Consider the following 144,179-nt stretch of genomic DNA (forward strand, 5'->3'; position numbering starts at 1 on the left):
ATGTTCGGAAATAGGGACATCCTCCATTGACACAGTAGAGACCCCAGCAGAAAAGATAAAGGTTTGGATTACTGGGGCGACATCCTTAGAGGTGGAAATTCCCACTTGGGATGGAGAAGAAATAGGAAGAGCTGAGGAAGTGGTGACTGATGAGTGCCAAATATTGTATATATTTATCCCTTTTTGTTGGCATTTAACTCATCTTTTGTGCATTAATTCTACATTTTATCCCATATTCTGTATTTTCTTTGTTTTCAAGAATAAATATTTTTATTAATTAATTTTGCATTTTTAGGTAATAAATAAAGTTTGGATGAATAGCGGAGCGGAAAAGAGCAGAAAAGTAGTGAAAAGCCGGGAGGAATTACACAAGGAAGCCGCGAAGAATGTTGTGCACAAGACCAAAAGGCTAGAAGTGGGCTTGAAGAAGAAGAATTGTCCTTAAAGAAGATATGGGCTTGGCATACCCAAGGCCCAAAACCCTTACTCAAACACATTTCCACTATCCAAGCCCGTCTCGGATTTCAGCCATCAGATCGAAGCATTTCAGCATCCTACGGTCGCTCCATCATCGCACATCAAATTCTGAAGCCCCCGCTTTACATCGCAACGCCCATCTCCATCTTGGGTCGTCCGTTTTGCTACATCCCTTCATCCGACGGTCGCTCCACGCTTACCTCCGTATCGCCGTTGGATCCACCTACCATCTTCCCATCCATCGCTCCTTGTCGCAGATCATCAAACTCCGCTGCACCTGCTTCACACCCTAGCAACCGAACACCTACACCCCAAACAAACAGACCCTAATCCCATTTCCATCGAGTTCTTCCCCTTCTTCCCAAAAATTTGCAGAGCTCTGCAACTCCATCACCACCATCTCTTCCATCTCCACCTCGAACACCACCACTACCACCTTCCCCCGAAAAACTCAGGAGTCAATCACCACCCTTGTCTCTCCCTTTCTCGTCTGTAGCATCGAGTCCTGATGCTGCAAACTCGACAGTGAGAGAAGCTAGGGTTCACAGAGGTCTAGGGCTAGGCCAACAGCGCAACAAGAGCTAGAGGAGGAGCAGTAGGAGCAAGTGGAAGCATGGGTCAGCGCTCAATTGCAGAGGAGACAACGAATTCAGAGGGTACGGTGAGTTTTCCCCAATTTCCCAAGAACCCTAATTTTATCAAATTTGGGGGAAAACATTGTAAACCCTAATTGAATGTTTTGGGTATAAATAGAGATGTAGGATGAGTGTATAAAGCATCTCTGGGCTATCCAGTGAACAATTTTTGCAACCAATTTTCATTATCCAAATTCCTTTTTAGCTACAGTTGATTGTGTGCAATTTGTGTGTATGTTGTATCTTAATTTAGCTTATTTGATGAATGTTGTAGTTGTACTCATGTCTAGCATGAGCTAATTCACTGCAACTAAGGCTCTGATGAAGCCTAGTGCACTGTTAGATGATGCATGGTTAGGATAGTTTTCTTGATGCCTGTTTGCTTGAGCAATGGGAAGTACTCAGTGCTCTGGCATGCCTGTGATTGATTGTTCTGTCAAAAGACAGTCAATGCTAGGGGCATATCAGTGAGCAAGCTGATTTTCATCCCATTCTAGATGTATGCATAGGATTTCCAACTCAACCTAGATTGCATTGCTTGATTAGGGCACAAGGTGGATTCAATTGCCTTAGTAACTTCACACAGTTCTGCATCTTTCTCCTTTTCTGTCACTGTTGCTCAATACCCTTGCCTTAGGCTGCTGCCTTTGTTTCACTACCACTCTAGATCATTGTCACTGTCACCATAGTTACTGCCCTTAGCTCACTGTAAACTTTAGCTAGGAAGACTTCTTGTATGCTCCCACTCCCTGTGGACAAACCCCTACTCATCCCTATACTATAAAATTTGGCCTTGTATACTTGCAAGAGTTTTGTGTGCTCCCCATTTTCACACCAAGTTTTTGGCGCCGCTGCCGGGGAGCTGGCTGCCATATTTTTGAAGTTTTCATAGCTGTTGTGGCCTTGTTGTGCTTGCAGAGTTGTCTGAGATCATTGCTATCTTGTTCACTTGCAGGTGCTGCTGGAGCTGTGCAGTATTTTGCTGCTGTTGCTGCTGCTGCTGCTGCTGCCAAGCCAAAGCAACTGGGCTGCCAACTGAAGCTGCTGGGCTCTTCCTTCTACTGGTGGGCTTGTACTTCTTTGAACTGGGCTTCACCAACTTCAACTAAACTGGGCTTGCCAAGTGCTGCTGGGCTCTGCCTTCTTTGTTGCTGGGCTCGTGGTCTTCTGTGAGCTGGGCTTCGTTGCTGCTGCTGCTGGGATCGAGCGTGAGCTGCTAAGGACGATCCTAAAGCCCAACTGGGCTGTGCAACTAAAAGGGAACAAAAGCCTAACTGGGCTTCCCTCCTTAACCAAGTAAGCCTAAACCATGAGTAACCCACTTGGGCCCCATTAAATATTCAATTTGGGTATGTAATAATTAATTTATTTTTAATTTGGGCTTGTAATAATTATTTTTATTTTTATTTTTATTTTCTTTTTCTTTTATTTTCTTTTATTTTTCTTTTATGGGCTTGTAATTATTATTATTGTTTTTATTTTCTTTTATGGGTTGTGCTAATTTATGCTAGGTTTAGTTCAAAAACTTTTCCAAAGCCCAATTTTAAACCAAAAACAAAATCCCTTATTAAAACCAAAATTCCACTCCTTAAAACCAAATTCCACTTAACCCTTTCAAAACTAAATCTTCATAAATCCTTATGGGCCATGTTTTCTCCCTTATCTGTGGGCTTGTTATTTCATGAGTGGGATATGATTGTAACCTTTAGAGACCAATCAAATAGACTAGTTAGAGTAAATCAAATAGACCCAATTGACATACCCACAACTTCTGAGGAAAACACACCGGACCAATCTGAAACAATGGGAGAACCCCGTACCCTCAAGGATTATATGTACCCAACTAGAGCCAGTCAACCTTCTTGTATTGTGCTACCCGAGGCTAATGGCCATTATGAGCTGAAATCGAGCACAATACAGATGCTTCCTATTTTTAGAGGTGTTGAGAATGAAAACCCGTACCACCACGTGAGAGAATTCGAGGAAATTTGTGGAACTCTGCGTTTCACTCAAATGTCCGACGAAACCCTAAAGTTAAGGCTTTTTCCTTTCTCCCTGAAGGATAAGGCAAAGGCCTGGCTTTATGCTTTACAGCCTCAATCCATCATGACATGGGATGACCTCATAAAGGAGTTTTTCAAAAAGTTTTTCCCAAATCACAAGACTGCGACAATTCGTCAAAGTCTAAATAGCTTTGTGCAATTAGAGGGTGAGACCTTAGCTAGATACCTGGAGAGATTCAATGAATTATTGCTCCAATGTCCCCATCATGGTTTTGAAAAATGGAGACTTGTGCAAATTTTGTATGAAGGTCTAGATGTGTCCACCCGAACAACGGTTGAGTCAATGTGTAATGGTCTATTCGTAGACAAAACTGCTGATGCGTCTTGGGACTTCTTGATTGAAGTAGCTGAAAAGACGCAACAGTGGGAATCCATCCGTGAACCCAGAAAGACTACTTCCGAAGCTAAGGCTTTTAGGATTGAAGCAGATTTCGAGGGAAGAGCAAACATGGCATCAATAGTTAGGAGATTAGAAGAGTTAGAACTACAAAAATTCAAAACCTTCCACCACTACTCTCCGAGAACATGTCGCTTCGTCTGTATGTGCCGCTTGTAACGATCCCAACCATCAATTCCAAAATTGCCCCGATTTGCTTGCAGTCCAGGAATCTAGGCTTGAACAGGCACATGCCATGTTTCAAAAACAAGAGCATAACCCCTATTCACAGACCTACAATCCAGGATGGAGAAACCACCCTAACTTTTCATGGTCCAAAGGACCCACTCAGGGAGGACCATCTCAACCCAATCAGAGCTATCAAAACAATCAGGGATCTCAGAACAATCAAGGTTATCAATATCCTAGGAACCCTCAACAACAATCGAACTCTCAACAATCATATCCTCAACACAATACCGACAAGAGATTATCCACCCTAGAGGAGATGGTCCAGAGTCTGGTGCAAGGTCAGAAAAATCTTGATCAAAAGATGAGTCAAATGTGCGATTCCATGAGCGAGAGAGAAAAGGGTACACTTCCTAGCCAACCCCAACAAAATCCAAAGAGGATATTTCAAACAGGCACAACATCCTGCACTGAAACCTCACCCGATCAAGTCCATGCCATTACCACCCTCCGAAGTGGTAAAATCATGAGAACAATGTAGGCACCTAATGAATCTGCCAAACTGTCATTGCCTACACCAACCCCAGAAAACCAAAGAATCTGAGCAAGTTGGAAGCCTGAAATTCTACTGCTGTGAATGTCCCTTTGCCAACTCATTCTCCTGTTGCCCCATTTCCTCAAAGATTGATCTATCAACAGAAAAGTACCCATTATAATGAGATGTTAGATCTGTTCAAGAGAGTCAACATCAACATTCCTTTTCTTGAAGCAATTAGGCAAATCCCTGCATATGCTAAATTCCTCAAAGACTTGTGTACTCAAAAGCGCAAGCTTAATGTGCAAAAAAACGTTGCTTTCTTAGCTGAACAGGTGAGTTCCATCTTCTGAACAAAACTCCACCCAAGTTTAGGGATCCAGGATGTCCAACAATTTCTTGCACTATAGGAGAACACACGGTCAATAAAGCGTTATTAGACCTAGGTGCAAGTGTTAACCTTCTGCTGCCATATTGTTTAATGCACGTTAGGTTGGTCTGGAGGAGTGAAGCCACAACATCTATCACTCTACAACTGGCAGACCGATCTGTCAAGATTCCTCGTGGAGTGGTCGAAGACGTTTTGATCAAGGTTGACAAATTCTATTTTCCCGTAGACTTCATTGTCTTAGACACTCAACCTGTACAAAACCCAGACTGTCACATTCCTGTCATCTTAGGACGTCCTTTCTTGGCTACGTCCAACGCAATCATTAATTGTCGTAATGGAGTGTTGAAACTGTCTTTTGGCAACATGACGGTAGAATTGAATGTGTTCGATATTAGTCAACAACCTGTGAATCTTGATGATGATGATGTGCATGAAGTTAATATGATTGAAGGATTAATACAAGATTCGTTGACTAACATTCTATCCGTCGACCCCTTTCAAGCATGTATGGAGAACTTTAACTCAGATTCCTATGATGATGCATACTGTAGTGACGTCCTATCTCTGCTCGAATCTGTACCTCAAATGGACGTCACTGAAAGAAGATATGAAGTGGAACCACCCTTACTCTCTGATTCCAAGCTCATTCCATCCATTGTTGAGCCACCCAAGCTTGAATTGAAAACATTGCCTAGTACGTTGAAGTACGCATTCCTAGGTTCTTCTGATACTCTACCTGTCATTATTTCATCATGTTTAGACACGGAACAGGAAAGTAAGCTCTTAGAAGTACTTAAGGAACACAAAGAGGCCTTAGGATGGACCATCTCAGACCTCAAAGGAATAAACCCCACCATTTGCATGCACCACATTAATCTCGAAGAGAATGCCAAACCATCTAGGGAAATGCAAAGGAGACTTAATCCTAACATGAGAGATGTAGTCAAAGGAGAAATCCTGAAACTACTTGATGCGGGTATCATATACCCAATACCAGATAGTAAATGGGTTAGTCCCATTCAAGTTGTGCCTAAGAAGTCAGGCATTACTGTAGTTCAGAACGACAAGAATGAGTTAGTCCCTCACGTACAACCACAGGATGGCGAGTATGTATCGACTACAGAAAGTTGAACACAGTAACTAGGAAGGATCACTTCCCGCTCCCTTTCATAGACCAAATGCTAGAACGTGTGTCTGGACACAGTCACTACTGTTTTCTAGATGGCTTTTCCGGTTATAACCAAATTCACATTGCACCAGAAGATCAGGAAAAAACTACGTTCACGTGTCCCTTTGGGACATTTGCTTATAGACGCATGCCCTTTGGGTTGTGTAATGCACCTGCTACTTTTCAGCGATGCATGATGAGCATTTTTTCTGACATGATAGATAGTTTTCTCGAGATCTTCATGGATGATTTCTCCGTGTTCGGTTCTTCGTTTGATAAATGTTTAAGACATCTTACCCTTGTGCTGTCCAGATGTAAGAAAAGGAACCTTGTTCTAAATTGGGAAAAGTGCCATTTTATGGTGAATTCAGGAATAGTTCTAGGACACATCATCTCGGAAAAAGGCATTGAAGTAGATAAAGCTAAAGTAGACCTCATCCGACATTTACCAAAACCCCGCTCTGTGAGGGAAATTCGATCATTTTTAGGTCATGCTGGTTTTTACCGGCGATTCATCAAAGACTTTAGCAAAATCTCAAGACCTCTGTGTAGTCTACTCGCCAAAGATGTTACCTTCAATTTCGATGATGCTTGTGTGAAAGCTTGGGAGGAATTAAAAACTCTTCTCACCGCCGCTCCTATAGTCCGACCACCCAACTGGGAACTACCGTTTGAACTCATGTGTGATGCCTCTGATTATGCTGTTGGTGCTGTTTTAGGACAGCGTGTTGATAGACTACCATACGTGATATACTACGCTAGCAAAACCCTTAATGATACTCAACTCAATTACACAACTACCGAGAAGGAATTGCTTGCTGTCGTTTTCGCATTAGACAAGTTTAGATCTTATCTCATAGGATCTAAGATCATCATATACACTGACCATGCGGCTTTGAAGTATCTTCTTTCCAAGAAGGATGCTAAAGCTCGCCTTATTCGATGGATACTCTTATTACAGGAATTCGATCTCGAAATCCGTGATAAGAAAGGTTGTGAGAATGTGGTTGCTGATCATTTGTCTAGATTAACCATTGAGTCTATTGATGAGTCCATGCTAATCAGAGAATCATTTCCTGATGAGCAATTGATGTCTGTGTCAACCTTCCTTGGTTTGCCGACATCGTTAACTACCTTGCTGCAGGTAGGATGCCCTCACATTGGTCGAGACAAGACCGCTATAAGTTCTTGGCTGAAGTTAAACATTTCCTTTGGGATGACCCATATTTGTTTAAGTACTGCCCGGACCAAATCATTAGGAGATGTGTCCCCAACACTGAACAGAAAGATGTGATATCTTTCTGTCATGACCAAGCATGTGGAGGCCATTTCAGTGCCAAGAAAACCGCTGCAAAGATCTTGCAGTGTGGATTCTATTGGCCATCATTGTTCAAGGATTGCCATGATTATTGTGTTGCTTGTGAACGCTGTCAAAAGCTAGGAAGCATTTCGAGGAGAAACATGATGCCATTGAACCCCATTTTGATTGTGGAGATTTTTGATGTTTGGGGGATCGACTTCATGGGTCCATTCCCTATTTCTGACGGTAGATTGTACATCCTAGTCGCAGTTGATTACGTTTCTAAGTGGGTAGAAGCCATAGCAACCAGAACAAATGACCACAAGGTGGTACTTTCATTTCTAAAGGAAAACATATTTGCACGTTTTGGTACCCCTAGAGCTATCATCAGTGACGGCGGTTCACATTTTCGTAACAAGTACTTTGAGTCTTTAGTACGCAAGTATGGCATAACTCACAAGGTTGCTACTCCGTACCACCCTCAGACGAGTGGACAAGTAGAAGTTTCTAATAGGGAAATTAAGCACATTCTGGAGAAGACGGTCAACCCGTCCAGGAAAGATTGGTCATTAGATTGAATGATGCTTTGTGGGCCTATAGAACAGCTTATAAGACACCAATTGGCATGTCCCCCTATCGTCTAGTGTATGGAAAGCCGTGCCATCTACCTGTGGAATTAGAACATCGTGCCTACTGGGCAATCAAAGAGCTGAACTTCTCTCTGGACGAAGCTGGAATTCAAAGGAAACTTCAACTCAACGAGTTGGAAGAATTGAGAAATGAGGCTTATGATAGTGCCAAGTTATATAAGCAGAAGATGAAGATGTTTCATGATAAGCGTATTCTGCGCAAATCCTTCACTCCTGGTCAGAAAGTTTTGTATGACTCCCGATTACATCTTTTTCCGGGAAAACTGCGTTCCAGATGGAAGGGTCCGTACTAGTACGCACAGTTTACCTCATGGAGCTGTGGAGCTAGAGATGTCTCCAACAAGAACATTTTCAAAGTCAATGGGCAGAGATTGAAGCCATTCCTTGAACCATTCCACCCGACATTGAAACAACCAACCTGGAGGACCCGGTCTATGTGGACTAAACTGGTCCACTCTTTCCCTAAATAACCAAAAAGTTTTCCAAATGTTTCCCTAAAAACCAAAATTTTTCTTTTTCCCATCAAAACCAAATGTTTTTCTCCCATAAAAAACCAAAGTTTTCCAAATGTTTCCCTAAAAACCAAAATTTTTCTTTTTCCCATCAAAACCAAATGTCTCCCGACAAAACCAAATTTTTCCCAAAAAGTCCAATCCCATTAAAAACCAAATTTTCTTGTAGATAATGTGTTAGTTAAATTTCCTTTTGTATATATTTTGTGCTCATCCATTGTGACTCCGAATATGTTGGAGTTTTGCCTTGGATAACGGAGTTTTAATCGAGCTTTCGCCGTACAATCGGGTATTCTCTCTCCTTTTACTCTACTCAGCATGTTCCTCTTCATATATTGTTTTATAATTCTTTCCATATTTGAAACATTGAGGACAATGTTTAGTTTAGGTTTGGGGGTATAGAGTAGATACCACGATAATATGCCATAATTGAAAACAAAACTCCATCTTTTTGAAAAAATTGAAAAATTCCAAAAAAAAAATTGAAAAATCAAATAAAAAAAAAAAAAAAAAATCAAGTATTTATCAATTCCATCCTCTCTTGTTCCAAAAATAAAAGAGAGTAGTCAATGTAAATAAGAGTCATGTAAAGAGTCATCTTTTGTTTTATTGTAATAAGCAAGGAAGGGTGTATGCCATTGATGTACAACGCGAGTAATTGTGAAATACCTCCAACTCATTCACAATTCTCGTAAAGTCCGGACAGCTAGCTAGATTTCGACCTTGGTTCTTAGCCTGAGAAACTATCTCTTGGTGATTAGTAGTCATAACATCCGATCTTTCTTTACACATGTGTAGATACACTTTACACTCTTATCACATGTCTTTATTTATTATCAGTGCGATTGTGCCTTCGATAGCTAGATTGACATCTCCATTTTGCTGTGAGCTTAACTGACTTGCACATGTCACATTTGATGGAATCTGAGCTTATATTTTGACCTAGAACTTTGTAGGTACGTTCTAAGCAAACCTTCACGAGACTTCAACTCGTCCACTAGGGACACTTAGTGGTTTAAAAGGCTTAGTGCATACGCTAAATGCATTCGAGAGACCAGCGACAGTGGCATAGGTAGGATTTCCTTCGTTTTGTTTTACTTGAGGACAAGTAAAATTCAGGTTTGGGGGTATTTGATGAGTGCCAAATATTGTATATATTTATCCCTTTTTGTTGGCATTTAACTCATCTTTTGTGCATTAATTCTACATTTTATCCCATATTCTGTATTTTCTTTGTTTTCAAGAATAAATATTTTTATTAATTAATTTTGCATTTTTAGGTAATAAATAAAGTTTGGATGAATAGCGGAGCGGAAAAGAGCAGAAAAGTAGTGAAAAGCCGGGAGGAATCACACAAGGAAGCCGCGAAGAATGTTGTGCACAAGACCAAAAGGCTAGAAGTGGGCTTGAAGAAGAAGAATTGTCCTTAAAGAAGATATGGGCTTAGCATACCCAAGGCCCAAAACCCTTACTCAAACACATTTCCACTATCCAAGCCCGTCTCGGATTTCATCCATCAGATCGAAGCATTTCAGCATCCTATGGTCGCTCCATCATCGCACATCAAATTCCGAAGCCCCCGCTTTACATCGCAACGCCCATCTCCATCTTGGGTCGTCCGTTTTGCTACATCCCTTCATCCGACGGTCGCTCCATGCTTACCTCCGTATCGCCGTTGGATCCACCTACCATCTTCCCATCCATCGCTCCTTGTCGCAGATCATCAAACTCCGCTGCACCTGCTTCACACCCTAGCAACCGAACACCTACACCCCAAACAAACAGACCCTAATCCCATTTCCATCGAGTTCTTCCTCTTCTTCCCAAAAATTTGCAGAGCTCTGCAACTCCATCACCACCATCTCTTCCATCTCCACCTCGAACACCACCACTACCACCTTCCCCCGACAAACTCAGGAGTCAATCACCACCCTTGTCTCTCCCTTTCTCGTCTGTAGCATCGAGTCCTGATGCTACAAACTCGACAGTGAGAGAAGCTAGGGTTCACAGAGGTCTAGGGCTAGGCCAACAGCGCAACAAGAGCTAGAGGAGGAGCAGTAGGAGCAAGTGGAAGCATGGGTCAGCGCTCAATTGCAGAGGAGACAACGAATTCAGAGGGTACGGTGAGTTTTCCCCAATTTCCCAAGAACCCTAATTTTATCAAATTTGGGGGAAAACATTGTAAACCCTAATTGAATGTTTTGGGTATAAATAGAGATGTAGGATTAGTGTATAAAGTATCTCTGGGCTAGCCAGTGAACAATTTTTGCAACCAATTTTCATTATCCAAATTCCTTTTTAGCTACAGTTGATTGTGTGCAATTTGTGTGTATGTTGTATCTTAATTTAGCTTATTTGATGAATGTTGTAGTTGTACTCATGTCTAGCATGAGCTAATTCACTGCAACTAAGGCTCTGATGAAGCCTAGTGCACTGTTAGATGATGCATGGTTAGGATAGTTTTCTTGATGCCTGTTTGCTTGAGCAATGGGAAGTACTCAGTGCTCTGGCATGCCTGTGATTGATTGTGCTGTCAAAAGACAGTCAATGCTAGGGGCATATCAGTGAGCAAGCTGATTTTCATCCCATTCTAGATGTATGCATAGGATTTCCAACTCAACCTAGATTGCATTGCTTGATTAGGGCACAAGGTGGATTCAATTGCCTTAGTAACTTCACACAGTTCTGCATCTTTCTCCTTTTCTGTCACTGTTGCTCAATACCCTTGCCTTAGGCTGCTGCCTTTGTTTCACTACCACTCTAGATCATTGTCACTGTCACCATAGTTACTGCCCTTAGCTCACTGTAAACTTTAGCTAGGAAGACTTCTTGTATGCTCCCACTCCCTGTGGACAAACCCCTACTCATCCCTATACTATAAAATTTGGCCTTGTATAATTGCAAGAGTTTTTTGTGCTCCCCATTTTCACACCAGTGACCCTCAAAGGAATAATGAGAATGTTATAAGAAGAGGAAGCAAATGCTAAAGACGCGGGATTGTTCGCTACTGAAGAAGAAGCAACACCTGTCGAGGAGACATTAGCCGCACCACCAGAGGAGATCTGTTACGATGATTTAGGCTTCCTTTTGATCTCAGGCAGGGCCAAAGTAGTGTCAAGTGCTGGTGGAAGACGGTTTTTCTTAGACTTCTTTTTATCACGATAAACCTCGCTCACGTCAGCATACGAAGAACAACATAGATAAGAAACAGAGGCAACAATATTTTTTTAAAAGAAGTAGGTGCTTCTTACTACCTTGTCCTGCAAAGACTTCCTCTTGCGAGTTTCATCTTCTTTAGGTTTCTAAGAAGGGTTAGGATTTGGAATGGTGAAACAGAGAGGATTAGGGGAAGAAACCTTGCTGCAACAACACCAGTATGAGAATTATGAAAGTAATAATAGTTGCAGAAATGAAAAGCACGAAGAACAGCAGCAGAACAACAATGGCGGTATAAAATTGACAAATCAAAGAAAAGAAAAACGAAGTAGCAGTGAAGAAGAAGTAGCAACGAAAACAAACCTTAGTTGAGAATCCATGAATGATCAGCACTAGCAAGAGTTGCAAGGAGAATGAAGATGAAGATTCTGTGAAGATAGAGATGAAGGGATTTGACCGAGAAGAAAATGTAGAGAAACAAACTTCTCTCTCCAATAAGGATTAATAAGTAGGGAGGAAGATGACCGGTTGAAATGGGTGGAAGAAATCACGTGTCGGTTGAAAGAAATAAAATAAGAACGTGTGAACGGTTGCACTGAAATCCTGGAATCCTGTCGGTTGAAGAGAATACGAAAAGATTAGAGGGTGCGGCAAATTGAATGATTAAAATTTCTCTCATCGCTCTTTCTTCTATAAAGACCGCTAAGAGAAGAGGCAAAATGTAGGGGGTAAAATATCGCACACTTACATTTTCTGCGAAAAGTCCTTCATTTGAGGAAGTGAACGCGATCGCACATAGCATATCCAAGATAACGAGTCTGATGACGTCACCAACTCACGAGTACAGTGTGAAGGTTCGAGCCATATTAGAGAGCACGTGCAAAAAAGAGTTAGTTTAAGCGTTCGTCATTGACGCACGTCAAATCCGAAATTATGAGCTTTATTAGCTGTCTTCCACTATGTAAACTCTCATATATGACCAACCAATATTGTATTGAGAGAGATCTTTTTTGGTAGTTGGAATAGAATATTTAGGAGAGAGAAAATTATTTGCTTTCCAAGTTAGGGTTTTATCTCATCTCTTTGTATTGGTTCCAAAAATTAATGAAATTATTTAAGTGTTCTTCCTCGTAATTTCGTAGTTAGATTCACGTATTCTTAACATAGTGTAATTGTGAGATTTCCTACACTTGGTGCTCCATGACTTGCCACAACGAGCCCAAAAAAAAAAAAAAAAAGAAAGAAAGACATCCAAGTTACATTCCCTTTTCACACTTCTTGAATATCAATCCTAAGTTTCAATCGGCACAAGCGGCAAATACATAGCTTCGCAACTTCACAAGTTATTAGGACTCTGTTACACTTTTCTAATTCCTTCGCTGCTAGTTTTGTTGGTCCAGTCATTAATCAAGTTGTTCCAATCAAATGGTCATGTATGGTTTATATAGAGAGAGTCCAGTAATGTTTTATTTCGAACTAAGAAGAGCCCGTCAGTGTTAGCTTTCATGTTAATTAGGGGTAGTAGAATAGAACCTGTACGACTAAGGCACCGCTCCTGCTCAGTATTTTAATATTCAAAAGAGTGGTGTGGGGGTGGGGGTGGGAGGGGAGAGGGGAAAGGCGAAAGGGAAACCCATTATGATGAGAAAAAAACCTTTCTTACAAGAATAATTACTTGTGATATTCGGATTTGAAAATCGGTTCAGCAGGTTGAATATTTTCAGTTAGAGACGCAAAACTTTGTGCTTATTCAGATATTACTCGGCCGCGGGTATGGGCTGCTTATTCAGATTTTTGATACCCTCTTCATTAAATTAATACCCTATCACCAACAATAGAAAACAAGAATAGATTTTCCTTTTCTTTTCTGTTTACTTATTTTGATTTTTCTCAAAGAAGTGGACCATGAATCTCCTTGATATGTCCGAACAAGTGGATTGTTATGTTCAACAATATAAAATTTAAAAAAGACATTAGTTAGCTTTAAATTTACCACTTGCAAGCTATCAGCTAATTCAAAACTTGAATCAAAAAAAAAATAAAAAAAATTACCACTTGCATAGTTTTACTTTTTTAACTATTGCTGTTGTACTTTAATTAGCTGTTCAACAGTATGAGTATTTGTCAATTATTATAGCTGTAGTACTTTTATTAACACAAAACATCAAGTCTAGTAAGAAGAGATCGGTGAATGTACCAATTCAATATAATATAATATGTCCCACTGTCGCAGTCAAATCGTAAACATAGAAGGTACTTTCTGGGGAAAATAATGAATAAAAGAGCAAATTCAGAAGTGGCTTTATGTAAATATTCATAGGATTTAAGAATCAGTTGTCGAGTGAAGGCAACTTGTAAGCACTTTAATGCCGTATGGTTGTTCGCCACTTTTGCCGTTCATAACAGATGACCTAACAGTCGCCATATATTTTGATATCATGCAGAAGAGAAGACTATTAGATTGAAACACAGGAGACTATTAGATCAACTCCGTTGGTCATCATGCATTATATAATGCTCACCTTCACTCCGAACTTCTTTGCAAACCTTTCTCCATCTCTATTCGGTCATCATTTCAACAGCTACTTCTACAATATGAGCATTGAAACACCAGAGACTCTAGGGCCAAATCAAAATGGCAATCCAAAAACAAATATCGAAAAACCAATCAAAACCAGAAACTGGCTGTTAATCGTTATTAACTGTGCTCTTGTTGCTTGTGGTGCTATAGGAGGTCCTCTCTTAATGAGACTATACTATCTTCATGGTGGTAGTCGTAAATGGCTTAGTAGTTGCTTACAAACTGCTGGTTTTCCTATTCTCATATTTCCTCTCATTTTTCTCTATATTAAATCGAAATTGTCAAAGACCAACAAAGATCAAACTTCGTCCTTTTATATAGAACCAAAGTTGTTTGTTTCAGCTATTGCAATTGGAATTTTGTTTGGTTTTGCTAATTTCATGTATGCATTGGGTCTATCCTATCTTCCGGTATCAACTTCATCAATTCTCTTTGCAACTCAGCTGTGTTTTACTGCATTTTTCGCATGGTTAATTGTGAAACAAAAATTTACCGCATTTATTATAAATGCGGTGGTTGTAATGACTCTAGGATCAGTCTTATTGGGTATTAATACCAATGGTGATAGACCAATTGGGGTATCAAAAGCTCAGTACTTGATGGGTTTTCTTATGACATTAGCTGCTGCTGCTCTAACTGGTCTTGTAATGCCTCTGATCGAACTTACTTTCAGTAAAGCAACCAGACGTGTTACTTATTCTACTTTGTTGCAGCTACAATTCACTTATTCTCTCTTTGCAACCGGCTTAAACGTTATTGGGATGCTAATTAACAAGGATTTTCAGGTACTATTATGAGATCTTAAAATTTATGTTAGTTCTCGGGGCTTAAGGTGGCCTCAAAAAAATAAAAAAGTTTGGGTGCCCTGCATAAATACAACTCGATGGAGTTTGTGTCGATTTGGTTCATCAACCGAGCTGTGCCTATAACAGAAATAAGCCAAGTGTGACCGCTTCACACAAAGTATATATGAGTAATCCACAGTATAACCCCAAACATTCACATGCTAATAATACAGACTGAACAGTTTAAACTGATATTCCTAGTAAAAATGGAATTGAACCGTTTGAGAATAAATGTAGTAATATTGATTATTTAATTCGGAAAATGGGTTATTTGTCCAAATATTTTTAAAACATGGTTCAAATGAACGAGTAAAAATTAGTATGGTGAAATGGACACAAAAAACATAGCAAGGATGAAATTAGATTCATCCCGACTTAAACTTAAAAAATAACAAGGATGAAACTGGATGCATCCTGATTTAAATTAAAAATAAGAAAAAATATTTGAAAATGGGTAGGATGAAATTGTTTACATCCTGGTTATTTTTATATTTTTGTCCATTTAAACAGTATCAAAATCTAAATATCCTTTTCAACCATAAATTATTGATTTTGGTCTTTTTAATCAATTTTGTGTATTTAATTTTGCTAAACTCAGAATTCAACTGTTAAATATCTTATGATACATTTGGATTGATTGGTTTCACAGGCTATACCTAGAGAAGCAGATGAGTTCGAATTTGGGAAGCACAAGTATTATATGATCATAGTTTTGACTGCAATTACATGGCAATTAGCAACTCTTGGATTCTTCGGTTTGATTTTGTACACGAGTGCTCTTTTCAACGGTATATACGGATCACTGCTCTTTCCATTTACAGGGGTAGCAGCCGTCATAGTTTACCATGAGAATTTCACTGGATTAAAAGGAATGGCATTGGCATTATGTCTTTGGGGTTTCTTTTCCTATTTCTATGGAGAGTACAAGATGATGAAGAAAGTGGGCAATAATGAAAGGCATGGGAAAGTCGAGGAAGTTGAAAATCAGCCCAAAAGATTAGATGATCAAGAACCGCCATACAGGCTTGTATGAACAATGTTTTCCAAGGTTTTCTCTTCCATGTAAAATAAATTTGTAAGTATAAGCTTTTGTGTAAACTTATTGGCTTTGAGATGGAAAATGCGCGAAAAACCAACCATAATGTAAGGAAGATATACATTGGCGGATTCAGGACCTAAGGTAGAAGGGGGTTAAAATAACGCATGTATGCAACGTAAACAACAAATAAAATGGCAGAATTTGAGCATTTTTTGTGACATCGGACTGTTAATATATATCCTTATTTGAGGATAATATATTGTTTCCTAATACATAGGATCTTTGCTTTAACCGTAATATTGGGCTCTATATATTCATGAGTTGTGTAACCAGAATTGATAAGATTATGATAATAAGAATTATCTTCTTCTCGATCCTATATTTGTGAAGAAGGTATCAGAGCTAGGATACTTGAATCATGGGTAGTGATTCAAAATTATACCAAAATAAATCAAAACAAAAAGGGCAGATGGAAAACAAATCTGCTCCTGTTATCATTCAATCTGAAGGTGCAACATTCAAGACTGGGATTGTTCTTGATGAAACAAACTATGATTTGTGGTCACAAATCATGGAGATGCATATTGCTGAAAAAGAAAAAACCTCCTTTATTATGGGAATGACAAGAAAACCTACCGAGAAGGATCCAAGATATGATAAGTGGCACACAGATAATCAAAAGGTCAAGAGATGGTTGTTGATGTCTATGTCACTTGAAATCATGAAGAGATATATTCGGTTACCTACTACTAGAGAGATTTGGGATGCATTATTTAAAGCCTTTTACGATGGAGATGATGAGATGCAGATATTTACTCTAAATCGACGAGCGTTTTCGGAAAAACAAAATAGCAGAGCACTCTCAATTTATTATGGAGAACTAACTGAAATATTTGGAGAGCTGAATCATCGTGACAAGGTGGTTATGGAGAATTCTAATGATATTGAAGCTTATCGAAAATTAATTCAGCGCCTAAGGGTGCATATATTCCTTGCTGGATTAGATGAAAGTTTTGAGCAGATCCATGGTGAAATCTTGAGAAAGGATCCTATTCCTGAATTGGAATCATGTTATGCACTCGTTCGTTGTGAATCTGTTCGACATACAACGATGGAAAAGAATCGAAAGAAGTTGAACCTGCTGCTATGGCAACTCGAAACCGGTACAATCAAAAAGGGTTTTTTCAGAGATACCCAAAGACTGAGGTGGAAAAGTCATCACTTAAGTGTACACACTGTAATCAATCTGGACATACAATTGACATGCGTTTCGAGTTGGTTGGATATCCAGATTGGTGGGATCAACATCTAGAGAGGAAGAAGGAGACAAATAAAAATTCCGGTGCTCCAATGGCTTCAACAAAGAAAGGAAAGGATTCCATGGTAATATCTGCATCAGTAGCAAGGATAGATAATGATGGTAAGTTTTTAAATGTTTCTTCACTTGTTTCTAATAATTCATGGATAGTTGATTCTGGTGCCACAGACCATATGACATGTGATTCTAAACAAATCTCTCCCCTTAAACCATCCTTACAAAAAACAGTCTCTACTGCAAATGGCTCACAAGCTCCAATTACTGGTGAAGGGTCAATATCTCTCAGTGAAACTTTAAACTTAGATTCTGTCTTAGTAGTTCATACATTAGACTGTAATCTCCTATCAGTTTCCCAAATAACTAATACTTTACATTGTGTAGTGATATTTTGGCCTGACTGTTGTGTTTTTAAGGACATCACAACGAAGAAAACGATTGGTTATGGTGTTAAGCGTGGGAAGCTATATTATCTGGATTTGGTGTCAAGTAGTTCGGATAAGCTGCGTCAAACTCTTCTTGCTGATAGTTCTGAGGGGGAGAGACAAAAATCTCAAATTTTGTTATGGCATCAACGATTGGGACATGCGTCGTTTGATTATGTAAAAAAATTATTTCCTAGTTTATTTGCAAAACTTGATATTTCTAGTTTTCATTGTGAAGTATGTGAACTTGTAAAAAGCCATTGTGCTTCTTTTCCATTATCATTCGATAAGAGTACAGTTCCTTTTATGATCATACACTCTGATGTTTGGGGGCCATCTAAAACTACTACCCTGGGTGGTTCAAGATGATTTGTTACTTTTATTGATGATTGCACTAGAATGACGTGGGTGTATCTCATGAAAAACAAAAGTGAAGTTACCGCCTTGTTTCAAAAGTTCCGTAAGATGATTGACACTTAGTACAACAAACAGATTCAAGTACTTCGTAGTGATAATTGTGGTGAATATATGGATTCTGACCTTCAACATTATTTGGAGGGACACGAAATTATTCATCAAACTACTTGTTCTAATACGCCTCATCAGAATGGAGTAGCAGAGAGAAAGAATCGTCACTTACTGGAAGTGGTCCGTACTTCATTGATAGAAGCACACATGCCATTGATGTATCGGGGAGAGGCACTTACTTCTGCAGCATATCTTATAAATCGAGTGCCATCCAGTAGCATTGTGTTTCAAACACCCCATCAAGCTCTTGCTGAAGCAGTTGTGGATCCAACTATTCCTAATCTGCCGCCTCATGTGTTTGGTTGTGTAGCTTATGTTCATCTGCACAAGAACCAACGTGATAAGTTGTCTCATAGAGCTCTGAAGTGTGTATTTATGGGATATGCAACAACTAAGATACCGTTGATATCATCCTCCAACCAAAAGAATGTTTGTTACTTTGGATGTTGTATTCATGAAGATACTATGTATTTATCATGTGAGTCTGAACTTCAGGGGGAGTACCATAAGGAAATTCAGACTATTAACTATGATGAAGGTATATTGGAAATTGATGTATCTGTTATTGTCAACTCTGATGATATGGTAAGAGAATTTGTTGATGAAGGTTCTTCAAGAGAAGAAACAGAAAGTAGAGTATTGGATCATGATAGAGATATTCAAGATGAGGTTATGATAGAAGAGATTCCAGAGTCTACGTTACCTCAAGAAGATGAAACACTAAACCAATTGTCTGCTACAGATGTTCTTGAAGAATCAAGGAAACAACTTCCACAACGTGTAAACAGAGGTATTCCTAAACCCATATATGAACCTGAAATCTCTAGTAAGGTTAAGTACCCTATGAGTCATTATGTCTCTCACCATCGTTTGTCTAAAGCTAATAAGGCATTCGTGAATCAACTATCTACTATTTTTATTCCTAACAATGTGCAGGAAGCATTAGATGATCCAAAATGGAGAGCATCTATAGAAGAAGAAATTAGGTCCCTTTTTCAGAATGATACTTGGGATTATGTTGATTGTCCAGAAGGAAGAAAGATTGTGGCGTGTCGTTGGATTTTCACCATTAAATACAAGGCAAATGGTGAGATTGAACGTTATAAAGCAAGATTAGTTGATAAAGGGTACAATAAAACTTATGGTATCTACTATACATAAACCTTTGCTCCAGTAGAGAAAATCAACACAGTACAAGTCTTGTTATCGCTTGCTGCAAATTTTGATTGGCCTTTGCAAATTTTGATTGGCCTTTGCAGCAGTTTGATGTAAAGAATGCCTTCTTGCATGGTGAATTAACTGAAGAAGTTTACATGGATCTCCCACATGGTATTTCAGTTCCAGGATCTCATGGTAAGAAGGTATGTAAGCTAAACAAGTCATTGTATGGACTAAAACAATCTCCAAGGGCCTGGTTTGGCAGATTCACCAAATCTATGAGGAACTTTGGATATCGTCAGAGTAATTATGATCATACTTTGTTCATAAAGAAAAGGAAGGATAAAATTACTTCTCTTATCATATATGTAGATGATATGGTGGTGACAGGAAATGATCCAGAGGAGAGGAAATCTTTGCAAAGATACTTATCAAAGAAATTTCAAATGAAAGATCTTGGTTTATTGAAATACTTCCTTGGGATTGAAGTTTCTCGATCCGGTGAAGGAATTTTCTTATCACAAAGGAAATATGTTCTTGATCTGCTAAAAGAAGTGGGCATGTCAGCATGTCAGCCAGTCCATACACCTTTAGAAGAAAAGATAAATCTGTGTATTGAACCTGATCAAGTTCCTACTGATAAAAGGAGATATCAAAGACTTGTGGGGAGATTGATGTATCTATCTCACACAAGGCCAGATCTTTCTTAGGCACTCAGTGTTGTTAGTCAATTCATGCATAATCCAGGTGCACAACACATGGATGCAGTTTTACGTATTTTGAGGTATTTAAAGTCTGCTCCCGGGAAATGAATTTTATTCTCTAAAAATGAAGATTACAGAAAGGTTGTGGCATATACAGATTCTGACTATGCAGGAGAAATAGATGGCATAAGTTCTACTGCAGGCTACTTTACCTTTGTGGGAGGTAACTTGGTTACTTGGAGAAGTAAGAAGCAAAATATTGTTACACGATCAAGTGCAGAGGCTGAATTCAGAGGTATGGAAGATGTCATTTGTGAAACTTTGTGGCTGAGGCTTATCCTTAAGGATTTGGGGGTTCCTCTCAAGGATCCTATTACTCTGTATTGTGATAACAAAGCTGCGCGTGATATTGCTCATAATCCTGTTCAACGTGATCGTACTAAACATGTGGAGGTTGACAGGTTCTTCATCAAAGAGAAGCTGGGCAACAACATTATTGAGCTTCCACTTGTTCGGTCTGAAGAACAACTTGCATATATTCTTACACATGGAGTGTCAAGCAAAAAATACTTGAGTTTTCTTGACAAGTTGGACATGTGTGATATATACGCACGAACTTGAGGGGGAGTGTTAATATATATCCTTATTTAAGGATAATATATTGTTTCCTAGTATATAGGATCTTTGCTTTAATCGTAATATTGGGCTCTATATATTCATGAGCTATGTAACCAGAATTAATAATATTATCATAATAAGAATTATCTTCTTCTTGATCCTATATTTGTGAAGACGGACGTACTGTAAAAATTACAAGTAAGAAGAAAGAACCAGATAGTTCAAAGAAAAAAAACATTCCACAACTGACAAAATACTATTATTACATGCATATTATTTCACTCCAAGATAGATTTCTTTGGTTTCAATTAGGTTGTCCGAGATCTGCCAATTAAGAACATAGTGTATTACTTGTAAACAAGATAACAGATCGGGGTCAATGTGGGTGTGGCAACAAAGTTTGGTACCAGGTTCCTATAGACCATGGAAAAAAATACTCAACTTTTATTTCCTAGATAGAAAAGGATTTATCAAATAGCACGCTCTGATGAACGCGCAACTGGGGGATATGCAAAATAATTGAGGATATGCTAACACGACAAAATAATTGGGGGATTTAAATATATAACAATTCACAGGTACCCCTTATCCATATATTTTATGTAATTCTTAATTTATCCCTCATTAATTATACTTAAGGCAATTCCTACGGAAGGAACAAATTTGAAGTTTGTTTATTTTGCTCCCATTATGGACTCAACAAACATGAAAAACGGGTGGAAAAACCAAGAAATTTGATGGTTTTTTTCACTGCGGACAAGCATGAGACGCGCGTCTCACTTGGAACCGCGCAGGAGAACAGAACTCGCTGGCGGATGAAGAAAAACACCGCGGACTATGATAACCCACCAATGGCTAATGTTAATCCTCCAACAGAAAATTATTAAAGGCCAACAGCTACATCTGAACAGCTAAAACACCTCATCATCCAACGTTAAGAAATTTTAAACCTTATGTATACTCCTTATTTTAACTTCAAAATCAAACATTCTACACCTTTATACATCAGTCACTCAAAAATCATATTCAAGAATGCCTCCCGGGGTTTGTGGTCCTAGATTCACTCTAGAAGAGCATTTAACTATTTATAGAGCATACGATTTTCAAACAAACGATCATATCAGTGGAGATGAAGTCGCGTCGAAGATAACAATTTGGGATAATATTTATATGAAGTTCTTCGCAGAAACGAGGAACCTGATTTACCGTTAGGCTGCAGGATTGTTGCATCGTTTTAGTGTAATTAATTGAGAGGTACCGGAATTCCTAGGTCTACTAGTGCACAATCACAAAAATAAACTAAACAGTGAAGTTGTAAATGAAGTGGAACTAAGAACATTAGCGGGGTGAGAAGTATCTCTCGGCATGCCTTTCGTATTTCAATCTTGTTTCCTTCTTAGAGAGCTCAACAGATTCAATCTCTTTGGCATCTTAGGAATTCCAAAAGGCGGCTATTAAATAAGTATGTTAATTGATGGCTATATAGTAGTCGCTTTAATCTAACATATTTTCTTTAAACTGATGTATTGTTAGTCCAATGTAGTATGTTTTTATTATAAGAAATGTTTAAATTAGGGGTTATTTGGTTTTTGGTACTCAGGTTTTGACCAAAACCTGGGTTTGGTCTAACATTTGTCCAGCCTTGTTTTCATATGAATGAGATTGAAAAACATATTGATTACCATTATTATATAATTGTTTTTGTGCTCCTTACATGTTATTTCGGTAAGGAAACATGACGATTCACAAGAAAGAGAAAATCAAAACGAAAATCTAAAAACAAAAATAAAAACAAGCTAAACAAATAAAAAATCAATTATCAACCACTCCCCAGCAGCGGCGCCAAAATTTGATGCGTGTCGTTAATGCAACAAATTAATCAAGATATTTCCCACTAATTAACTGGTAATATAGCGGTAGTAAGAGATCGTTGTCACAGAGAGCTGTGTAATTTATAGGTTATTTGATCAGCAAGATAAAGTAAATAACAAATAGGGGTTTGGTTGTAAGATAAATATAAGACAATAACGAAGAACATAGATGATCAAGTAATTCTTATAGCTGTTACCAAGCGATAGCTGGACTAGTATATTTATCTATCATTAGTAAGAACCATTCATCACCAACCGTAGAATAACATATAGATCAGTGTTATCCCCAAAACACCTTCAATCACTGGATACGGAAGTTCTCGACTACCACATCTATCCAACGAACCACCAAATAGTAGATCACTCAGGGGTGTAATCCAATCGAACGCCATAAGCTTTGCGAATTTGGGTTGGTCCCAGTAGTTCAACTCTTAGATCAAGGTTTACATGCTGGTGTTGTCTTCACACACAATTGCTCCACAGAATCCCTCTATAATGTCTCGTGATTTCTACTTGTGTAGAGAGTTAATTGACGATTACTTACCTCATAAATTCTACTAGCAATAGAACGACCAATAAACTAATCTAGTATGCATCCAAAATCAATCTAAGAATCACTCATAAACCCTAGATATGTTAAAGACAAACGATGATGATAAAAACTCTCAATAGATTTGTATTAATAATAAAGCGTCACGCTTAGAACATTAAATTCATCCTTAATCAACAAAGGATTTAGCTACTCATATTACAAAGAAGATGAATAATGGTGGTTTCCCCCTTAAAGGGGTAAACCCTAGGTTTTGATATAGAACCTATGATATGAGATGATTGATGATATGAAAGGGCTATTACCTATTTATATAGGTTTACATTGCTTGACCTTCAAGTATCCTAGTCGGTTAAGGAACCCGACCCTACAAAGTAGTAATTAAAGACCCTAAACAAAGTTCGAGACTTTTGTCCTTCACAAGTATGCATACACGTTTGCATACTGAATATTATAACAAAATCTAGGGAAAATAAGTATGTATACCCGTTTGCATACTGAATTTTTAGTTAAATCCGTTTGCATACCCGTTTGCATACTTGCTTGTCTTCGGTGTTTGATAAAAAAACTTGTTTTGCCCACAATTCTTTGTCCGAATTCGGAATGACCTCATTCTTTTTGAATTATTTTTGTAATTGAATTTTTTTCAAGATGGTGATGAGAAATCCTGAATTTGAATATCTGTCTCTTGATTTTGAATGTTTTGCTCCTTTTCGTCGCACTTTTTCAGCTTCTCTTGGACCTGGTCACTTGGATACATGGAATACTTCTGTTTCGATCTTTTTAGTAGTTTGTAGCTCCTTTTTGGATGATTCACCTAATAGAGGAAAATAAGAGAAAACAAGAGTAATAATACGAAAATATGCAAGAATAATAGCTAGAACAAGCATGGAATGGGCACTAAAATCATATGAATTATGCACTTATCAAACCCCAGCAGGATTCTTCGCACTTGATTCCCTTAGATGATATCACCCACAACTAAGAGTTGTTACGACCCAAAGTCGAAGACTTGATAAACAAATCTGTCTCACATAGAAAAGTCTATTGAGATAGATAAATATGTCTCCCACAAAAATACCTATAAGTTTTGTTTCTTCTTTTGATAAATCAAGGTGCACAGGAACCAATTGATAAACCCGACTTATATTCCCGAAGAACAACCTAGTATTATCAATCACTTCACGATAATCTTAATCGTATGGAAGCGAAACAAGACATTGTGGAATCACAAACCATGAGATGAATATGTTTGTGACTATTTTTTTTATCTTGCCTATCGGAGATCAATCTCGGACAAATCTTAGAGAAGATAGTACTCAATACAATAGAACATGGCAAGTCTTCAAGTCGTTAACCTACATGGATTTGGAAAAAAAACCTAAGGTTAAAAGAGAATCAACTCTAATCGCAACTAGTATCACAAAAGAGGTGTGGGGATAAGATTTTCCAGTTCCTAGAGTTCTACCTTATATAGTTTTCGAATTAGGGTTTGCAATCAATGTTACCTTGGTAACAAAGTATTCAATATTCACCGTTAGATGAAAACCTGATTAGACTCAAGATAATATCTTTCAACCGTTAGATCGAACTTATCTTGTTACACACAAATCAAATGTACCTTCATTTATATATGAGTAACCGTACCTAAATGTGTACACCTTGTTGACTCAACAATAGTTAACCGAAGTTAGCCATATGAATACTTTCATATCAACCTTATTCATCTTAACCACAACTAGTTCAAATGACTCAAATGAAACTAGTTCTAGAGTTGTTCAATTGTTTATATTCTCATAGAAGTATACAAGACACAATTGAAAAAAATCGGTTTGATTCACTCCAATCGATTCATGAACATTATAGCCACGGTTTGCAAAAAATTGCATTCTTTATTTCATTACTGTATTGGTTCATGACATAATCGATTTTAGAACATAACTCACTCAAGTATGCAAACGGGTAAGCATACCTAAGTAGCAGGACTTGGACTGTGTTCGACAGTACGCAAACGGGTACGCATATTGTCACACATCCAAACTTCAGTTGAAATCAGTACGCCTACGGGTACGCATACCAAAGTTCTTGTACTTCAACTGAGTTCACCAGTACGCGTACGGGTATGCATACCAAGGCTCTTGGACTTCACCTAACCTTGCCAGTACGCATATGGGTATGCATACTACACCGTCCTTGGATCAACATATATGCAAGTACGCATACTATGTCTATAATCCAATTAAGGTTAAGTGTTCTAAGTTCTATTTCAATCATTGAAACATTATTAGAAGACGACAATAGCTGTCTCACACAAACTATTAGCTTCAAAGCAATTTTCAAGTGATCAAATGATCAATACGAAACATTCTGAGTCTACATCAAATGACTGTCTCAAACAAATCATGTAAGATGTTACCAGGAGATTTTCACATGATCATCTTTTTACTTTTTTCAAGAATATAAGATGAACTTGGTTAAAGCGAAAGCTTACCAACACATATTTCGAGAAACATGTAAGCGAGTTAAATTCAGCTCGAAATATCAAATGTGTATAAATCAAATACTATATAGTAATACGACTTTTGTCTCAAGAAGGAGATAGAATAGAAATAGACTTTCCAAGTGATAGATGAGTTTCAGTCTCCGCATACCTTTTGTTGGTAAAGTTCTACAAGCTCTCCTTAGTAGTTATTCGTCTTCAATTGATGAACGTCGTGAAGTCTAAAGCTCAACTACACAATATATCCTAGTCCTATACATTGCTAAAAGTATACTAGAAATCAAGACTTATAGTTTTGATCATTAAACTTGACAAACAAGCTTGAGAGATCAATGCTTGCGAGTTCGACCGAGCAGTGTTCTAACACCCATATTCACTGGGACGACGGAGGAAGCCGAATTTCATACATGGTAAAATTATTTTACTCTCTATATGACTTTTGCACTTATTTTAAATTGATTTATGATTTGAATTAATTTGTTATTATTTTATTCGATGGGTCATGCTTGCTTAAATGTTTGATGTCCCATGCTTACAATTTATAACTAATGTTTTGGGAATCTACCTTGGCAAAAATAAGAGTCAGTATATTTTATTTATTGAGCTATAATTGCCGAAGAATAAATAATTGAACCTTATGATATGAATTCGGTGAACTCGTAGTCCCAGTAACTCTCTCTTTTATTATTTTCATTAAACCTTTAAATTTGATCTTCACAAGTCTTAGAGTTCGAATCCTTATTTACAACAACGACAGTTAAAAATTACACCATTTTGGCGCCGCCGACGCGGATTTGTTTTTAGATTAATTTTTAGGTTTATTTTTATTTATTTTGTAAATTATTTTTATTTCATTTTAGATTATTTTTTTTCCTTTTTATGCGTTTCTTTTTATATTTGTTTTCAGGGACTTTTTGAGGATGATGACTTCTTCTGAGGAGACGTCACCTAAGATGACGCTAGCGGAATATAAGCTTAGAAAGTCAAATTATCAGGAAACCTTATCTGAGATGACGCTTGCTAAATATAAGCGTAGGCAACGGTATAGAGTTTCTGCTCCACATGAGGTAAGTGGAGAATCATCTTTAACAATATATGAGAAGTGTTACAAACACACACCGTCTAGTTTGGAACAAAGATTGAGAGTTCTTGAATGCCAAAGATTATATGCTGATGAGGATGAATCTTGTAGTGACTCTCTGTTCCAAACAGAACATATAGATGACCATGTGGATGATTTGCCTAATTCCATAGATGAATCCATCCCACAAGATAATTCACCCAACTTAGAGGTTGTTTCTAGACCCATAGACTTCCAAAAGTTTCCTAATTTAGGGTTAGAATTGCGTGCTTCTAAAGTGTTGTTGGATTACTTTGCATCTAGGTACCCAGAGGACTTGCCTATTCCTGATATCGTGCATGAACCAATTGATATTTCCCCAGTCCCAATAGTATCCCCATATTTTGTTCTATACTCACTTCCATGTGAAGTAAAAACTAGGTTTAGGGGTAATCCTCTATTTCAGACAGTTTCAATGTCACCATTTTTTCATAGCATAATTGTGAAGCTGTCGTTTGTAAGTACTGTATTTTGGGTTGATCCCCAAATTTTCAGGCTGTTAATTTTTTGGGATCCATTTCTGTACATTCCAGTAGGTATATTTATTTTTTATTTTGGTTTACTTTTTACATTTCCCATCTTAATATTTGCGTTGGATGACTCAATTACATTGAGGACAATGTAATGTTTAACTGTGGGGGAGAGGTTAACTTTTTACTTTTTTTTCCAGGAAATTCCTCGCAAATCATGACCAGCTGTGTAGCGGGTCTGTTCCTTTTTCTTGCATGTTATGACCAGCTGTGTAGCGGGTCTAAAAAAGAAAATGAAAAAAAAATGAAAAAATATAAAATGAAAAATAATAATAATAATTTGATGGTTAGGGTTATGACCAGCTGTGTAGCGGGTCTTTTCTTTTTTCTTGCATTTTATGACCAGCTGTGTAGCGGGTCTAAAATATATATATATATATACGAGAAAAAAAAAATATGACCAGCTGTGTAGCGGATTTATTTCTCTTTATCTTATTATATGACCAGTTGTGTAACGGGTCTCTCTTTGTCTCTTATTATATGACCAGCTGTGTAGTGGGTCAGTTTTTCTGTTTTGCTCGAGGACTAGCAAAATGTAAGTGTGAGGGAATTTGATGAGCACGAAAGTGCGAAGCATTTTCACCCATAAATACATTAGCTGGGACTCATTTTATCACTAATAATCTTGTTTTAAGTCTTTTCAAGGAAATAAGCTCTTTTGGAAAAATAGCTCGAAAAAGTGTTAAAGGCAACCAAAGGAACTGATAAAGGCACCCATCATTTCAGATACAGGCACCCAACAAATGGATAGAGGCACCCTCTTCTTCTTCATTTGAAATAGATTCACATAATTTATGGGAGATCTCAAAGATTTAAGGAAAAGATATCTTCTTGCCTATTATACATGAAGTTTTCATATCTTGAAGTTAAAAGAGATAATATATTGATGAGTTTGTTTTTATTGAAAAGGAGAAAGAAAATCTGTGGTTTTATTTATAAATAAAAAAAGATAATATCCCCAGGATTTTATTATAGCAAATAGAGGAAGATGTGTGATAAATGGAGAAAGAAATTATTCCTGAGATATCTTTCATTAAAGAGAAGATCCGGTGGAGTTATGGAAGAATATTTTGAAAATATGTTCGAGTAATGGGTTGTTGTGTATAAATAGGGTGCTAATAGGACCAAACAGGCATCCGGAGAGGGGAAGTTTTGGAAGAGCAAAATAGTTGCGTTTAATTTTTTTCCTTTTCTCTTCTTTGTAAATACCATTTTGGCAATAAAAATAAATTTTGAGTGTGTTTTCAGCATGAGAAGCTAAACCCCATCACTGGGACGACGGAGGAAGCCGAATTTCATACATGGTAAAATTATTTTACTCTTTATATGACTTTTGCACTTATTTTAAATTGATTTATGATTTCAATTAATTAGTTATTATTTTATTCGATGGGTCATGCTTACTTAAATGTTTGATGTCACATGCTTACGATTTATAACTAATGTTTTAAGAATCTACCTTGGCAAAAATAAGAGTCAGTATATTTTATTTATTGAGCTATAATTGCCGAAGAATAAATAATTGAACCTTATGATATGAATTCGGTGAACTCCTAGTCCCAGTAACTCTCTCTTTTACTATTTTCATTAAACCTTTAAATTTAATCTTCACAAGTCTTAGAGTTCGAATCCTTATTTACAACAACGACAATTAAAAATTACACCAGCATGCCTTGGCGCGGTTTGGCGTGGCCAAAACTAGAGTTTTGGGCCAAAAGTTACCATGCATGGTTTGGCGACCTTGGACGGCTAGGATTTGCATCTATGATGGAAGGGTTGCCGTTGATCGTCGCACGCCTTCATTTCGGTAGTCGCGTAGGGAAGGTCGGCATGGTATAACGCGTCCAGGTGGTTGGCATGCCATTGGCATACCTTGGCGCGGTTTGGCGTGGCCAAAACTAGGGTTTTGGGCCAAAGGTTACCATGCGTTGTTTGGCGACCTTGTATGGCTAGGATTTGCATCTAGGATGGAAGGGTGGCCGTTGATCATCGCACGCCTTCGTTTTAGTAGCCGCATAGGGAAGGCCAGCAAGGTGGGTCCAAGGAAAATGGCGCGGATGGCTTGGCATAGTGGGGCCAAGGGTTTGGCACGAACGGCTTGGTATGGTGGGGCCAAGGCAAGGTGCGGTTGGCTTGGCATGGTGGGGCCAAGGGTTTGGCATGCCATTGGCGCATGGTGCGGCTAGCATGGTTGGATCCAAGGTAAGGTGCGGTTGGCTTGGCATGGTGGGGCCAAGGTTTTGGCATGCCATTGGTGCATGGTGCGGCTAGCATGGTTTTCCATTGGCACATTAGTGCGACTAACATGGTTGGCATGCCTTTCATAAATTGTAAAGAGATTTTGTGCTTCCCGTGTTGGCGGCCTTGCATAAATTGTACTGGTGTTGCAGACCGTGGAGTGGTGAGATGAAAATCGTCGACTTAGTCTGGCCATGCATCACCTTGGCTGGGGTAGGGAACATAGTGACGCTGGCTTGGAGAGTTTGTTGGTGTTGGCGCGGCAAGTCATGGCGTGGCAAGATGGTGCAAGGCATGACGCGGTTTTGCGAGGAAAGCATGGCGCGGACGGTGGTGCAAGGAATGACACGGTTTGGTGAGGAAAAGCATGCGAGGACGGCTTGGCCCAGTAGTGGCTTGTCTTTGCGGTCATGGTTGTCTCTTTTCCTTACATGAATAACATAGGAATTTCTTTCCTTATTCAAAACCCCGCAAGTGTTATACCCGTAGAAATAGGGCGTTATTCCTTCTTTTCATGTCACCTTGTCGGTTTTTTTTTCAAGTCTCGGTGCTGGCGGCAGAGAAGTAACAATACGGGAAAGCGTGTCTTGAACATGTACTTCCACGTTTTCTCACCAAACCCTAATTTACCTCACATGGGAAGGCATTCCCTTATGTTCTCTAGTAGAAAACAGTTTCATTAGAATCTGATATCACGCCTCAATCCGCGGCTGGTAGGAGGCTTTCCTTTTCGGGACCTCATCGCTCTGCTGGTTATAAGAGATGATCTTGAATCCTTTATTTGCACAGATCGTGTTGAAATCGTGTCTATCCTCTATTCTTTCTCTGGTTTGTAGCGCATAATGGGATCTTCCAATGACAGACATGTCTCCAATTTTTCGGGGAGAAACTTTGGAATCGATGAAAACCAGTCTTCTTCTCATGGGGAGGCGTTGAATAGAATTGAATCTCTGTTTCGTGAAGCTGGCGAAATCATTCGGGACATACCTTTGGAGAAAGAACGGGAAGGAGGCGAAGCATCCCAGTGCGTTGAGAGGATTTGGTGCAACAAAACCTCTTCACGGCTCACTGTTAGGGCGGGAGAGTTTGCTTCTCAATTAAAACGGCGGAAGACCGAGCTTGTGAAAATTTTAGGGGAAAATCAACGTAGATCCCCTGTCCAGGACGGTGTCATAACCCTTGATTCTGATGAATCGGAAAATTCTCCTCGAAAGGTCGCTGAGAAGACTTCCGAGGAAGATGATGATGTTGCGGTTGATGAAACTTAAACAACTTTTGGAGAAGATGGCGAAACTATTGTCGGTGGCATTGTAGAAGTCGTGATGGCATATGTTGGGTTGGTTGCCGAGGCGGATGTCGGTAAAAGACGGATGATGTTGCTGCTGAGACGACTTCCGGGTGGGATGTTGAGGCTGTTATTGCTTATGTGGCTTCCGGATGGAACCTTTGCTTCCCGAAAGATTGTTGGGGAAAGTGTTTGAAAAAAGCTCTGACCGAGTTCACACATTAGCTTTCTATGACTAGCCTCTTCTTCTTCATTGTTTCTATTCGCCGCTTAGATGTCCTAATGTTTTGAAGACCTTTTTTTTTTTTACCTTCCTTGTATTCGCGGAGAAGTTAGGGTTTCTTCAATTAGCATCCCGCTTGCGGTTTCTGTCTTCGAATAAAACTTCTCTTTTTTTTTGAAAGACCCAAGCCTTCCCTTAGAATGGGTTGGTGTTTCTGGTTGTGATTGGATGGTTAATGGCTTCTCAATGATTTGGGATTTGTTTGGTATATTTTTCTGAGATTTGGAAAACTCATTCGGAAAGAAATGTATGCCTTTTGAATAAAAACGAAACCCTAAAGAAGAATAAAAACGGTGCATTCATCTTGGGGAAGTACATATATCAAGTGGGAGGAGAAATTGCTGAAGAAATACTAAAGGGAGAGTGTTGGAAGAGGGTAGTACAACGTTTTATGGATTGAAAAGCTTGAGCCATCGCGAGTGAACTATCACACCTCCCAGCTTGTCTGTGTTGATGAGCTTGCAGTAACCTCCCAAAAGGACGTCTGCCACCAGATATGGCTCGTCTTCTTTTTCCTTGGGTGAATCGGTCCGAACAGCTATCTTTACCGTCATCTTCCCAACTTGAAACGAGTTCACTTTGACCACCATATCTCCGATTTGAAACAAGTTCGGGTGTTGTGTAACCGTTTGAATCTTGGTCTCGTCAGTTTCGATGGCAGCTTCCAAATTCTTTGCAAAGCGTTAGAATGGCCCAGCGCCCCACTCACATCTCTTGACAGCGTCCGCGCCAGTAATCGCGCTGATTCCCCATGACGGAATAGGGGAATAAATGACTGGTTGTAGAGAAGATCGTTCGGCCAAACTTACTTGCGTTTGGAATCTATGATTTAACGCCAACAGGTCATCTCCAGGTTTCCGAGTTCTATTGGTAACTCGCCGATGTGGTAGCAAGTGGGACGTTTTTTTGGAGATTCTTTCGGGCGTTGACATCGGTAGAAGGGATGTTCCCAATTTCACCTTGTTGTCGAGTACCCACAAGTGCCCCAATATCATGTCGTAACCCAGTTCTTTGACAATGTGGAATTTTCTATGCGTTATAGCGTCTCCCATCTTGGTCTCGAGGTTAATGTAGTCGTGCGCGTTCAAGGCTTTCCCTCCCGGGTTCTTAATCACGAATGGGGAATGGGTAGCCTCTTGTTTCGTAAATCCCGCAGCTTTCAGAGTCTTGAAAGTGACAATGTTGAAGTCAGAGGACATGTTGATTAGCGTTTTGTCGAATTCAATACCTCTTAAATAGGACGTGGTCAGCAGTCCCTAGTTTTCCTTTTCGATTCCGCTCGATGAGAGAGCTTGGGATCTTGGCGTGGCTTCCGTGGAAGGAAAAAGTCGTTTCTCGACATGACACGATTGAGAGCCGTGAAGATATCTTGGAGCTTCACCTTGGAAAGGTAGAGAATTTTGCAAACGTGTTGCATCATGGATCGCACAGTCTCGTGCACGGAGTCCCCAGAGACCCCACAATTCCTCACCGGAAGTGGGTCTCGATGTACTCCCTCGTTTCCTAGTTGAAGTTCCCCTGCTTTTATATTTTCTTTGAAGATTTGCTTCAGTCTGTTGCAATCATTGGTTGGGTGGTGAACAAATCTGTGGTAGTGGCAGTGTTTGAGGTTTTCCATCTCGGTCTCAGTCGGTGGGCGTCTGGGAGATGGTAGTCTGATAACATCATCTTGAATCCATGCTTCTAAGATATCGATCACCTCCTCAATGGGAAACGGGAAATCCAGGGTATTTCCTTCAGCTTCGTGATGACGCATGGGAGCTTTAGCGGCGGCCTTCCGTGGCGGAGTTGCTCGTAGTGATGGTGCTTCACGTTTAGGCTGCTGGGGCCTTTCTTTTTCCTCCTTCGTTTACTACGCTCACCGAGGAGGGACCAGCGTTGTACTGTTTGTTGATGAGACGTCTATTCCCGCGAGTTTCGCGTACGTCTTCGGCTCTAGTTGGTCTAGCTCTTTCTAATAATGCTGGTGTTGTCGTTGTTTATCGCCTGGAAGCCTCATGGAGCTCAGAGAATGTCTGGAAACGCAGGTTCTCTAGCAAGGCGCGGTAAATGGGAGCCATACAGTTGATGCATGAATTCACCAGTTGTTGCTCGGTCACTTTTGGGTCATGACAGTCTAGTGCTTGAACCCTGAATCTCTTAACAAAATCATTTGGATGTTCGTTGTCCCGTTGGTACATCCTTCCTAGATCCGATAAGGTAACTTGTTCAGACACAAAGAAGTACTTCTTGTAAAATGCGGTAACCATGCCACCCCAGTTGGGGATGCTGTTTGGCACGATGCTGTTATACCATGTGTACGCTCTTTCGGTAAGAGATTTCGAAAACTCCCTCAGACGAAGAACGTGATTGTATTCATGTTCGCCTAGGGACTCCAAGAAGGGAGAGACATTCTCACATGCATTTCCGGTGCCATCGTACAGGGTGAATTGAGGAGAGCACAATCCTCTTGGAAGAGGAATTCTTTGTATTTCAGGTGGGTAAGGAGGTTGATGCTGATGCATGTCTATTTCATCATTCTTGATTCGATTTCGGAGAAGTTGTTCCAGATCCTCTCGTGTGACAAAATTGGACGGTTGAATTCTTTCCAATAGGGTTCTGACACGAATTTCCTCGTCAGCGGAGACGCGTCCTGCCGAGGTGCTAGCGTCGGGGGTGTTGGAGGCGCTTCTAATCGGCTCTGGAGGGCGTGACTCACGCGGCATCCGCTCTGTCAGGGCTTTGAGAAAGACGAGTACTTCTTTCTGTGTCGAAACCATATCCGTCTGGGCTCTAGAGAGAACCTCTTGTCATTCCATCAAATCAGCGATGGTGATATAGGGTCGGCTTCCTCTGGTTCCTTCGGTTTCTCGTCCTGTTGGTGGGGTAGTTGGAGTCTTAGTGGAGGTTGGAGGTGCCATGTTTTACGAAGCGTTAGGAGCGGTAGAGGAATCTCTGGCCCTGGTGACTGGTGGAGTAACACCTGAAGGAGCGCTTTCAGTACTGCCAGGATTAGCAAGTGCGCATGGACATTAGAGGCGGCAGCGGCTCTGTCCCTGGTGATCGGCGGTGTTACACCTTAAGGAGTGCTTTAGGTATTAATGGGGTCAGTAGGTGGCAGAGTGATGATGTTGGAAGTAGCGTTAACACCAGGGACAGATTCTGCGTTGGTGTTGTCGGCAGCTGATCCGGATCTGAGTTCCACCATGTTGGAATTGGAAGTCAAAGGTGATATCGGAAATTTGGAAATCGATATTACAACCGAGAGATTGATCTCCCACTGTGGTTGCCAATTTTTTGAGGGTGAAAACAGTTTTTGCTGGTTTCGGTTATTTCGTGTGATGTGGGTGAGAAACAAGTCTAAACCCTAAACAATGTACTGCAAGGGAGTACTTTAGGTTCGAGAGATCAATCTGTACAAGTCCTGCCTAAACCAAGAAATGGCCGTTCCAGACTTGCTTCGGTCACAAAAGTGGAGGAGAAGGGTTGGTTTTGGGGAGGGAAGCGAAGAGAGTGTTGAGACCAGAATAGTTGATTCTGGAAGAGTAGTTGTTTTTACTTGTATTAGAAAGCGTAAGCCAACAGATGGAAAAGCTAACAGGTGATTTCTAAGTGTTGTATACTCCTGACCAAAACTTGTTTTCGGTGGAAATAGGTAATGCCTATTTATACAAATCGAAGTGAAACGTACTCTAGTTTCATTAAGAAATGGAAAACGGGTGAGTAAATGGGAGGAGGTGGTAACCGGTAACGCCTGGAATTGATTTTCCATAAAAGAAAGCCTTTCACCATTACTCTCTGTATTTACTAACCGCCTCAGCCTTATGAGACTTTCTTATAACGGGCGTAGTGTACGCCGCACGCTGTAAACCGCCAGACCAATACCCAATGAGCATCCCCCAGTTTGTGACATGCGTTTATGTCTCGAGTGTTTTCGTGGAAAACATGCAGCACGTTGTTGTTGTCTGGCAAGTTGAGCTTGGGACACTTGTCGGCTCGGTGGTGACCTTCGACGGTCAAGATTTTGCATCTTAAGAGGAAAGGTAGCCATTGATTATTGCAACCCTTCGTTTGGTATCTAGTGGCATGAAAGCATGATCAATATCTCTTTAATATGGCCTAGTTTAGGCGCGGCCAAAATTTAGGGTTTTGACTTTGTTTAGGCGCGACCAAACTAGGGCCAAAGGTTGCCATGCGTTAGCTGGTAACCTTGGACGGCTAAGATTTGCACCTTAGATGAAAATGTGGTCGTTGATTGTTGCAAGCCTTCGTTTTGGTAGCCGCATAGGGAAGGCCGGTATGGCGTGGCCAAAAGTAGGGTTTTGGGCCAAAGGTTACCATGCGTTGTTTGGCAACCTTGGACGGCTAGGATTCGCATCTAGGATGGAAGGGTGGTCGTTGATCGTCGCACGCCTTCGTTCTGGTAGCCGCATAGAGAAGGCCGACATGGTATGGCGCGGCAAGGTGGTTGGCATGCCATTGGCACATGTGGCATGGCATGCCTTGGCGCGGTTTGGCGTGGCCAAAACTAGAGTTTTGGGCCAAAGGTTACCATGCGTGGTTTGGGGACCTTGGACGGCTAGGATTTGCATCTAGTATGGAAGGGTGGTCATTGATCGTCGCACGCCTTCGTTTTGGTAGCCGCGTAGGGAAGGACGGCATGGTATGGCGCGACAAGGTTATTTGCATGCCATTGGCACATGTGGCATGGCATGCCTAGGCGCGGTTTGGCGTGGCCAAAACTAGGGTTTTGGGACAAAGGTTACCATGCATTGTTTGGCGACCTTAGACGGCTAGGATTTGCATCTAGAATGGAAGGGTGGCCGTTGATCGTCGCACGCCTTTGTTTTGGTAGCCGCATAGGGAAGGTTGGCATGGTATGGCGCGGAAAGGTGGTTGGCATGCCATTGGCACATGTGGCATGGCATGCCTTGGCGCGGTTTGGCGTGGCCAAAACTAGAGTTTTGGGCAAAAGGTTACCATGCGTGGTTTGGCGAACTTGGACGGCTAGGATTTGCATCTAGGATGGAAGGGTGGTTGTTGATCGTCGCACGCCTTCGTTTTGGTAGCCGTGTAGGGAAGGCCGGCATGGTATGGCGCGGCAAGGTGGTTGGCATGCCATTGGCACATGTGGCATGACATGCCTTGGCGCAGTTTGGCGTGGCCAAAACTAGGGTTTAGGGCCAAAGGTGACCATACGTTGTTTGGCGACCTTGGACGGCTAGGATTTGCATCTATGATGGATGGGTGGTCGTTGATCGTCGCACGCCTTCGTTTTGGTAGCCGCATAGGGAAGGCCAACATGGTGGGGCCAAGGCAAATGGCGCGGATGGCTTGGCATCGTGAGGCCAAGGGTTTGGCACGGACGGCTTGGCATGGTGAGGCCAAGGCAAGGTGCGGTTGTCTTGGCATGGCGGGGCCAAGGGTTTGGCATGCCATTTGCGCATGGTGAGGCTAGCATTGTTGGGGCCAAGGTAAGGTGCGGTTGGCTTGGCATGGTGGGGCCAAGGGTTTGGCATGCCATTGGCGCATGGTGCGGATAGCATGGTTTTCCATTGGCACAGTGGTGCGGCTGAAATGGTTGGCATGCCTTGGCGCAGAGATGTGGCTGGCATGGTTTGCCATTGGCACAGTGGTGCGGCTGGCATGGTTTGCATGCTTTGGCGCGGAGATGTGGCTGGCATGATTTGCCATTTGCACAGTGGTGCAGCTGGCATGGTTGGCATGCCTTGGCCCAGAGATGTGGCTGGCATGGTTTTCCATTGGCACAGTGGTGCGACTGGCATGGTTGGCATGCCTTGCCGCGGAGATGTGGTTGGCATGGTTTTCCATTGGCACAGTGGTGCGGCAGGCATGGTTGGCATGCCTTGGCACGGAGATGTGGCTGGCATGGTTTTCCATTGGCAAAGTGGTGTGGCTGGCATGGTTGGCATGCCTTGGCACGATAGCATGAGAATTAGGGTTTGTCATAGATGATGTCGGTCAATGTTAAGGGTTCTGCCGTGGAACATGACACATAAAAAAAAGGTACCATGGTAATTCTTACGTAGGCATGCTGATCGGTTCAATAAGTGTGCTAATGGTCATAGTGACATCATGTCAGATGTGTGGTTTTACGATTTTAACCCTAAGCTAAAACCACCATCAACAGTGGGCTATTATAACCAATAACCCAACAATCTAACCAAATGTTAATTTTAGTGCCATACATAACTGCCCACATAGAGTGGAGTTGGACTACTTCAAGACCAGAATAAATGCTTCTCCTGAGCCAAGAATACTCATCTTTGAGTTTGTCTAAATGAAGAATACTACCATTTCTGCCATATTTATCTCTAACAATTTGCATCCAAAGAGCATCCTCATCACTGCAAACTTTCCAAGCAAGTTTAGTAAGTAAAGTCGTGTTAAAATGTTCCATATTTCTAAAACCTAATCCTCCTAAGTTTTTAGGAATACTAAACTTACTCCAACCAATGAAATTGATACCTCTTTGTTTTTATGACCCCAAGAGAATTGTCTTATAATTGTATACATTTGATCAATCATTTTTTTGGGAATTCTAGAACTCCCCATTTGATGAGATGGCAAAGCATTAAGAACATGTTTAAGCATTATGGATCTAGCAGATTGATTCATAGTCTTACCTTTCCAAGTCTTAAGTCTAGAATCAAAGGAATGCATGATAGGTTTTAAATCTTTAGTTTTGTTTCTACCAAGAAGGATAGTGACACCCAAATATTTATCAGTATCCAACATCTCAGACATGTTAAGATCTTTAGCAAGAACATGTCTAGCACCATGGATAAAATTGTTACTGAAATACACACTGGATTTACCTATATTTAGCATTTGACCAGAGACTTTACCAAATTGATCTAAAACATTTATAATACTAGCTATATTATGCATATCAGCTTTAGTGAAAATGAGAATATCATCAGCAAACATAAGATGGGTGATACCTGGAGCATTCCTAGCAGCTTTAACACCTAAAATCAAATGGTTAGTTTCTGCATTCAAAAGAAGTCTAGAAAGATATTCCATACCAAGAATAAATAGGTAAGGGGATAAAGGATCCCCTTGCCTTATTCCTTTAGTAGGAATGAAGTTGTTACATGGAGATCCATTCAAGAGGATGGAAATCTACGTGGTAGATATACATTGATCCATATACTTGTATAATTTATCATCAAATCCAAATTTCCTGAGAACACCTAGTAAAAAGTCCATTCTAATCTATCAAAAGCTTTAGAAAGGTCTAGTTTTAATACCATGGTGCCACTATAACCTTGTTTATGCTTCATGGTATGAATCATCTCATGAGCGACTATTATGTTATCATGTATTGCTTTCCCTGGAACAAAGGAAGCTTGATAAGGAGAGATCAAATGCTTAAGATGAGGTTTAATTATATCAGCAAGAATTTTAGAAATCACCTTATAAATTGTGTTACACAAGCTAATTGGTCTAAAGTCTACTGGACTCTTAGCATCATCAGTTTTAGGGATCAAAGATAAAAAGGTCTTATTGAATTCAGAGGGCATATAACCATTTTCAAAATAGCTTTGAACAGCTTTAACAACAGAACTACCAACTATGTCCCAGTTGGATCGATAAAATCCAGCTTGAAATCCATCTGGACCTGGAGAACTCCAGGCAGACATATTGTTTCAAAGTAAAGTGTATTTCATCACTAGTTGGAGTTCTAGTAAGATTGTTATTATCCTGGACAGAAATTATGGTAGGAATAATATCAAAAGTATCATCAGAAATACAAGGATTGGTAGTGTTACTAACAGCACAAAAATGGGAAACCAGCATATTAGAGATATCATTTCTATCATTATACCAAATACCATTTGCATCGCACATACTATCAATGTTTTTCCTGAACATTCTTTTATCATCCAGAGTGTGGAAATACTTAGTATTATTGTCCGTTTCAGTAATGAATTTATCTCCAGATTTCTGCTTATAAAATTCAGATTTTATACTAAACCAACTATCCAAATTCTTAGTAATGCTAACAATTCTATCATGCTGAGAACTAGAAAAAGGTCTCTTTCTGGACCAAATCCAACTGATGTTGCAAATTATTTATATTTCTATCGATGTCACCAAATTCAACCTTATTCTAATGAGAAAGTTTTTTTCTAGTGCATTGTTGTTTAGAGGACAACTGAAAAGCAGGGGAACCATTAACATCCATTTTCCAGACAGTTTCAAGTTGGGTTCTAAAAGAAAAATGTTTCATCCACATGGAAAAAAATTTAAAATGTCTCCAACTATTTATAGCTTCTACTTCAGTATTAAGAAGAACGGGACAATGATCTGATCCAGCTTGAACTAAGTGAAAGAGTTTAGCCTGAGGAAAAAACCTAGTCTAATCATGGTTACTTAAAGCCATATCAATCCTAGATTTTCTTTTACCAGTGCCAAATTTATTGCTAGACCAAGTAAAGTTTCTACCAATATAACCTAGATCCATGAGACAACAGGAATTAATTATTTCTTGTACATACTTATCCTCCGTATTAGCACTACTAGAATCCAATATGCCGCGTAGATGAACATTAAAATCACCTATGACTAACCAAGGTTGCATAATGTTTGCACTAATTTTTTTCATAAATTCCCATTGTTCCTTTTTATTAAAAAAATATGTGGAACCATACATAATGGTAATAAGCACCTCTGGTTTGGCAGGATGAATTTTTATAACAGCATGAATCATATTGTTGGAAGCCTCTTGTATCTCACATTTTATACCATCTTTTCACATAAGAATAAGACTGCCCACCAATCCTATTCTATCAATACAAATATGATTGCAATAATTCAAGGAACTGCCAACATCTGACATCCTATCTACTTCAAATTTTGTTTCAGGTAGAAACAGAAAATCAGGAGAATTACTTTTAATTAAAACAACAAGATGATCTTTGGAAAACTTTTTTGCTAATCCCTGTATATTCCATGCAAGAATTTTTATGATTATGCTATGATATAAATATATATGACTAATTATTAGAAAAAATAAATCAGTATGAAAGGATAAGTAACCTTTAAAAGCTAATCATCAGAACAATTTTCCTAAACATTGCAAACCGATAAATTTTTTGGGAGAGTTAAAGAAAAGCCCCAGTGTAGCCAAGAATAAAACCTGTCCAAAATCATTGTGCTTAAATTCTGCTTTGAGATCTTGTTTCTTGATACAATAGAAGGCCCTTCGATTCGAATCACCAGACACATACACCAGAAATACTTACATAGCTAATCCTGCACTTCAAATTGATCAATGATAACATAGAGTCTAGAAAAAACATTAAAAGTCCTTTAAGATCACAAGAAAGAAAAAACAGATGTAGGTACTTAATAATAAATTAAAATTGTATAGTTTATATATGGTATAAAACGATAGGCCCCTGTATGGCCAACTTCAAGATTGCCAGAATTCGAAACAGACAGCAGAAGAAATCTTATTGGGAGATTAAGACGAGAGGAGGTTTAAGGGAATAGGGAACCTGATAGATTGTAGATCAAGGGGTTGATGAAGGACTTATTTGGGGAGTTAATCAGAATAACCGAGTTAGCATCAGGGGATAAGGATGGACTTAAAAAGGTTTTACAACGTCACATATAATAAATAAGAAAATTAAAATTAATGCCGATTAAAAGAGAACTAAGAATTAGATTCTAATAACTTAGAAAACTCTGAATGCAAATAGATTCAAACAAATAAATTTTTCAGAAGACACTTGCCAATTCTATAAACCCTTTTACTCTATCCTAATCAAAACAAAGGAAAACTTAGTAAGCCTAAAGAAACTCCAAAGAAAACTTAATTTTAATCCTACGGATCACAAAGAACCACCTATATGTGTACTCTCACTGGAAACATCCTTCCAAATGTGTCCACTCCCTTTCACGGACCCCCAAAGAACATTTTCAGCCCCTTTTACTACCTTCGATCAGCAAGGTTAATTTTTCAGATAATATTCCCTGAACAATTTCCTATTAAAAAATTAAAAATACTAGTTTTAGAGTTTCAAATCAGTTTGAAAAACAATCATTTTTTTTCTTTTTGATTTTCAAAAACAAATACAAAAACCACAGACAACAGAAATGGTTTAGTTACCTTTTCGCAGTGTCCATTGTTGTTCCGAACTAGGGAACTTCTTTTTTTTGATTCACAGAAATCCATATCTAAAATTCATTTGTAAATAACTACAATCTCTTAAAACTGGAAGGATGAGATTCTTAAAATTCTTGCACTTTAAAGAGAGCTTACCCCACCAAGTAAAGCAACAATGATTTTTTCTTTTTTAAGAAATTTTGAAAAACCAATCAATAAACTCCTCTAAAATTCTCGTAGAATTTCATTGGTACAAAAGCAGGATAACCAAGGGGAAGAAAGAGAAATAACGATTTCATGAGGTACCAAGCAAGACCACAAGCAAAAGGGGAAAGAAAACGGAAATTTAGCCTACCCAAGGAATTCAAACTAAATTAACATAAATTTTAGAAGGAAACCAATCAACGTCGGCTTAGAAATTTCTACCTGAACCAATCAACATCATTAACCCTAATCCAATTAAACTCTAACCCTTCCAAACACGGACCTAGCCTTTCCTGCTAAAGGTGGCCAGAAAATAACTAGCAAATTAGTGTAAAATCAATCCTAGCAGAAGTTAAAGGAAACCACTCTACACATTACTTCTGAAACCAACACCAATAATCTTAATCATCCAATCAACATTGGCCTAGCTTTTCTTACTAATGCGAGTCAGAAAACAACTAGATTAAGATCTACACAACTAATAAAGAAACAAATAAAACAGTAGAAAATCAATTCAAGAAAATTAAATGAAACAATTCTAAAATTTACTTCCTTAAACATACCCAAATCTTAATCATCCAAACAACATTGGCCTAGCTTTTTCAGCTAATGCAAGCCAGAAAACAACTAAATTAAGATCTACACAACTAATAAAGAAGCAAATAAAAAAGTAAAAAATCAATTCAAGAAAATTAAATGAAACAATTATAAAATTTACTTCCTTAAACAGACCCAAATCTCAATCATCCAATCAACGTTACCCTAGCTTTTCCTGCTAATGCAAGCCAGAAAACAGCCGGATTAAGATGAACACAACTAAAAGAAGTAAATAAGTCGGGGGAATATCAATTCAAGCAATATTAAATGAAACAATTCTAAATTGTGGAATTTTCGGAGAAACCCAAATCCGGTTCCCTCTCTTGGTATATACGTGTAGCCCAAAATTCACTATCCACGGTTAAGATTATTGGTTTTAGATTAGATCTATAATTCCATTTTCTTAGATGGACTTAATTAACCCCCATTAGTTATTATTAACAAAAATATTTTAAAGTTGCCGTTTTTTGTGGACGGTTAATTAACTTAGTTTCGTTCATTGACTTAATTGTGTAACGGAAGATTCCGCTTTTTTAGATTTGAATCCGATATTTAGGATCAACACAATAATATTAGCTTTAATAAGTTTTATTAGATCCAAAATTTAGTGTCAATATTAATGAAAAATTATTTTTGGTAAATATATATGAGTTGTACACATCAACGAGATTTAGAGCTCCAAATACATTTGAAGATTAATCTCTTACGCAATCCTATTTCCTCTTTTAAGTTTGTTGCATATGAATATTGTTCTCCGTGCGTTTTTCATATTTAAGCTTTCCTATCATAGTTTTTGATTTTGATTGCTGATAAGTGGTACATACAATAGTGTAATTTTTGTTAGGGTTCTACTACATCCTAGGACAAAAATACAGATTAAAAATAACTTTTCGGTGTAAGATCAGCAGTATTAGATCCAGAGAATTTCGTTTTACTACTAGCTCACTGCCGGCATGGTAATTTTATGCCGGTTCTTGTTGTCGGCATGGTCTTCAATATTAAATCAATATCGACAACGGTTATAACTGAAACTTTTCGGATAGAGTTCGCAATTCTAACCTAAACTCACTATTTAAAATCAAGTATTTGTTCCGCTTTTAGTTTAGATTTGCGTGGAGGCATCTTTTTAGAATCCATCAATTGATGTAAAAAATTTCAAACTTTTTTTCCGGGATTAAAAGTTTCTGGTAGAAAGAAGGAAAGGAAGATACGGTTTTGTTTTAGGAAAATTTCTTGTTTGGTCCTAGGCCCATATAGTTATTTATAGTAGGGTCCAACCGGAATCTTTTTTTATCCGGAGGTCCAAAATTAATTAAAACATGGAAATGTCCATAATGCCCATTACTACCAAACGTGTGTGTCTACACTGCTTACAAATTTGAGTACATATCTGGTACACTGCTTAAAAATTCGAGTACATATTTGCTACACTGCTTACAAATTTGAGTACATATCTGTCTGAGTACATATCTGTCGTACTGCTTACAAATCCGATTATATATCTGAATGCTTACAAATTCGAGTACATATTTGCTGCACTGCTTCCAGGTTCAGATGCAGTAACGAGACCACTTATGTGAGCCATATCCATCATGAGAAAAGCCCCAACAGAATCTGCAATATTCAAGAAACATAGCAGGAAAGGGAATTAGGTGTGCGTAATGGGTTAACTAGTCTGATTCTCTGATCACTAAGAATAACAACTGTTGACAATCAAAATATATGTGTATACCTTTCTCATTCGAGGATAATCGAAATCACGAGGATAAGCACTAGCACCAACAATGATGAGTTTTGGTCGAAAGAGGGTGGCAGTTTTCTCAAGCATATCATAATCAATAAGGCCTGCAAGTGAATTTGGTAATGAATGCAAATTATCAACGAATTATAAATGAGCAACAATAGACCACATAGTCATTACACAATATAAGAATACAGAGCAGCACCTGTTGATTCATCAAGACGGTAGGGCATCGATTCAAAATAAATCTAAGTCCCAGATACCCGTCTTTTAGGAGTCATAAATCCATGTGACAAGTAACCTCCATGAGGAAGATCCAGACCCTGTGCCAGTTACATGAACAAAGCCCTTTGTTGACAAAGTGTCTCTATCTCATCAATGTACTCATTGCCACCATAATACCTACATTGCAGAATGAAATGATCAAATGCATTTCAATACAAATACAGGGAAAAAATACAACATTAAGCACCATCTTTACCTTTTACCAGAAATCCCTTCTGAATACTTGTTTGTGAGACAAGAACCCACAGCTTCCATCACTGCGCGAGATGTAAAATTCTCTGAAGCAATGAGCTCCAAGCTGTTAAACTGACGATTCTTCTCACTATCAATTATTGAACGTACTTCAGGGTCTGCCTAACTTGAGAAGGTAATCTATCCGCAGTAGTAGTACCCAACTTGGGAAAAAAAGTTGAAGAACCTTTAGTAAAAAGATTGGGTTGTTGTACAGCAACACCCATTATTGCAGCTCCACTGTATGCCTGCATCTACTTCACTTCTCCTTAAACATAACAAGGAGCACTTCCTATCAGTATGCGATATATGTACTGAAGATTCATGAACTACAAATCAACAGTATGACAATAACATGTGTCAGATCTGTGAAAATAAGAGAATCGAAAGACATATTACAGTATTTCACATAAGTACTGAAGGGTAAGACTAAAAAAGGAGCAAAAACACAGCAAAGTCAGCAATCACAGGCACTTTGACAGCAAAATGATGATGATTATAATAAATGTATGCATAGCAGTAGGTATTTGGATTGAAACACTCTGCATCAGACATGTTTTGAACCTGCAAATGTCACAAAGATGTAACAATATTAAAATACAGTATTTCACATACGTACTGATGGGTCAAACTAAAAAAAGTGAGAGATCTATGCAAGAAACAGATTCTAAGAGCAGTTTCTATGAGTATGCCATATATGTACTGCAGATTCATGAAATACAAAATCAACTGCATGACAAAGAATAATTAAGAATCTAGGAGAAACAGCAGAATCGAAGCACGTAATACGGTATTTCACATACGTACTGATGGGTCAAACTAAAAAAAGTGAAAGATCTATGCAAGAAATAGAATCCAAGAGCATAAACAATGAGTATGTCATATATGTACTGCTGGATAATACGATCTGAAAGTGAAAACAAACCTGATTTTGAAAAGAAAACAGAAATATAATCAAATCGAACTAAAATAAGCTAAAAACTTAACAATCTAACCAAATAACTGAATAAATACGAACAAGATTCATAAAAAACAAACAGAACACAACCGATCTCCATGATCTATGCAAGAAACAGATTCTAACAGCAGTTTCTATGAGTATGCCATATATGTATTGCAGATTCATGAACTACAAAATCAACTGCATGACAAAGAATAATTAAGAATCTAGGAGAAACAACAGAATTGAAGCACGTAATACGGTATTTCACATACGTACTGATGGGTCAAACTAAAAAAAGTGAAAGATCTATGCAAGAAACATAATCCAAGAGCATAAACAATGAGTATGTCATATATGTACTGCTGGATAATACGATCTGAAAGTGAAAACAAACCTGATTTTGAAAAGAAAACAGAAATATAATCAAATCGAACTAAAATAAGCTAAAAACTTAACAATCTAACCAAATAACTGAATAAATACGAACAAGATTCATAAAAAACAAACTGAACACAACCGATCTCCATGATCTATGCAAGAAACAGATTCTAAGAGCAGTTTCTATGAGTATTCCATATATGTACTGCAGATTCATGAACTACAAAATCAACTGCATGACAAAGAATAATTAAGAATCTAGGAGAAACAGCATAATCGAAGCACGTAATACGGTATTTCACATACGTACTGATGGGTCAAACTAAAAAAAGTGAAAGATCTATGCAAGAAACAGAATCCAAGAGCATAAACAATGATTATGTCATATATGTACTGCTGGATAATACGATCTGAAAGTGAAAACAAACCTGATTTTGAAAAGAAAACAGAAATATAATCAAATCGAACTAAAATATGCTAAAAACTTAACAATCTAACCAAATAACTGAATAAATACGAACAAGATTCATAAAAAACAAACAGAACACAACCGATCTCCATGATCCAAAATTCAAATCTTATAATGATTCAAAAACTGTAGCAGAAACAATGAGTATGTCATATATGTACTGCTGGATAATACGATCTGAAAGTGAAAACAAAACTGATTTTGAAAAGAAAACAAAAAGATAATCAAATCGAAAGCTAAAATAAACTAAAAACTTAACAATCTAACCAAATAACTGAATAAAAACGAACAAGAATCATAAAAAAAAAAACATAACACAACCTATCTCCATTAAACTGTAGCAGAAAGAAGAAAACGAAAAGATTAAGCAACATACCTGTTAAAAATCGCAGAAGATATCTTCAGAAACCCTAGTCCCAAATCCAGAAGAAGAAAGAGAGCAGAATTTTCCCAAGAATAATCGGCTGAATTTTTTTTTAGAAACTTTGAAATAGACTGCTTTAATATATGTAGGATTGGAAGGGTAGTTTAGGTATTTAGAAATTTCGTACAATTTGTCCCGCACGTGTACAGGACCTGGGCTTAAAAAATTTGGTCCATTTTCATGTTTTCTCTTAATTATGAACCTCTGATTAGTGGGCTTTAATGGGTAGACCTGTCACTAACTAAGAACACTATAATGGTACCTATTGGTAATTCCTACTTTGTTTTATTCGTTTTTAGGAATTATATTTATTTTAGGTTAAAGGGTATTGTAGTCAATTTCAGTGCGCTTTTGTTGAATGTAGAGGGTAGTTTAGTACTTTCGTATCCATAAAACACCCCTTAGCAAGGTTTATTGGATGGTAATAGTAAATCATATCCCCAATCAATTCGACTATGTCCCAATCCGGCGTTCTTTAATAGTTGCTGAGATTACATTCTATATTCCCATGGTTTTAAATCAAACTAATTGATCCTGCTTTTTATAATATTAATAAGCTTTTCCAGATGATGCTGTATTATTTTCCGATTTGACGATCGTTCTATACGGAAATTTCCTGCACGGACAAGGATTTATGCAAATAACACGCTAAGGATTTACGCAAATAACACGCTAAAATAAAAAAAAATATAATTGCAAAAAAAGTCCACACATTAGCTCGAAAACGGTAGCCTAATAAAACGACAAATCCAATGCATGAGAAAGATTTAAAATTTATGATGATATTTTAACTATACAAATGATTAATTTACTCTACACGTTAACGTTTTATAATACAATGATCAGGTCAAAATTTTAGATAACACACTAACACAGGGACGACAAAGACCGTGGTTTCGTACAAGGCTCTCCCTCCTTTTCCACTTGAACACAACGGGAGAATACTGCGAGCTTTTCACCACACATCTATGCGGTTGTTTACAAAGGATTTTTACGTTACAAGGGAGTCAAACCATGCCAACTGATATGTTAGTCTCTGATTCCAGTAGGTGTTCTTTTTCTGCTTCCACCTTCACCATATTGGGCATTCCATTTTTTTGCAGCTCACTCATGCTCGAAGCATCATAACTATAAGCAACCCAAGCACCAAATTCAGGAAAGCATGAATAAAGCATGTGTATCTGAATTCGAAACTCATTAACACCAAATTCTTTATTGATCCAGAAAATAAATAAAAAGAACCAACGTATCACTGCTCATTTTCATTCCATTTTACACGTGGAAAACAATACGGTGGAAATTTGGATTTTTAATCAAAGAAATTTACTTCCTGTATTTGTTGGACGGAAGGAGTATTACTAGTAAGCAAAAAAGATTGTTTCGATATTGGTACATCCAATGGTTCTAGTAATCATGAACTTACCGCCACCATAATTTTCATTCACCGAATAGGAGTCATAGGACTATTTAGATAGCAGAATTTATGAATGATTGATGTATTTATGAGTACTGTTAAAAAGAATTCGATTTATAACGATCCGGTCAAAATTCTAGAGAAAACAGGGACGGCAAGGATCACGATTTACTCTTCACGTGTATCACATCACAATAAATTATTGTGATCTGGATAGGCAGCTGGATAAAGTCGACAACTAGACCGTAGGAGGAGACACAATTTCATCTCATGCTTGCACTGTATAATGCTACCTAACATCAATCTATTGATTTGAAAATATTATATAATTCGCCTTCCACACTTATTTCTTTGCAACTCTCTCTAGTTGTTTGGCTATCATTATTGAAATGGCTACTTCCGCCATGGATATTGAAGCACCAGAGACTCCAGTACCAAATCAAAATGGCAATTCAAAAACCAATGTAGAAAAACCAATCAAAACCAGAAACTGGCCGTTAATCCTTATTAATTGTGCTCTTGTCAGTTGTGGTTCAATAGGTGGTCCTCTCTTAATGAGACTATACTATCTACATGGTGGCAATCGTAAGTGGTTTAGTAGTTTTATTGCATCTGCTGGTTTTCCAATTCTCATATTTCCTCTCATGTTTCTCTTCTTTCGGTCGAAATCATCTGCTGATAAAATTTCATCATCTTTTTGGTTGGAACAAAAGCTGTTTCTTCGGAGTGCCATACTTGGGATTCTGTATGGTCTTGTTACTTTTATGTACGCGTTGGGTTTATCTTATATTCCTGTATCAACTTCAACTCTTCTCATGGCAACTCAATTATGTTTTATTGCAATTTTCTCATGGTTGATTGTGAAGCAAAAATTCACTGCTTTTATCATAAATGCGGTGGTTGTGATGACACTTGGATCAGTGTTGTTGGGTATTAATACTAATGGGGATAGGCCAGTTGGTGTATCAAAATCTCAATATTTATTAGGATTTCTTGTGACTTTGGCGGCTGCGGCTTTAGCTGGGTTAATAATGCCTCTGATTGAACTTTCTTTCAGTAAAGCTATTAATAACCTCACTTATTCAAGTTTGTTGCAGTTCCAGTTCATTCTTTCCCTTTCTTCAACCATCGTTTGCGTCGTAGGGATGCTAGCAAACAAGGATTTTCAGGTACGTTACTATTTATTAAGGATTTTCAGAAACAAAATGGCTTTAATTAATATATTACCAAGCAATGCCCCCATACTAATACACTTGGGTACTGTTGATAAATTTCACAGGCGATACCTAGAGAAGCAAATGATTTTGAACTTGGGAAAGCCAGGTATTACATAATAATGGTGGTGACCGCAATAGTATGGCAATTGTCAGGTGTTGGAACCGTGGGCGTCATCTTCTATACAAGTGCTCTTTTCAATGGTATACTCGGATCAGTCTTAATCCCATTAACAGGAGTGGCAGCCGTAATATTTTACCACGAAAGTTTCACAGCATTAAAAGGAATGGCATTGGCATTATGTCTTTGGGGTTTTTGTTCTTATTTCTATGGAGAGTACAAGATGACGAAGAAAGTAATCGCCAAAGTCGAAAATGAGCCTAATAAAGTATTGGGTGATCAAGAAGAACCATATAATCTATGAATTCATCCTTAATTATTCAATTTTCACCATACTATAAGGTAGTGTAAAATTCTTTGGCGTTGTGATAATGGTCTGAGTATAATTCGGTTCATGTATATGGATTTTAGTGACAGTGTTAGTTTAATTATATGAATGAAAGAGTTTTGGTCCTTGTAGACACAAATAACAACCCTACCGGCTACCCGTCCCACGTTATGTTCTGTGTTTTGCTCATCTACTCTGAAAAAGTGGTTCCATACACTTTAGTGGAGTCTGATTTATGCTACCCACTCTCATCTTAAGGTCCTTGCCGTTACTGTTTTTTACCTAATAAAGCATGTTCTCCTTGATTCGAAATGGTCGATTAGGTTCTGAGTTTACACTGTCAAGTGATAGTGGGAGTGGACCATATCAACTGGTGCAACTGCGCAAGTGATAGTGGCTGTTTTTGATTACTCCTGGTCGACGGTTCAGTATCTTTTTATCTTTGCCCAGAAAAAAGAAGATTCCCTATAAAGGCGTTCCAAAGCATGAGGCTTCTGTGCTAAAAGAGTTTGAAAAAATTAAATAGACTATTATTATAGGCCCACGACTCTAACTTAACTCTCATTATAAATTTGTTGCTTCTAGTACCTTAAAAACATAAAAAATAAAAAAAAATAAAAAAGATTGATTTTCTTATAGATATTAAGACTAAGAAATCAAGAAATCCTAACCATAATAGACTATGAAATCGTGAAATCCTAGCCATAATCAATCATCTACGGCTTGGAGACGAAGCACCCCTAACCGTAGATAAAAACTTACAGTTAGAATATTGGATACGATTGAGTTAATTTAGAGGTGTTCTTGACTATATTGAGTGTATGTTTCTCCATATTCTTACAAGGTTATCAAAAGAAATTCAAAAGGTCATTCTTCTTCATCTACATCTCCTATTTGGTTTTTGATACTTACATTTTGTCCAATATTAGTATTTGGTATTTGAAAATAACGTTGACCTACGTTGACTGTGTTAAATATTGACTTTCGTTAAGAAATTGAATTAATTGAATGTTTTGTCAAACATAGTCAACACAGGTCAACGTTATTTTCAAGTACCAAACCCTAAGTTGGACAAATGTTAGACCAAACACTAATGTTGGACAAAATGTAAGTACCAGAAACTAAATAATTTTTTGAAATAAATTAAACCAACTTATGACTGAGAATTTTTGATTTTCTAGCCGTACATCTATATTTACGACTAGGACATAAGCGTTAGGGCTGAAATTTTTTCTATTATGGTTGGAAGATACCCATACTTAAACCCAACTTTTTTTGGTTATCAGAACCACCTACGGGTATCTGTTTGCATGGATGGCGAAATGTTGTTGGTGATGATAGATGGAGAAACTATGATGTAAATCTCTATGATATTGTAACAAATTCGTTCTCAACTCGTTCGACTCGGTTATCTAATATGAGATTCGCTCTTTTTCGGGGGAAAAAAAACTACCTATGGCCTGGAGAATCCTATTTTCCACACCGTAGACGTATTTTACGGATGTGAATCCCTATCTTCCGAGCAGTAATAGCTGTTTTACGGTTGGGAAATATCTACCCAACCTCTGTTTGTTTGTTTTATCAAAATACATATGGCTCGGAAAATCCTATTTTCCCGGCCATAATAGCTGATTTATGGTTGGAAAAATAAAGACTCCTAGCCGTAATAGTTTCAGAAAACTAGTTTTAAACCCAACTTTATCGGATCTCAACTTTTAACTAATCAGAATCGGAAATAAATGGTGAATTTTTTGATTCTTATCTTATAGAAGTCATTTTTGGAGTATTAACTTCTATTTCAACCCCTTCATTAGTCAATTCTTCATTTTCAATTTAGATGGTGATTCTGTTTGAGAATCGATGATGAATTAAAGAAGAAAATGATGGAGGAGAAGGGTGATGCAGAAGAACAGAGATGAAAAAAATAAAGGGGCTAAACTTAGGTAAGTTACAGGGAAAAGGTATTTCTGAATTTTATAATAAATTAGGTCCCCCATATCATTATTTAGGACATTTGAATCATATGCAACCCCCAATCTCTTTGATTCTTTTTGTTCGCGGTCTTGGTTGAGCAAAGAGGTGATCTGTGGCAAAGTAATTAAGGAAGACAAATAATTTTCGGAAAAACATTAGTTTGTCGTATAAAATTTCTAGGGGTATTCAGACCTTATTCTAGTATGCTTTTACAAGTAAGGTTCCCGCCCAAAAATATTAGAATCGGAAAGGGAGAAATTTGTCATCAAGAGGCTCGTGAAAATCTCGTATTCTTCGTCCCTTCACTGAGTCCTGGTCAATTCCAAAACCAGTTCAAAACATCAAAAAGGCAAAATATAACCAAAAAAATACTATCACGTCGCTGAAATGATGACATGTAAGATTCCCATCATTGGCCAATTTAAACCTTACTATAGGTTAATGTGTTTTATAATAGAGGCGTAGGAGTGCAGTCGGGGTGTTGAAGGAGTGCACTCCTGTCCTTGACCAGTCAACATTACTTTTCTTCCCATTCTTGACCATTCACCGACACTCTACTTGGTTGACGAAAACAGTTGCAAAAGCCAAAAAAGTCCAGTGGAAATAAATTATGGAAATATGCATAGAAGCACTGTTAAAAGTGAAAAATTCTACTTCTGGATAAAGGGACGCTGAATTTCGCCCTTTTCTTAAAGAGCTGTGAAAAAAAATACTCTAGTTAAGAACTAAACCCGACTTCATATCTGGGTCTGGGTCCAATGGCAACTGAGAGGAACCGGACCAATAACGTGCCACCCTATTATTATTTTGACGGGTCTATTCATGATGGACCAGTATCTCGGAGGACGTGAAAAATGTATAGCCCTGACCAGTTATATATCCTTGTAAGGCTATGCTATATAGACTTTGAAAAGGGAGGAATTCTTTCTAATTTATAATTCAGATAGGCAAGTTTTATCGAAGCCTAAGTACAGCTGCAGCAATAACCAGTCAGCTGGCCAGCTTGATTATCTAATTACGCTTCAACTGATTCGAATATTCTGCCGATATTGATAAGAGTGGAAGTTTAGGTTGGCTAACACTTTAATTTGTAGGCGTCTGTTAAAAATCCACAAGATATAAACTAGGAAATATGACCTTTGGGTAAGTTTTAGAAATTTTGGGATGCATGGCCGGAGCACCCCAACCGTCTCTGTTACTCTGTTAGTTTATGGCGGCTCAAACCAAATACCAAAGCTAAAATACAGACTTGCGAAGTTGCATAAATTTTTATTTTATTTTTTTACCTGTGACTCGTATATGCCTAGATAGACATCAACATTCCCACTACCACCGGAGATGTTGGAATGTTGTTAATCAGATCTTTAGACGGTTAAGTTAAAGGGACCATTTCAATGAGTATGACCTCCAGGCATTGTAGGGTTTTAGCCTTTAGGGAATGTTGCTATCACGACTTAATGGGAGAATTGCCGTATTCTAGCTGCTAGTTGTATATTTGACTATAACTATATGTATCGGGGTGCGTATTGATCCATTTTACGTCCATTTTTTTTACTTTTCATTTATTTTTTGTAGAGGTCTAGGCATGATGAATCACACATAGATGGTCCAGACCGTATTTATTTATTTTCAATGGGTGCATATCGCATTTATTTGTGGCCGGTGGAAATGTCATATCTTCATCACATTTTGTGCCGGAAAAACATTTTTTGTCTTTCTAGATTGCTATCTGAAACGATAAAAAAACGTTTTGTGTACTCGTTAGTTGTTGCGATATGACATATTTTTAGATCTTCATTTCTTGAGTGATTTGCATTAAATACGATGGATTTCCTGCTAATAGTACATGGTTCACGTAAGAACACATGCACGGGCATGCACCAAAAAAGCATGCGCCCCATGCGCGCACCACTGTTATTAGTATGCAAAGTTTTATTTGTGCAAACAGAAGCTGAGAGTATATGCTTCGGAGAAAAAAAAGAAGAAGTCCAATGATTAATCTAATGACCGTAAACTAACTAACAGTCGCGATAAGTTGCATGTACATAACAAGACCATTAGATGGAAGAATTTAATGATTTCACATTTGACAACTCTCTCATTCAAGACTTGTACTCCACTTAGATTCTCCTCAAGATTTACAGTACGCATGATGTGAGCTGCCAGGGTTGAAGTCGGCCATGAAACAAATATCTCATAAAAATACTATATAATGCACAACTTCAGCACCTATATCTTACCAACTCTCTCTTACTCTCTATCTCTCTAGTTGATCATCAGTTCAATGGCTATTTCTGTAGGATCGCACATTCATTATGTATGCGAAATAAAGATCATCTAACACAAGCGAAGATCATCGAACATAGCAAAATTGAGATGACGTATTTGGTGATGTCAGCACAGTCACGAGTAAAGTGTGATGATATGTGCGAAATGTAAAGTGTGCGAAGTTGAGTGAATGTATATGAGCGACTGTAACGCACAGTGATTCCGAAAATAGGGAAGGGCTATCATGTAATGAGAGAGATCTCAGAGAATGTGTTAGACAAGAAATTAGGAGAGAGAAGTTTATTTGGAGAGCAAGTAAAGTATTTGATTATCTTGTATCCAACTTAAGATTCTAATGAATAAATGAATAATTTTCACTATGATTTCTTAGCGTATTGTTAGATTCTTATATAGATGTGGTTGTAGGATTTTCTGCAACTACATTTTGGCGCTAGAAACAGCTTGTGGTGATAAATCATGTTGGTTAGTTTATAGAATCTTGGAAAATTAGATCTGAAAATACTGGAGAAGATAAAGATAAAAAGTGAAGAATTTATAGAGAAAGCGAGAATCATGACGATACGAGTAAGAGGAAGGAGTATACAGTGTAATTCCATAAGTAAAACGTCAATCTCCGATGTGGAATTTCAAACAGGAATAACAGGAAGAATACACAAACGAGATCACAATGGAAAGAAGGTGATAACAGTAGAAAAGGAATCTCCTCTAAAAGAATGGGAGAAAGCGGAGATAACGTTTGCAACATATGAAATTCCTGAAGAAAATTTAAAACGAGCAGGTCTGTTAGTAATTAAAGTAACGGCTGAGAGAAGTAAAAATGATGAAAAGACGAAGGAATCAGAAGAATGGACGATTAATAAAACGTTGGTGGATACAGGAAGTGCTGTTGATATCTTATTTTATCGTGTGTTCAAAGCCATGGGGTACAAAGATGCAGATATGACATGTCCAACTTACAATATACATGGATTTAATAAAACAGTGACAAAACCAAAAGGAGAAATAACGATGTGAATACTGTTGGGAGAAATAGAAACGAAGTTAATACTATGTGTGGTTGATATGGAATCACCATATAACATGTTACTGGGGAGACCATGGATGCATGTGACAAAGGCTGTGGCGTCAACACTACATCAATGCATTAGATTACCAATTCCAAGTGGAATAGGAGAAATTAAAGGAGATGTTACGAGTGCGAAGACCTGCCATCAAGTAGATGTACGAAATTATGAAGGACGTGCAAAGAAGCGAAAGGATCGTTGGAGAAAAGCAAAGGAATTGAACAAGGAAGAGGAATTTAGGATATACATGATTAGACTGAAGGAAGGAAAAGGAATACCAATCGAGATATCAGAGAAGGAAGGTGAGTCAATTCAAGAGATTAAAGAATCAACACCAATGGGAGAACCAAGAGAGAGTTTCACTGCTGCAGAACCAACCAAAGAAATAAATGTTGGAACGGAAGAAGAACCAAAAATATTAAAAATAGGAACCACAATGGATAAGGAAGAAGAAGAAAGAACAATAAATATTTTGCGAGAGTATAATGACATACTCGCATGGAGTATGGAGGAGATGCCAGGAATAGATCCGACTGTCGCATGCCATAAATTGGATATTAAAAAGAATGCAAAGCCATTTAAGGAACGAATAAGGAAGATCGCAACAACATATCATCCTCAAATAGAAGCAGAGTTATAAAAAATGTTGGAGGCAGGGATTATAAAACCGGAAAAATATCCATAATGGATAGAAAACATGGTCGTGGTGCCAAAGAAGAGTAAGGGGATCAGGATTTGTATAGACTTCGGTGACTTAAACAAAGCGTGCCCGAAAGATAGTTTTCTTTTGCCAGACATCCCGCAGATGGTGGAATCAACATCAGGAAATGACAGACTCTCGTTGTTGGATGGTTATAAAGGTTATAATAAAATTCGTTTAGCTGAAGAAGACCAAGAACATACTGCTTTTTTCGCACCAAGAAGATTATATTGTTATACGAAAATGCCATTTGGATTAACAAATGCGGGTGCGACATATCAGAGAATGGTAGAGAAAGTGTTTGCGAAGTGGATACATACAACATTGGAAGTTTATGTGGATGATATGCTAGTAAGAGTAAAGAAGCAGAGGATCATGTAGATAACTTGAATGAAATATTCGAACAAATGCGAAAGTTCAATATAAAGGTAAACCCAGAAAAATGTGATTTCGGAGTGTCGTCGGGAAATTTTTTGGGATACATAGTATGAAAGGAAGGAATTGAAGTTGATCCTGAAAAGGTAAAAGCAGTGCGAGATATGCCACCTCTTGTGACGGTAAAAGATGTTCAGTAATAAAATATTTTAATAGCTTCGCTGGGGAGATTTATTTCCCGTTCTTCTAATAAGTGCAAATACTTTTTCAATATATTAAAGAAAGGAACTAAATTTGAATGGACAGAGGAATGTGACAAAGCTCTGCAACATATAAAAAAGTACTTGATGAACCTATCCATTATGCAGAAAGCAAAGCCAGGAGAGGATCTGTTACTATATTTGGCATCAGCACCGCATGCGTTAAGTGTTGTTTTGTTACGTTCGGATCAAGGAGTAGAAAATCATATATATTATATAAGTAAAACGTTCAACTCTGCAGTGAAAAACAATTCCAAGATTGAAAAATTAATTCTCGCACTGGTTTATGCATCCTTCAAACTTCGCATATACTTCCAGGATCATAAGATTAAGGTGTTCACAAAGGTCCCAATTGAGCCTGCAATGAAGAATTCAAAAAGATTAGGGAGAATTGAAAGATGGAATGCTCAAGTGGGGAAATTCTGAGATTAGTTATGAGGTTTTATCTTCACCAAAGTCACAGGTTATCGCAGAGTTCCTAGATGAATTTCCATTGGAAGAAGATGAATATGTAGAAGATATGATGGATGTAGATGAAGAACATGGGAATCTTAAATATTTATTGACATAACAAAGTTCAAATAGATTGGAGATACTGGTAGACGGATCGTCTAATGGATAAGGAAATGGAATTGGTATTGTCTTTATTTCACCAACAGGAGGGCGAATGGCTTACTCATTTAGGTTGGAGTTCGCACCCACAAATAATGAAACTAAGTATGAGGCAGTTGTACATGCATTAAAGTTAGCTATCGAAATGGAGATAAAAGATGCGCGAGTAACTAGTGACTTGCAGTTGGTAATTCGTCAGATAGAAGGAAAATATAGTACAAATGAACTATCTTTGCAGAAATACAAATAGTTGGTCATGGAGTTAGCAGAGAGAATTCCAAAAATAAGTTGGAGACACATAGGCAGAAAGGACAATAGATTCGCATGTGCGTTGGCTTTCATACCTTTCATGTTAGTGGATCCAGTAGCGCGAGACATAAAGATACAAACACTCTTTTTACCATCTATAAAGAAAGAAGAAGAAACAGAAGCAGATGTGATGATAGTAGAAGACAAGGAAGAAGAACAAATGAACGAAGACAAATATTGGAGAACTGAGCTTCATTTATATCTGGAAAAGGGAGAGGTACCAAGAAAAAGGTTAGAATCACATAAGTTAAAAATTAGTGCGACGAATTATGAATTAAAAGATGGTATTATGTATAGAAGATCATTTCTTGGACATTCGCTTAGATGTCTTACGCGAAAATAAGGAATGAAAAATTTAAAAGCATTACAATATGGGGATACTGGAAATCATAGTGGAGGAATGTCACTCGCATACAGAGCAAAGATACAAGGATATTATTGGTCGTACATGCATGAAGATGCAAAAAAACTATCAAGGCGATGCGAAGAATGTCAACATCATGGGAAGAAAATACACGGGCCCGGAGAAATGCTAAATACGTCAGCGAATGCATGGCCATTTGGAAAATGGGGTATTGATATTGTCGGTCCATTTATCCCAGATACAGGACAAAGAAGATATTTAATCATCGCAACATACTATTTCACAAAGTGGGCAGAAGTAAAAGCAGTTCAACACAGTCGTGATAAAGACATATTCACGTTTATTTTTGAGAATATCATATGCATATTTGGCATCCCGGCGCAGTTAGTATCTGATAATGGAAAGCAATTTGAGGGTGAAAATATAGAGATGTTACTCAATGCGTTCAAAATTCAAATTGGAAAGTCTACCCCTCTATATCCACAGAGTAATGGACAGGTAGAAGAAACTAATAAAACAATCGCAGACACATTGAAGAAGAAGTTGTAAGGGTACAATAAATGGTGGTGCGAGCATGTACATAATGTAGCATGGGCAATATTTGATTTAAGAGTTGTAGGTTTGCGAATTCTTTTAAGCTTCGGTCCTTTTCCACCACCCATCTCGCAATCGGAATCCTACGAAAACAACGCAGATAAGAAATAGAGGCAACAATATTGTTTGATAAAAAATAAGATATTTCTTACTCCTTTGTTGTGCGAAGTCTTCCTCTTGAGAGATTCTTTGTCTTTGGTGTCTGAAGAGGATTTAGGATTGGAAATGGTTATTTTGAGACCGCCTGAGGAAGAGTTTTTCCTGCAAACAGTATGGGAATTAAGTTAATTATAAGATCAACAATCATGATTAAGATTAGCAATATGATTATCAGAAAAACGAGGGGTTGATTTTGATACAGTATGCAAACCTTGGGTTAAGATCCATGAAGATAATAGTGAAAGAGCAGCAACAGCAGTGAATCAAAGAAGCAGTAGCAGAAAGATGAAATAGTCTCGAAGGAGTTGGAAAGAAAAAACGAAATCAGAAGAGAAGAAGAAGTTATTTCTCTAAAATAAATCGATAAATAGGTAAAAGAGATGACCGGTTAGAAACATGTTATATCGGTAAAAAGTAGAAAAATTGACACGTGCAGATAAATAGGCTGGAATTCTGGAAGCGTGCCGCCAAGGCTGAATATGAATAGTTGAAAAAGTGCGATACTTTAGGATGGAGATTTCTCATATCGCACACTCTATAAAGAGAACGAAATGAGAAGAGGCAAAATGTAGGAGTGGAATATCTCACATTCATTATGTATGTGAAACAAAGATCATCTAACACAAGCGAAGATCATCGCACATAGCAAAACTGAGATGACGTATTTGGTGATGTCAGCACAGTCACGGAGTAAAGTGTGATGACTTGTGCGAAATATAAAGTGTGCGAAGTTGAGTGAATGTATATGAGCGATTGTAACGCACAGTGATTCCGAAAATAGGGAAGGGATATCATGTAATGAGAGAGATCTCAGAGAGTGTGTTAGACAAGAAATTATGAGAGAGAAAATTTATATGGAGAGCAAGTAAAGTATTTGATTATCTTGTATCCAACTTAACATTCTAATGAATAATTTTCACTATGGTTTCTTAGCGTATTGTTAGATTCTTATATGGATGTGATTGTAGGATTTTCTGCAACTACAATTTCCACATTGAGACACTAGAGAGTCTAGGAATAGCCCAATACGGAAATTCGAAAACTCATACATAAAAGCCAACCAAAACCAAAAACTGGCTAATGATCATTATAAATTATGCCTTCGCTACTATTGGCGTAGTAAGAGGTCCTCTCTTAGTGAGACTGTACTATCTTCATGGTGGTAATCGTAAATGGCTTACTAGTTGTTTGCAATCTGTTGGTTTTCCAATTCTCATAGTTCCTCTCATATTCCTCTTCATTCAATCGAAACTATTGACCTGAAAAAATGATCAAAGTTCGCCTTTTTCATCGGGACGACCGAAGGGAATCCCTTCTATACTGTCAATATGGGGCATAAAAATACATTGCTTGCAACGCTTTTTTTTCATTTTTAATCGATTCAATTGAATGATCGTTTTTTCTCGAAATTGAGTCAACAATCGGAGAGTTATCGTCCCCAATTACGGTTAGGAGCGATGAAAACGAATGAAAGCCGACCCAGTTGACGGCTAATGCGGCATGATAATGGTCAAAAAACCGTCACCTAAACTTTTAATTTTAATCTTGATCGTTGATTGCCAACAAAATTCAGCCATCAGATCTAAAACTGTTACAGAAATGTTACAATTGTTACAATATAAGTGTTACACGAATATAACTTTCATATATGTTATAAAATAACTGTTACAGATATTCTTGCAAAAACTGTTACAAATTGCGTCACTAAAAAATCAAGTCCCCTGTTTTGGTCGTCCCAGCACTGTTGAAGCAGTCATCTAGTATATTGAACCGAAGTTGTTTCTTTCAAGTGCTGCAATTGGAGTTCTTTTTGGTGTTGATAATTTCATGTACTCGTTGGGTTTATCTTATCTTCCAGTGTCAACTTCTACACTTCTTTTCGCAACTAACCTATGTTTTATTGCATTTTTTTCATGGTTGATCGTGAAACAAAAATTTACAGCATTTATTATAAATGCAGTGGCTGTGATGACACTTGGATCAGTCTTGTTGGGAATTAATATCGATGGTGATAGACCAATTGGGGTATCAAAATCTCATTATTTATTGGGGTTTATTTTGACGTTAGTGGCTGCTGCTTTAGCTGGGTTAATAATGCCTTTGATTGAACTTGCTTTCAGTAAAGCAATTAGGAACCTTACCTATTCAAGTTTGCTGCAGTTCCAGTTCGTTCTTTCCCTTTATTCAACCATCGTTTGTGGCATTGGCATGCTAGTAAACAAGGATTTTCAGGTACATACTCATATACTTGTAAATAAATATGTGATATTCACTCGACTAATTCATACCTATCTTGTCCTGACGTCTACTAACCTTTTCGAGCTCAGTCATGAAAAAACCAAGACAAACATAAAGCTATGGTATTTGCGTTATGGGAGAATCATTTGCCTAACATTAATTTACAATTTTAATCCAATTACATAGTTTGAATTATGTCATATTTCTGAAAACTAGAGCAACCGATGTTCACATTTATAATACGATGCCACTAGCCACGGACACACGTTATACACACACATTACAATTGCTGCACTGCCCCATATTAATTAATGCATTTGCATGTTGATTGATATCCCAGGCAATACCAAGAGAAGCAAATGAGTTTGAACTTGGCAAAGCCAAGTATTATATAATAATGGTTGTGGCCGCAATAATATGGCAATTCACAGCTGTTGGAATTGTGGGCGTGATATTCAACACAAGTGCTCTTTTCAATGGTATATTCGGATCAGTCCTAGTCCCATTTACAGGAGTAGCAGCCATCATATTTTACCATGAAAGTTTCACAGGATTAAAAGGAATGGCATTGGCATTATGTCTTTGGGGTTTCTGTTCTTACTTTTGTTAGAGAAAATGAGTTTATAAAAATTGAGTTTATAAAATTATTTGATTTTTTTTGGTCTTGAAAGGATTGGAACTTAGGACCTATTGGTCACTAAGAGCGTCGTCCACAGTGGTGCGAGTATAACCAAAGACCAAAGATTAAAAAAAAAAGACCAAATTTGGGTTTAGTCCGTCATGTGGCGTAGTGGGAAAAGAGTATATTTGGTCGCGCGTTGATAAACATTACGCCTGGGATCAGGCGTTGGTAAAGATAACGCCCGAGTGGGGCGTTGGTAAAGATAACGCCCGAGTGTGGCGTTGATATAGTATACGCTTCAGAAACAAGAAAAATAAATAAATAAATAAATGGGGCGGAGGTATAAAGCCCGCCCCATGCAAGTTGCTCTTATTTTGTGAAGTTGAAAATGGAGTGGGGCGTTAAGTATATGAACGCCCCATTTCGCGCGTTAAGATTATGAACGCCCCATCGTGCGTACATTTAACCAACGCCCCGTTTCAGGCGTACATTATATCAACGCCCCTTGTGTAGCGGACATTATATCAACGCCCGATGAATGGCGGAGATTATATCAACGCCCGATGTGTAGCGGAGATTATATCAACGCCCGACTATATTTGGATTTGGTCTTGATCGCAGACCAAATTTGGTCTGGATTTTACTCTTTGATCAAATTTTGATCGATGGTCCGTCCCACTACGCCAGCCCACTCGACTGAAAATTTGGGTTTACTCGTCCATTGCAGTTGCTCTAAGGACACTAGCTCATTTTCACTTATTGTGAATGAACCTTTAGTCCCACATAGGGAAAACTAAAGATGATACCTCTACATAAGTATTGAATTTTTTGATATTAAGAGTGGCCCTTGGGTCATTAGCACTTTTGTGCGAGGGGGAGGACTTAGGCAATGGGCTAGTTGGTGCAACCACATATTTTCACACACGCGCGGTGCTTCGCACCGAAGCACGCACGCCGGCGGGCGGGCTCGGGTGCGGGTGTGTCAAGACTGTAGTGCTAACAGTGCTTGCAACGGGCAGTTTTATCCTGGATACGAACTTGACCACAGGGTATAGGCATCACTCATTCTTGAGGCGTACCGGTCAAATATCGTGTTGAACACGTGACTCTGTCCTCTGTTTGCAGTCCAATTGAGTGTCTATTTACTTTCCAGAAATTAATCTTTTTATTCTAACATCTTTCTTGAGTGTTTTATTTTTACAGACGCAACAACTTTTACGGAGAATACAAGATGAGGAAGAAGGTGATCAACAATGAAACCCCTGAAACAATTGACAACGTCGATCATGAACAACCATTAATTGTATGAAACAAGTGTTAAATATATGGTACTGTAAAAAAAAACTTAGTTTTATGATAAATGAGTCCCTGGTAAGTTGTCCATATTTATGGTCGGCTCAATTGTAATTGTTACTCCGGAATTGTTTTGATACTCACAAAACGCCCTGTTATTTCAATTATAGCTGCCTAAACTTAAATGTTCAAAATGAAAGTCTATCAAATAATCAAATTATATTAAAAACATTTATACTTGGAATGAAGTTGTTTTCAGTTAACGATTTTCAACCAAAGGAAGATCAATAGCATAATTAAATGCATTTATTTTATTTTGAAGTATTACATGACATTGTTGTAAATACTGTATGAGCCTATAAGGTTACATTTTGCACTGATGCTTGTATGAATATACTTGGCAAACACAAGAGTTTCTAACAGATTGATTTTGACACTTACCTCACGAACTGCATGTTGAGGGTTCAATTAATCCTTCGTGACGACCTCTCTCACAATAGATATTTTGAACATATGACGCGATATATTGAATGACAAGAATAAATAAAATGCAAGAAATATTATAAGATTTATGGCCAAAAACTATCCAGCAGGGAGCTAAAATTCTAGAGGTCTCTTCTTCACCCTGGAGAACTTTTTATATTTGCTCAAGTGCCTGCAAGAACAAGACTAATTTTGGTAATTGTAAGATCAATCGGGCAAAACAGAACTACTGACCATGCAAATATATCCGATTACTTCAATATCCATCAAGTGATCCATCTGAATACAGATATGATATTTCAAAAGAATACAAGTGACAGGATCATACTTATATTCTTACAAATATTGACTGAAACTAAGAAAAGCAATGAATCCAAGACGAAGCCAATACTCCTCCAAGGACTATATGCTAATGCTGAAAAGATCACTATGGCTTTGATGGGAGGGAACCGAGGGTTGGCATCACTCTATATCTACTTGGTATAGACTAGTCAGTAGCTGTACCTGTCGTGATTCGTGGTGCCCGTTCCTGCACTTACATCTATCAATTTTCTGCGACCACCTGTATTTTGTTGACTCACCAGCGTATTGCTTTTCTTATATATTTTCGTAAAATATGTATGGTACATATTTCCCAGGAAATGCCTAATGTTATTATTGTTTAGCTTCTAAGAGCATCTAGAATAATGGATATGAATGTCAAATTCATCACCGCACTGAGATTTCGGATTAGGCATTCACCAAACAAGTTGATGACCTCTAAATGTTCACTACATTAGAAATGACGAGCAACAAGTGCGGAACACTTGAGCACTCTATCAGTACTTTTCATTACATTTCATATGTGGAAAAAAAATTGGTCTTTCTTTGCATGAATGATTTTACTCATTTTTACTATTACTAGTAGTCTTACTCAAGATACATTTTTGAGTAGTGTTAGATTCAGATTCTCTCCTCAAGATTGACCTTTAAGGCTAGGCTGGATAAAGTCGGCAACTAAACCTTATGAAAATGACACAATTCATCTCATGCCACTATATAATGCACGCCTTCACACCACATATTTCTTTGCAACTCTATCATCTCTCTCTACTTGTTGATTTATCATTATTGCAATGGCTACTTCCGCCATGGATATTGAAACAATAGGAATTCTAGGAACAACCCAAAATGGCAATTCAGAAACACATACAGAAAAAACAATCGAAACCAAAAACTGGCTGCTGATTACTATAAATTGTGCTTTTACTATTTGTGGTGCAGTAGGTGGTCCGCTCTTAATGAGACTGTACTATCTTCATGGTGGCAGCCGTATATGGCTGAGTAGTTTTGAAGCATCTGCTGGTTTTCCAATTCTCATTTTTCCTCTCATTTTTCTCTTCTTTCGGTCGAAATCATCCGCCGATAAAATTTTGTCATCTTTTTGGTTGGAGACCAAGCTATTTCTTTGGGGTGCCATACTGGGAATTCTGTATGGTCTTGTTACTTTTATGTACGCATTGGGTTTATCCTATATTCCATTATCAACTTCATCCCTTCTCATGGCAACTCAATTATGTTTTACTGCATTTTTTGCATGGCTGATTGTGAAGCAAAAATTTACAGCTTTTGTAATAAATGCAGTGGTTGTGATGACCCTTGGATCTGTCGTGCTGGGTATTAATACTGATGGGGATAGGCCAGTTGGTGTATCAAAAGCTCAGTATCTATTAGGATTTCTTTTGACGTTGGGTGCTGCTGCTTTAGCTGGGTTAATAACGCCTCTCATTGAACTTGCTTTCAGTAAAGCCACTAGAAACCTCTGTTATTCAAGTCTGCTAAACTTCCAGGTCATACTTTCGGTTTTTTCAACCATCGTTTGCGTCATAGGGATGCTAGTCAACAAGGATTTTCAGGTACGTAGTAGCGTAACTATATATTGCTGGAAATTAAGGATTTTCTGGTACAAATTTCCCTTAATCTATCAGTATATACCAAGCAATGCCCCTATATTGATACACTTGGATAATGCTGATCGATTTCACAGGCTATACCTAGAGAAGCAAATGATTTTGAACTTGGCAAAGCCAACTATTATATCATAATGATCGTGACCGCAATAATATGGCAATTGCTAGGTGTCGGAACCGTGGGCGTAATCTTCTACACAAGTGCTCTTTTCAGTGGTATACTCGGATCAGTCCTAGTCCCATTAACAGGAGTAACAGCCATTATGTTTTACCATGAAAGTTTCACAGGATTAAAAGGAATGGCTTTGGCATTATGTTTTTGGGGTTTATGTTCTTACTTTTATGGAGAATACAAGATGATGAAGAAGGTAGTCCATGATGAAACCCCTGAAACAATTGACAACATCGAAAATGATCCTAATAGATTGGATAATCAAGATGCACCATATACCCTTAATCAGGTATTGTGAAATAATTAGGCCTCGTGATAATGGTCTCAGTAACTCGGTTTATGTATATGAAAGTTATTTATCAAATTAATACCGTTGGTTTGCATTGTAACTGCCTAAAGTTGGGCTCTGAATATCATCAATCCAAAGCAAGTGGTTTATACTGGGAAAGAAGATTTTCAACGAACAATTTAGGTCCAGAATTCCAATTGGACACCACTGAAACCCAACAACGATAAGAAAAGAAAGATCAAGAGCATAAATAGATGCATTTATTTTGGAGCATTACATGATGATGTAGTATATATTGTACAATGTTACATTTTGCACTAATGCTGCTCATGAAAAATTCAAGAGTTTATACAACTGCTTGATTTTGGTATCAATCTGAACATCATGCTTGACTGAATGAAAGAAAAAAATGGACCAAACGATGATTATATCGAATGATAAGAATAAATAAAACATAAGAATTACAACATCTATGGAGGAAAATTTTTCTGCAGGGAGCTAATTAGCGGACTACAAATTTCTAGCGGTTTCTTCTTCACCCTGGAGGAATTTTTCAATTTGTTCAAGTACCTGCAAGAACAAGAGAAATATGGCGACTGTAAGATCAATCAGGCAAAATAAAATTACTGATCATGCAACTACATCGGATGACTATAAAATCACGTGAAACATCTGAACACGGAAATGATATTTCCAAAAGAATACAAGTGACGGAACTGTACTATATTCTTACATATGTCGATTGAAAGGAGCAAATGAATGGTCAAATAAAGTCGAATGCAATACTCAAAGGACTATGGTGATTAACTCTGGCATGTTTAAATGCATACTAACTAGGTTCTTCTTAGGTCCACCAATAATAAAGAGCAATAATAGTTGGATAGGATTTCTCTTGAGACTATATTCTAGAATCCTGGACCATGAAGCGTGTCCATATTGCTGCATTTCTTCAACTTGTAAAACTTGACCTTATTCTGGCCTCTCATTTTTTATTGTTTTGAAATACTACAAGGATAATGGAAGGATATATATTATGCAGCAAAAAATCAGCGATCGCATTTGACTGACATGTAATTTGGAATGAGCTTCAACGTAAATAGACTGGTTCCCAACAGCAGTGAACTGATTAACGATGATGACTGATTTGAACTGTTTGCCTAAGAAGTTTTGAGCCATGAACATTTTCTTTTCTTTCAGAAATATTTCCTAAACTAGCACGTAAATTGTTTTGAAGAAGCTGTTTAAAGGATGCAATCCAGGGTTCTATTCAAATTGACCAAATCAATGGCAAATTATAAATGCTGTATTATGTATCTAAAAACCTCGTAACTTGGGACAAGCTAAATACAGAGGAGATAACGAGAAAGAAAGATGAGAACTGTATTATTCAAATGGACAGAGGAAAGCAAGAAAACAGAAACTAGAAAGCGAAGGAAAACAAACCTCAACAGCGATAGAAAGAGGTGTAAGATTGCCAACATCATCATAACCCAATTTGTCTGCAATATCTGCATCATGAAATACAATATAAATTCAGCAACTAGCAAAAATGAATGGCAGACATAACTGATCCACTAAATTATTGAATACAATAAACACATTGTGTAATGTCATCAATTGTGTAGTATACAGAAAATTCATTCATGAGGACTACATACAGTTTTACCCTTGTGACAGTAGAATTTATGATGTTAATACCAGCTAGATTTTAATCATGTATTGAAATTTACAAATAGTGACGAGAGAAGAGAATAACATGCAGAAAGGAAACATACGTTCAAGGGAAACTCTAGCATCAGCGTTGGCATATGCTTCACCTCTCTCTTTGGAAAGTGTTGAAAGTCGCTGTAAAGCCTATAGAGGCGTAAAACAGAATCTGTCAGAAAACTCGGGCCCTCACAAGAATTGTATTCCATCAGGTTTAAACAAAATTTTGTCAGCAATTTCATTTAAGAGGCTTCTCCTTATTGGCAATTCAAAGATAAGCATGTTCAATCACCTTTGTGTAAGGATCGCCAGATTCCTGATGCAAAAGAGGCCTAGAATCTGTCCCTACAGCAGCAATGCGTCTAGCCAAAGCTTCCAAAGGCACATCTAACCAGACAGTGATACCCTGTTTCATATATTTCCTGAAGAAATTCAAGAAATTGGATATCATTTATATAAACAAGTACGCAACTGAAGATATTGTAAAAGTTTAAAATTTATGAAAGGATAAGAGAAACATATATCTGTATTCGCATACCAGTTGATTGGTCGAATTACCGCACCACCTCCAGTGGCAACAACCAGTCGACGCATTAAAGATAACTCCTTCAGTACCTCACTCTAAACAGATACACAAAAACCCAGAAAGAATAATCAGTTCATAGCCTGAAAACGAAGAAGCGCCAAAACAATCAAAAGCGAAACACCATCCCAATCGAAAGCGAGTATAAATGCTCTAAAGTACCTCATTATCTCTGAAGAAACTCTCACTATACTGTTTGAAGATCTGAGCAACAGAAGTTCCGCCAGCAGCCTGCTCAATCAGTTTGTCACTGCAGTAAACAGAAGCATTGCATACAAATTCAATATCAGAACATCTGTATAATAAAGAGTTCCATGTGACAAGAAGTCAACTAGTTTAGCATCTTTAACCAACATTCATCAAAAAAAGAAAAACTATTGCTAACCAGCATATACATTTCCAGGTTTCAATTAACAAGAGTCATTGAAGGAATGCCAGCTGGTCACTTAAGAATAGACTTCTGTAAATACCAACCACTTCAATGGATAAGTTCCCCCAGAAATCAATACCAAAATTAGACCATGTAGGTCATCACTAAATTCTACAATTTTTCTGTTTAACCAGAGAACCTATAGTGAAGTCCCTACATAGGCTACCTATAGAGTAAGAACAATAAAACTTCTAGTTCAACAAGGCTGCAATTCCCAATATGTTCAGTCGATTCCAATAGTTTCTTTCATTAAAAGTTGATACCAACATTCTGAAAGCAACCGACCCAGGCGTACAGGATCTGTAGCCTGGACTCGGTAGTGGTGGCCGTGTAGCTGGTTTCTCACACAGATGTGTGGTTTCGTTTGTTAGTTGGTGGTTGGTTTGTTGGTGGTGGCAGTGGTAGCCAAGCTCTTTCTCACGGAATGTGTCAAAGCAAAAACAAAACAAAAAAAACATTCTGAAAGCAACTTGGACAGGCATATGCATTCAGCTTGAGACCAAATTAATTAAACGGATAGTACAAGGAGTAAGAAAATAGGAAACTAGTGACAAACCTGTCAAAGAAAGAATAACCTAATACTTCCGACAAAATCTTGCCCACGGTTGTTTTTCCAGAACCCATCATTCCTGTATTTTAATGTATCAAGTTCAGTAACAAGAATAACCTACAATATTACTAATATGATAGACACGGAACATAAGAACACTTACCAACAAGATATATGCAACGTCCATTCATGTATGGCACAACATCTTCAGATTTTTTCTACAAAGACATGTTATGAAACTTTTAACAAACAGATAGAACAAAACACTCTCATAAGAACTAAAGACCTGAACTCCAATGAGCCAATTATTCAGTGATGTATATACCTTCAAAATGGAAGGCTCGTCAACTAAAACGCGACTTTTCTCCGACTCCAATGCTGGAGCTACATAGCAATCAACAAAATTATGAGCAATAAGCAAGCAAATAGTTTATGGGACAACTAGACCATATAAAGCATTCCACAGAAACATTAAATCTTGTGAGTAACAAAGGAGTTATACATGCATTCTTACTAATCACTTTATCATGATAATTATTCAAAATTTTCACTTCTTTTAACCCAAATTCAAAAACCCACTAACTAAATTGCACAATTGAATCATTAAAACGGTAATCAAACAGAATAAGAAATTACAAATTGCAGTTTATATACCTTGATAATTCTTATAAGAACAAGAAAGCTCAAATCCATCCAATTTCCTCTGCCCCAAATTCTTATTACATCTCAAATCCCTAGATTTAATCATCTTTAAACTTACAATCTCTCCATTTCTGTTAGATGATAATCTCAAAAACCCATTAGATGATTTCTTCCTCCCCATCTCATGAAACCCATTTTGCTTATAATAACAATTCAAACTTGAAGCACATGTAGTTGCATCCATTTTCCCGCAAATAACCTAAAACTCCAAAATTTCAATTGAAAAAAAAAATCAAAAATTTCAAACTTCTAAATACAATTAGAGGAGTTAACGATCAAATATATGATCTTTTAAGTTAATGAGAATTAGAGAAATTAGAAAGCTAATTACAGTGAAGAATGGTTAAGATTAGAAAGCCTGGAATTCTTTAATAAATAATATAAGTGGAGACTGGAGACAGAGTCTTGAGAATCGCACAAATGAAACGTGGGGCAAGAAGAAAACAGGAGGAAGAAGAAGGCGCAAGTTAGAAGGTAGCAAGAAACAGGTGGGAGATAAAAATAAAATACAGGGGGAGGAGAGTAGGTGAAACAGTGCTGTGAAGATAAAGATTGAGGGTTTTTTTCTGACGAAACTACCCCTGATGAACTTCAATGATGATGAAAATACCCGGCCTGAATTTAATTGTTTCTCCGGTGAATAGTAAGCTCACTACAAAACAGGTGGTTTCTAGGGACGGTCATTTTTTCAAAACCGTCCCTATAGGTCACGGAATAATTAATTTAAGACTATTTTTTGGCCGTTCCTAAAAGAAAGTATGACAAAAAAATATTAGTGACGGTAGGATAGAGGACGGACACAAAACCGTCATAAATGTTTTTTGGGACGTTTTTTGGCCGTCCCAAGAGGCCTTCTATTTTGTAGTGTGCGTTACAACGTTTTTTTGATCTGTTTCCAACGTTTTAGTCCTTTTTTCACGGCTATGGCACAATGCAAGAAAAGTCGTGCCTAACATCATCAATTTGGGTTAGCCCAGTTCGTCAGAAGGCGTGATGGAAGGTTTAACATTAATTAAATTCAAAGTTACAATAGCTTACGATTGCCGGAACATCCATAATTTTTTAGACAATTATTATCAGAAGCGAGCTTAAGCAAAATTTTATTGCCAATCAGTATGTGGTCTAGTGGTTGGCATGCTCTATCTTTCTTGTAATTGTTGAAATCCATTCTCATTTAAAAATTTTGGATGTAGAGTAGGGACCACTAGTCTAAGACATAAAAAAAATAAAAAAAATCTTGTTGTTTTTAATTTACACGTGTAGGGGTAATATACGGAATAATATTTTTTTGCGTGTAAATTCTTTCAAAGATGATTCACCCAGATTTATCCCGATAATAAAATTGGGACATTTTAACCTGTTAGTTATCTTGATTATCCAAACTACCGTATGATTCTCTCGAAATTCTGCTTCAAGAATAGCTGAAAACACACATGTCACTCTATTGGGTTCAGGAATCATCCACGTAATGACATTTCTGGAATAATACTCAACGGATAACACAAAAAACCACCCAAAACCCGTCCCATCGCCCGCAAAAGTTAAGGAGATCCCATTTTTACGAGGCAGGTCGCACTCCATCGTGAGAGGACCCATTTTTGTACTGTCCGGCAAAAAAAAAAAATAAAAAAATTGTTAAATAGAAAAACAAAGCATACGTTGGCCATTTTTAGATCTAATTCCAAAACAATACCAAGGGCATTTTAGGCATGCTTGGGTAAACTAAAACAGTAAGATGTTGTCAGCCTTTTAGTCATCCAAATTAGGTTTGTCAAAAGGATTTTCATTCAATTCAAAGAATGCCCAACACTTAAACAAATCAAATCGCCAACTACCACTGTACACTCAGCTGAACATTATGGTGTCTAGTTGTGTGAAAATGACAGGGTGGTTATTGCCAAATCTGAAAGAAGAAGGAAACTGGATACTCTTTTCAACCACAAACACAGTACATGTCAGGCGTAATCATATGAAAATGATTGCTTGCAGAAGTGGAGGCCAAAGAGATGCCACGTAGAGAATAAACAACAACAGCAACAAAGGAATGACACTAGGACAATATAGATACAGAGGAACATTTATGCATATGATGGCATCACACTAGGAGGGTATTTCATTTCTCAGAAGATATGGTTGAAGTGACTAAATCATGGACCCTAGTGCAAATCAGTCGCTAGACCTAGAATTTACAGTGTCGAGTTCAATTCTTGGTCTTTTCATCCATGTCTATCTTCTTTCACTTCTCTCGCATAACGTACCTGCATACAATACTTTTAATGGTTTATTGCACTCAGACGAAGTATAATCCCCAGCAAAACATAAACCTGGAGAAGACTTTAACCCCCACTTCTGACTCGTATACCAGTTTGTTTACTGCAAACAAAGAAGATCTTTTTTCTTCTTTTTTTTAAGTTTCTGATTCATTCTTTTCCTCTGGGTGTTCAGTACAGGATTGGTATAGCTAACAGAGTCTCGCCGCGAGAGAGATGCTACAGAAACCTTTCCGTCTATTGTTTAAGATGAAATTTAACTTTTCAACTGCAACAAGCCTATACTAAAAGGCAAAACATACTAAGGTGCCAATAGCCACCAACCGAGGGACCATTGACCATGGGACAAAAAAAAAAAAGGTAACACAGAAAACTAACAAGTTTCAATTTCTCTAGGTTTCAGATCTTAACGAACCAATAATGCAATTCCCCATTCGATCATTCAAAATAGTCCTAGATGCAGCATAAAAGTTAAGTTCAACTTCTCTACAATTCAGGGCCTAAGAAAAAAATGGCATTACCACTAAAACATGACAACAAAATTTTCATATGCTTTTCTCATAAAGCAGTAAAAGGAATGCGATAACCCAGATATCAAAGACCTACAACAAATGCAATTGAAATGATAACAGTGGAACTTTATCTGCAAAGTCATGAAGAAAATCACAAAACTTAAGATACATACCCAGCTGCTCGAATACAAACATAACAAGCATGAATAAATTACAATAAAGTTGTATCCCATCTCTAAACACTAACAGACAATGAAATTGCAAAGTGTAGAAGAAAGTTAAAGAGTACTACTAGAGCAATAAGTAAATTACCGATATATATATATATATATATATACTGCCTCGTTGATTTCCACCTTCGCCTAAGTTTGGTTACTGTAACCAACATCTGAAATAAAAGGAAATTAATATCATTCGTTGCAAGACATGGATGTATCTAACTGACTTACCAATAATAATAACAAAGACCAGTACTAACCGTCGAGTTACGGCAACCAACTGTTTAAGCAAGTTAGTTTTTGAATGACTTCTGGAATTAGGTAAGACCTATGTCCTGTAAGTACCCTATTATCACCACTAAAGGCAGAATGTGGAGATACAGTTGACACTGGAACAACCAAGATATCACGAGCCATTTTTGCAAGTGTTGGGTAGTTAGCGCCATAACTTTTCCACCAACTTAATACATCAAACTTTGATTCATCGGCGCCTTCTGGAAACTTAATACACGGTTCTTCCAAGTAATTCTCCAGCTCTGTTTTTTGATCATTACTGTTTTGCTTCATAAACTCAGCAAATTCAAGATAAAGTGAGGAAACCTTCAAGTTGCCAAAATAGCCGGGACTTGAAGAGCCACTTTGAGATTCATATGATGAAAAAATATTGTTCAATGCTTGACGAAAATTGCTGATCTAGGTTTTGGAGAGATGTTCGCCATATAATTTATTAAAAACAAAATTTACCATTTTCGCCTTATACCGTGGATCTAAAACCACTGCAACGCTCATCAACAAACTACATGTGCTCCAATATTTGTCAAAGTCTCCTCTCATCTCCGACGCCATTTCTCTAATATATTTATGGGTACTAGATTCCCATGTACGGATGTGCATGTTAACTTCAGAAATACTTGCAAAATACATAGTTGTTGTTAGATGATGCTCATGTGCAAACCTGATTGTTATATCATTATCCCTTGTTCCCACTCATCTGAATTTGGTAGACACTTGAAACCACTGTCTAACTTGGCTAAACACACAAATCCTTGGCGCAAATCAGTAGCACTTTCAAGCATATAATAAGTCGAAACTCATGTCATGCCTACATCTAAATGTACCGACCATCCAGCGAGTTTCACTTGAATCAACGCACTTTCAAACTTCTCTTTTCTACTTTGTGAAGACCAAATATATTTAACACATTCTCGAATTTTTACTATCAATCCAGCGGCCACTTCGATACCCTTTTGTGCAATTAACTGTAATATTTGGTTGCTGCACTGGATTTGAAATAAGTCCCCTTCAAGAACCATAGATCCCTTGCCATTAACCCATTCCTTGAGGTTCCTCATCATCACATCATTGGTAGAACAATTCTCACCAGCTACAGAAAACAATTTATCATCGATATTCCACTCCAATGCCACTGATTTAACGAATTCCCCTAAATCTTCCCCAACATATGGAAATGACACCGGAGCAAACGTAATTATTTTCTTATGTAACTTCCAATCATCAAATATATAGTGGCAAGTTACACAACAATAACCATTATTAGGATCTGAACTACCTGTCCATGTATCGATAGTGAGACTGCATTTAGATGTCAACCAATCTAAACACCCTTGTAACTCAAGTTTCAACTTACTATACAGTTTAGAAACTTCTTTCTAAACTGTAAACCCATCAAGTACTAAATCGGCAGACGGGGTGAGAGACTTCACAAACTCACGAAAATATGTGTTCTGGACCATATTATAAGGATAATTATGCTTAGCAATCATTTCTGCAATAAGTAATTTGCTATGTTCAGCATTGAATTTCCAATTCGCTAACTTTTTCCCTTGGTTACCTGTTTCAATTGAACCCACTTGTGCTTGGGTACGTTTCCTTCCACCTGATGCACTTTTTTCACTGTCATCATCTAGTGATGGTATCTGTGATGCCACTGAACATGAAGGAGTACCAGAGTTGGATGTAGCAACAGTATTGGATGCATTCTCTGACATTGACCTACAATGAAATCAATGGAGAATCAATGTACACAGATTTAGTACAAAAAGGACATTCAAGAAATTCATCAAACACCCTTGTACTGGTGATACCAGATTACTGAGACTAACCCTAGATTGAAGGGAAAATACACGTGATTGATTTGAGACAAAACCCTAGAAAAATCAAATACCTAATTAAATCCCAAAGAAATGAGACCTGATAAAAAAAAAAAAAAAAAATCAGTTCCGGCAAGTACTTGATTAGATAAATGAACTAAAAAGAACACTTGATTACCTCAGAGTATTGGTTGATAAAAGAGGAGCGGGAGAAGCAAGATTTTCGAAGGAAAACTGAAAGCGGAATCAGTGAGGTCGTGGGGCGAAAAAAGCCAACTTAACGGAAATATAGTCCATTTTTGGGCAGGCCCAGATCAACTCACTTTTTCCTTTTATTTTTTCCAGAACCCTGTTTCATGGCATACATGAAAATTGCATCGCATACAAAACAATAGTCCCATATTGGATGATCTTATAAGGGGTATTTGGTGGGTAGTTCAATTATGCGTATGTCCTTAAACTGTTTAAATTACTAATCTATCTTTTCTCTTAATATAAAAACCTAAAATCAGTTTAATAAAAATCATTTCTTCATCTTTCTTCTCTAGCCGAAGTCTTTTCATTCCTCACGAGGAAAAAAAATTGTCGCTGTGATTAATCATCAGTTTGTAAAAATTTAATCGGCGATTAAGCTCAACTACATAATGGGTCATACAAAGCAAAAGGCAGGAAATAGGCGTTCTAAATCGTCTTCGAATCCATCAATAGAAGAAGAAGAACCAAATGAAGAATGAGTTGTAAAAACTGAAATCGAACCTGAAAGTGAACCAAAAATTCAAACAAGTGAAGCACCAATTCCTCAAATGAGGATAAGAAAGTAATTTCAACAAACCCGTCTCTTTGTTTGATGTTTTTCGTCGATCCAATAGGTTTAATTTCTGAAAAATTAGGGGTTTTGACGGTTACAGTATTGGGTTCGGCTTAAAATTTTGTAGTAATACAAGACGAACTACTCTTAAAATTTTACCCTGGAAGTGTATATGAAACAGTTCGCTTAAAATATCATATGCTTTTTACGCCGAACCTAGTCACGGACAGAGGAGATGCATTTGTTGTTCGGGTTATTCGATAATATTGAATTTGAGCCAATATATTGTTCGTCTAGTATATAGTTCCAGGGGTTCGGCATGTTATGATATTGTAAAAGCCAAACTACTCACTGAGATTCTAGGACAATGAACTTTTATTCGGTTCGGCTTAAAATGGGTATTTCGGGGTAGTGAGCCCTTTGATATGATAATGTTTGTACACAGAAATATTTCCAGGCACTAAACACGATGATCTTGGTGATGATGAGGAAAACAGAGTTAAAAACATGAAACAAGCATAAAGATGAGAGACACGAATTTTACGTGGTTCGGCAAGTTTTGCCTACATCCACGGACGAATCCCGTTGGGGAGTGATTTTTTATTCATATCAGAATTATAATGGATTTTTTCTCTATTCACTGGCCTCTCTTTTCCTCTATCAGGGCGTCCCTATTTATACCGTTGAACACCTAATTTCGAGATAAACTTAAATGGCATTAGCTTTCCCTGCATGCCTCCTGGCATTAATCTGCATGAAACTGCCCTGCATGCCTCCCCGTATTAATTCTGCATGAAACTTCCTTGCATGCCTCCCTGTATTAATTCTGCGTGAAACTGCCATACATGCCTCCATGTATTAATTATGCATGAAAGTGCCTTGCATGCCTCCTTGTATTAATTCGCGCTGCTGGCAGACTGGATTGATTGGCTGACACGCATAATGGATTGGCAGTACGGATGGAGGATTCCGTCTTTGGACAGTGCTGGGCAACATGGACGGGGGAGATGGTCGGGGGACATGGCCGGGAACTGGTTGGCAGCGTCGCTGGCAACATGACTGGAAATTGGCTAGAGGCGCCACTTGCAACTTGACTTTGACAGTTGACCGGAGGTTGACTTTGACCATCAACCGAGCGTTGACTTCATGGATCACTGGGTTAGCTGGTAGCTACTTCAGTCGGTAGGCTGGTGGCAGGCTTGGATGAGGGCCAAAAGGTGATTTAAGTAGCAATTTGGCCCATTATGTGGTATTTTTACTCATGGTACAAACATATAACTCTTACAGTATGAGGCCTGAGTTAATTCACCATTTTGCTTTTTTTTTCCAATGTATTAATCAAGTTTTATACTTGTCTTAGGACTAACGAAGTTAAAAATAGGAGGAGGATGGAGGTTACGCCTTGTACTTCTAAAAGTCTCGATCCTCAATGAGGAGGTAACAAAAGATTGGGAGAAGGAAACAGAGGAACTGACAATGAATTCATGTTATTCTTGTCGTCCTCCTTCAATTTACTAAAAATCCTAGACGGTTCCATACATGCTCGTGTCATTTTATTTACTTCAAGAATTTCGTTGCGTTTGAGTCTTGCGATTTTTGCATGTCCATGAAGTTCAAATGGGCGTGGGTGGTTGTGACGATAATCCATAGTTTTATTCATAGTCCAATATTCTTCATCTTTGTTAAGGCACTTCTTGAGGTGCAAAACGATCTTGAAAGGGCAATTCCTTTTCCTCGTCTTTGTTCTATTCTTTCTCCATGTTTTCCCAAAGTACGCATTACCCTTTTTAGTCTTGCTCTTGCCAGTTCCACTTTTCTCACAAACCATTTCAAACCGATCTCATCATCTTTATTGTCCATAAACTAGTACTCAATTTATTTTCATTGCGTGCTTCTCATCCCAAGCATGTGCTTCAGGTTTATTTCCCCATTTCTATGTTCATTCAAAAAGATAAGTAATGTTAGTAACGCCTTTGGAATATTACGACAAGATAAAAGAGCAAACACTAAAGTATAATATACCAAAACATTTTGGAAGTGATCCTTCATATCTTCGTGAATTTCATTTACAGGATTGGGTTGATTGTCCATCGATACAGGTTCAGCTAGAACAATTTATATAAAGTATCACAAGGTTAGATGATTACAAAAAAAAATTTATAATAATAAGGTTCGACTTATATATTAAATTACGAAAAAGTCGAACACCAGTTTCTATGCAGGTTCGACTTTTTGGCTTTTCAAGATATAAACTGAACTCTAAATGACAAAAAATCGGCTTGTTCGATATTCATAGAATAATCCGAACAATGAGCTTCATTATTATCTACAACTCTCAGGAAATGGTTCGCTTATTATGAAAATTTCATACGAGCCGAACATTAAACCAACAATTAGGAGAGATGTTGTAAAATCTAGGTTTGGCCAGTAACTTTCACATTTCGTATAATCCGAACTGTTCATCTTATATAGCAAAACTGGGAGCTAATAATTACAATCCGAACCTACCCCCGGTTCAACGAACTATGGTGAAAAAAAACAATTTTTAGATGATTTCAACACCCAAAAATGAAATTAAACATAATATGGAAGTATATTTGTGAATTACTAGCATCGGGTTGCTCATCGAAGTATTCATCATCTGGATTTGGCTCATAAATATCACCATCATGAGTTTGAGTTTGAGTTTAAGCTTGACTTTGTGTGAAGTCATTCTCATAATCTAGAAAATCAATCATCTTCGGGTCATTGTTGTAGTTGATGTGTATTTTCTTAGCTTTTCTAGATGAACAATGTCCCTCCTTATCCATTTTGATTACTTGAATCAACACAAAGTTTTATATAACTTAAATATACTTAATCATTAACCATTAACATTATTCACTAATCAAGATTAAGTATAACTAATCATTATTATTAACACTAATACCAAAAGGACAGTTTTTCCATTAAAGAGTTTTTTGATCAACTGTGTAATGACCCGGTTTTGTCATTACTTGATATGCCCTAAAATTTTCATGTATGCCCTAAAACAGGGTTCCAAGTCAAAGGAATTAGATAAGGCTAATTGTAAGCCTCAACAGTAGGCAAGAGCATACGGAAGGTCTGGACCAGAACGCAAAACCTATGGAAATAGGGTTATCCTTAGCCCATTGTCCATTGAGGCAAGGTATGAGAAACATCATTACAGACTTTTAGTTGAGAAGTAAAAATAGATTCCATAAGGCTAGATCTAAATAAATAATTGTATTTGAAAAGAGTATCTAGTGCGTTGGTTGCTTTCAGAATATTTCATGCCGAAAATTGATCAAACAAAAACTTAGCATCATTTTCCACAATCACATGAGTAAGTTGTAGTTACACTTCCTTCTTCAAAACTACTTAGATTGCACGAGTCTCGACCTTTTATGGTGGATACAATTCAATAGTCATAACATCACAAAAGGATGTCTTATTGGAGGAACCGCTCACTACATATCCTGCACCATTTTCCAATGTAATAGCATCAAAATCACCAATAGGTATTGCACTTAGTCCATCGTGGAGGAGGAGGAATCCAATTCACATTACCAATTACATTCTAAAAAGGTCTATGTCTGATGGGGTAGCTATAACAACACCTGGGTTTTCCTTCTTAGAACAAAAAATAAGATTACTTCTACTACTCCAAGTAGACCACATAATTAACGCAAAAGGCACTCAGACTCCTCAGAAAAACCAGAAACAAGACCAATGAGTTAGAGATAAAGTCTGTCAGGAAAAAAGAAACCAAAGAAAAAAATTGGTAATTATCTGATAGGAGGAACACAAAACAGAACTAGCAAAGGCGAAAAGAACTAAAGAATGCATAACATATTTATCAAAAATAGATCATTTGACACAATTCATATAGTCAATAGGCCGGCATTATATTTTCGGAGAACAATTCTATCAGGGATCACACTTTTAATAGCTTTCTAGAGAAAGAGTTGAATATGGTGAGGCCCTTTAATTTTCCAAATGCATTTCCAAAAATTGTGACTTGGAAAAGGTCGAGGACCTCTGAGACCCAATTAGGAAGATTTATTGTTAAATTAATCATTCTTGGGAAGCTCCAATCCCTCCTATAAAACTGGCTTAATATAGTGGAGACAATCTTCTCAACTTGACATTTCAAAATAGATATTTAATCTAGATATATCCAAGATTCGGTATTCCAATTTATAAAGTATTAGACTCTAAAATTGAGATCTTGGGGAACCAAGGGATTAGGTTTGGCATGCGGCAAACCACATGGTGGGAATTGTGACGCCTCCAAATGATCCAAGCAATTTTTCGCAAATGTATAAACCGACAATACAGTGGTTCAGTGATCTCTTATCACCCACTCGTATTTCATCCTTATAAGTTTGCACTAATGCAAACAGCCAACTCTACCTTGAGTATGCAACGGAAGACTTACTTAGATTTTCTCTACCAAACAATGTAGCCCATACTGCAAAGAGGTTCCTGCCAAGTTTATGCTTCACATAATTGAGGGAGTATTATCGAATCAACAGAATACCAAATCCATATTCATAATCCAACAAACTTACTTTTATTAGCTTAAGGGGAACATACAAAACTCGTCCAACCAATGGACTTACAAGCTTATTCTCTAAGACTAACGCAGAAATCACTCTCTACTGAAAATGTGGTTACTCAAAACTTGAAATATTAAACAACTTCATTTGTAATGGTTCTCTGGCTATTCATAATGCCAAGAACTAGGGCCAATCTGTATGCAACTCACTTGCACGTCCTATGAACAACCATCTGTCCATGGGCAGTTCCCTAACCGACCAGATTTACTTTTTAACTGCTATCTTTGGTGATGGCTTGCACAATGGAGCCACACCTATCTCAAACGGTTAGGTCATGCCAGACTCAGTTATAAAGCCACTCTATAACCGTCTCTAACTTGCTCTTTCATTTTGGCATGCATCTGATGCATACACACTCGCAACTGACAACTTGAACTCAAGTCCGACAACCATTATGCATCACTGAACTTTGGCCCTGCCAATATTCAACAATGATTGTGCTTCACTCACTCTTGGCCTACGCCAAGTGCTCGACAATAATTACGCTTCATCCAACTTGCACTTCTGCCAAGTATTCAGCAATGGTTGCACTTTATTCATTCCGCTACGCACTAAGCTCATTTGGATGCCAACATCCAAATATCATGCCAACTGAGTTTTAACTTGCTTAGTTAAACTTCATACTTCATATGCATCACTTGCATTCCTTTTTCCTGAGCAATGATACCAATGGCGCGTTTGGCCCCGCCATTTTTGCATATGCATAGTCCAAGCCTTGGCCAAAGCTTAGAACCATGCCAAAGTCATCCCATGACTTACAATTCATCCTTTATTCCTTCCTTGAGCTGGGCCAGCTCTGAATAAGGATATGCAACACTATCTCATAGTTGTTGCATGTGCCAAGTAGCCTTTCTTGTGTCATCCATGTTGGCGCCACATCGTCGGCATGTGTAGCTCCATCTGCCAGGCTACATTCACAGTAATGCGCCACTATTTCACTTCATTGTTGGTTCATGTCATAGACCTCCCCAACCCAATCCATTCAACGTCCTCGTTGAATGCAATATCAGTTCAGCCTCTACTGAACTCTCCCTGGCCTTGTATGCATCTGAGCCACTCTCAAAAGTCAGTAACTTTGTTTGGCCTTCAACCTTGCCAAAGGTTTTCTTCCTAGTACTCCATGCCACCACTTAGTTTGTTTCCCTTGCCATTAAGCTTATGAATTCCGGCATCATTGTCGCATCGTCGACTATGCTTCAATCTCCACTTCATTCACATCTCAACACCCAAATGCTTTTGTGATCTATTTCCATGCATTTTCGGAACTCCTCTGAAATTCGACAGTACTCTTTTGGATAAACCTAAACCAATGATCCTCATTCGATTGCATCAGCATCACAAATATTTTCTCCAAGCCATTCTGTGCCTAAGTGTACACTTCAAACAACCAACATATCACCCTGATATGCATAACTTAGCTTACTGCCTTCAATTCCGAATGACATTGCATTGTTGCAATTCAACATGCCTTACTGTAGACTAAGTGTTATTCAATCATTTTGCAACACTCATGTGCAAACTCGACTGAAATGCATGACATTAGCCATGACTTAGGATACCCGGGGTTTTACTATTTCCTCACTGGACAGGGTTCCTCTTCACGCGCCTTTGAAACTAACAAGGCCTCACTTTTTCTTTCAAACAACTACGTTGTAATGTAGCGGAAAAACAACATCATTTTCTTCCTCACTATGAGTTACTCTTAACTCATATGCTTGATGGACTTACGTCTTCATTATTGCTGCGTTACTCCATGCTATCGCTGCCAAATACTGTCGCACTTCTACGTAACTCTCTCAACAGCAAACTCGCATATGCCACCAACTTCGCTTCTTGCTTGGTTTTGCTTTCAACGTTTCTTATTGTATACTTTGGCTAAGTATGCTTGTAGTGTTTTCCCAATGAACTAGCTTTACATTAAGCAAAAAGAGACAAGGTTTTTTCTTAAACACCTCCTTCATTCATTACACTAGCCTTACATAAGAAACATAGGGACTCCTTCCCATTTACACCATTTGCTAACACACGTCCTTACTGAAAGAAAATACATAACCAAAGAAAATACACCAACAACTAGTGTGCCATATTCTAAGACCATAATATCGGCAATACCCAACTTAAACTTCAAACAGAAACAACAAACAGAAATCATGCCAAAGTCTCCATACTTCAGCAACCTTGCAGGTTCAGGCACTTGCAAATAGCAATGCAAGGCCCTTGCTTCATGCACATGCTAATACGAACAAGGGATGCTAAGATCCATAGGATATCCAAATTTCATATGAATCTCAGCTAAGCTTTCTTCGAACGAGCGGACATGAGAAAACTCACTTGTCTTTCCTTTGTCACACTTCATGTCAACCGGACTAACTTTCCTTACACCTTTCACGAAACAAGGTGCACTTGGACATTGTATGAAAATCCCGCCAAGGTGAGGCATCATTGTTTCCTGTGCTTCTTTGAAAATTTTTTTACCAATAATCATCTCAAAGTCATTAAGATGCATCACCATTACACTGATTTGGCCACGCCATTCTCCAACTTCAACATTCACCACAACCATCCCCTTGATTGGATTAGCTATATCATTCACCGTATTCATGCAGTGATCAGCCTGATATACTTCCAAACCCAAGTACTCTGCCATCGACAAGCTCATAACAGTATGCGACGCACCTTTATCTGCCATTCCCCAGAGACGATGATTGTGTATGACAATTTTCACATAAACCAGGCCAGCGCCACTCAGCGCATGTTGTATTGCTGCCGTTTGTGCTACTATGTTTCATAGTTGAATAGGATTAACATGCTCCACTTGATCAGCTTCTTCTTTGTCGCCACTGCCCTCAGTGACTATTGCAGACAATTTTTCTTTCTTTGGACAATCACGCGCAAGGTGAGGACCCTTGCATAAGAAACAACCACGGGCCCTGTTCTTCGCATCCAAACTATCATCCCTTTGATAGATTTTCTCCTTGGCCTCAGAACTTTTCTTATTCTCCTTATCCTTGCCCTTCCTATTAGTATCAGTTGAAGTATTGACTGACCTAAAATCAGCAAGGTTGTCCACGATTGCAATGGCTGAAGGTAGGTCTTTGGCACACTTCCTTCTCACTTCAGTCTGGGCCCATGCTTGCAAACCAGATGTAAAACTAAACAACTTATCTTCCTCAGACATGTTGCGAATATCTAGCATCAGAGAAGAAAAATGTTTCACGTATTTCCTTGGTCTACCGTTATGCCTCAGCTTACGCAAGTTCTCTCTGGCTAACCAAGCCGCATTGCTTGGCAAGAATTGACTCTTCAATTCTTCTTTCATGACACCCCATGACACGATGCTTGGACAACCAGCAGTAAGGTCATCATCATTTCTAATTCTCCACCATAATTTCGCATCATCCTCCACGTACATGCTAACGAGAGTAACCTTTAGTTCTTCCGGGGTTCTAGCGTCCTTGAAGTATTGGTCCCTGTCCCATATGAAATTCTACAATTCCTTCGCATCTCTTGCGCCAAAAAATTCCTTAGCTTCTGGGAATTTAATCTTCGTAAAGTCACTGCCACTACCACCCGCAATAGCTTGATCCGAACCAATTACACTCACTATTCGCCTCAAGACACTTAACTCATCAGTAAGCTCTTTCAAGGATCATGTGAACATGATCTTAACAGCAGTGATTTGGCCTTTCAAATCAGCGTGCTTCTTAGTTACTTCTTGGTTTGACTCCAACATATCAGCAGCGTACTCGTCAAGAGCCTGAATGCGAGCCAACACCGTTGCATTATAATTGGCATTGTTAGGATGGCGCACCTCATCGCCAATATTGTCTTCCAAGTACGCTACCCTATCATTTAGGGAATCCAACGTACTCTTATTACCAGCCATTATCTCTTGCAATTTCAACAACTAAACTCGAGCAAAACAGAGAAAATCTTCCAAAACAAAGCTAAAACAGAGCAATCTGTACTCTGATACCCGAATTGTCAAGCCTCCAAATGCTCCAAGCAATTTTTCGCGAAGGTATAACCCGACAATACAATGGTTCAGAGATATTTTATCACCCACTCGTATTTCAGCCTTATAAGTTTGCACCAATACAAACAACCAGCTCTACCTTGAGTATGCAATGGAAGACTTACTTAGATTTTCTCTACCAAACAATATAGCCCATACTATAAAGAGGTTCCTGCCATGTTTATGCTTCACAGAATTGGGGGACTATTATCGAATCAACAGAATACCGAAGCCAAATTCATAAGCCAACAAACTCACTTTAATTAGCTTAAGGGGAAGATACAAAACTCGTCAAACCAATGGACTTACAAGCTTATTCTCTAAGCCTAATGCAGAAATCACTCTCTACTGCAAATGTGATTCCTCAACACTCGAACTATTGAACAACTTCATTTGTAAGGGTTCTCTGGCTATTTATAATGACAAGAACCAGGACTAATCCGTATGAAACTCACTTGCACGCCCCATGAACAACCATCTGTCCATGAGCAGTTCCCTAACCGACCAGATTTACTTTTTAACTGCTAGCTTTGGTGCTGGCTTGCACAATGGCGCCACACCTGTCTCAAACGGTTAGGTCATGCCAAACTCGGTTAAAAAGCCACTCTATAACCGTCTCTAACTTGCTCTTTCACTTTGGCATGCGTGTGATGCACACACACTCGCAACTGACAGCTTGAACTCAAGTCCGACAATCATCATGCATCACTGAACTTTGGCCCTGCCAATATTCGACAATGATTGTGCTTTACTCACTCTTGGCCTACGCCAAGTGCTCGACAATGATTATTCTTCATCTAACTTGCACTCCTGCCAAGTACTCAGCAATGGTTGCGCTTTATTCATTCCGCTACGCACTCAGCTCATTTGGATGCCAACATCCAAATATCATGCCAACTGAGTTTTAACTTGCTTAGTTCAACTTCATATGCATCACTTACATTCGTTTTGCCTGAGAAATTGATACCAATGGCGCGTTTGGCCCCGCCATTGTTTCATATGCATATTCCAAGCCTTGGCCAAAGCTTAGAATCATGCCAAAGTCATCCCATGACTTACAATTCATCCTTTCTTCCTTCCTTGACCTGGGCCAACTCTGAATAAGGATATGAAACACTATCTCATAGTTGTTGCATGTGCTAAGTAGCCTTTCTTGTCTCAGCCATGTTGGTGCTACATCGTCGGCATGTGCAGCTCCATCTTCCAGGCTACATTCACAGTAATGCGCCACTGTTGCGCTTAATTGTTGGGCCATGTCATAGGAATCCAGTTATCACACCATGGGTCAATAAATTGATCATCCCCAATAATTCAGGAGAGAAACATTTTCTCTTTTACAATATGTACATCTCCATATCCAAGAAGAAAATAGAACCACTAAGCATTCAAGAAGTCAGACTTAGAAAAGTATCCAGCTTTAAGAAGAGAACTTAAAGAGAATCAAGGGTACAACTTATGATCAGTCCTATATTTACGAATTCCTAGAAAATTTTCTCAAAAGAGCAGTTGATGAATCCCTCAAGAAAAATATTGTAGTTTTTACACATGTAGTAGTGGTATCACGGGAAATACTTTGGTTTGGAAGGACGACTGTGACAGACTGGAAATTTACGCCTCCAAAGTAATGCGCCACTCGTAAGTCAGTGACCGTGCCGTAAACTTCACTTCTCGGTAGGCAAATGCACGTTGATATGACCTTCCAACCATGCTTTGCAAAAATGATGCCTTCCAACTTACCCTTGTTCTATGAATGCTGCAAGGCCATAAAGGCTAAAGGTGATGAATATTGCATGTATTACTGGCTTCAGAGCGCTGTCCAGGCATATGAATCACACATATTCTGTTGTAAGCATATTCCCAACTTCCTTACTTCACTTCAGGATTAAGCTGAAAGCATCTTGCTCTTGTCAGGGAGCGCATCTGCCAGGATCATGTCATAATTTCCTTGCATAATCATTGTGATGCAAGGGGATTATGCAAGCTCCCTTAAATTCCATATCTGTTTAACTTTCTTTCTTGGTCATGTCTAATCCGCAATTGGTGCACGCCTATGTCAAATTTCTTGAATTTTTTGATAGGAAGTATGAGCATTCAAGAAACGGATTACAACTTACCTCATCAAGCATGGAAACAGTCATATCTTGCCTCGCATTATCGAGCCATATAATATGACTTACCAGAATGTCGCAATAACCTCGCAATTAAATGATACGAGCGACAAGGTATCGGAATATTGCAACTCATTGCGGCTTCCTACATACTCTTCTCAGTACCTCAGAGGGATCAATCACGGACCTTAGTTCATCATCGCCAAGACTAGTAACTAAAGTCAACTCGTGTTGCAAGGCAAAGCTGAGCAAAGCCTAGTCTGTACATGCCAAAGAGTCTTTCACAAGTAATGCACAAGAGTATGCATCATTGGGCCATTTAGTTCGTAAGTATGCGCTCTCTAGCTCCGTCCATGCGAATTATCACCACGTACACCTTTCGTTCGATTTTCACCATAAGGCCATTTCTTTTAGCAACGCGGCATAATGATGTTCTAGCATCATGTATACTCTACTAGCAAAGCTTTATATAGGGCTGTCAACAGATTATTATCTGTCGGATTTTCACAAACCCGATTCCGTTAGGCCATGGGTTATCAGACTTCGGAAATCCGATAAGACTCGACAGAACTTAAAAAATCTAATCCGGTTCCGATAGGTTAACCTATTGGAAATCCGATAAAATCCGGTATTTGCTAAGAATATGAAAAAACTGAGAAAAGTGTTCTATTAAACTAGAAATCATATAATTAGATAAGGTTTTACATTCCTCATAAAGATCTAACTCATTTAATTTGGCAGAGCCAAAACTAGAAGTCATAGCTTCTTTAGCCCCCTTGTTGTCCCCTTCTATGATAGAATGATATAGCTGCATATGAAAGAGGATCCCTTTAAACAAAATTAGAGCTTTTGCCTGCTCTAGATCCCTGGCCCTTGTTGAGATTTCCAGATTTTGCAAAGTAGTCACCTGCACAATTCCGCAAAATAAGATAAATGCCTGCAACATTAACACTTCGTTGAAACTATGAAACATCCACAGTAAGTTTGAATCAGTTATGTGTGGAATCCACATACTGCTACATCACATAAAGGAATTTAACAGGTTACTCTTTATGATAACAGTTTAAGATTTAAGCTTCACTAACAAATAAGTTCCATCATCAATTTTACTAAAAGTATAATGTGAAATCAGGTTGAAAATTTGAATTCATCACAAATGCTAGTATAATAGGCGTTCGTTACAAAATTGGTACAGCTAACAGAGTTTCACTGAGAGATACTAGTGCACAGAAACCTTTTCGTCCATTGTTTAAAATGAAATTTAATTTTTCAACTGGAAAAACCCTGTATAGAAAGGCAAATTAAAACAGAGATACTAAGGTGCCAATAGCCGCCGACAAATGGACTATTGACCTTGGCAAAAGAAGGTAACACAGAAAACTAACAAGTTTAATTTCTCTAGGTTTCAAATCCTCACAAACCAATTACGCGATTTCCCCATTCAATGTTCAAAATAGTCCTAAATGTGGCATAACAATTTAATCTGTATCTCTGTCTGGTTCTGTTGTTCAGCTTCTCTATAATTCAGGCCTTCAGGAAAAAAATTGCATGACAAAAAAACAATGACGGCAAAATTTTCATATGCTTTCTTATGAAGAAGTAAAGGAATGAGATAACCCAGACATCAAAGACATGTAACAAATGCAACTGAATAAAGGAAGAACTATTTCTGCGAACTCATGAAGAAAATCATGTAACTTAATACTCAGCTGCTCGAGTTCAGACACAACAAGCATAACTAAATGAAGTTGTATCCCATCTAAAAAAACAGAAAATAAAATAGCAATCTGTAAAAGAAAGTTAAAGAGTAATGGTAGAGCAATAAGTACCTACTTAGTGATAATACTGCCTCATTCATTTCCACCTTCACCTAAGTTTGAATACCGACATCTGAAATAACACAGAAAATAATATTATTTGGTGTAAGACACAAATGTATCTAGCTGATTTACCAATATAAATAACTAAGAACGGTACTAACCATCGAGTCATGGCAACCAACTCTTTAAGCAACTTAGCGCTTGAACGACTTCTGGACCATTGAAAATCCTATGTCCTGTAAGTACCCTATCACCGCCACCAAAGGCATATTGTGATGATACAGTTGACATTGGAACAGCCAAAACATCGCGAGCCATTTTTGCAAGTTTTGGGTACATACGGCCATTCTTTTTCCACCAGCCTAATACATCAAACTTCGATTCATCGGCGCCTTTTGGAAACAATGGATCTTCCAAGTATTTCTCCAACTCTGTTTTTTGTACTACATTGTTACTCTCTTCCATCAAAAACTCATAATAATCAAGATCAAGTTGAGAAGTAACTTTATTGTTTTCAAGGTTAGCTGAACCTGATCCACCTGTAAATGAGTTGCCGAAATAGTTGGGACTTGAAGAGCTACTTTGAGATTCATATGATGAAAAAAGATTGTTCAAAGCTTGACGGAAATCGCTGATATAGGTTTTGGAGAGATGTTCGCCATACAATCTATGAAAAACAAATTTTACCAGATTCATCTTATACCGTGGATCTAAAACCACTGCGACGCTCATCAACAAGCTACATGTGCTCCAATATCTGTCAAAGTGTCCTCTCATCTCCAACACCATTTCTCTAATATATTTATGGGTACTAGATTCCCATGTACGAATGTTCTTGTTAACTTCATAAATATTAAAATACATGGTTGTTGTCGAGTACCTCTCCGGTTTTAACTTGGCTGTCATATCATACAACACCTTCAAACACTGGCAAATCATTATCCCTTGTTCCCACTCATCTGAATTTGGTAGACACTTAAAATCACTATCTAACTTCGCTAAACGCACAAATCCTTGGCGCAAATCAGTAGCACTTTTAAGCATCGAATAAGTCGAAACCCATGTCATGTCTACATCTAAATGAACCGACCGTCCAGCGAGCTGCAGTTGCATCAGCGCACTTTCAAACTTCTCTTTTCTACTTTGTGAAGACCAAATATACTTAACACATTCTCGAATTTTCTCTATCGATCCGGCAGCCACTTCCAACCCCTTTTGTGCAATTAAATGAGCTATTTGGTTGCTGCACCGCATTTGAAATAAGTCACCTTGAAGAACCAAAGATCCCCTGTCATTAAGCCATTCCTTGATGTTTCCCATCATCATATCATTGCTAAAAGCATTGTCAGCAGCTAAAGCAAACAATTTATCCTCAGTATCCCACTCCAATGCCACTGATTTAACGACTTCTCCCAAAACTTCCCCAGTTTATGGAAATGTCATCGGAACATATGCAATTATTTTCTTATGTAACGTCCAATCATCATCTATATAGTGGCAATTCACACAACAATAACCATCATATGGATTTAAGTTTAATGGATTTAATTCAACTGTCCACACGTCGATACTGAGACTGCATTTAGATGTCAGCGAATCTAAACACTCTTGTAACTCAAGTTTCAACTTACTATACAGTTTTAGAATGTCTTTGTAAACCATATTCACATCCAGTACTAAATCGGCAGACGGGGTGAGAGACTTCACAAACTCACGAAAATACGCATGTGAAACTATATTTAAAGGATAGTCATGCTTCGCAATCATTTTTGCAATAAATAATCGACTATTTTCAGCATTGAATTTCCAATCTGCTAACTTGTTACTTTGATTACCTGTTTTAGTTGAAGTCGCTTGCCGACGTTTCCTTCCAATCAATGAACTGTTTTCATTCTCATCTCCTAAAACATTCAGCGTTGGTACTTGTGATGCCACTGAACATGAAGGAGTATTAGAGTTGGATGTAGCAACAATATTGGAATCATTCTCTGACATTGTGACCTACAGTGGAATCAACAAAGAATCAATGTACAAAGATTTGGTACAAAAGAGACATTCAACCGCAATTCATAAAACACTCTTGGAGCAGGAGATATCAGATTATTCAGACTAAACCCTAGTTCAGATTCAACTGAATCTAACAATACAAAATACATGTTATTGATTTGAGACAAAACCCTAGAATAATCAAACACCTAATTAAATCACAAAGAAATGAGAACTGATACTAAAATTCAGTTCTGGAAAGTACCTGATTATGTAAATGAAGACAAAAGGAACACTTAATTACCTCAGAGGATTGGTTGATAAAAGAGAAGCGGGAGAAGCAAGGTTTTCGAAGGAGAAATGAAAAAGGAATCAGTGAGGCTGTAGCGTCGTAGAGTCGTAGGTAACCAAAAATAGGTCCATTTGTTGGGCCGGCCCAGATAAAAAATAAAAAAACCATTGGAGCTAAGCAATTTAGTGCAGTTCTCGGATACAGACTTGGGATCCCCCATTTTGAAGTGGATGGTGCTAGTTCTTTTGCACGAGAGAAATGGATGTCTTAGGTGATGATTCCTTGCACCGTGGGAATGAAGATTTACGCATGATCTGGTGCGTGACACTATTGCGGACATGTGTTTTCGTGCGGGTGTTCCCGCCAGGAAGGAAATTGATTTGGGGTTTCTTTCGAATAATGGCACATCCTTGAGACTAGCTGATATATTGGTATAATTGGGACAATGAGCGTGACATGTGCTTGGATGTGACTGGTGCTTCACCTATCACCGGTAGTGGGGTTCATTCTTTTGTCTCAGGATTGGCCATTAGGAACGCTGTTACTCGCAAGAATGCTAAGTATTTGGAGATATGTACGTATCAAGGCTATGGTTTAGGGACGCTTGCCTTTACAACCTTAGGAGAGTTGCAGGATGGTACTATAGAAGCGCTTACGCAATTATATTGCTAGTCATGATGCTAATGTTCGAGTCGGAGAATTTCTTTTCCATAAGTTAGGTGTAGTTATTCAAAAAGGCGTTGGAGCTCAGCTTGTTGCTAGGTTTCCAACTAGTTTCTTACCTGAAAATAATCGTTCGGAACTGTTTTAGATTGATTTTGTCTTTTTATTATAAAATTTCCTGCAAGGAAAAAAAAAACTATATACAAAGGCGTTAGAAAAGGTTAGTAGTCTGCCTCAACAGTAGGCAAGAGTCAAGAGCCATACGGGAGGTCTGGACTGAAATATGGAAATAGAGTTTTCCTTAGATCATTGAGCCAAGGTATGAATAACATCCTTATAAAATCTCCGTTGAAAAGTAAAATTACATGTCATGATGCTAGAAATCTTTAAAAAGAGAACTTGTCCATTGGTTGCCTTCAAAAATTTCTGTTAAACATTGTTCAACCAAATCCTTAGCATCACTTTCCAGAATGGCATGAGTAAACTGTAGTTCCACTGCCTATAAAGTCTCGACTTTTTCTGGGGAATACACTTCAAAAGTCATAACATCACAAAAGGAAGCCTTATTGGAGGAATCTCTCATTACATAATTTACACCATTTGCCAATATGATAGTATCAAAAGCATTGTCAACTTAGTCCATCCTGGAGGAGGTGACATCCATTCCACATTACCAAGGACATTCTGCAAAGGTCCGGGAGAAATAATTGGGTTTTCAATTATTATCATAGCTCTAGCTCTAGCCACACCTGGGTTTTCCTTCTTAGAATTGAAAAGGAAGGTTATTTCTGCTACTCCAAGTAGACTACAGAATAGACGCAAAAAGGAACTTGGACTTCTTAGAAAAAGCAAACAGATAGGATAGGAATACCAAAAGGAACTGGAAAAGAGGCAGAAGCACTTCCAAAGATTGTTACTTGGGGAAGTTCGAGTATTCTCTAGGACAAAAGTAGGAGGTTTGGAGTTGCATTTTTCATTCTTCGTAAGCTCTCAATCCCTCCTATCAGCCGAGTTATAAAAGGAGGCGCCAGGCGGCCGATGGTCGTCAAGATTTTTCACGCCTCTTTCAATTAGGAAGTTATCCACCTATTCCCCGGTTTTGATCAGTTTTAGAAAAATTACCGAGGGCCTGGGCTTCGCTTTAACCAAAGTAGCCAAGGTTTTAATAAATACTAACCACATTACCTTAAACCCAGCGCTTCCTAGTCAAATATATCTTTCCTTCTTCTTATTCAGTTTGTTTTCTAGAGAGCACGCTTCTTCCCCTCTTCTTATTTCTTTCTTTTCTGTTATTCAGAAATGACGGCTACCAACACATCATGCACAGTCTCACCAGAGAGTGGTAAAGATATAGCATCGTAGTGGGATGAGAATAGAGAAGCTGACACATACTAAGTTTGGTGTAAACTTTGTAACAAGAAGCTCCCTGGAGGGTAATAGGCTCAAGAAACATATTGATCATAATAAAGGAGATTGTACTCCGTCCTAATGTAACAATGGAAATACAAAAGAAGGTTTTGAGTCAAATGAATAGTTATCACAAGAAAAAGGCGGAGAATCAAAGGATTAAGAGAAAACAACAAGGTGATCACAGTTCCTTTAATGAAAGTAGTAACCCCATTGAATTAAAAGAACGACCTATTTTATGTATGCATGGTTTATTTACCCTATCTCTTTCTAATATTATGTGCGCATTAATCTTTTACCAAACTAGTCTCTCCAAGCGCCAGGCCTTACCTAGCCGCCCGTCATCCTCCTGTCGACTTTTACAACTCAGCCTATCGGGAGTGCAGCGCTGGCTTAAGGAAAAGAGACAATCTTCTCAATAGAAACATTGTCAAAATCGGTATTTATCTAGACATATTACAGGATCTGATATCTTGATTTATAAAGTAACAGACTCTCAATTTGGATTTGGGGTGACCAAGGGATTAGGTTTGCCAGACCCATGGTGGGAATCCAGTTGTCACACGATGGGTTTAGAAACTGGCCATCCCATTATCCAGAAGATAAAAGGCTATATAATAGGAGTGTCAACGGGTCCGGGTCCTCCCGGGTATCACTAGACCCGGACCCGGACCCTACTTATAATGGTCGGGTCCGGTTCCTAACGGTTCCGGGTCCGGTTCCTAAACTTGTGGACCCAGAACCGGACCCGTTTAAATACCCGGGTACCCGTCGGTTCCGGGTACCCATTGGGTCTTAATAAAACTATTTAAAAAACCTCAAAAACTTAATATATTTCTCTTTTTGGCTTGGATTTAAGTAATTTTTATAAAAATTTATTATTATTTCTTATTAATGTACTAAATAAAGGTTAAATGTAAGAGAAAAAAATTAAATGAGTAAAATATCAAAGCTAAAACTAGCAAAAATACTTGTAATTTTGCTAAAAACATGAATAAAAGAATGAATAAACGGGTACCCAACGGGTATTACCCGTTTGGACCCGTTTAAATTCGTGTCCAATCGGGTAATTACCCGCCGGGTCCTAAGTAGCTAATGGGTCCAACTTTAGGACCCGGAACCGGACCCAAATATACCGGGTCCGGGTAATGGGTACCCATTGACAGCCTACTATATAAGCTCTTTCGCTGATTGAGACATCTCCACATCCAAAAAGAACCAGAGAGACACTTGGCATTCAAGAAGTAGGACTTCGAAAAGTACCCATCCTTAAGAATATAACTTAAAAGAGAGTCAGGGTTACAACAGCTGATGATCATGTCCATTATTGACCACTTCTTAGGAAAAAGAATCTCAAAAGTGAAAAGTGCCGCTTATGAGCACTCAAGCAAATGTTGTTGTTTTTACATAGTAGCGGTAACACGGGGAAAACACTTTGGTTAAAAAGGAAGACTACAAATATGTTTCAGCATTTGAATATGTGCGTAAATTTTACATAAATCTTTAAGACTATTTGGAGAAAAATAGAAAAATAAAATAACTTTAAGGGAAATTTGGAGAGGAAAAGACATGTCGCTAAAATTTACATAAATTTTAAAATCCTATTATTGTGGCTGCAAAAGAGCGAGTTTTGGGGTTGATTAAAAAACAAAATGGAATTGCGAAGTAGTAAACTCCAAACCCCCTTATCACCTTAATTGTTATTTGAACAAAAAGATCACAATAAATTTTTGGTAAAAGTTATATCTTGGTCCGTGTGGGATAATATTTTTCTTTTGAATATGCTAATATTTTTTTTCTGCACATAGACCAAAACAGAAAGATGTTATCAGCATTTTAGTAATCCAAATTAGGTTTAAAGTATTTTTATTCAATTCAAAGAACGAAAATAATCTACCGAAAAAAAATCCCGAAAAATCTCCCGCCTAAGAGAAAACAGGCGGCCCCACTTCAGAGAGTTTTACTCTCGTCTGTCAGATTCTCTTTCGGGAGAAAACGTGGTGTAAAACCACGGTGTAGAATTATTCTTCAAAGAATGTCCAACACTTAAACATATCAAATCACTTTTGTGCTCAAATTCACTAAGAATTATTTTAGTGTTAGGTTTATATATGATTATGACTTATGAGTGGACATTATTAAGTGGATGGAGGCCTAGGAGAAACCACATATATGATAACTAGCCAAATGAATAAAGAAGAAGAACAACAACGACGATGAACGGCTCAATGACTGTACGCATATGAATCATGAAGATTCAAACTAGAAGGGGCCATATTTCAGTTCTCAGGAGATGTGGTTGAAGTGACTTTATCATGGACCCCGAGTGCACATCTGTCGCTAGACCTAGAATTTAAGGGGTTAATTACAGTGTGCAGAATAATTCTTTCACTTCCATCTCGTGGTCTATACTTTAGATGGTTTATTGCACTCATCCAAAGTATAAGCCCAACAAAACGTAAACCTAGAGGACAAAATTGTATGCCGTTTTGTTTACTACTACAAAGAAGAGTTTTTTTGTTTTTTTTCAAAAAATTTCTGATTCAATCTTTTCTTCCAGGTGTTCAGTACAAAATTGGTACCACTAAGAGAGTGCCACAGCGAGAGAGATGCTAGTGCAAGTAAACCTTCCCCTCCATTCTTTAAGATGAAATTTAACTTTTCAAGTGCAATAAACCTATACTAAAAGGCAAATTCAAATGTACAAAGGTGCCAATAGCTGCAGACTGAAGATGGACCATTGACCATGGTAAGAAAGAAGAAAACTAACAAGTCTAAATTTCTCTAGGTTTTACATCTTAACGTAGAACCACTTTTACGTTAAGATTTTAAGATTTTTCAAAATAGTCCATAGTCTATATTATTTTGTTAAAAACTAACAAGTCTAAATTTCTCTAGGTTTTACATCTTCAGTTTCCATTAGATTATTCAAAATAGTCCTACATGTGGTATTAAAGTTTAGTCGAAACTCCGCATCTCATTTTCTCTACAAATCAGGCCTAAACCAAAAAAGATAAAAGAAATGACAGCAAAATTTTCATATGATTTTATCATAAAGGAATGCCATAACTCAGACATCAAAGACATATAACAAATGCAACTGAAATGATAACAATAGAACTGTATCTGCAAAGTCACAAGGAAAATCATAACTTAAGATATGTACTCAGCTGCTCGAATTCAAACATAACGAGCAATAAGCGTGAATAAATTACCTTGAAAATGAAGTTGCATCCCTTCTCTAAGCAGACAATAAAGTTGCAAAGTGTAGAAGAAAATCAAAGATTAATACTAGAGCAGTAGGTAAATTGTTTATCGATACATACTACGTGTGTGTATATATATATAGCCTCATTGATCTCCACCTTCACCTAAGTTTGATTACTGTAACCAACATCTGAAATAACACGAAAATTAAATAATATTATTCTTTGCAAGACATGGATGTATCTAACTGGTTTACCAATAATAATAACAAAGAACAGTACTAACCGTCGAGTCATGGCAACCAACTCTTTATGCAAGTTAGTGCTTGAACGAATTCTGGAACACTGTAAGCCCTATGTCCATTAAGTTCCCGAGTATCAACACCGGTAAAGACATATTGTGAAGGTACAGTTACACTGGAACAGCCAAGATATCACCAGCCATTTTTGCAAGTGTTGGGTACTTGGGGGCACAACTTTTCCACCAAATTAATACATCAAACTTCGATTCATCAGCGCCTTTTGGAAACAATGGTTCTTCCAAGTATTTCTCTAACTCTGTCTTTTGAATTACATCATTACAGTCTTTCATTACAAACTCATCGAATTCAAGATCAGTTTCAGAAGTAACTTTATTGTTCTCAAGGTTAGTTGAACCAAATCCACCTGTAAATGAGTTGCCAAAATAGTCCGGACTTGAAGAGCCACTTTGAGATTCATACGAGGAAAAAATATTGTTCAAAGCTTGACGAAAACTGCTGATATAGGTTTTGGAGAGATGCTCGCCATATATAATTTATGGAAAACAAAATTTACCATTTGCACGTTATACCGTGGATCTAAAACCACTCCCACCAGTGACGCAGCTATTAAGAGACAAATGGGGTCCAAAGACCCCACTTGATTTTGGGTTTTAGTTAGAATTAACTTGGTAATTTTGCTATTTGTATGAATTGTGGGGGCAGATATGGTTATTGAACATCATTGTTTTGGAAAGTCTCGTGACAATTTTGTTCACCACTCTGTTTGTTAGCTAGTAATGTGTAGATATATGTAATAGTTACTGCACATCATTAGAAACTAAAACGTAAAAACATATTCGCATATATTTCTATTTTTCTTTCATATACCATAATTTCTTTGAATCACTTTCTTTTTTCAAAGTTTGTTCCCTTCAATATTTATTTGTTAATTAGCTAGTACACTGAGTATAAAGTTCTGAAAATTTGCCGCGGCCTCAGGCCGCTTTGCCGATTAATGACATTTACACTGTCCAAGAAGATTACTGGGTCTGACCCATCTTTAAAACGTTCTTTGGTGGTCAGAAGTTTGTTGATTTTCTTAAAGATCAAAATGGTAATCTTTACTGTGAGCGCTTACATATTATCCTAATTAAATGCTAGTTTTGATATGGCTAGAAACAAAAAATGAATATCGGAAAAAAAAATATTATTTGACCCCGTGTCGTAAAAGTTCTGGCTCCGTCAGTGACTCCGACGCTCATCAACAAACTACATGTGCTCCAATATTTGTCAAAGTCTCCTCTCATCTCCAACGCCATATCTCTAGTACATTCATGGTTACTAGATTCCCATGTAAGAATGTTCTTGTTAACTTCATAAATACTTTTAAAATACATAGCTGTTGTTGGATACGGCTCCCATGCAAACTTGGCTGTTATATCATAAAACACTCGCAAATCATTTTTCCTTGTTCCCACTCATCTGAATTTGGTAGACACTGGAAACCACTGTCTAACTTGGCAAAACGCACAAATCCTTGTCGCAAATCAGTAGCAGTTTTAAGCATCGATAAGTAGAAACCCATCTCGTGTCTACATCTAAATGTACCAACCGCCCAGCGAGCTTCACTTGCACCAACGCGTTTTCAAACTTATCTTTTCTACTTTGTGAAGACCAAATATACTCAACACATTCTCGAATTTTTACTATCACTCCTGCAGCCACTTGCAGCCCCTTTTGTGCAATTAAATGTAATATTTGGTTGCTGCACCGAATTTGAAATAAGTCTGTGAACACGTAAATCACGAAGGCATCTATATGTTCACAAACAATGTTCGCACTCTAGGTACCGTCTCACACTGATAATACGATTGCATTGATTCCTTGGCTCAAACCCTCGGGTTTATCATAGCCTCAGCTAATAACATTGCGACGGGCGTTTACGCAGGGGAAGATAAAGAAAACGAAGTATAAAAGTAAAACTCAAGAAGTGTTAGGCGAATATAAAGTGTTGAAATGTAAATAAGACTGGGGTTTACGTGGTTCAGCACTAAGGCCTACATCCACGGGGTTGTTGTTTCACTATATACTTGATGGTTACAGGGATAGTCGAGCGACTTTGGAGTTTACATAGGTCTGTATATTGTAAAGGACTAACTTACACTCACAATCTTTCTCTCTCCTTCTCTCCCTGATTTTTCCGATCCCCCCACTCTTGGTGGAGAGGGGGTATTTATAGGGTTAGAGTGTGGGACCCATCTCTGAGGGCCGTTGGAACCTTATCTTCTTGTGTTTTGTGTCCATCACGCGGAGGTCTTCGTTCATTACTTGATCACGCAGAGCCATCCTCGTTCGTTCCACGGGTTGATCGACACGTATACTGCTCAGAGTGTTTAATGCGGTTAGTTGAGGCGCCTGCTCGTGTCAGACAAGTGTCTTCTGCTCCTGTCACCTCCATGTCAGTTAACTTTCTCTTCACCGTTGATCTTAGCTTCTTTTGGAGATGAGATAAAGTAACTCTTCGGGAGTTATTTGGTGCTCCGCAGTACATCGTGTTTTCGGTGCATCTTTTAACTTCTGCCCTTAGATTTGTTCGGGCAAAGATCCTACGTCGCCGGGATAGGCTTCTTGGCTATGGGCATGTGTCATCGTGTTTTGATGACTTTGCCTGCATGCTCTCCACGTATCTTCCTATATACACGTGTTCGATGATGAAATATGTACACACAATTTGCCCTTTTTCTTCGGGCTTGAATGTTTAGTGGGAGCATTGAAGAAAACAGACGTTACATATTCTTCCTCTCTCCTAATAACTTCTCCTAGATATTTGGGCATGTTTCTTATTCGTGCATTAACTGCTCATTTAATGGGCACATTTCCCATTCCTCTATTAATTTCCTTCTCTTTCTTTCGAGTATATTAAGGAGAGAAGAAGAATTAATTTCATTCTCCTTGAAAATTAATTTCATTCTCCCTAAAAATTAATTTCATTCTCCCTGTCAGTCTTCATTCTTTGTTCTTCAACCATTAAATTCTCTCTGCCTTAGCATTAATCACGCTCGTTTCTTCTTTGTTTCTGATTTGTTGTCCTCTTCCTGCAGCTGTTTGTGGTGGTAAGGTTTCTTTTCTTTGTTCCTGTTGTTTTAAGCTGTGTTGATTGTAAATTTTCTGTTGTTGATCGCATCGTAGCCTCCTATTTCTGCTGCTGTCGTCCCTTGTTTGTGATGAAGAACCTCTTTTAATGCTTGTATGCTAGTTTCCCCTGTTCTTCATCTCAAATCGAGGAGGCCATTGTTTTACTTGTATTGATTAGACTTTTGAGTTTAGGGCTTTAGGGTTTTGGGGAATTTCAAGCATGTATGCTAGTTTTAGGGTTTCTGTGCTATGTTGAGATGGACTACTATTTATGTGGTTTTTTGATCTTTGGTGATGTCCTTGTGTTTGTTTCTAACTTGTTTATGTTGTACCTCTTCGCAGCCATGTCTGACCGTCCGCGGCTTCCTTATCAAACTCCGGGTTCTAGTCTACCGAGATCCCCTCCGCGCAGAGAGTCTCAAATGGATCCCCGTGGTATTAGAGTTTCTTCTTCTGGGGCGAAGGCCTCTCCTCCTAGGAAAGAGGGTCCCTCAAAAAATCCTTTCGGGTCTCGAAACGCTTCCGATCGTGCGGTTTCTCGTCCTCGTGATGACGTTAGGTGTTCGCAGACACCTCCTCGTGTTGTCTCCTTTGATGTTCCTCCTCTGCGTTCTGTAGTGCTGCCACCACCTCCAATACTTTCTTTCAAAGGGAAGAACACCAAAGGTGGTGTCCCGAGAGCTGAATCTTCTAAGAATCCTTCTTTGAAAAGAAGAGCTTCCGAGGCTTTTATTGGTTCATCCGATCCCGCGGAAGAGGATGAAGCTGCCCCGCTGATACGCAGCGTTTCGGTCAGCAAGAAGAAAGTTACGTTCAAGCATATTGACCATGAAGTTTTCAAGGAAAAGCATGAGCTTCAAGCCTTCGAGGTTCGTTTCTATGCCCCTGAGGATAATATTACTTATGAGCTCATCTCGAAGTATCATTTTGATGAGTTTCACTTGTTAACTACGGTTGGAGCCTTCGAGGCGGGTCTTATGCTGCCGTTGTACAAGTATGGTGACTCCTTTTATTACGATGTGATTGCTGGTCGTGAAGGCTCTTCCACCAATACTCACAGTCGTTCTGTGTCGCAATTATCGGGGAATTATCTCCGTGCACTGAGGGAGTGTTATCTGCGGAGTAAGGGGGAGACGACGATGACGTGTTACGTTCTAAATCCCGCGGAGAGGGAATGGTATACTCCTGAAAACTTCAACAACTCCTTCGGTGATTACGTCAATAGTAGGAACCGTAAACCGTGGAGTGTTAGCCTTCGGAATCTCGCTGCTCTTTGGGGCGAAATTCGTCTATTAAAATCAAAGCAATTTTCAAGATATTGAAATAATCATAACGAAACATTCCAAGTCTACACCAAATGATTGTATCACACAAACCATATTGTAAGATGTTACTCGGCAATTTTCACATGACCATCTTTTGACTTTCGTCAAGAATATAAGATGAACTTGGTCAAGCGAAAGCTTGCCAACACATATTCCGAGAATATGTAAGAGAGTTAAACTCAACTCGAAGTATCAAATGTGTATAATAGAAAATTATATCGTAACACGACTTATGTATCAATATAGGAGATAGAATAGAAATAGACTTTCCAAGTGATAGATGAGTTTCAGTATCCACATAAGTTTTTGTTGATGAAGTTTCACAAGCTCTCCTTAGTAGTTCTTCGTCTTCAATGATGAACACCGTGAAGTCTAATGCTCAACTACACAGTTTATCCTAGTCCGAAACATCTATAAGCAGACTAGAAATCAAGACTTATAGTTTTGATCACTAACATTGACAAACAAGCTTGAGATAGAAACGCTTGCGAGTTCGACCCAACAGTGCTCTAACACAATCTTTTGTAAACAAACCCGTCCACAAGTATTTTCCCACAAACCCATTATGTCTAATTTGTTTTTGATTGAAATTTTCAGCACTAGTCATCAAAGTAGGTTAAATATGGAGCTTACAGTAGTAAGTTCGGTTAGAATAATTTTGAAAAAAACCTAGTTTTACAACAGAACTTTTAAAGATGAAGAACATGAAGAACACTTTGGCTAAGATTTTTTTTCCTAAGCAAACGTCTGAGTTCAGTTGAGTCGCAAAAGTTTTTTTAAAACCGAACTCTTCGTTGTATAACCAAATGTTGAGTTCGGTTAAATCGCAAAAATAAGTTCCTATCTGAACTTTACTTTGAAGACCTATATGATGAGTTCGGTTAAGTGGAAACTTTTTTGCTAACCGAACGAAGAGTTCAACAATGTTTTATAAACGTTACAGTCATGCCGAACCTATAGATTTTAAGTGCATGGAAAAACTGCGGGTTCGGCTAAATGACTGGTTCGTATAGATTTTGCGAACCTATCGAACTATGTTGTTTAAAATTTGGTTACAATGTGGTCGAGTCGACTGAACTGAAGAAAAATATGTAACCTCAAGCATAGTAGTTCGGTTACATTTGATTTTTCATCAGCTAGCCGAACAAACAAAAACTCCATTAAAGCTCTGATTCAGTTACTTATGTATTTTAACAGAACTGCATTTCCAGAAAGTTCAGTTACATGTTCTTCATATAACATAACCGAACTATGTTGACCTAGTTGATTTTTTTTTTTTTTTTACAATTTTCATTTTGAAGATATTTTAGGCCATTTATAGCAACATTAACTAAGTTACAAGCATACCTCGGTACCTAAAGGATGTTTTTTCTCCATATTCACCCATCTCAAAATAATTTTTCTCTCCATCTTCTTCTTCTATTAAAACTTTAGTTACTCAATAATTCTACTTCTTTTACAAAAAAATCATATATTAATCTAACCTTAATCAATGATTAATTACACTAGCTAATCATTACAAAAAAAAAATCAGGAGGGTACTTTTGGTATTAAAATAAATATATGGATAAGGGGTGTCATCAGATTACTTCAAATAACTTACTAATAATAAAATGATGGTCTCCTCCAAAAAAAGAGTTGTGCCAAAAAAATCGTTCTAGTTAAAGGGGAGCCTTAGTACAAGTTATAAAGAAGTTTTTTTTTTTCTGGATTTCGGCCCAAAATTGCTTCGGCCCAAGTAATTTGCTTCATGAGACCAAATTTTTTCTCTCCCCAGAAGCAAATGAAATTCGAACCTTCAATTCTCGGGTTATTAGAGCAGTTTTTATAGACTCAACAAACTACAAGTTCATTCATTTTGCTCCCACTATAGATTCAACAAACATGAAAAATGGATGGACGAACCAACAAAATTGTTGGTTTGTTGAGTGAGACTAAGGGTGCACACGGTACGGTTCGGCTCGGTTCTTGCCGAAACCGAGTACCTGTACCTTACAGCCTTCGGTACCAAAAAAATGGACCGGTCCCAGTACCGAGTACCTCGGTTCCGGTTCCATTTCAGGGGAAAAAAAAAACAGAAATCTACTGCCCTGTTTTTTACTTTTTTACCTGTTTTTTTACCTATTTTTCAATATCTCAAAGCAACAACTAATAAGTAGCAATATTAATAGCAAACCAAACAAGCAATGTCTTGAAAATCTTAAAAAAGAAGTAGCAGTAGTCACAGACACACACTAAGTCTTGAAAATGAGAAAATCTGATAAAAGAACAACTAGCAGTCTAGCAGTGCTGCAGTAGCCTTGAATATTGATCTTCTAATCCATGTCAGCAGCACTTGTGGTGTCATCATTGTTGATAGGACCAAGTAACGCTGCAAAAAAATAATAATAGCAGTTAGTAACCATTAGACTATATCTATTACTGCCAAACACAAGTAATAATGTAATATGTTACCTTCTTCAATTTCAACATCATCATCTGGTATGTAATCAGATAGAAGATCAAGTTGTATTGGCTTCCTTAGCCAGCTTTGTGTGCAAAGAAATGCCTCAATTGTCCTTGTAGATAAAGAGCTTCTACAAGGACTTAAGACTCGCTTTCAGATACTACAACTCCTACACCTACAACTGCTACACCTACCACTGCCACAGATACAGTTGTTGGATCCTCAATGATAGTTGTATACTTGATCATTGCATGTATATTATGTGTTTATATATACTTGAGAAGAGTTGATTTGATCAAAATGTTAAAGAAATTGACTAAAAATTTTGGCAACTCATTGCTTATAAATTCATGATAGTTCCAATTGAAAGATCAAAAAGCAAGATGTTTGAGGAAACTGGGCTACACAAGGTTCTGTGAACTGGTTATCTAATTACTTGTGAAAATCCATACAAATACCTCTGGAAGTGAACAATTTAGCTTTCTATTTCAAGTATGATTCATAATAACTATTCAAAAACATTCATCAATAGCCTTTAAACTAACTCAATCAAAAGAATGGTAAACTAAATACTCAGAGTCAAATTCAACACCCATGTTAACATTTTATCAGCATTCACAAAACTAAAAAACAACTATTAGTCTATTACAGAAATTTTTAGGTAACCCTAGCTTTAGAATAGCATTTCCATCTTCACGGCTAAACTACTGCTCATGAATCAAAGATCTAAAAGCAAAAAAATCATCCAAAAATGTGACAGAACACTAAAAGCCTAGATTTAGTTTCAGAAGTGTAAAAGAAACAACATCCATATGAAGAAGAAAAATATCTTACGGTGATTGCAGTGAATCCTTTAAGCCGCTACTCGCTATGAAGGTTTGGTGGGAGATGAAGAAAATCTTTTAAGCCGCTACTCGCTAGAGAAAACAAAAATCCGTTAATCTCAATCACAGATTCACAGACATGCATACAAAAATTAAAATCAAAAAATTAAAAATTACTTACCACCGGAATTGTTCTTCTAATTTTCTTCACACCGGAATTAAAAACGAAGAGACAGACGAAGTAATACGGTTTGAACTTTTAATCGTTTGATTGAAGGTTAACAGAGAAGATGAAGATCAGAAGAAGGGGAGAATTTCTTCTCCTTCTCAGAGAGAAGTACTGAGAAGAGGCGAGAAAAAACTAAGGGAACTGAAACCCTAATCTAATAATGTGAGCTTATATACCCCTATTAATCCAATGGCTGAGACAGATCCCTTATCCCCTAAATCTAACGGTCAGAATTATTCGGGACTTCGGTCCGGTACGAGACGGTTCATGTGTTGGACCGTGTACCTGTACCCCCAGAGCTCGGTTCCTATTTTTGGGACCGGTACTTGTACCTTATACCTCGGTTCGGTCCAAAATCAGGTACAGTTCTATCGGTTCCGGTTCGGTCCGGCTCGGTTCCTGTGCACCCTTAAGTGAGACGGAAGAACAGACGCTTCAGGGAACACCAGGCAATTAAGACAAAAAAAGCGGGAGTGTGAAATAACAACACGAGGTCAAATAAAAACGCCCACACACGAGCATGATTCGCCCACTCTAACTTTCCATCACTTTTCAACTGACACTATATTATTATACGTGACTTTTGTAAATATTACTATTATAATATACTTATGTGTTGTTTATCTTTTATAAAAATTACAATATTATTATCATCACTACATATCAGTAGTTCAGTACAGCTTTATTATTGTAATCAAACTTTATGTCAAACTCACGAGTCATGGGAGCATTGGGGGAGTGTAACCGATCTGCCCGAGTGAAGTTTGGTCGCTGGCAGTTCATGTCGATCCTCGCGTTTATTATAAGGCCGCCAGCTTAATGTTAATGTGAAAACGAATTTGCTAATCCACCTAGCTGATCAAATACTTTCATTTGTGCATTGTCATAGGAACTGCCTTACAATATAGCTTAATGAGCCTTATTGATGTCTTATTATATATGTAGAGAGGGTCTTACATCATCTTTCTCTTTCTTTCTATTTTTCCGGTTCTTTTTTTTTTCCCATCTCTTAACATAAAATTGGTCAATTAATCCGATAAGGACAATTCCTGAGTGAAAAAGACATGTAAAATTTGATAATATTTAAATGGACGAGAATGTAAAAATAGCCAGGACGTAAACAATTTCATCCTACCCATTTTCAAATATTTTTTCTTAATTTTAATTTACATCAGGATGCATCCAGTTCCATCAGAATCATGTTTTAAAAATATAAGGGAAATTGACCCAATTTCTCATCTCTTAGTTACTTACAATTAGAACGATAGTAAACGCATTGAACACAAATGGCTTCTTTCTCACATAGTGGGTCGAATTTTGCATTTCACTTGGGCGATTAAATTTGGGTGTCTCCGACCGGAATATTTACGTGGAATTGCTAACTGGCTCCTTAGAAAAGGTGGCAACAAAATTGCATTCGATATTTATTTGCTTATTGTATAAAAATGTTTATTAAGTGAAATAATTGGAGATTTTTAAATTTAAAAATGGAAACTAAATCAATGAAAAATCCGTAATAATTGATTATGATAATATCATTTAGCGTGGTCATAATGTTGAAATATCATATCAAAATATTCAATGTTGAAATATCACAATGTTCAAAAATATTACTAATAATAACTAAAAACTTAAGCTCCAAATCTCATATGATATAATATTAATTGTCAAATATACCATAGGCATAGTGAGTCGTTGTAAAACCCTATAAATAGATGAGTTGATTTGTCGAAGCCGGATAGCAATCCAACTTCACAAACTTATCCTACAAGAAGAATCATTTGGTACTCAAATTTGTGGTAATCTTCTACTATGGCATCTGCTAGTACTAAATCTCTTATTACAATTGCAATTGTTGTACTAAGTCTGATCGGGAAAGGTATCAAACTTTTCAGATACCGAAATTTTCTAAGTATTTGTTTTATCGTTTTATTGAAGCATATAATCATTTGATACGTGTTTTTATTTCCTCTTTTTTTCAATGAAATTCTTACCAACTTCTTCAAATGGTTGAACTAAGTCCCAATAGCATATGCATATGTTATAAAGTTGTCGGGTGATTATAACTATTATCAACAACAACAAAAACCAAATGTTTAGTCCTAAAGAAGTTAGTCTATAAAATGAAACCTATGTCGATATTACTTGGGTGACTACTAAATGATAAAAATAAGTCTGTGATGCTTATAAATGAAATCTCCCTATTGTTTGATGTTGAGCTAACATTTGATTCTTTTAGCGTGAAAGAGAAAAAGAAATAAACGAATCAAGTTAATGGGATTACTGGGTTATTATAGATCCATCTCACGTATATCTGATGTCTTTATAGATATTTTGTCTGTCGATTCTGTATAACTCTGAATATATTTTGTGAGAACTAACTTATATTTTGTTGTGTTAAAATGGCAGGCTTTGTTGCAGCTAAGGTGGACGACTGTTACTACACGGCAGCAGACATAAAGATTTCTCAAAAACCTACGGGAGCTATAATTAAAGGGTTACCCGAGTATGAGGTGACTTTCTATAATTCATGTCGTTGCACCCATACCAATGTGCTCCTTGACTGTCATGGGTTCGCTAGCGTCGAAGACATAGGAGATGATCTAAGACCAAGAAGTGATGGTACTTGTCTCCTTACAGATGGTTCAGGACCTATTCGCGGCTATTCCACCATCAAGGTCAAATATGCATGGAAGACTCCCTCGACTATCACTCCTTTACTCTCACAAGTTGATTGTCGTTCTTGATCAATCAAATCAAATCATTGTTTTATGATGTCACACGTCCTGGTGCTACGAATATTTCATTGGCATTAAAATAACGTGTTATTTGAAAATGTTTCGTTTACTATTATCAATAAAAATTCAATTGATTGGTTAGTTAGAACATCTCCATGCATGCACATAAAAATTTACATTTGAAGTAGAAAATGTTTTGTCATCGTATGCAATGGTGGAATAAAGATTGGCCAACTTAGATAGTTGAGACTCAAAATAACATATGTGCAAATATGGTATGATCACTGGGTGTGGCAAGGAACCAATAGCGTGCAACATGGTTGGAAATGATTCAGCCCAACCAATCCAACATATGACCTACACGCCGAGAGAAGACCAACAAAAGCCGCATGGCACATTGGCACTCATAGATGAATTTTATTCCTTACGGCTTACGTTATAATCTGATCAAAGATCATTAACAAAGCTTCTTGTCGTACGTGCCTATCTCGACACAACATCTCTTTGGTTTCAAGTGTCCAAGCTTTCGACCAATGCTTACGGCCTAGCCCTATGACTGATTAAGCTATCGTCCTAGACAGCGCACCATAACTGGAATGCCGATATTGGATCTTTTTGTTTCGAAATAACTAATGATTAATTGAATATAATCATATTTGAACAAAGGAATTAATCAAGGATAGTCTGTCCTATTTAATGAAATTTGATATTTTTGTCTGAAAAGAAAAAGAAAAAGAAAAAGAAATTAAATGCCTCACACTCCTAGTATCTTTATAAAATTAAATGCCTCCCACGACTTAATCAAGTTCAAGTAATGCATCGGATCCTTCCATTGCACTAACTCCCTCGAGCTCTTGGATTAATTGTTCTTAGTTCATAACTTCAGATTAATCTTACTTTGGCCACCTTGCATAAGCAAGATTGCTAATGGGGAATACCATTTTATTTGGGGGTGTATCAATTTAAAAGCAATTATTTTTTTGTCCTATATGTATATTGGTACACCCTCAAGCAAAATGTTACATCCATTAGCTGCCTTGCATAAGTGGTGCGACCTATTTTAATCATACATAATGTTTGTTGTCTACTTTCGATTATCGAAGACAACAATTTGTCTACCACAATGAATAAAAAATTAAAGAATAGTTTCTTTGAAGCTTTACAGTGTCATTGATTTAAGCGATTAGTTGAGTTTTTAACATGTTTGGTTCAAGTTTTTGGATCTGTTTCCTATAGGTGTTATTCAGTTATTGAGTACATTAAATTATTACTGCTTTCTGCCATTTGGTTCGTGCAGGTAATCAAACATGCTAAAGAAGTGTTTTAATCCGGAGTATTGTTGGAAAATCTCGGGAGGATTATAAAAGCATTCCTATGCATTCCTACTCCTTGTATACATGCATCTATTACTGTTACACCCGACTTGCAATATTCATTTAAAATCAACATTTTGAGGGTGCTTAGATGCATGTTAAGAATAACTTTATATCTTTTAGAAGTAAATTAAAATAACTTTTCTTCTTTTGACTTCCAAAAATGATATACACACTTCAATCTTTTACCATTCTAATTGTAGAAGGGGAAAAGCTATGGATTTGTCCCTGGATAAATGGTTGTCAACGGAGCATCCCTCTTTGACTTCTGAATTTGGCTTATGCTAGAGGCAATTTTGTTTTAGGCATCCACCCTCTTGTCGCATTAGGTAAGTAACCAGACAAAAGAAAATAACTGGCACTTCATAGACAAATCTGAATTCAAAGAGACGAATATCTATTTAATTTGGTAGCTAAATCGATGTCTCTGAGTCTAACTATTCGTTTAGCTAAGAATATCCACTAAGAATTATCATCATTAGTTTGATTTTGCTTTTCCTGATTTTAATTACGATCACTTCATTTTTGGTGGGTATTTTAGCGCGTCGGGATATAAATTTAGAAGTAACTTTTTGCCTTTTAAAAGTCAAAAAGAAAGAAGTTAGTTTGGGTATCAAACTTCAGAACGACTCCTAGAAGCAAAAAAGTCGACTTTTTGAGAAGCAGAAGTCAGAAGCAAAGATATTTTGCTTCACAAAAAAACTGAGTTTTCTACTTTTAGGAGTCGTTCTGAAATTTTATACCCAAACTAACTTCTTGCTTTTTGCCTTTTGGAAGTCTAAAAACTACTGCTGAGTGTGTATCCAAACGCGCTAAATTAAAGGAGACAGACCGAGAGACAATAGGTTCAAGTGAATTAAAAACAAAGAGTAAAGTAAATGTGATTCTATCTGGGTAGGCATCCACCTATTGAATTTGGGCAAGCAATATGTAGGAGAGTGAATTGACATGTAATTCATGAGCTAATTCGATTTAGTTAGTAAACATAGAAAAGTGATACACCAGCTTAATTAGCAGTTCAATCTTAAAATATTCACTAATCCCTACTTCCAACCATATCATGCAAGCACAATTTCTCCATATCAATGTGCATAAGAAAATATATCGTAACATTAGAAATTTATTTTGAAAACACGACTCCTTCTTCACGAAACTTTAGCATTGGACTGGCATAAGTCGACTAAAATCAACTCAAAAGGGGGATGGGCATCCAAATAAGTAGCGATCATAACAAAGCGCTAATTATGAAGAGGGTTTTGAACATCCACGAAAAACCATATTCAATCAATGCTAGCCTCTGCGACGAAAAATATTTTAATCAACTGTGAATACCAATATTCCGCGGAGAATGTGTCACGATCTTAGTGGTCGGATACAAGATAACTGTGTAGCCCTCGCTATGCAGAGAAACCGGAGAAGCAGAAGATACCTTCGCAGATCTTCTTTATCTCATCCCAAGAAGGGATACCTCGACGGTCAAGATGGAAAAAGTAAAGCCTAGTCTAGGGAGGGGAAGATGGCGAAGGAACCGAGGTAGATGACGCATCTAATCAGCATAAATGCACAAATCACGAAGGAACGTGGGTCAGCTGAGGTGGAAGAGTCCGGCTGAAGAAAGCGCCCGGTGAACGAAGGTACCATTTGTACGGAAGGTATATCAGGGAACAGTGGATCCAAAGATAGCAAAGATATACCTGGAGAAGAGGAGGCTATAAATACCAAGCTTCACTAACAAACCAAGGGCATTCAATATCTAGGAGAAGAAGATCTAGTCTTAAGCTTATACCTCTTTAATGTTTAGAACTTAAGTATTTACTTCAACTTGAGTTCTCTCTATTACTTTGGGAAGCATTTAAGATCTTTGTAACCACCACAACTTAATACAAACAAATCGCTTATTACCCCGTGGATGCGGAAAAAAGTCGAACCACGTAATCTCTCGTGTCTTATGATAACTTAGTTCCATTTACATTATATTTGTGTTCTTTGTTATTTTCGTGATCTTAGATATCTTTTATTACTCAACATTGTCAGTTAACAGAGGTATCATTACTACATAGTATTCGACCCTTTGAGATGTTTACATTACGTAGACTATGAGAAAACGAGTAGTCAAAGTTTGGCGCTAGAAGTTTTTGCTTACCGGCTTGAGTTTTCATATTTCTTTATTTTTAATGAACACATCTTCTTTAACGAAGGGATTTGTGCTCTACAACGATGAATCTCACTTTCTAGTGATTTGTTCATCCGCTATTTATGTATGTTCTTTGAGTTCACAGCCTCTAAAGACTTACCACATCACAGATCTACAAAGTTTTTCGCAAAAACGCACTCACAAAATGTTAAAAATTTTGTTTTATACTAGAAAAGCCTTTTCCGACAAGGTATCCTTTAGATCTGAGTACCTATGACTGAAGAGGAATCTCAGTAAGATTTTAAGGAAAAAGATCTTCTCAAGCATTTAATAACCTTGTTTTTTGGGAGATCTGACACCCATTTTTTAGTTGGTTTTCAACATTTAAAGTTTTTTTTTCCAAGGGTGTCATAAGAAATTTAATACTTGTATTTCAAACCATCATTTCAGTCCTTTTCTGAAAAAGCTGCTTAGCCGTCTTCTATGTCAGAGCATTAATTGTTGTTTTTTAACGAAGGCATCCAAGTAGAAGATCTCACCACTTTTTTCTATGTCGACATGATAGTCAAAGACCTAAACCATGCAGAAACCAAGCGACGTGCCAACAGGCTCATGACCAGCAATTACAAGAGGAATATCTCAAAAGCCATCTCAAGCGAATCAACGAACAGAGCAGAGGACGGGCAAAGTGAAATAACAAGAAGAAAAGTTGCTAACAAGCCACCTATTCCTGCTGAAGGTATGGGGAAAACATCGGGAGCTCAACCACTTTACGGCACGCCGTTACCGGAGCATCGTAATGTAACAAAGCCACCTGTGGCCAACGCAGGGTTACCCAGAACCTTAGCTCCCACAGGGAGGGGGTTAGAAAACCTAAATACGATCCAGCTAGATCCCGACGCTCCGGTCATAGAATAAGGTGTGGATGACTCTGAGGACCCAGCCGACAACACTCCTCAGGGTAGTGGAATCCATAATGAAGATCAAATGTAAGCACAAGTAGTAGCTTTGATACTCCGTAACAAGGATCATGAGGATGCAATGCACGTGATGTCCCAGGAGAACCAGAACCTAAAAGATATGCTAGATGTACATATGGAAGGTTCCCAAACTCACCCTTCGATAAAGAGGCGTGAGAACGGAGTTATCTCAAGAAGACGAAGCGTGGATCTTAACCTACCAAAGACTAACCCACCAGGGGGAGCCAGGAGAATGCAGCATGATCCAAACGAAATGGATCCAACTTACAAGCCCTCTCAACCTTATTATGATGATACATTTTAAAGAGATGTTCACAACGTGAACATGGTCATGCAGCAAATGGAGAAAATTCGGAAGGAGATACAAGGATTTAAAGCCGGTCACGCAGGAGCAAGGCTAGAATAGGTGCTCCAAGAAGTGACAACATCTCCGTTGTCTCTTCGCATTTTGAGGGAGCCTATCCCTGTGAAATGCCTGGTACCTATGTTTCAAGCATACAATGGTACCTCTGATCCCGCAGTCCACCTAAGGTATTACACTCGTGTCCTTTCCCATTGGGAAATAGATGAGGTATTACTTTGTAGGTATTTTCCTGCAAGCTTGACAGGATCAGCATTGGCATGTTATGACAACTTACCAGCAAACTCAATTGACTCTTTTGAGCAATTGTCTACGGTGTTCTTGGAGACAGACATGTACAACAAGTCAACAAAGGCAGGGTTAGATACGCTATTTTCTTTATCTATCGGACCCCGAGAGACATTAATACAATACACAGACATGTGGCAGAAGACATGCCAAGCAATCGGGAAAGTCAATCTATAAATTAGCATTAATTGCTATAAGTATGGACTTGATAGAACCTCAGATATCTTCGTGGAGCTTCACAATCGATCCCTTGATTATGAGGGATAGCTCAGGGTCGTCCAAGATCGCTACATCAGAATAGAAGAAATCCAGAAGGACAACCCCAGGGCGCAAGAAAAAACAACAACAGCTCCACAACGAACCAACTCCTTGGAGCCAATTCCGGAGATACCTAAGAGGAAAAATGAAACTAGGGGCAGAACCATCTCTCAAGACAAAATATCCAAATACGGAGTTGTCAAAGGAAGAGGAATAGGAAAAGAATAATTTGTAGATAAAATCTACACAAAGCTAAACACCACGTTCTCCCATATTCTAAGAAAGGAAGGAGCGAAACCGGGCTTTCCATACCCTAACACTAGGGGAAAGCAACCAGATAAAACAAAGGAGTCCAAGGAGTACTGTGAGTACGACCAGTACTACAGGCATACAACTGATACATGTTATCACCTAAGGAACATGATCCAGAGATTCATAGATGAAGGCAAGTTCATGGAGTACGTGCGGAAACAACCAGCTGATGCTGAGGTAGCCCTTAAGGAAAAGGTAGAACTACCTCAGGACAGAAAATACATCAACATGATCACCTTCTCCAGCGGAGGTCAGGAAGAACTACTCGAAGACATCCCCGAGTTACCTCGAAACAAAAGAAAGCTAGAATCCCACGAGGCATTCAAGCTAAGTAGACCACCTACAAGGACTTGAGAAGAATGGATGGCTACGCCATTAACATTCTCAACAAGAGACGTCAATCAGGAAGTCAACATTCACAAGGATCCACTTGTGATCACTCTTCCAATACATGGATGGAACGTTATGAAGGTCCTCGTTGATGTGGGCATCTCGTTGAATGTATTGTTTTACGAACACTACCTACGTATGGGTTTGACAGTTGAGAAAATGGATTCATCCACTTGCACAATATACGGATTCAATGGAGCAGTATCCAAACCAAAAGGAGAAATTATCTTACAGGTACGCGCAGGACCCTTAGTAACCAATACAAGGTTCTATGTTGTGGAAGCACCTTCGCCCTACAACGTAATCATGAGAAGACTATGGGTCAATCTATTGCGATGAACAACTTCGACATATCACCAATAATTCTGATTTCCTACACCCATGGGTGAAATGGAAATCAAAGGTGACCGGAAAAATGCAAGTCTATGCAATCTAGCAGAGGCCATGTTCAATGAAGAAAGATCCGCTGCCCAACGACATGAAAGGAAAAGACGAAAGACGAATACCGACGAAGTAAAATACGGAGGCTTAAAGGTTCCTGAAGCCCCCTCAGTTCAAGACGCAGGCACTTCCGCCACTCCGGTAGCGGTCGTTTCTACCAAATGACAATTATAATAATGCACTCCTCTACGACCTCAGAAGCAAACCTTCTCAACAGTGGAACCAACAAAGAAAATCAACATCGGCACCGAGAAGGAACCAAAGATGATCAACATCTGAACTTTTCTAGAAGAAGACGAGGAGATACAACTACAAAGGCTACTACGGTATTACGCAGATGTCTTTGCGTGGTCAATGGAATACATGCCAGGAATTGACCCTAATTTGATCTCCCACCATCTTCGACCCGAACCAGAAATACCACCATTCAAGCAACGTATCCGCAAGGTGGCGGATATCTACTAAGAAGCGGTATAAAAGGAGTTGCAAAATCTACTAACAGCAGGATTCATACGAGAAGTCAAGTATCCCACGTGGATATCTAACATGGTGATTGTACCTAAGAAGAACGAAGGCGTACGCATTTGCATCGATTTTAGAAATCTCAACAAATCCTGCCTCAAGGACAGCTACCCACTTCCAAACATTGACCAACTAGTCAATGCAACCGAAGGTCACCAGAGACTATCCTTCATGGATGGATACTCCAGTTACAACCAAATCTCCCTTGCAGAAGAACACCAGGAGCATACTTCATTCTTTACCCCACGAGGATTGTGTTGCTATACAAGGATGTCTTTTGGACTAAAGAACGCGGGGGAAACATACCAGCGATTGGTAGACAAAATATTCAAACCATGGATACGCAAGATACTAGAGGTCTACGTGGACGATATACTTATCAAGGGAAATAATGGAAATGCCATCTCCGCAAACGCTAAAAGGATTACAAAGCTAAATGAAATCTTAGCTTCCATGGGAAAATTCATAGAAAGATCATCGGATAAATGCAAAGCATTTTTCGATACACTAAGGAAAGAAAGCAGGTTCATATGGACCACGGAGTGCGAACAAGCTTTCGAAAAGATCAAGGAATACTTGGCTTCAGTACCCATCCTATAGAAGACGGATCCAGGTGAAATACTCACCCTATACTTAGGAGCAACAAGCTACGTTGTGAGCGCAGTGTTGGTGCGAGATCAAGGGCAAGCTGAAAAACCCATTAACTACATCAGCAGGACACTCAGTTCAGCGGAACGTAACTACATCAAGGTGGAGCAACTTATATATGCCTTAGTAGTGGCAACACAAAAACTAAGGATATATTTTGATGCACATACCATCCGAGTCTTCACGAAGACTCAGATAGGTCAAATACTCGACATCACGGAGAAAATTGGAAGAGTAGCAAAATGGAATGTCATGATCAAACAATTCCACATAATCTTTGAAACTAGGAAGGCTGAGAAATCACAAATCTTAGCATACTTTCTGGCGGACCTACCTCTCAGCGACGAAGCGGATATAGACGACATCCCAGGAATGGAGGAAGACAAGAAGAACCCGAAGACCTGTTGGAACCTCAGAATTCACGAAGGTGGGAGATATTCGTAGATGGATCCTCAAATGACGAAGTCGCGGGCATATGGATTGTAATCACAACTCCTACTGGAGATCGACTCGTCTACGCATTCAGGTTAGAATTCGAAGAATACACCAATAACATCAAAGAATACGAGGCGGTCATACATAGTCTATGCTTAGCACGGGAGATAGGCCTATCAGGTGTTCGTTTGACTAGTGACTCATAGTTGGTCATTATACAAATCGAGCTCAAATACAAAACTTTGGATCCAGTGTTATCTTCGTACCTAAAGCTAGCTCAGGAGCATGCGTCAAAGATCAGCAACGTAACATTCAGGCATTCCGTCTAAAAGATAACAGACACGAAGATGCCTTAGCATTAATTTCATCAATGCTAAGGGATACAAACACCACCACCGTACAAATTGGAAGAATATATGAGCCCTCGATAGAAGGACCTATCTCAGGTGCTGAGTAGGCTTTGGTCGTTCAATCTTGAGCTATGAGAGGAGCAGATAGAGAAAAGGAAGATGAAGAAATAAGAGAATCAGATAACGATGCCGAAGAATATGACAAGGACCACTCCATGTCATATGGAGGCGACGAAAATGAAGCGGAGGATGATTGGAGGATTCCAATTCACCAGTATCTCGACAAAGGAACCTTACTAGCCGATGTTAAGGAAGCTCGGAAACTCGAATCAAAAGCACCAATGTACAACCTTCGTGATGGGATACTGTATAGGAGGTCATTTCTCAGACCTCTGATGCGGTTCCTTTCACGAACCAAAGGGAGGAAAATACTCGACGACATACACAGTGGAGATGTCGGCAACCATAGCGGAAGAAGTTCCTTGGCGGTCAAAGACAAAACGCAAGGATACTACTGGCTAAGCATGGACGAAGACTCAAAGAACGTGGCTAAGCGGTGTGAAAGATGCCAACGCTTTTCCAAGAAGATCAAAGCACCAGCAACGGAGCTAAACTCGGTCATCAGACCTTGGCCATTCGTCAAATGTGGGGTTGATATTGACGGACCCTTGATAAAGGGAACCTCGAAAACAAAAAATATCTTATTGTGGCCACGGATTATTTCACCAAGTGGGTAAAAGAAAAGGATTTGGGAAGAATTAAGGACGCATATGTCTTTAAGTTCTTGTTTGATCAAATCATATGCAGATTCGAAATACCAGCTTCCATAGTCTCTGACAATGGCAAGCATCTACAAGGAAAGAACATCGACATGTTGTTCGATACTTTCAACATTCCAAAAAACAATTCCACTCCTATATACCCTAAGAGCAATGGGCAAGCGGAGGCAACCAACAAAACCATAGCGATGAACTTAAAGAAAAAGCTAGGAACATTCAAGAAGAGATGGTGCGAACAATTGCACAATGTCTTATGGGCCTATCGAACTACAAGAAGGGAGGCTACGGGAGAAACACCATTCTTGCTGACCTACAGAGCCGAAGCGGTCATCCCAACGGAGATAATACTCCCAACAACAAAAACGGAGGCATGAGAGAAGAATCTAACAACGGACCTAATATTGGAAAAGCTGGATGATCTTGAAGAAAGACGAGAAGTAACTTTGCAAAAGATGGTGAACTACCAACGAAGGCTAGCCCGGGAATACAACAAATGAGTTATCCCTAAGAAATTTGTGGTCGAAGAATGCGCGCTACGTCAGATACCACCATATCAAAGAAAAAAGGAGTGGAGCAAGTTGGCTCCAACATGGGACGGTCCTTACATCATACACGACATTGCTGGAAAAGGGTCTTATTACCTAAGGAACCCCAAAGGTGAAGTATTACAACATCCTTGGAATGCAATGTATCTAAAAAAGTACTACCGATAAAGAATGGTGATCACTCAGGAGAAGAAAGGAATGGGCATTAGCCTACCATGTTCTATCCCCGATAAAAAGGTATTATAAACCTTACTAATCAATGAATGAAACTTTTTGCTAAAGGAAATCTAGTATTGATTAAACACAATTGGGTTAGAATAGACACCCTCCGTCAGGATTTACGATGAGACAAGGCAAGATATAACTGGGCATATGTCAATACTCGGTTCCTAAGAGCAATAACTCCCTTCATGAGGTAATAAGAAAAAGTAAGATATCCCCTATAGAGATGCCTTGTCGAAGTAAAGCAGTCTTTGCGCTGAACGCGTAGGGTTACAGGAAAAATATTGCCCACGTAGGAACCATCGCCACCACGGTAACTTCTTAAAAGGCAAGGGTACCCAAATATACCACAATCTAAAAATTTTCCTACCTATAAGTCCTTTCTCCGAAAGTGATTGTCTATGGACTGAGTCGAGACAATACAACTAATCGATTCACACTTCGTATGATCGTCTATGGATACGAGATAGAGACAATACAACAACAAAGTATGTTTACTTGATACAAAGGTTCGGACTTAACCAAACACAATAGGATTGCTTATCAAGTAAATAGGAATTAACGTTTGTTTAATTTACTTTAATTATAATAAAACAATTATAATGCGGAAATATAAAGTAAATGACACAGCAAGATTTTGTTAACGAGGAAACCGCAAATGTAGAAAAACCCCGGGACCTTGTCCAGAATTGAATACTCTCAGGATTAAGCCGCTACACAAAATTACACCTAACTTCGTATAGTTGAGACCAAGCAACTAAACCTATAGTTCACCTAGTTCCGTCTGTATTCCCACGCCTCCAACTTATAAATAAGTCACGTACTTGGAACAATTCCTTTGTTTCGTATTCCAAACAGTAAAGGAACAACAAATCTATTTGGTATCAACTCTATTCAACCAAGTTATATGAGTCGGAAAAAGGCTCTTCCGTTTATCTTATCATAAACTCCTTCGTCAGGTCCTTAGATCTATCTTATGTTCAATTAACGAAGTAATCGTTTAAGATTAAGCCAACAACACTCTTAATCCAAAGAATTGTGTTGATGCCGATCTACTGAGTTTTCTGTGAAGGCGAATTGGATCAGTGATTGTTGATGAAAGTGCATAATGAACTGGACTGAAAGAAATTGGATAAAGATAATTCCTATGTGGACCTTGGAAGAGAATCTTCTCAGAGTTTAGATCTTTCACTAAAAATCCATGTGAACCAAGGGTTAATGATCAATGATTGTTAGATGTTAATTAATGAACTGACAGCAGATAATGAGATGACTTTAGCACAATGAGGACATCATTTAGAGTAAAAGAATGATCATTAGCAGTCCCACTAGAGTTACTTTTGTGAGATATAGTCATACCTTCATCATTGGATGTTTGAATGGTCTCAGCAACATTATAAGGTGTCACTTCTTTAAAAGAAGTAGATGCAGTAAAAATATGGTTGTTAGCACCACTATCAGCCATCCATTCTTCATCATCAAAAATATTAGCAGCTGCTAACATATGACTAAAATTTGTTGGAGGAAATCTTCCTTGATGAGAGAAATTTAACCTTTGATTGCAAGTGGAGCTAAATGACCTGCAATGTTGTAAATCTGGCATAATTGCCTTTCACTAGATGTATATCCTCTGCTGGATGGATTTTTTATGAAATATAGAACGATTAAGAAATATACCACCAGGACTATAACCACTTCCTCTAAAATAACCTCTTGAATTACTATTGGCACCTCCGTAAGTTCCTCTATTTGTATTAGCCACAAAGGTTTTTTCTCATACTCTCCTTTCAGTGTTAAAGATCTTTTAGTAACAACTACTTCCTCACTAAACAAGTTATTATATAACTCAATACATGCTATACGAGGATTTGTATTCCTCATAGCTGCATCAAAAGACATATACTCAGAATTTAAAGCCTTAAGAGTAATGACTACCAACTCTTTGTCAGAAATGACCTCTCCAACAACAGCTAATTGATGTGAAAAACTCTTTGTTTCATTTATTAATGTAAGAATGAATTTTGTACAAGATTGATGGAAAGTAATTTGGTAGGAAACTGAATAGAGTGAGTAAAAGAGGCTCTTGAAAATCTTTCTTTAATACTTCTCTGAAGTTCATGAGAGGGTGCAGATCTGGAAAAATATAGAATAACAAGATCTAAAATTGTTGAATGAATCCACATGATGATAGTAGAATCTTCATCAAAATTGTCGTTATAGAGAGGATCTTTGATTCCATTTGCCTGATTTCTTAGATTTGTAAATTGTGGAGGATACCCATAAGAACCATTAAGAAATTAACTTCATTAACTTGTACTTTTGAAAAACGATTCATAAGATTTTTCCAAGTTATGAAGTTATCTTCCTTAAGCTTGAGATGGAAGATGAGAACGAATTTGTTGTCGAATTCTACATTGTTGACGTTGAAAGAAATGCATATAAGATGAGAAAGAACGAGAATCAAAATTAAACAACTTGTGTGAAACATGAATCAAGAAGTGAATAATATCTTTAGTTTGAAAGATCATAAATTAGATTCGATAGAATGAGAGCAAACCAAGAAATGATACGAAAATATTCTTTTATGAACACTTTTTTCCTGATCTTCAGAAGAAATCGAAGAACGACCAAGGAAAAACGGGATTGAAAAGTAAAAAGAAGGAGATGAAACAGTAACTACCTTGTCTGATACCATAGTAATAGAGGTTTTCAGTCTCAAATGAGACAAATTCTTTACGTAGAAGAATCAAAACATTACAGTTGAATTAGACTGTCGTTACAGTATCTATAGTTTACCTTAATGACTGACAAAATTTAACTTATGTGATATATCAAAGATAACACGTGAACATCACATGAGAGGGAGAGAGGGAAAAACGACTTTCCAAAAGCTTAGCCTGCACTGTATTATAGCGTTGGGCGTTCCTTTGTGTACCCTTTGGAAATACTAACCATACCCCTTTATCCACATACCCCAAAAATTATCTACCTACCCCATGACGTCTACAAAATTCTATATCCCCGAAAGAAACATAAACATAAACATGTATCTCCTCTTTTTATGAAATTTTAGCTTGTGGTGGTGGAGAAGAAGATCTTCACAGGGGAGATAATACATATAACTCAATCTAGTGTATAAGCTAAACTTAGGGTTTCTTTTGTTAATTGAATTTTCAATGTAAATTTGTTAATTGGAAATTCAAGGTGTAGATTTTTGTACAAATGCTGTTTGTAGAAATGTCTTAAAGTTAAATACTGTACTGTTGGTGTTTCTGACTTTATGAACTTCAGGTGATCATGGGTTTGTTTGTTTTGTGAAATTGAAAAAGTACATGGTGATGAGTTTAGTGGGTAAAAAATTTAAGGAACTGTTTGTTTGTCAACATACAAATTCCATCTTTTCTCATTGTTGAAGTTCACGTACGCAACTAGATAGGCATGAATATTTCCCAGATATTATAATGAATTTATGTTCGTGTAAATAGAATAAGAACAAAGATAAATAATTGGTTTCACGACTCAGAAGAAGATGTCATTTTTTTTCCTCCGTCGGCCTATTTTTTTTAGGAAGGTGTACCTATATCAAAAATTCGAAGTAATTTTATAATTTTCATAGTATTAACTAAACTATAACTACAATAACTAACTGCTAGAGGTACCGTTAGTATTTTGGGATATATGAAGGAATGACCATAACGTTATCATACACCAATGTATTCTATGTCATTAACTTTAATCTCAAAAAAGTTTTAATTAATTTTGGTAGTTATGTAACTAAGATCCAAACATACAATTTTTAAAAACGGATACCTAGCTCTGCTGGTCATTCCCGTTTCCCAAAATTTCATGCGTTCTAGGAGGTCCCAGATTCGAGTCGACAATGGCGTAATATGCCAGAAATTGACATGGACGGTAGAGTTCGCTTGCCCCCTTGCGAGGTCCCATCCCCCTATATGCTTCGGCTCCCTTGGTAGGTTCTTCCTGAGGCTCGCTGGTAGGATAATATGGCAACATGTTCAACTAATGTAGTAATATGCTGTTGGAGCTTAGGTTTTTAGGCTTCCAACTAGTTTATTGTAATGATACTCTTATTAATAAAAAAAACATATAATTATTTTTTCGAATTACCATTTTATTTATAAATTGCATACTATAGTGATTTTGTACAATTTTAAGATTTCATCGGTGGGAATCAGCCGATAAAAACTTTCCCAAACTCCACCAGAGCTTTAGTTAAAGGGGGATGCAGATACAAAAAATTCTATTTTTCCACTAAAGTTGTGGTTGAAGAACAATTTTTCTGGCACCACTGTTTTTTTAGAGACTATTATTTGATTAGGCCATCTTCCCTATAGTTATAAGGGGTGTCCTAAAATATGGAGATGACTAGTTTACCCTTTAACCTAATTAAAATTATAACTAATATACAACTTCTTTTTCCTTTGTTCTAAAATTTTTCTTCTTCTCTTTTTCATAAATTTATATCATATACAAATCTAATCAAAATCATCTAATTTTCATCGTCGTCGATTCATTGAATTTTCACCGTCGATAAATCAATCTGAAAAAGCGGGGATACAACAACCAAACACAATATTTTTTTTGGAAATCTCAATAGGCAAACTCAAATATACTTTCAAGAAAATCAACTAGACAGTCAGACTCAATCTAGAGAAAATTATATCAAGGAGTTTTATATCTCTATCTCTCAGTTCAATCTGCAATCAACAAATAGGAATTTGTGAGCATGATTGAACATAAAAGAAGTAACTTGAACGGTACCAAAGACCAATGTTCAAGGATCAATCAATTTCAATCAAAAACCAAAGGTTGGATTTACCAATTGATCGATTCAACGCACAACCTGTGATATTTCAATTATATAACAAAATATAATGCGGAAAAGAAATAAACAGACACCAGAATTTTGTTAACGAGGAAAACCGCAAATGTAGAAAGACCCCGGGACCTAGTCCAGCTTTGAACACCACACTGTATTAAACCGCTACAGACACTAGCCTACTACCAATGAACTTCAGAGTGTACTGTAGTTGAACCCTAATCAATCTCACACTGATTCAAGGTACAGTTTCGCTCCTTACGTATCTGATCCCAACAGAATACTACGCACTTGATTCCCTTAGCTGATCTCACCCACAACCAATAGTTGCTACAACCCAAAGTCGAAGACTTGATAAACAAATCTGTGTCACACATAAAAATCTGTTGGAATAGATAAATCTATCTCCCAAAGAATTACCTACAAGTTTTGTTCCGTCTTTTAATAAATCAAGGTGAACATGAACAATTTGATAACCCGGACTTATGTTCCCGAAGAACATCCTAGTATTATCAATCACCTCACAATAATCTTAATCGTATGGTAGTGAAACAAGATATTGTGGAATCACAAACGATGAGACGAAGATGTTTGTGACTACTTTTTATCTTGTTGTTTGTAGTACATTGTTTAGGGTTTAGATTTGTTTCTCACCCATATCACACGATTCGATTCGAGAGATCAATATGTACAAGTCCGGCCTAAACCAAGAAATGTCCGTTCCAGACTTGCTTTGGTCACAAAGTGGAGGATAAGTGTTGGTTTTGGGGAGGGAAGCGAAGAGAGTGTTGAGACCAGAATAGTTGATTCTGGAAGAGTAGTTGTTTTGTGACTTGTATCATAAAGTGGGAAGCTAACAGATGGGAAAGCTAGCAAACGTTTTCTGATTGTTGTATGCTCCTAACCAGAACTTGTTGTTCGGTGGAAATAGATAATGCCTATTTATACAAGTCGAAGTGAAACGTACTCTGGTCTTATTAACAAATGGAAAACGGGTGAGTAAATGGGAGGAGGTGGTAACCGGCAACGCTTGGAATTGATGTTCTATAAAAGAAAGTGTTTCACCATTACTCCCTGTATTTATTAACCGCCCCATCCTTATGACACTTTCTAATAACGAGCGTAGTATACGTCGCACGCTGTAAACCGCCAAATCAATACACAATGAGCATCCCCCAGTTTGTGACATGTGTTGATGTCTCGAGTGTTTTCATGGAAAACATGTAGCATGGTGTTGTTGTCTGGAAAGTTGAGTTTGGGAGACTTGCCGGCTCGGTGGTGACCTTCAACGGCCGAGATTTTGCATCTTAAGAGGAAGGTAGCCGTTGATTATTGCAACCTTTAGTTTGGTAGCCAGTGACATGAAAGTATGATCAATATGGCTTTAATATGTCCCAGTTTAGGCGTGGCCAAAAGTTAGGGTTTTGGCTTTGTTTAGGCGCGACCAAACTAGGGCCAAAGGTTGCCATGCGTTAGCTAGTAACCTTGGAAGGCTAAGATCTGCATCTTAGATGAAAAAGTGGCCGTTGATTGTTACAGGCCTTCGTTTTGGTAGCCACATAGGGAAGGTCGGTATGGCATGGACAAAACTAGGGTTTTGGGCCAAAGGTTACCATGCGTTGTTTGGCAACCTTGGACCGCTAGGATTCGCATCTAGGATGGAAGGGTGGTCGTTGATCGTCGCACGCTTTCGTTTTGGTAGCCGCATGGGGAAGGCCGGCATGGTATGGCGCACCAAGGTGGTTGGCATGCTATTGGCACATGTGGCATGGCATGCCTTGGCGCGGTTTGGCGTGTCCAAAACTAGGGTTTGGGCCAAAGGTTACCATGCGTTGTTTGGCGACCTTGGAAGGCTAGGATTTGCATCTAGGGTAGAAGGATGGCCGTTGATCATTGCACGCCTTCGTTTTGGTAGCCACATAGGGAAGTCCGGCATGGTGTGGCGCGGCAAGGTGGTTGGCATGCCATTGGCACATGTGGCATGGCATGCCTTGGCGCGTTTTGGCGTGGCCAAAACTAGGGTTTTGGTCCAAAGGTTACCATGCGTTTTTTGATGACCTTGGACGGCTAGGATTTGCATCCAGGATGGAATGGTGGCCGTTGATCGTCGCACGCCTTCGTTTTGGTAGCTGCATGGGGAAGGCCGGCATGGTATGGCGCGGCAAGATGGTTGGCATGCCATTGGAACATGTGGCATGGCATGCCTTGGCACGATTTGGCGTGGCCAGAACTAGGGTTTTGGGCCAAAGGTTACCATGCATTGTTTGGCTGCCTTGGACGGCTAGGATTTGCATCTAGGATGGTAGGGTGGCTGTTGATCGTCGCACGCCTTCCATTTGGTAGCCGCATAGGGAAGGCCGGCATGGTGGGGCCAAGGCCAATGACGCGGATGGCTTGGCATAGTGGGTCCAAGGGATTGGTACGGACGGTTTGGCATGGTGGGGCCAAGGCAAGGTGCGGTTGGCTTGGCATGGTGGGGCCAAGGGTTTGGCATGCCATTGGCGCATGGTGCGGCTAGCATGGTTGGGGCCAAGGCAAGGTGCGGTTGGCTTGGCATGGTGGGGCCAAGGGTTTGGCATGCCATTGGCGCATGGTGCGGCTAGCATGGTTGGGGCCAAGGAAACGCGCGGTTGGCTTGGCATGGTGGGGCCAAGGGTTTGCATGCCATGGTGCATGGTGCGTCTATCATGGTTGGGGTCAAGGCAACGCGCGGTTGGCTTGGCATGGTGGGGCCAAGGGTTTGGCATGCCATTGGCGCATGGTGCGGCTAGCATGGTTGGGGCCAAGGCAAGGTGTGGTTGGCTTGGCATGGTGGGGCCAAGGGTTTGGCATGCCATTGGCGCATGGTGCGGCTAGCATGGTTGGCATGCCTTGGCGCGGTAGACGTGGATGACATGGTTTTCCATTGGCACAGTGGTGCGGTTGGCATGGTTGGCATGCCTTGGCACGGGGATGTGGATGGCATGCCTTGGCGCGGATATGTGGTTGCCCTAGTTTGCCATTGGCATAGTGGTGCGGCTGGCATAGTTGGCATGCCTTGGCACGGAGATGTGGCTGGCATGGTTGGCATGCCTTGGCGCGGAGATGTGGATGGCATGGTTTTTCATTGGCACAATAGTGCGTCTGGCATGGTTGGCATGCCTTAGCGCGGAGATGTGGTTGGCATGGCTTGCCATTGGCACAGTGGTGCGGCTGGCATGGTTGGCATGCCTTGGCGCGGTAGCATGATAATTAGGGTTTGGTATGTACGAAGATGATGTCGGTCAATACTAAGGGTTCTACCGTGGAACATGACCCATGTATATAAAAAAGAGGTACCCTGGTAATTCTTACGTAGGTATGTTGAATGATTCAATAAATGCGCTAGTGGTTGTAGTGACGTCATGTCAGATGTAAGGTTTTACGATTTTAACCCTAAGCTAAAAACCACCATCGACACTTGCCTATCGGAGAATGAATCTCGATCCAATCTTAAAGAAGATCGTACTCAATACGATCGAAACAACAAGATCAGATCACACAACTACAGAGAAAATAGTTGAGTCTGGATTCACAATCCCAATGAAGTCTTCAAGTCGTTAACCTATAGGGTTTAGTTAAAAACCTAAGTTTAAAGGATAATCGAATCTAACCTATGCAACTAGTATCACACGGGAGGTGTGGGGATTAGGTTTCCCAATTTCTACAGTTCTTCTTTATATAGTTTTCAAATCAGGGTTTGCAATCTAAGTTACCTTGGTAAAATAGTATTCAATAATCATCATTAAATGAAAACCTGATTAGTTTCAAGCTAATATCTTTCAGCCGTTAGATTGAACTTAGCTTATTACACACAAATGAAATGCACTTTCATTAAGGTTTATGTAACCGTACCTAAACGTGTACACCATGTTGGCTAAACAATAGTTAACCAAGGTTAGCCATATGAACACTCTCATGTCAACCTTATATTCATCTTAACCATAACTAGTGAAAACAACTCAAATGAAACTAATTAAAGAGTTGTTCAATTATTATATTCTCATAGAAGTATACAAGAACACAATTGAAGCAAAGTCGGTTTGATTCACTCGAATCAATTCATGAACATTATAGCCACCATTTGCAAAGAATGCATTCCTTAATATACAAACGTATTAGTTCATGTACTAAACCGATTTTAGAACTTTAACCTTCAAGTACGCGAACAGGTAGGCATACTTGAAATACTCGGACTGAAATTGGGTTTCGCCAGTACGCGAACGGGTATGCACACCACCAATATCGATAAAAAATCTCGGACATGAACCTTACGCCATTACGCATACGGGTGCGCATACTTAGGTTCCCGGACTTCTCAAACCAACGGGTATGAATACGGGTACGCATACTATGGTTCCGGGACATGGATTACATATGTGCAAGAGTACACAACATGTCACAATCCAATAGTGGTTAAGTGTTTTAAACTCTTATTTCAATCACTGAAACTTTCTTAGAGGATGACAATAGCCGGTTTCACACACTATTAGCATCAAAGCAATTTTCAAGATATTGAAATAATCATAACGAAACATTCTAAGTCTACACCAAATGATTGTATCACACAAACCATATTGTAAGATGTTACTCGACAATTTTCACATGATCATATTTTGAATTTCGTCAAGAATATAAGATGAACTTGGTCGAGAGAAAGCTTGCTAAAACATATTCCGAGAAATATGTAAGCGAGTTAAACTCAACTCGAAATATCAAATGTGTATAATAGAAAACTATATCGTAACAAGACTTATGTCTCAATATAGGAGATAGAGTATAAATAGACTTTCCAAGTGATAGATGAGTTTCAGTCTCCACATAAGTTTTTGTTGATGAAGTTTCACAAGCTCTCCTTAGTAGTTCTTCGTCTTCAATGATGAACGTCGTGAAGTCTAATGTTCAACTACACAATTTATCCTAGTCTGAGACATCTATAAGCAGACTAGAAATCAAGACTTATAGTTTTGATCACTAACATTGACAAACAAGATTGAGATAGAAACGCTTGCGAGTTCGACCCAACAATTCTCTAACACAATCTTTTGTAAACAAACCCGTCCATAAGTATTTTCCCACAAACCCATTACATCTAATTCGTTTTTGATTGAAATTTTGAGCACTAGTCATCAAAGTAGGTTAAATATGGAGCTTACAATAGTAAGTTCGGTTAGAATAATTTTGAAAAAAATCTAGTTTTACAACCGAACTTTTAAACACGAAGAACACTTTGTCTAAGATTTTTTTTCCTAAGCGAACGCTTGAGTTCGATTGAGTCGCAATTTTTTTTTTAAAACCATAACTCTTCTTTGTATAGCCGAATGTTGAGTTCGGTTAAATTGCAAAAATAAATTCCTATCCGAATTTTACTTTAAAAACCTATATGATGAGTTCGATTAAGTGGAAACTCTTTCTGCTAACCAAACGAAGGGTTCAACAATGTTTTATAAACGTTACAGTCATGCCGAACCTATAGATTTTAAGTGCATGGAAAAAGTGTGGGTTCGGCTAAATGACTGGTTCGTATAGATTTTGGAACTTATCGAACTCCGTTGTTTAAAATTCGGTTACAATGTGGTCGAGTCGACTGAACCGAAGAAAAATCCATAAGCTCAAGCATAGTAGTTCGGTTACATTTGATTTTTCATCAGCTAGCAGAACAAACAAAAACTCCATTAAAGCTCTGGTTCAGTTACTTATGTATTTTAACAAAACTGCATTGCAGAAAGTTCAGTTATATGTTCTTCATATAATATAACCGAACTATGTTGACCTAATTGATTTTTTTTTTATAATTTTTATTTTGAAGCTATTTTAGGCCATTTATAGCAACATTAACTAAGTTACAAGCATACCTCGGTACATAAAGGATGTTTTTTCTCCATATTCACCCATCTCAAAATAATTTTTCTCTCCATATTCTTCTTCTACTACTAGTTTAGTCACTCAATAATTCTACTTCTTTTACAAAAAAATCATATATTAATCTAACCTTAATCAATGATTAATTACACTAGCTAATCATTACAAAAAAAAAATCAGGAGGGTACTTTTGGTATTAAAATAAATATATGGATAAGGGGTGTCATCAGATTACTTCAAATAACTTACTAATAATAAAATGATGGTCTCCTCCAAAAAAAGAGTTGTGCCAAAAAAATCGTTCTAGTTAAAGGGGAGCCTTAGTACAAGTTATAAAGAAGTTTTTTTTTCTGGATTTCGGCCCAAAATTGCTTCGGCCCAAGTAATTTGCTTCATGAGACCAAATTTTTTCTCTCCCCAGAAGCAAATGAAATTCGAACCTTCAATTCTCGGGTTATTAGAGCAGTTTTTATAGACTCAACAAACTACAAGTTCATTCATTTTGTTCCCACTATAGATTCAACAAACATGAAAAATGGATGGACCAACCAACAAAATTGTTGGTTTGTTGAGTGAGACGGAAGAACAAACGCTGGATGGAACACCAGGCAATTAAGACAAAAAAAGCGGGAGTGTGAAATAACAACACGAGGTCAAAGAAAAACGCCCACACACAAGCATGATTCGCCCACTCTAACTTTCCATCACTTTTCAACTGACACCATATTATTATACGTGACTTTTGTAAATATTACTATTATAATATACTTATGTGTTGTTTATCTTTTATAAAAATTACAATATTATTATCATCACTACATATCAGTACAGCTTTATTATTGTAATCAAACTTTATGTCAAACTCACGAGTCATGGGAGCATTGGGGGAGTGTAACCGATCTGCCCGAGTGAAGTTTGGTCGCCGGCAGTTCATGTCGATCCTCGCGTTTATTATAAGGCCGCCAGCTTAATGTTAATGTGAAAACGAGTTTGCCAATCCACCTAGCTGATCAAATACTTTCATTTGTGCATTGTCATAGGAACGGCCTTACAATATAGCTTAATGAGCCTTATTGATGTCTTGTTATATATGTAGAGAGGGTCTTACATCATCTTTCTCTTTCTTTCTATTTTTCCGGTTCTTTTTTTTTTCCCATCTCTTAACAAAAAATTGGTCAATTAATCCGATAAGGACAATTCCTGGGTGAAAAAGACATGTAAAATTTGATAATATTTAAATGGACGAGAATGTAAAAATAGCCAGGACGTAAACAATTTCATCCTACCCATTTTCAAATATTTTTTCTTAATTTTAATTTACATCAGGATGCATCCAGTTCCATCAGAATCATGTTTTAAAAATATAAGGGAAATTGACCCAATTTCTCATCTCTTAGTTACTTACAATTAGAACGATAGTAAACGCATTGAACACAAATGGCTTCTTTCTCACATAGTGGGTCGAATTTTGCATTTCACTTGGGCGATTAAATTTGGGTGTCTCCGACCGGAATATTTACGTGGAATTGCTAACTGGCTCCTTAGAAAAGGTGGCAACAAAATTGCATTCGATATTTATTTGCTTATTGTATAAAAATGTTTATTAAGTGAAATAATTGGAGATTTTTAAATTTAAAAATGGAAACTAAATCAATGAAAAATCCGTAATAATTGATTATGATAATATCATTTAGCGTGGTCATAATGTTGAAATATCATATCAAAATATTCAATGTTGAAATATCACAATGTTCAAAAATATTACTAATAATAACTAAAAACTTAAGCTCCAAATCTCATATGATATAATATTAATTGTCAAATATACCATAGGCATAGTGAGTCGTTGTAAAACCCTATAAATAGATGAGTTGATTTGTCGAAGCCGGATAGCAATCCAACTTCACAAACTTATCCTACAAGAAGAATCATTTGGTACTCAAATTTGTGGTAATCTTCTACTATGGCATCTGCTAGTACTAAATCTCTTATTACAATTGCAATTGTTGTACTAAGTCTGATCGGGAAAGGTATCAAACTTTTCAGATACCGAAATTTTCTAAGTATTTGTTTTATCGTTTTATTGAAGCATATAATCATTTGATACGTGTTTTTATTTCCTCTTTTTTTCAATGAAATTCTTACCAACTTCTTCAAATGGTTGAACTAAGTCCCAATAGCATATGCATATGTTATAAAGTTGTCGGGTGATTATAACTATTATCAACAACAACAAAAACCAAATGTTTAGTCCTAAAGAAGTTAGTCTATAAAATGAAACCTATGTCGATATTACTTGGGTGACTACTAAATGATAAAAATAAGTCTGTGATGCTTATAAATGAAATCTCCCTATTGTTTGATGTTGAGCTAACATTTGATTCTTTTAGCGTGAAAGAGAAAAAGAAATAAACGAATCAAGTTAATGGGATTACTGGGTTATTATAGATCCATCTCACGTATATCTGATGTCTTTATAGATATTTTGTCTGTCGATTCTGTATAACTCTGAATATATTTTGTGAGAACTAACTTATATTTTGTTGTGTTAAAATGGCAGGCTTTGTTGCAGCTAAGGTGGACGACTGTTACTACACGGCAGCAGACATAAAGATTTCTCAAAAACCTACGGGAGCTATAATTAAAGGGTTACCCGAGTATGAGGTGACTTTCTATAATTCATGTCGTTGCACCCATACCAATGTGCTCCTTGACTGTCATGGGTTCGCTAGCGTCGAAGACATAGGAGATGATCTAAGACCAAGAAGTGATGGTACTTGTCTCCTTACAGATGGTTCAGGACCTATTCGCGGCTATTCCACCATCAAGGTCAAATATGCATGGAAGACTCCCTCGACTATCACTCCTTTACTCTCACAAGTTGATTGTCGTTCTTGATCAATCAAATCAAATCATTGTTTTATGATGTCACACGTCCTGGTGCTACGAATATTTCATTGGCATTAAAATAACGTGTTATTTGAAAATGTTTCGTTTACTATTATCAATAAAAATTCAATTGATTGGTTAGTTAGAACATCTCCATGCATGCACATAAAAATTTACATTTGAAGTAGAAAATGTTTTGTCATCGTATGCAATGGTGGAATAAAGATTGGCCAACTTAGATAGTTGAGACTCAAAATAACATATGTGCAAATATGGTATGATCACTGGGTGTGGCAAGGAACCAATAGCGTGCAACATGGTTGGAAATGATTCAGCCCAACCAATCCAACATATGACCTACACGCCGAGAGAAGACCAACAAAAGCCGCATGGCACATTGGCACTCATAGATGAATTTTATTCCTTACGGCTTACGTTATAATCTGATCAAAGATCATTAACAAAGCTTCTTGTCGTACGTGCCTATCTCGACACAACATCTCTTTGGTTTCAAGTGTCCAAGCTTTCGACCAATGCTTACGGCCTAGCCCTATGACTGATTAAGCTATCGTCCTAGACAGCGCACCATAACTGGAATGCCGATATTGGATCTTTTTGTTTCGAAATAACTAATGATTAATTGAATATAATCATATTTGAACAAAGGAATTAATCAAGGATAGTCTGTCCTATTTAATGAAATTTGATATTTTTGTCTGAAAAGAAAAAGAAAAAGAAATTAAATGCCTCACACTCCTAGTATCTTCATAAAATTAAATGCCTCCCACGACTTAATCAAGTTCAAGTAATGCATCGGATCCTTCCATTGCACTAACTCCCTCAAGCTCTTGGATTAATTGTTCTTAGTTCATAACTTCGGATTAATCTTACTTTGACCACCTTGCATAAGCAAAACTACTAATGGGGAATACCATTTTGCTTGGGGTGTACCAATTTAAAAGCAATTATTTTTTTGTCCTATACATATATTGTTACACACTCAAGCAAAATATTACCTCCATTAGCTGCCTTGCATTGGTGGTGCGACCTATTTTAATCATACATAATGTTTGTTGTCTGCTTTTGATTATCGAAGACAACAATTTGTCTACCACAATGAATAAAAAATTAAAGAATAGTTTCTTTGAAGCTTTACAGTCTCATTGATTTAAGCGATTAGTTGAGTTTTTAACATGTTTGTTTTATCCGATCCCAAGAAGGGATACCTCGACGGTCAAGATGGAAAAAGTAAAGCCTAGTCTAGGGAAGGGCAGCTGGCGAAGGGACCGAGATAGATGACGCATCTAATCAGCATTAAATGCACAAATCTCTTATCTACACGCATAACCAAAGCACGTGGAGAGAAGTGACGTGGAAGAATCTGACTGGAAAAGGTTAGCGGTGAATGAAGGTACAATCTGTACTGAGGATGGGAAGTTCACGAAGGAACGTGGTTCATCTGAGGTGGAAGAGTCCGATTGGAGAAAGCGCGCGGCGAACGAAGGTACCATTTGTACGGAAGGCATATCAGGGAACGATGGATCCAAAGATAGCAGAGATATACCTGGAGCGGAGGAGGCTATTAAGACCAAGCTTCACCAACAAACCAAGGGCATTCAATATCTAGGAGAAGAAGATCTAGTCTTAAGCTTATACCTCTTTAATGTTTGGAACTTAAGTATTTACTTCAACTTGAGTTCTCTCTATTACTTTGGGAATCATTTAAGATCTTTGTAACCACCACAACTTAATACAAACAAATCACTCAACACCCCGTGGATGTGGACAAAAGTCGAACCACATAATATCTCGTGTCTCATGATAACTTAGTTCCATTTACATTATATTTGTGTTCTTTGTTATTATCGTGATCTTAGATATCTTTTATTACTCAACATTGTCAGTTCAACAGAGGTATCCTTACTACATAGTATTCGATCCTTTGAGCTGTTTACATTACGTAGACTATGGGAAAACGAGTAGTCATAGTTTGGCGCTAGAAGGTTTTGCTCACCAGCTTGAGTTTTCATATTTCTTTATTTTTAACTAAAACATCTTCTGTAACGAAGATATCTGTGCTCTACAACGATGAATCTCAATTTCTAGTGATTTTTTCATCCGTTATTTATGTATGTTCTTTGAGTTCACAGCCTATAAAGACTTACCGCATCACAGATCTACAAAGTTTTTCCCAAAAACGCACTCATAAAACGTTAAAACTTTTGTTTTATACTAAAACAACCTTTTCCGACAAGGTATCCTTTAAATCCGAGTACCTCTGGCTGAAGAGGAATCTCAGTAAGATTTTAAGGAAAAAAGATCTTCTCAAGCATTTAATAACCTTGATTTTTGGGAGATCTGACACCCCTTTTTTAGTTGGTTTTCAACATTTAAAGTTGTTTTTTCCAAGGGTGTAATAATAAATTTAATACGTGTCTTTCAAAGCGTCATTTCAGTCTTTTTTCTGAAAAAGCTGCTTAGTCGTCTTCTATGTCAGAGCATTAATTGATGTTTTTTAATGAAGGCATTCAAGTAGCAGATCTCTCCACTTTTTTCTATGTCGACATGATAGTCAAAGACCTAAACCATGCAGAAACCAAGTGACGTGCCAACAAGCTCACGACCATCAATTACAAGAGGAAGATCTCAAAATCCATCTCAAGCGAATCAACGAACAGAAGCAGAGGACGGGCAAAGTGAAATAGCAAGAAGAACAATTGATAAACAAGCCACCTATTCCTGCTGAAGGGATAGGGCAAACATCGGGATCTCAACCACTTTACGGCATGACGTTACCGGAGCATCGTAATGTAACAAAGCCACCTTCGGCCAACGCAGGGTTACCTAGAACCTTAGTTCCCACAGGTCGGGGGTTAGAAAACCTAACTCCGATCCAGCTATCCCGACGCTCCGGTCATAGAAGAAGGTGTGGATGACTCTGAGGACCCAGCCGACAGCACTCCTCAGGGTGGTGGAATCCACAATGAAGATCAAATGGCAGCACAAGTAGCAGCTTTGCTACTCCATAACAAGGAGCATGAGGATGCAGTTCACGTGATGGCCCAGGAGAACCAGAACCTAAAAGATATGCTAGATGTACAGATCGAAGGTTCCCAAACTCACCCTCCGATAAAGAGGCGTGAGAACAGAGCTATCTCAGGAAGAAGAAGGGTAGATCTTACCCCACCAAAGGCTAACCCACCAGGGGGAGCCAGGATAATGCAGCATGATCCAAACGAAATGGATCCAACTTGCAAATCCTCTCATCCTTATTATGATGATACATTTTCAAGATGCTCACAACGTGAAAATGGTCATGCAGCAAATGGAGAAAATGTGGAAGGAGATACAAGGATTGAAACCGGTCACGCAGGAACAAGGCAAGAAGAGGTGCTCCAAGAAGTGACAACATCTTCGTTTTCTCTTCGCATTTTGAGGGAGCCTATCCCTGCGAAATTCCCAGTACCTACGTTTCAAGCATACAATGGTACCTCTGATCCCGCAGCCCACCTACGCTATTACACTCGTGTCCTTGCCTATTGGGAAAGAGATGAGGTAGTATTTTTTAGGTGCTTTCCTGCAAGCTTGACAGGATTAGCATGGGCATGGTATGACAACTTAACAACAAACTCAATTGACTCTTTTGAGCAATTTTCTACGGTGTTCTTGGTAACATACATGTACAAAAAGTTAACAAAGGCAGGGTTAGATAGGATATTTTCTTTATCTATCGGACCCCGGGAGACATTGATGCATTACACAGACAGGTGGCAGAAGACATGCCAAGCAATCGGGAAAGTCAATCTAAAAATTAGCATTAATTTTTATAAGTATGGACTTGATAGAACCTCAACTATCTTCGTGGATCTTTAAAATCGAGCCCTTGATTCTGAGGGAGAGCTCAGGGTCGTCCAAGATCACTACATTAGACTAGAAGAAATACATAAGGAAATCCCAGGGCGCAACCAAAAACAACAACAGCTTCACAACGAACCAACTCTCTGGAGCCAATTCCGAAGATACCTAAGAGGCAAAATGAAACTGGGGGAAGAACTAGCTCTTGAGACAAAAGATCCAAATACGGAGATGGCAAAGGCAAAGGAAGAGGAAAAGAAGAATTTGTAGATAAAATCTACACAAAGATAAACACCACGTTCTCCCACATTCTAAGCAAGGAAGGAGCGAAACCGGGCTTTCCATACCTTAACACTAGGAGAAATCAACCAGATAAAACAAAGGAGGCCAAGGAGTACTGTGAGTACCACCAGTACTACGGGCATACAACTGATACATGCTATCACATAAGGAACACGATCCAGAGATTCATAGACGAAGGCAAGTTCATGGAGTACGTGCAGATACAACCAGCTGATGTTGAGGTAGCCCCCAAGAAAAGGGTAGAACTACTTCAGGACGGTAAATATATCAACATGATCACCTTATCCAGCGGAGGTCAGGAAGAACTACTCGAAGACATCCTCGAGTTAGCTCGAAACAGAAGAAAGTTAGAAGCCCACAAGGTATTCAAGCTAAGTGGACCACCTACAAGCACTTGAGAAGAATGGATGGCTACACCATTAACATTCTCAACAAGAGACATCAATAAGGAAGTCGAGATGCACAACTATCCACTTGTGATCACTCTTCCAATACATGGATGGAACGTTACGAAGGTCCTCGTTGATGGAGGCAGCTCGTTGCAAGGATATGCAATCTAGCAGAGGTCAGGCTCAACGAAGAAAGATCCGCTGCCCAACGACATGAAAGGAAAAGACGAAAGGAAAATACCGACGAAGTAAAAGACGGAGTCTTCAAGGTTCTTGAAGCCCCCCCCCCCCCCCCCCTCCAGTTCAAGACGCAGGCACCTCCGCCACTCCGGTAGCGGACGTTTCTACCAAATGAAAATTACATAGATGCACTCCTCTACGACCTCAGAAGCAAACCTTCTCACCATTGGAACCAACAAAGAAAATCAACATAGGCACCGAGAAGGAACCAAAGATGATCAACGTCGGAACTTTGTTAGAAGAAGACGAGGAGATGCAACTACAAAGGCTACTACGGGATTACGCGGATGTCTTTGCATGGTCAATGGAAGACATGCCAGGAATTGACCCGAATTTGGTCTCCCACCATCTTCGACTCAAACCAGAAATACCACCATTCAAGCAATGTATCCGCAAGGTGGCGGATATCTACCAAGAAGCGGTAGTAAAGGAGTTGCAAAAGATACTAACAGCAGGATTCATACGAGAAGTCAAGTATCCCACGTGGATATCTAACATGGTGATTGTACCTAAGAATAACGAAGGCGTACGCATTTTCATCGATTTTAGCAATCTCAACAAAGCCTTCCCCAAGGATAGCTACCCGCTGCCAAACATTGACCAACTAGTCAATGCAACCGAAGATCACCAGAGACTATACTTCATGGATGGATACTCCGGTTACAACCAAATCGCCCTTGTAGAAGAAGACCAGGAGCATACTGCATTATTTACCCCACGAGGCTTGTATTGCTATACAAGGATGCCTTTTGGACTAAAGAACGACGGGGCAACATACCAGCGATTGTTAGACAAAATATTCGAACCATGGATAGACAAGATACTAGAGGTCTACATGGACGATATACTTGTCAAGAGGAAAGAAGCGAAAAACCACCTGTCAGACCTAAGGGAAATATTCGAAGCCATGAGAAACTTTCACATGAAAGTGAACCCGGAGAAATGCACATTCGGAGTAACCTCAGGAAAATTCCTAGGATACTTGGTAACTAAGAGAGGAATAGAAGTGGACCTCGAAAGGGTCAGAGCAATAATGGAAATGTCATCTCCGCAAACGCTAAAAGGAGTACAAAAGCTAAATGAAATCTTAGCTTCCATGGGAAGATTCATAACAAGATCATCGGATAAATGCAAAGCATTTTTCGATACATTAAGGAAAGGAAGTAGGTTCATATGGACCACGTAGTGCGAACAAGCTTTCCAAAAGATCAAGGAATACTTGTCATCAGTACCCATCCTACAGAAGACGAAGCCAGGTGAAATACTCACCCTATACTTAGCAGCAACAAGCTACGTTGTGAGCGCAGTGTTGGTGAGAGATCAAGGGCAAGGTGAAAAACCCATCTACTACATCAGCAGGACACTCAGTTTAGTGGAGCGTAACTACATCAAGGTGGAGCAACTTATATATGCCTTACTAGTGGCAACATAAAAAATAAGGATATATTTTGATGCACATACCATCCGAGTCTTCACGAAGACTCAGATAGGTCACATACTCGACAACACGGAGAAAATTAGAAGAGTGGCAAAATGGAATGCCATGATCAAACAATTCCACATAATATTTGAAACTAGGAAGGCTGAGAAATCACAAATCTTAGCATACTTTCTGGCGTACCTACCTCTCAGCGATGAAGCGGAGATAGACGACATCCCAGTAATGGAGGAATACAAGCAAGAACCCGAAGACCTGTTGGAACCTCAGAATTCGTGAAGGTGGGAGATATTCGTAGATGGCTCCTCAAATGGCGAAGTCGCAGGCATATGGATTGTAATCACAACCCTTACTGGAGATCGACTCATTGATGGGATTTTTACAGTGGTTGTAGTAGTAGAGTTCGTTAAGATTTGTGAAGATTTTGCTTTCGGATTTAAATTTTAAGACTAAATAAAATAAAGCAAATTAAAGCTGACTATAGTAGAGAGACCGGGGTTTAGGATTTCACCATTCACCAAAATTCATGTGATTTAATGTTAATTTTTATCATGCAATTCTAGACAATATAACTCCAATGAAAATAAATTGTGATTCTAATCATTGCCTAAATTAGATTTTCAAAACATCAATTGTTAATTGCAAGCATGAAGTATCAAAAGCCCTAAACTAAGAATACTTCATCAAGAGAAAACACAACTAATTAATAAAAATCATTTACTCAATTTTCATTCGGTGCAAATAATCATAAAAGAATTGCACAAAAAAAATTTAAATAAATTTTACCACATAACTTTTGGAAGAATGGCTTCCTCCATCACCCCGGAGGATGGGTTTAGCTCTTCATCATGGAAACACGCGCTCAAAAGTGTTTACAAATGATAAAAAGGATAGAAATTGAACAAACCAGGAAAATGCAACACTTCTCTGGTGTTGCAAGCCCACTGTTACAGAGATCGATACAAAGAAAGTGTCGCTGTCACTGTAGAAAATAAGACTGTCTTTCCACTGTAGCATGAACAACAGTTCTTGTGCGTCTTATGTTCTTCGTGTTCTTCATAGCAGCAGCAGGAAGGTATTCTCTGCAACTCGATTTTTATGATTCTGTGATGTTCTAAACTGCTCCCAATCCTCTCTCCCCCCTCTATGATACCCGAAGACCCTTTTTATACTCCACAGTGACAAGAATCTTCCCTCATAATTCCCAAATATCTCCGTAGTAATAACAAATATTTTTCACGGGATAATTTCCTTTTGTTGATTCTTCACGCGTCTGCAGCTGTCGAGTCTTCCTTACTTAACCTCTCCACGCTCCTGCAGAGACAAATATCTATCCAAACACGAGTAGCACTCGTTTATCTCATTGTAATACCGTGATTGCCATCGGCACACATACTCCCTGTTGTGTACAAAACCCACGTATTGAACCCACGTTTTTCGAATCTGAAGGACTTACCAGTCCTGTGTGAGTGTAACAGGATGGCATGAGTAGATTGGAGTGATTGAATCTCGCCACAACTCCTCCAAATTCAAAACAGCAAACTCCACAAGTTTTCAAATATTATTTTCCCGCCAAAAGATGTTCTTCACGAGTAAGAAGAGGGTGTGCCCTTATCCAACATCTTGGGTGCCGAATAACCAGTGGGTGCTGATGACAAATATGGGCTACACATAATCGTGGGTGCCCCTTAGCAAAAGTGGAGGTCCGTATAGCAAATGTCTTCCTGGGGTGCCCCGAGCAATTTTTCGAGCCGAATTTTCCAAAAATGTTTATTTCCCCAGAATACCTAAAAATACATAAAACACCATAATAAGTACGAAATCGAGTACCAACAATATAGAAAATTGAGGACAACTTAGACACAAAAAATGTGTCTATCAAATACTCCCAAACTTATTATTTGCTAGTCCTTGAGCAAAACAAATCTTGGAAAATAATATCCTAACTCACTAGGTGGCCCTAGTGACCGAGTTAATCTCGGGAGGGTTTACCAGAGGTGTACCCACAAAACCATGACTTCTAATTGGTCACACAAGTATCCAAAGAGCTATGAGGACATATGTATTCTCAACTTATCTCCAAGTAACTAGAATGCCAGAGAAATTAAAGGTGCCAGCTCTAAAGCTGAACAAAGAATTAGGGAGACACATCCTCAACACTGCTAGATAAATAAATATCCGCTACACAGCTAGATAAACATTGTAAGATGCATCCGCTTTACAACTGGATAAGATTAGGAGAGAGATAAAAATGAGAGGGACATCTGCTACACAGCTGGACTAATTACGTGTGATGATTTGAACCAGTGTTAGAAAGATCTTGTGCCAGATGGAAAGCGGACTAACAAAGCAACCAATATGCATTTCTCTTTGACTCTCTCATAGTGCTCAGTAGAAACAACGTCTTCTTCGGCTTCAACTTTTGATGATAAACTCTCGAACCTCGTAGAATCTTGACAATTTAACTTTTCTCCTTAATTTCTTGTTTTAAACTTCCTTATAGATTTCTACTTCCTTATGGCCTTATTAAACAAAACGTAACCATGGTTTTTTTTTCCCTTTTTTTTCCAATAAAAAAAGATAAAAATGTACATGGCCATGAGAGAAGGACTTTAGAACTTGTATCTTCCCAATTTGTAATGTCTTGGTATCATGAACTTCAACAACTTATATCGTTTGATTTTCTTTGCTCTTATAACTTCTTGTAACTAACTTTGATTTTTTGAATTATTCTTTTCTATTGTTGCTGCTAAACCTTAAACGTCTTCAACTTTCTTCATCAATTTTGATGTCGCTTCGTTTGTTGATGATGATAAGTTTCTACTGAGAGAGAGTCGTAATCCAGTAACTAAGACTACATTGTGAGGTTGCTTTGTCTTTCTGGCATTTCCTTCTGGCCTAATTGTCTCTCCATCATGGATGGTTAGATCCATCACGATTACCCTCTAAAAGGAACATGTTCTCTCCTGAATGTCAAAGATCTCAATGTCTTTTTCTCTAATGTCTCAGTAGATTGTTATCCCTAGCGTTCCAATTTCCATCTTTTCGGTGATAAAAAATATGTAAACTTAGCTAATCGGATACTATGTGATGCTAGAATTTTCTCCCTTACCCCCAATCTTAAATCTAACATTGTCCTGAATGTTCTAAAGATGAAATGAAAAACATGAACAAGGAGAAACTGTTACCACTTGATGGAAAAGAAATAAGAAAGGATATTACCGTAATCATGAGTGTAGGTGCCTCCCAGAAAATGTTAAATTTAAAGTCTTTATCTAGACATAAAATACCTCAAAAAGAATTGTTACCTTCCAAAGTTGTATGCCAATAGTCGAAACAATTGTGGGTCCATAAGACCAAATAGGGCTAATACAAAAATGAGACAACTGCACTGGTTCAGAAAAATGAATAGAAGGAGCACATCCTCATCTAAGATTTCTGTCAAGAAAACAGGGTTTATCTGGGGAACAAAAAAAAGCTTCATATATGTGTCTTGATAAAGAGATTCATCCGAAATACTGGTCTCTAATAACTGGGTCACCTCCTTGTCAGTATCAGGAGGATCGGGTTGCAGAGTCTGAATAGACTCAAGTAATATCTCAGACACAAAAAGATCGAGTCCCAAGTTAGGGACTCCAATTAGCGAAACTTGACGATCACAAGAACCATCACTACCCCCAAACTTATGTTTTCACTACTCACATACAAACCTCTAACTATTGCTTGAATTTCTGGGTTTGTAGAGTCTTTAAAATACTCAAGGGCTTATTCTAAAGATTAATCAAACATCTGGTCTAAGATAATGGTTTCCTCAAATTCATCTAAAGAATCTCCCAATAGAGTATCATGCAAATTATCCTGAACTAAATCCTGAACTAAAGTGCTAATCATATTCACTTCTTCTAATTCATCATTCTCAAAAGGTTGTCTAGTAACATTAAAGATATTTAGTTCACTGCTCATATTACCAAAGGATATGTTCATAAGCCCGGTCCTATAGTTGATGACAGCGTTAGCTGTGGCTAAAAATGGGCGACCTAAATCACTGGTATTTGAGCACTTGGGTCCTGAACTGGCTGGGTGTCTAGAACAACAAAATCCACTGGATAAATAAACTTATCAACCTCAATTAGAACATCCTCTATGACACCACGAGGGACTTTGACAGACCTATCATCTAATTGTAGTGTCATTTTAGTCGGTTTCAACTTACCAAGACCTAGCTGGGTGTATACATGATACAGGAGTAAGTTAACACTAGCTCATAAGTCAGGTAATGTCTTATCGACCATGTGATTACCAATTGAACAAGATATAGTGGGGCATCCAGGGTCCTTATACTTAGGGGATGTTTGGTTCAGAAGAATTGAACTTACTTGACTAGATAAAAAGGTTTTTTTATGAATATTAAGCTTACGCTTACGTGTACAAAGATCCTTAAGGAACTTGGCATAAGCAAGAATCTGCCTAATTTCTTCTAATAACGTAATGTTGATGTTCACCTTCTTAAATGTTTCCATTATCTCGTTAAAATTTGACTCCTTCTTTGTTGGGGCTAACAACTGTTGAGGCTCTAGGCACAAAGGTAGACCTATCAGGAGAGACTGTTTTAGTTTCCTCAACTACGGTCTCCTCTTGGGAAGTAGAAGGTGGAACTACAATATGTCCACTAGGCATGGATACCTTATTGTCTACTATTTTACCGCTCCTAAGGGTTGTAACATAATTCACATGATTGTACGATTTCTTTCCTTTGGGGATAGGATCAGTACGACTAGGGAACTTTCCGTCTTCTCTCACTTATATACTTAGTTATTTGTCCGACTTGAAGTTCTAATTTAGCAAGAGTCTGGAACTATCCTTCAAATTCTGCCTGGTTTCCTTTTGAAAGCTAAGGTGGTTAGCTGATAACATATCATGGTTCTTTGCTAACATAGTAAGAGTTTCTTCCAAGGTTGAGATCTTTTTCTCAAAAGTGTTCTGAAACCGGGATTGACCTGAAGAGTTCTTAGCATAACCAAAACTTGGGGGAGGCTGAGAATTACTAGACTGACCTTGATTCTGGCCTTTAGACCAAGAAAAATTAGGATGGTTTCTCCAACCAGGGTTGTAGGTCTCTGAGTATGGGTCAAACGTCTGACGGTTTTCAAACCTAGCATTGTTATAAACAGCATGGGCTTGCTCTTCACTAACCCGAACTTCCCAAAACGAGATATTGGGTTCTACACCACAACTAGAGACTTGAGAGGCTCTAATCCTATCGTCAGGTTCAACAAGAGACCTATGTTTAGACTGATTCAATTCCAAAGCTTCTAACCTTCTATACAAAGAAGCAAACTTATCATCTGATCCAAAGCTTGTATCTACCATATTGGTGCTACTTCTATTGACCAAGAGACTCTTAGGGGGTTGAACACAAGGTTCCCACTGTTGGGATTTTTCAGCAACAACTCCTAAGAAGGTAAAAGCATCATCGGAATTTTTACTAGTGAACTCACTAGCGTGCATAAACTCGACCATGGATTTGGTCGAATAGTCTAAACCATCATAAAGAATCTCTACTAGTTTTATTTTCTCAAACCCATGGTGAGGACATTCGAATAAGAGATCATTGAATCTTTCTAAAAACCTATAAAGAGATTCTCCCTCTTGTTGCATACTGGAACTAATTTTCTGCCTAACAGCTGCAATATTATGCTTAGGGTAGAATTTCAAATAGAAAACATCAATAAGTTCCTGCCATGTTTCTATGGATTCAGATGGTAGGTTGTTCAGCCAGGTCTTGGCTTTATCTCTCAAGGAAAAGGGGAACATCCTAAGTTTCAAGACTTAGCCAGTAAGGTCCTTAATCTTAATTGTTCCACAGATTTCTTCAAAGTCCCTAATATGAAAGTAAGGGTTTTCATCATCTTTTCCTAAGAATATAGGGATCATATAAAGAATACCAGGATTCAACTCATAAGTATCCGTAGAAGCTGGCGATTTAATGCACGATTCCCGGTTGGTCCTAGTTGGGTACATGTACTCCTTCAAAGTTTTCATTTTTGGCACAGTAAAAATCCTAGGGGTGAATTCCTCACTAAAACTTAAATTCTCAAAACTGAAGTTTCCAAAAACAGGGCTCTCCAAAGAAGAGTCTTCGAGCTCCCCATTTACAAAAGAAGAACTGCTAGGCTCGTCACTAATAAAATGGCCAAAAGTATCTCTTTTCCAAGCACGCTCACTAATGGAATCGAGCGCTTTTTCAATTCACTAATAAAAATTAAAAATAAAAATCCTAAGGAAGGGAAGTTCTAAGCAAACACACAACAGGCTGACTTCACCAAAACAAACCTAAAGATTTCTAGCAAACAAAAAGCATGATGGCTCTACTTAGATTGTTTCTAGACCAGCTTCTATTCTTTCAAAAAGGAACTCGTTACAGTTTGAGCAAACCTCTCTGGAATCAATCCGAGTTAAAGTAAGTTGAATAGAGACGAGGGAAGCTGCGTGGAGCTTTGATACCCAAGGCCTCACCGGCATTCAACTTACAGAAACCATCATGAACTTCAAAGTATGCTCAAGAGAGCAAGCAATATTTTTCGAACGACTTTCCAATTAAGCTCGTTACCCTATCGGTCTCATTCAAAATTTTAGGATTAGGTTCGCGCTTGGTATCGTTTTCCTAAGGTGGGCAAGAAGAGAACGGTAATGAAATCTGAACCCTTATCTTGTATGGCAAGGTCTTGCCCTTTACTAGGAAATTAAAGTAACCGTATTCAGTTCCTCGACATATATGCAAACGAAGGAATAAAGTAACCCGCTAACAGGGGATTCGCGGGTGTTTCGAAAAACTTTCCTCCCGTACCAGACTAGGGTGAACCGTTGTAGTCGACTCGGGCCACGAATCCTATGTCATGTAAGAATCCGAGGGGCCGAGGCGATATCGTTATCGCCGTCCTTCTCTGCAAACAGTTTAATATTTAATATACTACCCTTCCGTAGGGTTTAAAAATAAAAGAAAGTCCAAGTGTCCAAAGTTCATAAAAAACTCCAAAAATAAAGTGCAAAAGAAAAAGAAAATTACAAAAACAAAAGATTCTTAATACAATCTAATAAAATAAAATTCTCTTTTTTTTTTCATTTCTTTGTTCTTTTCGCTTTGTCTTTTGACTCCAAATCTTTTAAGTAATCGCCAACAACTTTGACAACTTTCTTTTCTTTCGCTCCAAGTTCCAAAAACCTGTGATGAAAAGACAAATACCCAAGAACGTAAAATAGAACAAAATAAAAAAAATAAAAAAATAAAAAAATCTAAAAACTCTAAACCTAAAGACAAGTCCGTGTCGGCGGCACCAAAAATTGATGAGATTTTTACAGTGGTTGTAGTTGTAGAGTTCGTTAAGACTTGTGAATATTTTGCTTTCAGATTTAAATTTTAAGACTAAATAAAATAAAGCAAATTAAAGTTGATTATATTAGAGAGACCGGGGTTCAGGATTTCACTGTTCACTAAAATTCATGTGATTTAATGTTAATTTTTATCATGCAATTCTAGACAATATAACTCCAATCAAATGAAATTGTGATTCTAATCATTGCCTAAATTAGATTTTCAAAACATCAATTGTTAATCGCAAGCATGAAGTATCAAAATCCCTAAACTAAGCATACTTCATCAAGAGAAAACACAACTAATTAATAAAAATCATTTACTCAATTTTCATTCGGTGCAAATAATCATAAAAGAATTGCATAAATAAATTTAAATAAATTTTACCACATAACTTTTGGAAGAATGGCTTCCTCCATCGCCCCGGAGGATGGGTTTAGCTCTTCATCATGGAAACATGCTCAAAAGTTGATTTCATTGCTCAAAAGTGTTTACAAATGATAAAAATGATGGAAACTGAATAAACCAGGAAACTGCAACACTTCCCCGGTGTTGCAAGCCCACTGTTACAGAGATCGATACAAAGAAAGTGTCGTTGTCACTGTAGCAAATAAGGCTGTCTTTCCACTGTAGCATGAACGGAAGTTCTTGTGCGTCTTATGTTCTTCGTGTTCTTCAAAGCAGCAGCAGGAAGGTATTCTCTGCAACTCGATTTTTACGATGTTCGAAACT

At 38.1% G+C, this 144,179-nt stretch overlaps 7 protein-coding genes, 2 long non-coding RNA genes and 1 pseudogene across 18 annotated transcripts; 7 read left to right on the forward strand and 3 right to left on the reverse strand.

Annotated features, from left to right (window-relative positions):
- Positions 1-14,011: 14,011 nt before the first annotated feature.
- On the forward strand, positions 14,012-16,135 carry LOC113285472 (purine permease 3-like). Its single transcript, XM_026534352.1, has 2 exons — positions 14,012-14,818; positions 15,528-16,135. The coding sequence occupies exons 1-2, from the start codon at positions 14,048-14,050 to the stop codon at positions 15,909-15,911; spliced, it is 1,155 nt and encodes a 384-aa protein (XP_026390137.1). The 5' UTR covers positions 14,012-14,047; the 3' UTR covers positions 15,912-16,135.
- A 31,965-nt stretch (positions 16,136-48,100) lies between these two features.
- LOC113287020 (purine permease 3-like) lies at positions 48,101-49,647 on the forward strand. 2 transcript variants are annotated; one of them, XM_026535674.1, is made up of 3 exons: positions 48,291-48,430; positions 48,943-49,014; positions 49,125-49,647. In XM_026535674.1, exons 1-3 carry the CDS (start codon positions 48,419-48,421, stop codon positions 49,482-49,484), a joined length of 444 nt encoding a protein of 147 aa, XP_026391459.1. In that variant the 5' UTR covers positions 48,291-48,418; the 3' UTR covers positions 49,485-49,647. The 2 variants fall into 2 exon arrangements, with proteins under 2 accessions (XP_026391458.1, XP_026391459.1); XM_026535673.1 differs by having other exon boundaries at positions 48,101-49,014.
- Positions 49,648-51,299: 1,652 nt separating this feature from the next.
- On the forward strand, positions 51,300-54,130 carry LOC113286525. The gene is made up of 2 exons (XR_003329357.1): positions 51,300-51,451; positions 53,783-54,130. It is a non-coding gene; the product is annotated as an uncharacterized LOC113286525 (long non-coding RNA).
- A 5,158-nt stretch (positions 54,131-59,288) lies between these two features.
- Positions 59,289-62,377, forward strand: LOC113290537 (annotated as a pseudogene).
- A 1,555-nt stretch (positions 62,378-63,932) lies between these two features.
- On the forward strand, positions 63,933-65,343 carry LOC113287021 (purine permease 3-like). The gene is made up of 2 exons (XM_026535675.1): positions 63,933-64,739; positions 64,871-65,343. Exons 1-2 carry the CDS (start codon positions 63,960-63,962, stop codon positions 65,261-65,263), a joined length of 1,173 nt encoding a protein of 390 aa, XP_026391460.1. The 5' UTR covers positions 63,933-63,959; the 3' UTR covers positions 65,264-65,343.
- Positions 65,344-65,491: 148 nt separating this feature from the next.
- LOC113287023 (shikimate kinase 3, chloroplastic-like) lies at positions 65,492-69,729 on the reverse strand. 4 transcript variants are annotated; one of them, XM_026535678.1, is made up of 11 exons: positions 69,558-69,727; positions 69,179-69,431; positions 68,850-68,908; positions 68,688-68,742; positions 68,531-68,603; positions 67,707-67,794; positions 67,500-67,582; positions 67,254-67,383; positions 67,030-67,108; positions 66,698-66,762; positions 65,492-65,824 (listed from the first exon to the last, which is right to left on the reverse strand). In XM_026535678.1, the coding sequence occupies exons 2-11, from the start codon at positions 69,408-69,410 to the stop codon at positions 65,765-65,767; spliced, it is 924 nt and encodes a 307-aa protein (XP_026391463.1). In that variant the 5' UTR covers positions 69,411-69,431; positions 69,558-69,727; the 3' UTR covers positions 65,492-65,764. The 4 variants fall into 4 exon arrangements, with proteins under 4 accessions (XP_026391463.1, XP_026391462.1, XP_026391464.1 ...); XM_026535677.1 differs by having other exon boundaries at positions 69,179-69,425; positions 69,558-69,726; XM_026535679.1 differs by having other exon boundaries at positions 68,850-68,902; positions 69,179-69,729.
- Positions 69,730-70,503: 774 nt separating this feature from the next.
- LOC113285473 lies at positions 70,504-74,582 on the reverse strand. 4 transcript variants are annotated; one of them, XR_003328678.1, is made up of 5 exons: positions 74,516-74,582; positions 74,412-74,437; positions 72,487-74,239; positions 72,321-72,396; positions 70,504-70,829 (listed from the first exon to the last, which is right to left on the reverse strand). It is a non-coding gene; the product is annotated as an uncharacterized LOC113285473 (long non-coding RNA). The 4 variants fall into 4 exon arrangements; XR_003328677.1 differs by lacking the exon at positions 70,504-70,829 and having other exon boundaries at positions 72,191-72,396; XR_003328679.1 differs by lacking the exon at positions 70,504-70,829 and having other exon boundaries at positions 72,191-72,396; positions 74,350-74,437; positions 74,516-74,563.
- A 12,021-nt stretch (positions 74,583-86,603) lies between these two features.
- LOC113285475 (zinc finger BED domain-containing protein RICESLEEPER 1-like) lies at positions 86,604-90,072 on the reverse strand. 3 transcript variants are annotated; one of them, XM_026534354.1, is made up of 4 exons: positions 90,001-90,072; positions 87,872-89,711; positions 87,720-87,780; positions 86,604-86,797 (listed from the first exon to the last, which is right to left on the reverse strand). In XM_026534354.1, the coding sequence occupies exon 2, from the start codon at positions 89,034-89,036 to the stop codon at positions 87,879-87,881; it is 1,158 nt and encodes a 385-aa protein (XP_026390139.1). In that variant the 5' UTR covers positions 89,037-89,711; positions 90,001-90,072; the 3' UTR covers positions 86,604-86,797; positions 87,720-87,780; positions 87,872-87,878. The 3 variants fall into 3 exon arrangements, with proteins under 3 accessions (XP_026390139.1, XP_026390140.1, XP_026390138.1); XM_026534355.1 differs by having other exon boundaries at positions 87,724-87,780; positions 89,962-90,070; XM_026534353.1 differs by having other exon boundaries at positions 89,962-90,070.
- Positions 90,073-105,210: 15,138 nt separating this feature from the next.
- On the forward strand, positions 105,211-106,250 carry LOC113285890. The gene is made up of 2 exons (XM_026534630.1): positions 105,211-105,344; positions 105,875-106,250. The coding sequence occupies exons 1-2, from the start codon at positions 105,278-105,280 to the stop codon at positions 106,210-106,212; spliced, it is 405 nt and encodes a 134-aa protein (XP_026390415.1). The 5' UTR covers positions 105,211-105,277; the 3' UTR covers positions 106,213-106,250.
- Positions 106,251-128,857: 22,607 nt separating this feature from the next.
- Positions 128,858-129,897, forward strand: LOC113285889. The gene is made up of 2 exons (XM_026534629.1): positions 128,858-128,991; positions 129,522-129,897. The coding sequence occupies exons 1-2, from the start codon at positions 128,925-128,927 to the stop codon at positions 129,857-129,859; spliced, it is 405 nt and encodes a 134-aa protein (XP_026390414.1). The 5' UTR covers positions 128,858-128,924; the 3' UTR covers positions 129,860-129,897.
- The last annotated feature ends 14,282 nt before the right edge of the window (positions 129,898-144,179 follow it).

Source organism: Papaver somniferum, chromosome 6, assembly GCF_003573695.1.
Source record: "Papaver somniferum cultivar HN1 chromosome 6, ASM357369v1, whole genome shotgun sequence".
NCBI lineage: Eukaryota > Viridiplantae > Streptophyta > Magnoliopsida > Ranunculales > Papaveraceae > Papaver > Papaver somniferum.

Bases quoted from the DNA above. Each gene is read 5' to 3' on its own strand.
- LOC113285472 (XM_026534352.1), top strand. From the start codon at position 14,048: ATGAGCATTGAAACACCAGAGACTCTAGGGCCAAATCAAAATGGCAAT. The intron at 14,819-15,527 runs GTACTATTATGA...TTGGTTTCACAG, and splicing joins TAATTAACAAGGATTTTCAG to GCTATACCTAGAGAAGCAGA.
- LOC113287020 (XM_026535673.1), top strand. From the start codon at position 48,235: ATGGCTACTTCCGCCATGGATATTGAAGCACCAGAGACTCCAGTACCA. The intron at 49,015-49,124 runs GTACGTTACTAT...TAAATTTCACAG, and splicing joins TAGCAAACAAGGATTTTCAG to GCGATACCTAGAGAAGCAAA.
- LOC113287021 (XM_026535675.1), top strand. From the start codon at position 63,960: ATGGCTACTTCCGCCATGGATATTGAAACAATAGGAATTCTAGGAACA. The intron at 64,740-64,870 runs GTACGTAGTAGC...TCGATTTCACAG, and splicing joins TAGTCAACAAGGATTTTCAG to GCTATACCTAGAGAAGCAAA.
- LOC113287023 (XM_026535678.1), bottom strand. From the start codon at position 69,410: ATGGATGCAACTACATGTGCTTCAAGTTTGAATTGTTATTATAAGCAA. The intron at 68,743-68,849 runs GTATATACATCA...ATGTCTTTGTAG, and splicing joins ACGAGCCTTCCATTTTGAAG to AAAAAATCTGAAGATGTTGT. The intron at 67,583-67,706 runs GTACTTTAGAGC...GTATCTGTTTAG, and splicing joins GTTTCTTCAGAGATAATGAG to AGTGAGGTACTGAAGGAGTT.
- LOC113285475 (XM_026534354.1), bottom strand. From the start codon at position 89,036: ATGATGATGGGAAACATCAAGGAATGGCTTAATGACAGGGGATCTTTG.
- LOC113285890 (XM_026534630.1), top strand. From the start codon at position 105,278: ATGGCATCTGCTAGTACTAAATCTCTTATTACAATTGCAATTGTTGTA. The intron at 105,345-105,874 runs GTATCAAACTTT...TTAAAATGGCAG, and splicing joins ACTAAGTCTGATCGGGAAAG to GCTTTGTTGCAGCTAAGGTG.
- LOC113285889 (XM_026534629.1), top strand. From the start codon at position 128,925: ATGGCATCTGCTAGTACTAAATCTCTTATTACAATTGCAATTGTTGTA. The intron at 128,992-129,521 runs GTATCAAACTTT...TTAAAATGGCAG, and splicing joins ACTAAGTCTGATCGGGAAAG to GCTTTGTTGCAGCTAAGGTG.